Source organism: Nelusetta ayraudi, unplaced genomic scaffold, assembly GCF_046127955.1.
Source record: "Nelusetta ayraudi isolate G7.1 ecotype Tasmania unplaced genomic scaffold, CSIRO-AGI_Nayr_v1 ptg000096l, whole genome shotgun sequence".
NCBI classification, from domain to species: Eukaryota; Metazoa; Chordata; class Actinopteri; order Tetraodontiformes; family Monacanthidae; genus Nelusetta; species Nelusetta ayraudi.
In genome coordinates, this window is record NW_027466146.1 from 73,031 (window position 1) to 197,500 (window position 124,470).

Here is a 124,470-nt window from a genome sequence, read left to right on the forward strand (position 1 = left end):
CCCTTAATTCCTCCCTGGATGTCAGCTTTGTATGCATCTGAACAGGCCCAGGTTGGACACTATAAATAAATAATAATAAGAGACTACATTGTCATTATTAGGCTAAAAAGTGTCATTTTACACTATTTTTGATTGGTGATGCGCCGTGGGATTTTTTTTCAAAAAGGTAGAAAAACACTGTACCAATTGCTACATGTAAACACAATAACGTTTTAATGACTGATCGTCTGGTTCAAGTTATATCGTGCTAACGAGTTGCTATGTGTGAACTGTGTCTACGGTTCACACGGAGCAGCAAAAAGATGGCTGGATGTGTAAACTAGGGCAGATCCACTCAGACGAAGCTGTGGTGTGGTGTGGATCTCAACAGCGTGAAGAAGCCTCCTTGGGGCAGGAAGAGAAAGAGGACAAGCTGTGCGGCGCTCCGACGTGGTCAGTTTGATCAAAGCTGGGAAGTGTTTCATTAACAAAAAGCAGAGCAAAGAAAGGCACCAAAGGCTTCTCTCCGCTCCCGACAGGCTCCAGACACAGTTTAGTCAAACACCCCAGAGCACCGCAGCTCATTTTGGGAAATTAGCACGGGGCATTGCCTCTCCCACCAGCAGGGGGTATTCAGGCTGTCGCCGACAGGTTCCGGCGGTGATGAAAAGCTGTGAATCCAGTCTTACTCTCTGCCGCGCCATGGCACTCTGAACCCTTGTTTAACCTGTTGCCGCTGCTGCTAAGGCAGTTCAATTTCCCCGCGGGGCACGCTAACGCTTTTATGACTCTGATTAACCGGTTCAAGTCATAAAAACTTCAAGTCATAATAAAAAAGTCATGTTTATATATATGGTTTTAATACTGATGCACTCCACTGGGCTCCATTAGAGAATTTTACTCACCGCTGCAGACGCGTAACACTGGCAATTCAGCTCATTATGGAAAAGGCTCAAATAAGGACAAGTGGTGATAGCAGATGGATGGCTGGATGGACGGATGGACGGATGGATGGATGAAATACTTCACTGAATGCAAAGAAAAAAAAATCCTACAAGCCATTTTTCAAAAGTCACGATTTCTAAATTTCCTTCTCATCTTTAGTGTGAACAAACAGAAGAAACGACAACACTTGCACAGACCAGGCATAGCTTGACAATAGCTTGACAACTGGTCCTGTTGGGCCAGGTGGACACGTGAACCAAATCCCGTAGACACGTGAAACATTCTCCTCTTTTGGAGTGGGAGCTCCAAGCATCATATTGTGCCGACGTGTTTGCTCTCATTTGTTTCCAGGGCGGAAATCCATCGATCGGAAGCCGTGGCTGGCACAAACAGCGGCGGGGCAGACATCCATTAGGAAGGCAACGGTTCACTTTAATACACTCAATAGACGACGTTGCATTCGGGGGCCCGGACAGTCGCGATCAATCGCTCTCAATTCTGAACATGTGTAAATACGTCTATCGTCCTATTGATCCGTCTGTAATAAAGACCAAATTGCTGTGTTTCTGTTTTTGCAGGTCAGACACAAGGAGAGCGCAGCAGCGACGGCGGCGCCGATGAGAAGCCTGTTATTTATGCTTCCGCGGCGGGCGACACTTTCACAACCATCATCTCCTGAAAGTAGTTCAGCTAGTTTTTAGGATTTCCACAAAACAAGCGCCTTACTCAAACTCTCGCCGCTAATAACCCCAGTGCTGAGGGAGACTGCGCTGGTCCCCCCCCCCCCCCCAAACAAAAAGCTCATTTAGTTTAATCAATTTAGCAAAATTCTCCAACAAAATGACCTTGTGAAAGCAGCAAACTCTCCTATGAATAATATTATGGGGCTCTCAGCAGACGCACTTGTCTGGCTGAGAGCGGGGAGGCATTTTTAATAAACAGGCTTGTGCAGCGCGGACGAGCCGGCGCTAGCGGAGAAAAGCGCCTCTTTTACTTTGCGGTAATTACGTCGAGTGTTTCCACAAGACTGTATCTTTGACGTAATAACACGGCAGCAGCGGCGCGGGAGTGCAGGTCAGACACGATCAAAGGGGAGGTTTCAAAACACATCAACCACATGCTGGAACAAAAAAAAAGGAGCGCTGCAGCACATCCAGCTGCATCACTGTAGTGCAGGAGGGTAGGCATGCACTAATAACATGTAGAAATGTACATATACATATATACATATATATATATACATATACATATACATGTATACATATATGTGTAGATAGATGGATGGATAGATAGAGGGAGAGTCTTTTTCTCTAATTTGACTTCCTTGCGGCCCACAGACCTCCAGCTGGACTGTGCATAAATGTTGCATCGGTGACGTTTGAGCAGATCTGTTCTTCCCACAGCGTTTGCGTCTCGCGCTCAGGTCTCTCCAACAGCTAATAGCCTCGCCGCAAGTGTGCAGGACAGGGAGAAAAAATAAAGAGAAAAAAATGACGACGACAACAACAACCGCTGTCCAATGAAATCGCCCGTGTAGCTGGCCATTGTTTCTGCCGATTGCTTCCTGTGGCTCCCAGTCTCGCCATTGATTAGTTGAAGGGTGCAGCGGATATTTTATCATTACCAATGTTATTCCCCCCCCCCGCTCCATCTTTTCCCACTGCCGCGCTCTTTTCCCAGAAACCATCCCTGAACCTCTGGAGCCAATTAATGCCCCCGACAGATGTGTAACGCCGGGAGCCGAGTTCTGCTGGAGGGTCAAGCAGCCTGAATCTAATCTCCCCCAGACAAGATTACATTTCCTCCGTCAGCGGCCTGCACATGCACACGCACACAGGCACACACACACACACACACACACACACACACACACACACACACACACACACACACACACACACACACACACACGCACGCAAACACACAGTAGGCCGCCCGAGGGAGCTTTTGTCCAATCACATGATGTCGTTTCAGCGAAAAGGAAAAAAAAAAACTCCACGGGAGTCTTGAGAAGAACCGTGGGGAGTCTTCCCAGCGACCCGTTCGTTCACGGTACTGGAACCCCGACTGGGCCAGAACCACCCCAACCCTTTTTCCCCCACCCCCCCAGAGATACTCTGCGTGTGGCACAATCTGGCCTTTGGTGAGCGTTTCTGCGCACGCTGCCGTTCTGATTGCCGTTTGCAGAGGGAGATACAAACACAGAGAAATGAAATACCTGGGGCCAAAAGTGGGGCTTTCTACACTTGAAAGTCAAAGTGAATTTACTTATGCATTAGGTGCGTCTTTGAAGAAGCCAAAACATGCATATTTGACTATTCCTTTTACTAACACCCCCCTAAAAAAGAAATATATATATATATACTGTATATATACATATATATGCAGACACACACACACACACACATATATGCATGTATTACTGATCAAATCAATTATTCATTTGCAAATGTTTATCCCACCTCAGACACAAGCATGGCACGAGCCTTGATGTTGCGTGCTGTGTGTTTCCTGCTCGCACTGAGCCGCAGTGCGCCGCCCTCAGCGGAAGTTTGCGCCGCTGTTTTGAAGTTATTCAGAAGTGTCCCTACAGCGTGAATTAAATAAACAGAGATTACACGGCCGCAGCGGTGTGTTTTCTTTTTCATCAGTGCAAGCCTTGATATTACGAACCAATGTTTTATTGTGGGAGGGAGGTGTGTGGTGTGTGTGTGGGGGGGGGGGGGGGGGACGTGTGAGACACAGCTCTTTGTTTACAGGAAGTCCAAGATGTCCCGGCGACAAACAAGACGAGGACGTTGGGCAGTGAAATTATTATTAATACTGTCATTGCTGGTTTGTTGTTGTTGTTGTAGTGCAGCACCCAGTGCAGGAGAGTTTCTGCTTATTACAACTGACAGGTAGAAAGAATTCTGAGAGGGGGCGGCTTGGCCTCATGTGACGGCGCCATAGAACCACTTGTGGATGTTGGGCATAGCATACAGTGTAGTTAGCCCTCCGTTTACAGCCTGCTGCTGAAGCTGATGCTTTGTTGGACCTTCCACGTGTCTGGAAGCAGACAAAAACAAGGCCGCCAAAGGGCGGAACCCAGCTGAGTGTTTTTGTCATTCGGGCAGCTATACTGTGCCCTTCGTGACATCACACAGGGACAATTTCCATCCCTGTGTTTTTTAGCTCAGTAAAAGATGCACTGTTTGGTGAACAGAGCCTAAGTTACTGTTTAAAAAATGAGTATCATAACATTTTTGACCTTTTAAAAAAAAAAAAAAAGCCTCGGAATTGTTTTAAAAAAAACATATTTTAGAAGAAAAAACTTCAAAGTCAATTTAGCAGCTTATAAAAACCAGTATATGATAATACGCAACTCTTAAGAACACACAGACCGACAAGATAATCCCTTTGCAGTTCATCCCATTTCAATCAATCTATAGTGAGGCACTCTGATCCCAAAATTGATTTCAAAACATTATTAGAGAGTTCTAAAAGCCTTAATCCATCTCAGCGGGTCACTGTTGAGAAAAGTCGGACTCGGAAAATGTTTCTGCTGTTTGGTTGCACCACACGGCGCTGCCACCACCGCCTCTGTGTTTTTACAAATGAGAAACTTTAACTGATTTAACACTTTCACTGGGGAATGGGAGCAGATTATTCATTTGCAGTAAGTGGATTATCAACATAGAATCGCACAACACGTCAGGCCGGCGCTCGTAATTAAACACCTCTGAGCAACTGGAAGTAACGCCTTCAAACTTTTCATTCTGGAAGCTACAATGTCATGAGCCCGAAATGAGTCCAAATGAGTCTTTATTATAAACGACGGCGCCGTGCAACACGATCTCCCGCTGAGCTGCTGACTGACAGATTAATCAAAGTGTCTGTGGCTAAAAATGACAACTGAAGCCCCAGAAGGTGTCTGCGGCTTCACCGTCCACCGTCTCACTCGTCGGTCCTGTCACTTGTCGCCAGCAATTAAAGACGATCCAATCACAGAGGAGCAGCTCAGCAGAGACAGCTCGCTGGGTAAATAAACCGTTAATACGGCCCTGCTTTTCCAAAAAAAAACAAAAAAAAAACAGCATTTTACTGTTGCTCTGAGTTGAGAAAAAAAGAAAAGCTAGCGCCTACTGCAAGCTGCCCTTTAAAATGTGCAGAAGAAGAAGACAGAGCACGAGTCGATTTTAAGGGGCTGCTGCTGCTGCTGCTGCTGCATCACAGCTGGGCGACTGTTTCACACCAAGAGCAGAAGAAGAAAGAACAACAGCGTGAGAAGCTGTTCTCAGTGGAGGAAGATGTCCTGACTGATGCACTCCCAGCCGGCTTCCAGCAGAAGGTTAAATAAAGGAGGTCGAGAGGAAATCATCGCCAGCGTCCTGCTCAACCTCTGTTGAGCCAACAAGGACGCGACGGACACGACGGGACCGCCGTCGTTCTGTGGACACGTGGCCAATGTAAGGAAGTGAGTCCTGAACAGGACTGCCAATAAGAGTTAAGGCTTCACTAACGTTAGCATCCGGCTGGTTGTTGGTTATTTTACAGATTTCGCCTGCAAGTCTGCATTTGGACTAGAAGAGGAGCTTCATATCAGATAACAGGATGGTGAAGGCCAGCAAGGAAGGAGTAGAGGAACAACACACACACACACACACACACACACACACACACACACACACACACACACACACACACACACACACACACACACACACACACACACACAGAGGGCGTGTTGTGATGTCACTTCCTACCCTAACACAGCAGCACTTGTTTGTCCTGAAGACTGATGAGATTCCAATGATAATTCCACAGGTCCTCAGGTCACCTGGCAGCAAGATAAATTCCCTTTGAACAGAAGGTTCGTCCAGTCTCCTTCCAAAGTGTTGCATTTTTCCATCTCCATTGAAGGTCATCAACTGTCTGAATGTTTTCTATGGGCTCTTTCACTGCTAGACATGCAAAATAAATCCAGCAGCTTCAGGAAACAGCACAACTCCTGACCTACTGGCTGAGTGTTTCCGGGTCACAGGTTGCAGGTTTGTGTACATCCAGGGAATAGCACCCTCTACTGTACAGGAGTGGCGAGTGCACAGTGAAGTTTTTAATCAGTCAGTTGTGAAGAGCTGAGTTGGTTTTTTTTTCACAAAACCTGTCCATAGTCTGATGCACGAAGCCGAAGAGAAGAAAAGGGGGGGAGGGGTGGGGGATCAAAGCGAGCCGCAACTGTCAATTCACATTAATTAATCTGTCAGTTATATTCTGTTGAATCCAATATGAGAAAATGTTATATGGCTGTGTCTTTAGCCGAAGCAGAAAATATTGTCACACCAGCTGTTTTTCGTTACACTTGATGCCTAAACAACTGTTGACTGCCTTCAAGTTTCAGTTCTCCGCCAGCAAAGTAATCACTTCAGTCAAATATGAAACAAGCAGACGTATTTTCCGAGGGGTTCGTCCATGTTTCGGTATCCAGTACGTCAAATGTGAGCGATGAATAATAAAACAGAAGCTCGTGAGGAGGCGCTGGGCTGAGCTCGTTGTCAGGCAGGCGGGCAGGTGGGACAGAGATCATCCTCCTCCGCTCTTCTCCTCCTCTAGAATAAAGACCTATTCTATAGGAGAAGAGCGAGCAATAGTCTCCCACCTTGATTGAATATTAACACAGTTTAGAGCTGGACGGAGAAAAAAAAAAAAAATCAACCCAATGTGCTATTCGGCACATCCTGTCCAGTCATTGCTCATCCACTATTCATTAATATTTAAATGGCAGCCAGGGGGCGTCAGAGGCCATATCGCCTGGGCACCGGTGGAGGCACTTAGCAGACAGAGTAACACAGTCGGCCATAACAAGGCCGCTCCGGCCGGCGCCGCAGTTCATTTTCCCCCCTTAAATGTTTCATTCCACGATTCATCTCTGACACATAAATTGTGTTTGAGACGGATCTTCCGAGGGGGCCGGAGCCGAGTCCCTCCTCTGCAATGTTAAATGACCTCTGAAACAATTTGATTATGAAGCCCCGCTGACAGACAGATTTATCACGCCAGCGGATGCCACGTAATGGATACCAGCGCCGCCGCACTGACAGGATGATGGGGGAGGAGGAGGGGAAAGAGGTGGAGGAGGAAGAGGGGGAAGGAGGAGGAGGGCGGGATGAGTTAGCGCAAGGCGGCGACGGCGGCGGCGGATGGACTCGCAGAGTCGGCTTAAGTAATCCATTTACATGTGTGTCAAATGATAAATAAAATGACAAATGACTCTTATTTCCCCGGTCGCTGAGTTACGGCCGCGCTGCCTCGGCGCCGCGTTAGCTCCACTCAGCGCCGATGGATCCTGGAGGAGCCGTTCCGGCGCCAAACTGTAAACAGCGATTACTTTTACGACCCCGTTTGAAGCCGCCGCCGCCGCCACACCACCACCACCACCACCCGTTTCCCAATTACACTGCGAGTCGGCGGCTCTAACGAAGCCAGGTCCGTTCGGGGGGTTTTTCGCCCTAAAAAAAAAGCGGACGCCGTGACACTTTTATTAGCGCTGAGGCTTCTGCAGGAGCTCCAGCGGGGGGATAATAAGGCTGCAGACGAGCCTCGACTCAACCGTACGGACAAACAAGCCGTTCCAAAAATACCTCTGAGACTTTATATTTACTGCATCTTTTCTGTCTGACTGTCGGCTCTCGGTTGGATGCCGCATAACAATACACACACAAAATCTCTCTCACACACACACACACACACACACACGAATGGAAATGCAGCAGAGAGAGACTTTGTCTTTGGGTTTTTTGTTTTTTTTGGAGCACCTGTGAGAGTCTCGGAGGAGATCATGCTAAGTGTTCCTGCTGATGGAGACCCCGGCCGCAACATTATTCTTTTTGCCTGCGGATTTCAATTATGGTTTCGCTTTCACGGAGCAGCGGCGGGCGGGGGTCAGGACCGGGCCGAGCAGGGAGGCCGTGTAAACGGCGGCTTATCTGCCAGAGAGCAGCGGCGGCGGCGGCGGTGGCAGCGGCGGCGGCGGCAGAGGAACGGAGAAATGATTTAAGCAGCCCAGACAGACACGTTCACGTTTTCCTTTTTCCCTCCGCCGCGCTGCTTGTCAAGCTGACGGCTATTAGCCGAGCCCAGATGGAGCCACTGAGGGATCCGCCGGCATACAAATGTGCCATGATTCCGCAGCGGCGGCGGCAGCGACTCCCGCCGACGTCCTAATGAGCCGGGAGCAAAGGGCACCGTCGACAATCAAGCGCTCGGGATACTTAAAGAAAAAGACTCGTCCGCTTATTCCAACCTGGAGCTCCGCAGGGAGCAAGTAATCGACGGGACATTTCAAATCTCCCTCAAAGGAATTTGCGTTATGAATCAGAAAACGGCGTCAAAGACGAGAGAGGAAATCTTTTTATGTAGGTTTGTAGGTGCACAGATTCAAGACTCAAGCGCCAAGTCACCGAGAAACACGGGGCCCAGAGTCTGTCATGTGACCCAGATCAAAACCCAAAGGGCCGAAAAGAAGACTTTTGGCAAGCGTCTGTGCCACACAAAGACAAATCGCCAAGCGGCAAGAGCGGTTTGAATCCCCATAAATCAACTCCTGGCGCTTTGATGCGTCGCAGTTCTTCATCAGCCTGGCATTCACGCGTCGATCTCCTCAGCTTCGTGCAATCAGGCCGCCTTCTCTCCGGCCCAGGCTGCTTTTAGTTAGCACACGTTTTAATGTCAATGAAATATTGAAACTTTCTAGTCGGAAAAATCTTCCTTACACGCATTTCTGTGGTTCCCTTAATAAATCATCACCATTAATCCTCCACCGAGGCAGACTGCATTTTAAGTCACGGCAGTAATGAGCAAGTGTGAAAAACGTTGCCGTCATCACGGCGCTCAGTAGTAAACACACACTCTCGCGCACACACACACACGCACACACGCACACACACACGCAGAACTAATTGGTTTTATTTCTTCAGACAACTCTCATATCAATTTATTTTATGTGTGTGTGTGTGCGCGCGTGTGTGTGTGTGTGTGTGCGTGTGTGTACTTTGACCGCGTATTTCAACACTTTATTTATTCCTTGAAACCGCTCGTCGCTGTTCTGGCGCACCATCAGTCAAACATAAAACAGCTTCTTCTTCATGAATACGTATCTGGGCAGAAATTAATGGCCGCTGTGATGCAAGAGATTTGCCTCTTTTGCACAGGATTTCTTCGCACATCCCTCACGTCGGCTGACGGCACCGCCAGCGCCTGGATGGATTTGATTTAATAACTTTGCCTAAGAAGTCCGACTTGTAGTCGGTGTATTGGGCCGTCGTCATTATACGATTTTGTGCGAGTGGTGTGTGATGATTCTGCAGAGGACAATAACAACCAGGAAAAAATGGAGACACTATTAACACAACAAATTGTGTTAAAATCATTTGTGTTTCTTGGTTCTCTTTTTTTGTGTAGCCATCGCTAAATTCAGGCCTTTCTTCGGAATTTTTTTTTTTTTAAAAAAGCTCAGTCGTACAGCAGTGATTCTGCTGGATGTTGGCCATGATTCAATCTTTACTTCATATCTCATATATTACTCATATCACTCTCTTCTCAAGGCATTTTCAAACTTTTTCAGTGGCACCATCAAAGGTTTTTGTAACAAAGGAAACGCATGAGAAGTTCCTTAACACATTGTGTGTCACACATCCATCTGTGAAGGAGCCCACGTACAGCATTGTTGGAAAACACTGGTTTGCCGGCCATTTTGCCCATCTACTTAACCAAAAAATGCAAAAAATACAGAACTACAAAAAAATACAGTCGCTTTAACCTGTTTTTTTTGTTTGTTTTTTTTTCAAATGACAGATTTGATTTCAGCGAAAGAGTCGCTCTCATAAATGGTCCTGCGTCATCACTGCCTTCCAAACCAGTGGCCTGCAATGAGTTGAGTCAAGTCCACTTGGAACCCCAGCAGTCAGGCGTGTACTAAAACAGCACCCAGTACCCAAAACACCCAAGGTACTCAAAATATCCAAAATACCCAAACCAGTACCTTGTACCAGGTACCAAGAGAGTACCTGGTTCCAGCTACCAAAACAGTACCTGGTACCAGCACCTCATAGAGAAGCTTGAAAACCGAACAGAACTGAGTGGAAGCTCGTGGAAAAGCTTCAGCGCTGTCACCACGTTACTGGGCGCGTTACCAAGTTAAGTCTCCTAAGTCGCCTCCCAAGAGTGCTTTGTTTCGATGTGAGTCTGAAGTGTCATCCAGCATTATCTTATCTATAAGCCACCTGCGCTGAACCCCAGTCAGCATCAAAGTGAGCCCGGAGAGGTTGAGATCTGTAAAGGGCCTCGTAAAATCTATCCCTGATGGCGCCCTACAGTCTCAAGTTCTGCACTCGGCCGATCAAAACGCTCCTTGAAGACGCTGCATCTGCACTCGGAATTAGAGGAAAATCAGCAGAAGGGAGCTCTGAAAGTAAAATTGCCCATGATGTGTCTCTTGTTGTTGCTTCCTTGGTCGTGTTCCCTCCGTGTTTTCCTCTTAAGACGCAGCACAGAGACTGCTGACGGGCCCACATTTGCCTCCTCATTGAAGCCGCCCGATCAATAGATTGCGATTCATGGGGACGGCGGTGGCAACAAGCGGCGGCGGTGCGAAACCGCTTCACACTCGTCACCCTGGCGAAATTGCACGTCTATACGGAAAACCTCAGCCGGTTAAGTTGTGAGGACAACGTGCGGGAGATTGATTGAGGAGGCAGAATCGGAGCCTTCAGCACTATTGCAGGTCACGCAACCACAATCCAGACAACTGGGAATCGATACGGCTGAGATGGCGGCCGGAAGACTCGGCCGCTATAGAGGTAGAGGGGGAAGGAAAGGAGAGAGAAAAACAAAGAAGCGATGTCCTCGCTGCAGACACAATACGCCTTGTGATCGCAAAATCCAATCAGAGGGTTTTTGAAAGAGTTTGGAGAAAAATTCCAGAGTGTCCACTGTCGCTCAAACAGAGGGAGCGGATTCCACCGCCGACCACTTCCTCCGCTTTTAATGTCTTGTTGTACGGTGGTGCCGCTCCCAAAAATCAAAAATCACATCCAGGAATTGGTTTGTAAACTACTTGAAGTCACTTTGGAAATAATGAATGCACAGTTTTTGGATGTGCAGTTGCTATGAACAGTGATGCAAACACGACAGATAGAAATTTTGTCAGAGAAATTCACGTGGTTTGGCTCGCATCCATCTGGGAAAGAACAGTTTTCTCGTTATAGCGGGGATCAAACTCTTTTTTTTTCATAAATCCAGTAGAGAAAATACTCTGACGTGGCTCTTTTTTTGTTTGTTGTGGAAAGTCCAGTAAAAAAAGAATAATAATTGCAGCATTCACGCTGCGGTCAACACTATTCACTGCACCGTTGGCCCAGTCATATGTTGACTTCTGGCAGGACGGATGGATGGCTGGACGCATGGATGGCTGGATGGATGGATGGATGGATGGATGGATGGATGGATGGATGGATCGGCAAGATTTCCGGCCACCATGCAAAGATAATGTTGCACATTGTGTTGTTTGGACCGTCAGCCTTCACCGTAATCAAGTGTCGCATCGCTTCCAAAAACATAATTTACATGCCGGCGTCCTGGAACAAAAGCAGTCACACTCGGAGGCAACCGCTCCTCTCTTGCCTTGTTTTCCTGAAGTATTGTGCGACCGCCATCACAGTCAAAACAACACGCCACACCCCAAAGTGATGCAAATTAGTGCAAAGCAGCGTCGAGTTTCCTAGGCAACAGAACCGAGTTTTAGACGGAGGCCGACTCCTCACACTCCGTCCCGCCCGCCCGCAAACTGACGACGAGTGTCTTTATCTAATAATGAAGAGCCACTTTCATTACCGGACACCTCACTTTGTGTTAACAGCCTGATTTATGTGGCCAATAAGCGAGGAGGCTGATGGGCCTCCCAACACCGACAAAGCGGCTGTATAAAAAAAAAAAAAGGAAGAATCCAAAAAAGTGCCAACCCATCAGTCAGTTTGAAAAACAGTCAACTCACTTGCAAATTACAAGGTGTATACGTACATTTGAGTTTTATTTCCATTTCTCGTTTCTGTTTTACACCTGGCAATAAAACTTGATTCTGATTCTGAATTATAGACTGTCATGATAACCAAACGGGGACATCTGTGTGTGTGTGTGTGTGTGTGTGTGTGTGTGTGTGTGTGTGTGTGTGTGTGTGTGCTAGGCGCAAAGCCATATTGAGCACAAAATAAATGAGTGAAGAAACTCGTTAGCGATGAACTCCGGCACGACGCCGGGAGCTCGCGCCGCTTCTTGTGTGTGTGAAAGCTCGCAAGTTTGTGACGAAACTGATTGCAGCGGGGTTGCAAGCAGGGGCAGAGACGGACTCAACATCGCCTTTAATTTGTTACTGCAGGCTGGAATAGAAAAATAATAATTAAAAAATATATAGATGGGCCAGTGGGGTTTTTTGGGGACACTGAGGCTGATGCTGGTTGCAGGTGGGAGGTGGGAATAAATCGAGGCCAGAAACATCAACGTGTGGTGTTGGGAAACTCTGGCAGTAAGACGCTGCAGGACGTCGGCGCTTCTGCTCATCTTGGACTTGTGTGAGATTCAGAAATGCAGATACAGTCATTTATATCTCGTGGTAACTATATTTGTGTAGTCATGCATGTCAGGTAATTTGTAAAGAATATATTTACAGTGTTAAAGTAGCTATTTACAGTGCTTCATTTGCAGAATAATTATTTAAACATTACATTTTAGAGTTAGAGGCTTTTCTGCTTTTTTTTAAATTGGTCTAAATCCCGTGAACTTGCTGTGATTGGCCGGTTTTGGTGATGTGACGGACGGTGTGTTGTGGCTGTGGTGAGTTTGCTCTGCCGTGCACGTAAGGACTAAAGCACTGTTCTGTTCCTGCCGTCTCATTTTGTAAAGACCCTCACGTTGCTCTTGTGTCACCGTGTTGAAAAGCAGCAGCAACTGCTGCTGAAGCGAGACGCTTGTCGCTGTCGCTCGGCAAACAGCAGGTCAAAACCTCAAGGACGCCGTCTTGACAGGTAGTGGGGATGATTTGAGGCTCTTTCGCGTTGTCAGACCCGACCACTTCATGTAGTGGAAGTGCACACACACACACACACACACACACACACACACACACACACACGCACATCGCCTCCCGCTTTCATCTCATTTCCAGGACGAATTTGTCTCAGGAGTTTTATGCTGTTCTCTTCTCACTTTGCAAACAACCATCTCAACGACCTCCCAACGACCTCCGAGAGGATGAATCGGGTTACAGTGGTACACTTCCTTTATGGCCCACAGCTGTTTCCTGCAGACTGCGGCCTGTTCAAACAGCCTTGAAAAAGTTTGGATCTTGGATTTTGTAAGAAATTTAAAAAAAAAAGAATAATATATAAAAAAAAAGAAAATTACAGGCACAAACATTTCCAGTTTGGGAATTTTAGTCTCTCTACTTCTTTATCAGCTTGCAAGTCACCAGGCGTCAACAATGATGCAGGTTGTTAAAACATTGCACCTCTTTCCACGACCACGCTGGGATGGTTATGCTGGTGTTGTTTCAGCGTGAAAAAAACAAGAAATAGAGCCATCGTGGAAAAGGATCCTCCTGACAGCAGCGTGGGTTTTTTCTTTTTTCAAGAAAAATAAAAAGCAGCGTGAAAATGATCAGCGGAGACACAGACTGACATCATTACAGCGTTCCACTGCTTTCACACCGTCTGTATCTGCATAACATGTCACACAACAACAAAAAAACAACACTTTTCTTCTTCTTCTTCTTCTTCTTCTTCTTCTTCTTCTTCTTCTTCTTCTTCTTCTCCTTAACCAGCATTTTGAAGCAGGCTAAAGGCAAATGCTAACCTCGTCAGTGGTGACTGATCATCATGAAATACTCCCTGCAGCAGGATGACGAAGAGCTGCCGGGAACAGCTGGCAGCAGAAACTGTGTGTGTGTGTGTGTGTGTGTGTGTGTGTGTGTGTGTGTGTGTGTGTGTGTGTGTGTGTGTGTGTGTGTGTGGTAATTGCCCAGAGCACAATCATCCCCAATGCCAATTCTTTGTGTTTGGTATCTTTTTTTTTTGCCAACCTTGCAGTCAGACTTCAAGGGAAAAATCTGTCACATCCATCTCGCCAAGCTCCCATCTAGCTCGTATTCAGGTTTAGCTGCAGGTGGCAGGCGGCAGGTTAGCTGGTTCGTGGTTCACTGGTTCGTGAGCTGGAGAGGAGGATGAGGAGGAAACACTGGCAGCGACAGTGATGGTTTTCACAGGAAAAAGTCTTTTCTTCTACTTTCCCTCGGACGGGTTTCAGCAGTTCCGTGGCTGACGAATATGTGAAAACAAAACAGAAAAAAAAAAGAAAAGCAGCGATGAAAACCTCCTGAGAACCTCCTGACAGCTTTAGTTAGCTAAGTTCACCTAAACCAGCTAATTCCATTCACGAGCTTGCATCCACAAGCTCGTGAAAAGATCGACTTTTTTCCCCGGGAAGCTCATCAGCGTGAGAATCCTTTTTCCTCAACTCAAGAAAACAGATTTGCAAAAGTCAACAGGCCCGCCCGCCCGCCCGCCCGCCCGCCTGCCTGCCTGCCTGCCCGCCCGCCCGCCTGCCCGCCTGCCTGCCTGCCTTGCTGCCTGCCTGCCTGCCTGCCTGCCTGCCTGCCGCTCTCCTCTCCTCCGAGGTTGTCGCCCCTCCGAGACTTCAGTCGCTCTCAGTTCCTACAAAGCCTCCAGACAAGCTTTTTTTGCTCTCCCCTTTTCTTTTTCTGTCTTTTCTCACCCAGGAACTCGGAGTTGCCCCCCTCCGCCCATCTTTCCGCGGCAGTAAATGAATTCCCCCGCTGACGGCGGAGAGGATGTGATGTGAGAGGCAGCGTTTTCAGGGGCCACTTTAATCTCCCAGATCCATCCGGGAGGTTCGCGCCCCGCCACGCTAGTCTCTGTTCAAACACCCAACTTCCTCGCCGAGGCGACGAGGATTACGGCGCAGCCATCCGCTCCGTCTTTGTCTCCTCGCTCCATCGGCAACAGCCCCCACCCCCTCCACCCCTCCGGAACGTCTCCCCTGCTCTCTTTATATCTCACTCCATCTCGCCGCTTCATCCCCACCATCTCTACGCGGCAGACGCAGGCCGACTTGAAGCGAACGAGGTGGCGAAGTAATAAGCGACGCACACGCACTCTTTCCTAATCTGATGGTGAACAATGCAGCGTACAAACACACACACACACACACACACACACACACATACACAGGCCCATCACTTACAATCACAGCGAGCATGTGTGGAACAATAAACAAGTGGAGATCTGATTACGGGGCCGCGTCGCACGAGTCACTGTTTTGATGTCACTTTGAAAAATGAAATGAGGGCGAGCCGTGACAAACGAGGGAACAGGAGTGCGGCACTCAAATAAAAGCCCATGAGCTGTGAAATTATGTTTTCAGACAAGTGCGCCGTCTAAATGAGACAGATGAGGAAACCGTTCACGAGGGGGACGCGGCGATTTGCGGCGGAATTTTGCGGCGGAATTTTGCGTGTCCTCGCATCGGCGAGCGGGATTTTTTTCGGGAACGTTCGGCGAGGACCTGAGACGCGACGTAAACATCTTGAAATACACTGGAATATTTTTGCAACTTTAAGTTTGCAACCTCTTGTTGCGGGATTCTAGCAGCACGGCCTCCATCAGGCGTTTATCCTGAAAAACCTCGGCAGAACTACAGAAACCAGCATAGTTAGCCCTCTGTTTGCAGCCTCCTGCTAAAACTGGTGCTTTGTTGACCATCCATGCACCTGCATGCTTGGACAGGAGCCAACACCTGGCTGTAGGTGTTGTCGCTAACCTCGGAAACAGGTAGGAGTGATGCACAAGGTCCCTTTGTGACATCACAAAGCCTCGAGTTGCGCACGCTTTCTGAAAAGTGGAGCAGAGGATGAACTTTTCTCCTTTCTGAGGATTTTTACTGGCAGGAGCAATAAAAGTGCCTCTGCCACGAGCTTTAAAATATGAACGTAGATGCTCACAATGAGCCGGCAAACTGAACTGATGCGGCGATACAATCGTCCATATCAAGTTCTAAACTGTTTTGTTTTTGAAAGAGTGTTTGAGCAAATGCCTTCTCGTAAAGCTTGAGATCCACGACACTGGAAGAAGTCCTGCCGGTTTCTGAGTCACAGCTCAACTTTCAGATGTGACATTTTGTGACATTTTCTCGCACCTTGTTATTTTCCTCCCCTGAATCAATACAACGTTTGTCGCTGTGGGCGAAAGATACGGAGCGTTTTAATATTTTTCTTTGCTAAAACGGGGGGCGAGGCGAAGCGGCTCCTTTAATGACACCGAGCGGCGGTAAACAGTCAGACGGCTCAGAGACAGCGACTTATGCAAATGAGCTAATAATGAAAGGTAGGATTTAATAAAACACAGAGCAAACTGCTGCCAAACTCTGCTGAGGGTGAATTACAGATGAGTTCGCACAGAGCCGATTAACGGACGACCTTTGAGGTCAAATACAGGAAGGAGGAAGTAGGAACACCAAAAGGTCAATTGACTTTTGAAACTAGTTCAAAAGAGTCGGGAAGAGGCAAATTAAATCAGATTGTATTTGCAAAAAATGAACAGAGCAACATGTTAAGATTGTATTTTTGTCGGCAGAGGACAAATGATGGAGACATGAAGCGTGGAAGTCCAACTGCTGCTCTCTCCATTTTACTCAAAGTGTTCATTACAAATAAGATTTTTTTTTTCCCCCACAGTTCCAAATTTTACCTGTAACTCGGAATCTCTGGTTATTTAACTGCTCGTGAATCCTCAAAACAGCTTCCAGGCTGTGAGCATCCTGCAGCTTCTCCTTCACCTCTGATCAGACGCCGGAGAAAAATGACTCAAAGGACATCGAGTACGGCGCCGCCTGCAATCAGGAAGTCACCCTGCGGCGAGCCACCTGTTGACTGCAGCCTCTCCACAGACCTGCAGCCGCTGCGTTTGATTTTCTCCCCCCTTTAAGCACCAGTAGAGAGCAAAACAACTTGGCAGAAATCAGTCGGTAAAACAGGAGGTGAAGCAAAGAGCCGGACCTCCGTCGCTCCAGAGGGCCTGGTGGAGTTATATGGAGCACGGCGATCCGGCAGAGCGCCACCTTGGGGAGTGCACGGAGCATTACAGAGCCAAGAGAGACGATGATGAGGTTAAAAAGATACGCCGGATGGTCAAGGAGACGACTTGACCCCCCCAACCAGAAGGTCAAGGACAAGGGACCGCAAGCAGTCAAGTGTCAGACACCTGTTGGCAGGTGAAGGAGGCGGCTGCTGCTGCTGCTGCTGCTGCTGCTGCTGCTGTCCTTGTCACATGCAGTAGCATTTCCCTGGTGCACCGTCTGCTCGTTGCAGCATGTGACTCACTAAGGACTGTTGAGTTCACAGGTCTGAAGACGTGCTTCCCCCAAAAGAATTTGCAAACGCACCCATGCAACCATCTCAAGCTGGCAGGAGATGAGAGTAGAAGTAAGACAAGTAACACAGTCACTGTGCAATGAAATCTGTTCAACCCGACTCACAATCCTGATCCTGGTGTCTGCATTAGGCAGCCCATAGAGCATGCAGAGTAGTATCACTTCCCTTCACACTTCTGAAACTCCCATGATTCATCACAACGCATCAGCCAATCAGAACGAGGCGAGACAAACCACGTCATGTGACGTGACGTCCCGTTTAGAATACGGTCTTTTCTGGGGATTTTCTGGCCTTTAAAGCATTTTTAGAGAAATTCAAAGTCCATAACTTCAATATATACAATATAAATATTAATAATGACCAATGTTTTAGGTTGGAGCCGATAAACAGGTTTACTTTTGTATTGCAGTCTATGGGAAAAAGTGCTTCTTGGGCCACGTGCAATTTTTTTTTGTTGTTGACTGCAATACTTCAAGTGGCCACTGGAGAAAGAAAAATTGGCACGCTGCCACATTGGAAGTTTGGTTTCCAGGTCTTATAATAATTCCATGAAGCTGCAAGAGACTTGACTTTTTTTTCCAGTGACTCAAATGCAACTAGTGAAACATTCCTTTGACGATTCTCAGGTGGCGGTCCCCGACTGCAGTGACGCTGATGTCTGGGCTCTGCTGGACTGACTGACTGATAAGACTGGGACGTGGTCGGAGGACCGTCCAGAGGTCTGACACGCTCCCTTCATCTCGCCATTAGAGACGCACAAAGAATTCCCCAGTGGCCCATCCCACCATGATTATTGAGGAGGAAGAGAGAAGGGAGCGATGAGGACGAGGATGATGGAGAGCAGCAGAACGCAGCTGATTAAACTGAGCATATAGATGCAAATTTCCAGCGGATAAAGAGATAAATGAGGCCTGGAGAGCCCCATTAGAGGGGATCTGGCTGTGAAATAGCGCACTAAAGTGTCTTATTATCCCAATACATGTGAAGTATTGAACATCTTCATACTTTATACATTAATTCAGCGCTAAATCCCCCCTCCGACCATCTCCACGTGAGGTGATTTATGAAATGTGAGATCGGCAGCGAGAACAGAATCCAACCTGGTGTCGCAGTGACTGAACACTCAGGTGTTGTTGGTACCAGCGTTTTGGCCACATATAAATAAATAAATGAATAAATAATATAAAGTTATAATTGTTGTTTTGCACTGTTAGCAGTGATCTGATGTTTTTATTTTACTTTTTGTTCCCACCATCTGGCAGAGATTGTTTGGGTTGTTGGTCAATTAATGAATTTCATTCAAAAAAAAAAAAGAAAAACTCGCTTCGTAACAAAAACAAGGTCTCCCTCTCTGTGCCGACTTCCAGCAGGAGTTGTGAGTGCAAATAATGTTGAGCCAATATCAGGAGGATGGTGGTGTGATTTCTGCTGGTGTGCCCGTGCGTGCGTGCGTGCCTTCCTATGGAATGCACCTTGAGCACAACTCCTCTTCCTCCATTAATGACCAACTTGACACCACCGCGGTGGCACCTGGTCACGCTCATCAGCATCAGCATTGCGAAGCCCGTTTGTCGTGAAGCAGCGGCCAAAAAGGAAAAACAATAATGTTTCCAGGCTCTACATTGTGTTTGCTGATGGCGCTGCCTGCCTGCCTGCCTGCCTGGATGCCTGACTTGCTGGCTGCTGATGGATATTACTTTGCACGCCGCTCCCCGGGCCACTGTGTGCAGCAGCGGCGCTGGCGCCTTTAGAAATGAGCAATTGTGCGACGCTCCCCTTTAAACTAGTTCAGCACGCCGTCGTTCATCATGTGCAGCGTCGCCAGCGGGGGGGGGGGTTTGCCGTCCACTCGTCCCCATGTCTGCTGCCACTCAGGTCGGGGGTTGGGGGGGGGGGGGGGGGGGGGGGTTCGGCAGCTGTTCCCTCGCTCCACGCCGGGCCGTGGGAAAAAGAGAAAGACGAGGAAAAAAGGAAAAAGAGCAGCCATCACATCTGAAAATGGCTGAAGCTTGGCAGCAGCAGCAGAAGAAGTTATTTTGAAAAGAAAGAAAAAGAGAAAGAAAAGTGCTGCCACGCTGCAGCTTTTCTGTGTCAACACCAGAATATTTGCTGGCAGTATTTCTCAGGAGGGCCGAGGCGGCGCGGCGGCGATGGATCATCCGGCCGAGAACTTCTCTGAGAACATCCTGCTGCTTCGGGAACACAGCGTTATTTCACGGTGACAGTTTTTCTTTTTCTTTTCTTTTTCCTTTTCCACACAAATCATCCCCAAGTCTATCCAAAGAACTTTGGCTTAGCGAACTGACGTTTTGCCGGTTGTTTTGGGGTTTTTTTTAAGAGAGCGAGGAGGAGGAGGAGGTTTATCCTCATTAAATTCTGTTTTCACCGTCTCACTCAGTTTGCTGGTGCACCAATTTCAGGCTGTGCTTACTGTGCAGCTCCACACCTGTCAAACCCTCAGCCACACGAGCGTGTGTGCGTGCGTGCATGTCTCTGTGTGTGTGTGTGTGTGTGTGTGTGTGTGTGTGTGTGTGTGTGTGTATGTGTGTGTGCAGTTTGCAAACAAAGTGTGAGCAGTCAATTTAATGCAGACCTAACCGCTATTAGGAGGCATTACCCACAGAGCAAAGAGGCAAAATCCGGCATCAGCATTCCTTAAGCACGTCTTAGTTTTGACTTACACAAAACATTCTTATGGCGACTATTTGCTCGCTGATTGTCTCCGTTAATGGACCAAAAAACTTCAAGTGTCTCCGCGGCGCAGCTGTTGCAGCCAGCAGCTCGCGAGCTCGGATGTTGACTCGTGCAGCCATCGGTTTGCCTGTGAAGACGCGGCACTTTTTCACGGAAGTCTCATTAAGAAAAAAAAAAAAAAAAAAAAAACACACCAGACCCTCGACAGCACTTCGGCATCAGCGTATAAGTTTAAAGGAGAGATGAAATGTTGACACATATCTGAGGAATTCATTTGACACATCCAGGAGAAAAAGACCCCAGAGGAAAATGTTTCGAGAATTGTCTGGATGAACTTCTGGGCCAATCAAATTCCTCACTGTGTGCCTCATCAAATCCAAGTCGGGCCCTTGGTGCTCCATTTTGATGAAGGCTGCTTGAAAACACTTCAATAGGCCATAGAGGCAAAATAATAACAATCATCCAAGCTTCCTTCCTACTGGTAGCCGTGTTGTGGTGCTGCCAAAGCAAGTTTGGAGCAGAGAAAACTTTTAGTATCGTATTTTTAACGAGGAATCTTTGTGCAGTTCATACAAGTCAGCAGCTGCTTCCTTTTGGGGTCACAGATGAACCCTGGCACTCTGACAAACGATTCACTGAATTGTGGAAACGAGCTGAAAGAACTCTGATAAAACCCACAATGTTGACTGACCTGTTTGATGAACAACTTTGAGGATTATTTACAGCGTGTGTTGGGGTCAAGTCGCCGAAACTTTTAGCCTTCAAAATGCTAATTTTCTTTTAGCTGTTGGTGCAAATATGTGTATCAGTCGAATTCCTGATTAATTCACCATCAGACAGTTGATCCAAGTCAAAGCCAAACAGCTGTGTTAGCGCGCTAGTTTGCTAGCATCATCAGCCATTGGAATATTTGTCTTCCATCAAGATAAAGTTTCTTTTTGGAGGTAAATGGTAGAAAGTTCCCCGTCAGTGTAGCTCAGCCCCCTCTCACTTTTAAAGCAGGAGCTTTAAGATTTTTGTCATTTATTTATGACTCACGCGCCGCCTTTCTGACGTGCGTGAGCTCCGCAGCACCTGAGTCACCGGCTCCTCCAGCCGTCATTCCCTTCCTCGCCTTTTTATATCATCAATGTAACTCTTCATTTCACAAGCCTGGCGTCTGGAAAGCAGCAAGGTCGTCCTCTCCAGCTATTAAGGTCGGCAATATAAAATTCCCATTGAAAAACATTTGTTGATTGCTTGCTATTCGAGACCACTCCATCTCCAGCGAAGCCCGGCGCGCTTTTATTTATTTTTTAGCTTTCCGCGCCGCCGTCTGCAGAGTCAAGCCGCTCGCCGCCCCTTCACCTTCGCCTGCCACTGCTTGAGCGGGAAGGAGGAGGTTTTCAAAGGGACTTAAGTGGTCTGCCGCATCTTTTTTTTCCTACAAACAGAAAGCGTCTCCTTTAATCTGATGTGCGTTAAAACTGAGTTTGCGAGATGAACCACAGAAAATGGCTCGTGAAAGAGAGAGATATTTAACACGGCCGGAATAAAAGTGTCCTGACATTTTCACTTTGTGTCAGCTGCAGCCAGAAAAGCCATTCGGTCATAGTTTTCTTTCAGTTTGGGGGCAGAAGCTTGCACAGTTTTCCTTCAGTCACAGAGCAGCAGGACAACGGAGCTGCAAACAGATGTAGGCCTGAGAAAACCCCACAATACTGTCCTATCATTATCAGCAAGTCTTCTCTCTTTCATTCACAGATTAACCATTCTTTTTTATAAGTCATCCAAAAGCAGTGCAAAGTTGTTGATTTGTTTTTGTTTTTTTAATTATTATTTACACTTTGCCAGTGTGTAGTGTTGTAATTGCACAGTTTGGCCACTATGCCTCTCGGCACTCTTCTCCCTAGGAGATCAACTTTAGCTTCCATGCTATTTTCAGAGTATAACTTTGTTCAAATTGATTTTTATTTTTTTCAAATCAGTAAAAAAAAAAAAAAAAAAGTCACTACATCAGTAGTGTGAATTAATTAGTTTATCCTGGCAAAGAGGAAGAGATGACATCAGGCTGAGTTTCAGAGTTTGAGCTCCACTTTCTAAGTTACTTTAAGCTGTAAACAACATTAATTATTGCAGGGAAAAGAAGCTCAATATACATGAGTTAATAATACTGAAAACCCCTTCGGCTCCTGGCAATCTCTTAAGTGGACGCGCTGGACCAAATCCTGTTTTAGGAGTGAGAGGGGTGGAATTCTTTTTTTTTTTTTGAAGTTGGAACATCCATTTGCACTGCTGACGCTACAGCCACAGAATCATCAAGACCACTCACTAAATAAAGCACGTCTTCAGGCGCAGCAGGCTGATATATTTTATTTACTCTGTCAGTAACAACATTTACTAACCGTTGATGAAGCGCTCGCCGCAGTTTTCCACTTATCTTCCTCACGAAGGGCCTCCAGCCCTCACCCCCCCACTCTCGGTAAATTTAACCAAATGCATTGCGGAGGAACAGAATAAACTTTTCTAATGCATTTTCATTTGGAGCTGCTGATTGCATTCCACTCTCCCGCAACTTTGAAATTGGATTAAATCAAGACGGAGATTCAATTACTCACAAAGGCCACCATCTGACAGCTGTTCCGTCAGAAAAACACTCGCACACTCTACATCTCCTTATGTCACACATGGCTGGGCCTCTTAAAACAACAACAACAGATGGAAACACAAAGCGAGGCAGGACCGGTCCGTTGGTTGTGTGAGCGTGAGCGAGGAAAAGGAAGGGAAAAAAAGTCCTGTGGCCAAAAAAAACAAATCTTTTCCAACAGGCACCGCACTTCCCTGCCGGGACAGCGAGTGCCTGGCTGCTAAATGGTCCAAGATGAGGTCAAATCAATCCAAAGCACATCATTAAATGAGGCCTTAACTAGAGCCGAAGACAAACGAGCTAAATAAGAGCCGTTTTATTGAAAGTTGTTCGAGTTAACCTCTTGGGGGAAATGGATCGCTGAGATCAGAAGTCTGATGTGCCACCGATCCACCTTGACAAGCTCTGGTCTGCGTCATTTGCAGTCAGCCAGAATCTGACTGGTCAAATCAGTCAATTAGGTCAATCAGTGCACTTTGGGGAGAAAGAGGCGGGGCCTAACCAGGTTACTAACTGGCATTGTGGATTTGCCAGTTTGCACAGTTTGATGTGAACTGGATTGAACATTTTTCTCCGCTGCTGATTGGCTGTGGCAACATTAGAGCCTGGGAACTGGGTGGGTAACAAAGTCAGTATGGTCAATGAGTTAGCTGATAATTGCTTACTTTTTTATTTTTGACCCATCATTGCCTTTAATTATTTGGTATTAATAATTGTTGTTTTGTTCTTGTCTTTGCAGTGTATTTATTTTATCTAGAAATGTGAAGGCAGGGAACTATAGAGCAGAAACGTACAAACACGCAAAGAACAACTTTGTCATCACGTCATTAAAAAAACAAGCTTTTTAAAATATTGACATTATGCATTTTGTTAGATGGTGTTCAAAATGTTGGCTGAAATTTCAACTGACAGCACATCAACAGTGTGACTGACTAAACCCGATTCATCAGTCAGCTCTAAGCTTCTGAGTTAAACCACTTCAAATGTTCAGCACTTTCTTCTTGACATGTACATTTTGTTTGCGTTTATGGGCCAGGATGACTCCTTTCAACCTGAATCTTAAGTCTTCTTACAGATGAATCAGTCAGAGCATGTCGCGTCAAATATTGCCTGCAGTAAAATGAGCATCTCTTTTTTTGAATGGAATCTTCCCCCTCGCCTTATTTCTCTTAGGTTATCAAAAGACTTATAAAAGAGCACTTACCTTAATTCACATGATGTTTTGCCATCTTCACTCTCACTGTGTACAGAACAGAAGAGAGTAATCCATTATGAGTCCCACGTGGGGGGGTGGGGATTGCAGGATCCACCAAGGTCTGCTCCGGCCCTGCTCCTTCTTTTCACGTCTTCACAGTTGCAAAGTGGCAAGCAGGGGAAAAAGCAACAACAAAAAAAACAAGTTGTTCAAAGTTGTTCACACAATGGCCGTCACCTGCTGACGCTTGTGTTTTGAATAGCAATTATGTGTCACATCAAAGACGCCATTACAACGCATTCAAGGTCTTTCCAGTGTCTATTCTCTCATGGCAGGCCTGCATTCCCACTCTCCAGGCAGCGCTGCGCTGCCTTAAGAGGCTGCGTGGAAGATCATTTCAGCGTTGGATGTTGTGATTCCTGCACCTTCTAGCGTGACCAAATGTCCTGTTTTTTGTTTGGTTTTGCTTGGTTTTTAATTAAGGGATTAAAATAATGGGAAAAAAAACAACAATGTCAACAATGAAACTTTTCAATACAGGGCCAATTGTCCTGATTTTCAAGAGTCAAACTATGGCTGCTAGATTCCAATATATAACGATTGCTGTTGGGTCAGCAGCTCTAAAGTCAGAGAGGAAAAACAGCAACACAACACCACAACAAAACAACAGAAATCCTGACATTGTTGTGTTAATAACAGATGTCTGATGTAATTAAAGTTTTTTTTGTTTGTTTGTTTGCTCTTGGATGATTTTTTATTTATTTTTTTAACATGGAGGAGAGCCAATAGCTGTTTTGGTCCTTAATGGAGCAGTGTTTGAATTAAATGTTTGTGCTTCTCCTCACTCGACCAACTAAGTAAAAGCGTGGATATTTTGATGTGTTCTAAATAAACTCAAACTAAACCTATCAAACTGCTTTAGTAACGCCCCAGCAGTCACAGTTAATTGAAGCTAGAAAACAAACAGATCATCTTAACTCCCCGTCACTTGACATCAGGTGGTATCAATTAAACGACAACAACAGTGAAACACACACGAAATTCATCGAAATTCCAGGGTAACCAGAAATAAAGTAAGGCTTTACCAGCTGGACTTTCCCTCTGCGGTGTCAGGGACCTCTTTCTTGGCAGATGTTTTCTCAACACTGGGTGTCGCACTTGTATATTGTCCCTCTTTGACAAGGTCAAATATGCTAATGTGTAATTTTTCACGTCAAGCGCGATGATATTATATTTATTTTCGAACTGTATATGAGAACACATTAGCTTAGATGGAGTTTAACTCCGAGAATTAAAGTGGCTGTTAAGTGATATGGACAGCCATGGAGCCAATCGGAGAAACACTCCTGAACTTTATCACACATCATCCACAAAGAGACAGAGAAAAAAAAAAAACATCTCAGTTGCTCGTGACAACTTGCTGATGTCTCCCCTGTTTCTCCATCGTGTTCTCAGGAACAACGAACTAAACAAATCATTAATTTCCCCGGCTGTAATCATCCCCGACACCCTGAAATAGACTCTGCACTTTACAGCTGCTGTTTTTCACAGCCCTTCTCATTTTTTTCTTTTTTTTATCATGTCGAGTGTTTTGTAGAATGTTTTTTCATGCGCTCCTTTTCGAAACGTGGTCAGAACTGTCTTGTTTTTGTACCGCCCTGCAGGACAGAGGATGAAGCAGTTCTATTTTATTTTCTCATCACTCCACCGGACCTCCTGAGTGACAGAGGAAGCGGAGAATCCCCCACGAGTGGCGTCGCTGAGCGATGGATGGCACGTCTCCTTAATTCAGATTTCTCAGTCTGCTGCAGTGGAGAGACAAAAAAGTAAAAGAAGAAGAAGAAGCAAAGGAACACAGAAGAGGAGATTAATGCTGTCACACGGCCTCCACCTTGTGCGACAGAACAAGCAGCACTTCCTGAAGTCCATATGTCACAAGTCCCGTCCATTGACTGAGCCGCCTGCCGCAGCTGTTTTATTCATAAATCAACCACCGGTTTGTCTTCGCTCTTACGTTTCCGTCCCGACAAATTCTTGCAGCAAATTCGAGGGAAGCGGAAATAAATATTTCACACAGCTTCGCCGCGTGAAGGACACGTTTAATATAGAATAAATGCGGCTGAATAAACCCACAAGAGTGGCCGCGGGGCCTGGAGAGAGCCCTGGCTTGGCCCTGGTGCTTCTTCCCTCGTTCAAGGCCGAGTCACATTGGCAAAAACAGCAACACCGGGCCTGACTTTTTTCTTTTCTTTGTTTTTCTTTGGGTTTTTTTTAAATATTTTTTTTAAATGAGCCAAAAATGTTTTGGGCTGAATTAGATAAATTTCACAAATGCGCGACAAACGGAGAACGTTAAACACAAAAGCGAGCCTCAAAATTACAGTTTTAAATGGTCTCCCGGCGAGTTAAAGCTCATCACAGGCAAAGTGTTGGAGCGAGTGAACGCTGCAGTGATGTAGACAAAGCGCGGCTGGCGCGTGGGAAGAAAAACATGAATAATTGATGTTCTTGAATGAATAAATTAGTCATTTGTGCTCTTGAATTACCAACCCCGTGCTTTTAGAGATTATGTTGTTTGCATAAGAATTAGCAGGACATCGTGCTGTTGTTGCCTTTTCACAACATGTTTAAAGTGAGTCAGCTGTAAGAATTTTGTTTTGGGTTTTGTTTTGTTTTTGTTTTTTTTGGGGGGGGGGGGGGTTCAAGGGTGAAAGTCAAAGTGTGTACATATGCCAAGGGAGCAAAATAAAAAGCGACAGACTAATTTGAAAGGAACCAATTAATGGCCCGACGGGCTCTTTACATTAATTCTGTGTTGCCACGTTGCATTAAAGACGGATGTCACCTCGGAGAGACATTTTTTAATCAGAGAGCTTAATTATTTCACTTGTCCTCCCACAACAACCTTCAACTGCATGTCGCTTATTACCAGCAGCTCTGGCTCAAACAAAACAAACAAAACTACCTTAAACTACCTGAAGTTGTTTTTTTCCCATTTTTTCTTGCGAACCAAAGTGTTAGCGGGTCGGCTATCATACGGACACACTGTGTCAGAGAAGAGGTCAAGAGGTCAACTCCCTTAACGAACTCTCCCTCCTCCCTCTCCGCCTGTGTGCTCTGCATATTTCGTCCTTTCATCCTCAGATCTGCAGGTGCTTGAACTCGTTTTTTACGGACGTGCAGCAGTTCAAATGTTCCCCCCCGGAGACCAAACACCTCCGAGAATCAAAGGCGGAGGAAGCCCGGAGGGGGAGGAGGAAGAGGAGGAAGGGGGAGATTGGGGGGGGATCAGGAGAAGAAGATATCTTATCGCGCAGCAGGCGACCGGATTACTGTCACATTCGGAAGACAACCTCTGTTCCACCTTTGCCATTTAAAAAAGATACAAAACAGATCCAAGCGCACAGATTTCAGTTTTGATCCCCGAAAGCAAAAGCTGCTTTTTCAGCACATCCGTCACTTAATATTAATTCACTCAAAATCCCTGCTTTTCCTTTTCATTACCATCTCAGCTCTTGTTTTTCAGAGTTGCAAGATTTTCCCTTCCTGCTGCCGTCTTGTGTTTTCTTTGCGACCTTGCAAAGCAGCAGGATCGCTGAGACTTCAGGTCTAAAATTCCGCCTCATCCATCTTGAGGAGCCCTGTTCTGAAAAGCGCTTTTGGACTCTCTGTGGGCCCAATCAGCCTCCTTTAGGTTGTGACGGGTGCTGCAAGCTGCCCTGAAAAACCACAGAAGAAGAAAGAGGAGGATCAGGTGGAGAAGCCGGAGGAGGGGGAGGAGATGGAGGAGATGGAGGAGGAGAAGAAGGAAGAGGCTTCAAGCTTGTAAAGTGAGATTAGTGCAGCTGCTGCAGCGGAGACAGTTTTATGAGATTTATAGACAACATTATGAAGATAAAGAAAATGTTTTCCTGAAGGAAATATTGCTAATGAACCAAAGGCATTTTAACTCTGCAAAGAGTTTGTGCCACGACTCTGGGGCAGCAGATGGCGAGAAGTTCTTGCCTAGTGGATCTTACTAGGGGCACAACGTTGCTGCAGCCACGGTTTGAAAAACTGTATCTGAAGAACTGAAATCAGTCGTCGTCCCGCAAAACAGTCGAGAATAAAGCGACATCTGTGTGAAAACAATAGTTTATTTTGAGGTTGTGTTGTGGTTCATATCAACAGGTGGCCATATTTTTGTTTAATGTTTTTTACCTCCACTCTGGGTGGGTTTCTGAGGCAGTGAAAAGCTCCAGGTTTACTCACAATTGAGTGAGTGTGTTTAATGTGAAATCCTGTTCGTCTTTGTTGTTTTTGCAGTCTACATTGAAAGTACCTTTGAGTCCAATTGGGACCAGAACTGCGTACGACTGCGTTGCATCGTGACATTTTTACCAGAAGCCTTGCGTGTTTCATCCCCCCTCCCCCCCCCATCTCTCTCTCCCTCTGCGGACATGTGATCTACGGGAACTGACGCGGACCGGGAGCCGGGCTGCTGAAAATAGACCCAGCAAGGAATCCCGAACAGAGGCGAGCGCAGCGGAGCTGCACCTCTGGGACGCTGCGCAGTGGCTGTGCGTGCTGACGGAGCGCTGCGCTGTGAAAAGCTCAGGGTGAAAATGTTTCCGCATGACTCAACCAGCAGCAGAGGAACCTGATTGGCCGGCATGCAATGAGGGAAATGGCCCCAAAATTGGACGGTCCAATCACCCTCCAAGTATCTTTTATTATTCATTTAAACATTTTCCATCGGAAAGAAGAAATCTGATAGATTCCAGTCTGACACTCCAGCTGTGTGTAGAACTTGACAGAATCACACATCGTAATAACGCCTTCAATAATCAGGCAGGCGACGGGGAACCAATAATAACAGGCGGCTCGCACGTATGTATGGAAGCATCTGCAGACTGAAGCTAATTATCAGCATGTTCATGAAATGAGGTGGAAGTGTGACGGAGGCGTCGGGCGCTTTGCAACCACATGCATCGCAAGGGACTTCAGAAATATCATAAAAGATAATATAGCGGAGCTGCTGCCGAAGGTGGTGGAGTGATGCAGGCGAGTGTGTGTGTGGGCAGGTGCGTGACAGCGCGTGAAGGCGTGAGTGTGTGCGACGAGTGAGGCCCTGCTTCTGGCTCTCGCCGCCGCCAGCCGACTCCGACTGCCAAACCAATTTAGTGGCGCCGCCAGCGTACCTCGGAAATTTGAAGTTGCCGTGGAAACCGAAGTTGTGGTGGCATTTTTTTTTTTTCTCTTTTCTCTGTTTAATGAAAGTGAAGTAAGTGATGCATTATACGTATGCTAATGAAGAAATAAGAGCGTGGGCGGACGACGCGGATGTTGGCATACCAAGCAGATGCAGATGAGCCGAGCTGCCTGTTTCCCGGGCAGACCTTTGATGATGAATGCCGGGCGCGGCTCCCGCTGATGGAAACGTCTGCTTCCTGCTCAGCGGACCAGCAACGGCTCAGTCAATGGAATATTAAAATGACTCTATCCGAGAAGAAGAGACAGCAAATGGAGGGAAACGGCGGCGCGATAAGCGCGGCGTCGTTCCAGAGGGATCGTCTCACCTGGACCGAGGCTCCTCGGCGCCCCGGTGGAGGCGTCACTGATTTTGCTCATTAGTCTCAGCGGCCGCCCGCGTCTCCAGCGTCCCGAGTGAATCCCAATTTCACATCTTCTTTATACTTCCCCCCCAGTGGAGAAGTTTGAACGCTTAACGGTCCAATTTTGTGGGCATTTCAGGTCGCGACCTTTTGTTCTGGCCGCCGCCGTCAACGTTTTTTTGTCTCTGAAAGCAGCAATGCTTGGGCCTCTGTTAAGAGCATGGGTGGGCAAACTTTTTGACTTTTTGGTTTTAGAAGCCACGATGGGTTCTAAACATTTGACAGAGGGGCCAAAGCAGCAGCAGATGGACGGGCCGCATATGGCCCCAGGGCCATAGTTTGCCTGGTTTCGAGCCTCCTGCTGAAACTGAAGATTCTTCGGACCTCCCACTTGTCAGAACCAACCAGCACCGTCACAGTCTGCAGCTAAAGCCCCCGACCACCTGACTGTGGGCGGAGTTTACTGAAGTTCCGCCATGACTTTGGTGTGTTGGAGGGAGAACACGTCGGACTCGTCTTTTAATTTAATTTTCTGGTTGTGTTCTCCAGTGGAGCAGCCTCGCATAATTAATAATCCATGAGGGCTAAACAGGAGCTCCAGAGTGCAACGCTTGGGAGGAGACAAAAACAAGGCAGACACATCAGCAGTGGTGGATCATGTATCAGCAGAGTGGGTTTTTTTGGGCGGGGCAATGAAGGTGAGGCTGCACCACCAAACACTACTACTGCCTCTCAACTCCTGGAAACACACAACAGACACTATGACACTGTCATGGTTTCACCGATTCCTTTTTCTCATGAAAAATCACTTTGAGAACCAGCGGAGACCATAAATCAGCTCAGCATTCAAAAGTGCAAAACTTCACTGCCAACAACATCAAAGTTATTGAACCAACGATTGAACTCAAACTCACCATCGTCAACATCGACCCCCGGTTCCAGGTCGGGCCGCGTTGTTCCAGGACGTTTAAGAACAGAATGATGGTGTTAGGCCAGAGGAGAGCAGCGAGATAGTAGCTTTAGCTGGTGGACAGAGGGCGGGAGTTACGATGTCACATGACACAGAGCAAATGTCATCACAACACCTGACGAAAAAATTGGACAAAATGCCAGACTGACCTCAGAACAGTTTCATATGTTAGTAGCGTGGTGTTGCCATGTGGAGGCGCTGCTGTGCACAACACCAGGGTGAGGGCGACTGTGTTTTCCCACCGGGTCATTTTCAAGGCTGGGCCTAAAGTTAGGCTGAGGAAATTCTAGGCAACCGAGCCGCACCCCCCCGCCGCCGCCTAGTGGGTGTCAGGGAGGTGCTCGTTCCCCTTGTGATGTCACAGGGGGTTGATTTACAGAAATCCGTCCAACAGTAGAGCTAAAGAAGACGGACTCCCTATCAAACCGTCAGACCCACCCACACACACCCACACACACCCACACCCACGCACACACACACACACACACACACACACACTCAGAAACACTGCCCCCCCTCCCCCCTTTGTTCCGTCTTAACGCACGGCTCCGTTTTCCTCTCTTTCACGGCTCCACTTTGTTGTTATGGTTTATTCCCATATGGCTCCTCCTAATGAGCGTCGCTCGGCATGAAGAGGAGCGCAGCGACGCCGCGCGCTCCGGCGCCATCGACTCAGCCTGCCGATCGGCTCAGAAAAAAAAAAAAAAAATTTGAAGTAACGCTGAAGAGCGGCGCGGTGAATTATTTAGCGCGAGGGGTCGCGGCGAAAAGATCCGACTGCTCGCTCGTTAAGCGAGATTAACAGATGTGGAAAATCACCCGGCTGTCAATCTCCAGGCCGAGGAGCCGCAAATAACTCTGGGTTTCACATCACCGACGGGAACTATTCTTTACGATGACCCCCTTTCCCCTCGCTCTCCCTCCACTGTGTGGCTGAAAAGGAAAAAAAAACGGATGGTATGCATTTGTTAACCGCTCCGGCTGAGGGACCATTGTGCTGCGTTTTTTTTCCCCCTCCGCAGTCTTATCGCAGCCATTCAAATTCCGCCGCGACAGCAACTTATGAATCAGTTTTACTTACAGTGGCAGCGAGGGGAGAGGGGGAAGAAACACACACACATTTGTGCAATTTCTATTCAGAGCTGCACAATAATGAGAAAAGTGAGGCGTTTTTCTGCCGGGAGCTGACCGCTGCCACGTATCCGTCTCCTCAAAGCCTCCGCAGCTCCGGCGGCAGCTTTCTCACCGTGCAGGGCCTCGATTAACGACCCCCTTCTCCCGCAGAGGAGCGCTCAGACCTCACGGACAGCGACCTTTGACCCGGCCGCGTGTCCACAAACACCCCGGCTGAGGAGCTCGGCCGTCCGCAGGCAGGAAGCCCTGAACTCAGGCAGCCGGGAGAGGATGTCGTCCTGCTAAATGATGGAAGCTGGGTGTGGGGGTGGTGGTGGTGATGGTGGAGGAGGGGTGGAGAGGTGCGGGGGTGGAGGAGTGGATGGAAGCCAGCCAACCTTGATCGCGCAGCCTCAGCCTCAGACAACACAGTGAATCACTGCCAGCCATTTGCTCCGCCGCTGCGTTGCTTTCATGCTGCTACTTTATTAGCGTCGCTTTTTTTTTTTTTATGCCTCGTGCAGCTCGCCTCCACCCACGGAGCCTTCGGTCCTGCGCGTGCAAGCGGGTGAGTGTGTTCCGCAGTGACACTCGGCTGAACGGCGGTGGATGGTGACACATACTTCCATGTACAGAAGTGTGTGATTTTATTTTACCTTGCAGACCTTGTTTTTAATCCGCTCCGTTGTTCCATCTCTTCTTTTTTTTTTTTTTTTATTGTTTTACTCCGGCTGTGTTTTCGTCCTACGCTGTTCCCCAGCTGCTTCACGTCTCCATTTAAGAGTGCCATGCATTTTCCTGCTTATTTCTCAGTTTATATCTAATTATGTTATATTGAACACAACAGGAGTCCTGGCATGTTTAGCAAGTCAACGTAGTCAGCTCGCACCGGTGTTAAATCGAAACAACATTTTATTGTTTTACAAGCCCCAAATCCCTCACCTGTCCCCCAAAAAAATGCAGATTAAAATATCTTTATGCAATTCTCATTTCACCACTAGGTGTCGTGCCCACCTGCACTTCCTCTGCAGCTTTCAGGATACTTTATTGTTAGCGTCTGTTCGCCCTCATTAAGCAGCGGGTGGCTCGTGCTCAGACTGTGTGTTGACACACTGGCCAGAAAACAAGAAGAGGGAGATAAACACACCCACAGGGGGCGCTGTGACCCTGCTGGCGAGTCCAGGTCATGAGGCCACGAGTTCCGTACTGGGCAACACTCGTTTTTCCTCAAGTCTAATACACTGAATACTGCATAGAGCTCCTTTAAGCATGTACTTCAAATAACCAATGACGTGTTGAATAGAGTAACCCAGTATAGGTACATTTGAGTGAATGTACTGAGCCGTACTAACTCTTCAGCGCTGCGCATTGAAGTACAGCTTTTTTTTCCCCTCCAAAAGCTTGAAAAACTTTTGAAAATGATTATTAGAAAACTTTTGGAAACAATTAGTCAAGGTGTCACGGTAATTAACGGCAGGAACTTGTTGGCAACGGAATATATGGAACAGGAAGGAAATTAATTATCAAATCATTGTCACGTCCAGCTAATAGCTGCGAAAAACACTTTGGAAACTAGTGACACGCAGCCACAGCTGAACAGTTGCAACTAACTACCCAAAATTGGGTAGTTTAATTACAACCATTCAGCCGTGGCTGGGTTCCACCAGCGCTCCTTTCACTGGGTTCCCAGTTTGCGGTTACATCCATCACAAAGCCGTGTCGCTCCCGACTGGGGGAGAGACTCCAGCTCTGCTTCCAGACTCTTAAATCAAAACCGCAATTAATCAAGCAGCGTGATCTCGTTGACACCGAGTGTCACCGAGACGCCGCTCGTGCCTCAAACTCCGATGGGAGGCGAGTTAAAAAAGAAAGAAAAAAAGCAGTCTTTTCAGACTGTTAACACAGCCGGAAAAAATTGGCTGGAAATTACAACTAATGAGCAATTACCCCACCAATGAACTTCCATTAATGTCTGTTTTCCTCAATGCTCCCCAGCAGAAGCCCTAATTTCTACTTGTTTAATCAATCCGGATAAATGTGACACTTATTTTTAGGCGGCTAATCTGTCATTGTGTTCGACACGAGAGCGTTCCTTTTTTTCTCACTCCTGCATCCTGATGCCGCTCTGGGAAAATAACTCCCAATCGGAGCCCGTGCCTGCAAGAGCGGGAACACAGAGCAGGCAAGCAAACATATTTCTCCCCTAATCAAAACATGGCAGGCGCTATTGGTTCAGTTTATTGGTACATTCATAAATACTTTATTTGCGTGCAGCTGCTGCCGCTGTGAACTTTGCAGCCGCCGCCGAGACAGAAAGGAGGATACTGCACTCTGCCTGAACCTGCAGCCTGGTTCTGGTTTCATCTCCCCGACCAAAGTGGCTGCACATGAAAGAGCCTTCAGCGTGGGACCAGTGTGTGAGTGTGTTCGCGTTAAGAAGCAGAGACCCCAAAAACAATCAATTATTCACTCTCGTCACAGCGCAAAACATGTCACAGGCGGGGATTAGTGTGTGGGCATCGCAGCCAACCCCCCTTTTCCCTCCTTCTATGGAATTTGCTGCAGTTCAAAAAGAAGGATTTGCTGCTGCTGCTGCTGCTGCTGCTGCTTTGTTCGAAGGACTGAAGGCGCCGCTGTGACGTCACGAGCATGTTGCGCCACGTGCTCGACCATCCCCCCACCCCCGCCGAGCGGGCCGTGTCTTGTGCAAGCTCAGCAGGGAGCTCCATCCACACATCCATATCGATTCCCTGCTGAGAGGTCTCCTCGCGCGCACGCTCGCAATTCACATCCGGTCCGTGTGCGTGCACACCCTGTGTCTCACACACGCACGCAGGCACACAGTCAGTCTGTGTTTAGATGAAAGGATGAACAGATGTGCCATTAAAAAAAACTAAAAATTAATTTTAAAAAATCTGAGCACTCCAACCTCCTGCAGCTCACTGCCTGCAATAGAATCCAGTTTTGTTCTGTTCTGTCCCTCATAAAAAATAAGAAAAAACCTTTCAGTCATCAGCTCTCTTCACTTTTCATTTTGATGGTTGAGCGTTGCCTCACATCTGCCGTAAAAAAAAAAAAAAAAAAAGACTCTGGAGTGTCAAGGCCCGGAGAAGTAGAGCAGATGTGATGAGGAGGAGAACAGCGGGGCGACTCAGAGAACCAGAGAGTGAAGCTGTCTGGCACACGAGGCCACCAGCAAGACCAGTGGGACACGTGCCTCTCTCCAAGCGTGAGATTCTGTCTGTGCAGACGTTCCAATCCTGGCCGTGCCAGAGAAAATTGCACAGGCCAATTGTGCCCCCTACTGGGACCGCGCAGGAAATGAAATTCTAGTCGCTCGTCAGCTTCTATAAAGTAGAGTAAAACCCAGAAGAAGGTAATTCATGATTCTGCTGACACTGATTCAAGCACAAAATCAGATGTTTTTGCCAATTTTGTTTATGAAAATGACTACAAGAGCCCTTAAAAGTACCAACATTACCTTAATTGACACAGTGATATCACATAATCACATGACTTAATTGACAGGACATTTAGAGAAGTTGTTTTTTTTCTCATCACATCTCCAATTCTGACAGTTTTGACAAGATGGACCTTCAACTCTGGATGGACTGCAGGGTTTGGTTTTGGTTTTGGTTTTTTTTCGTGTCGTGAACCACTCTGACCAGGAAGAGGACGCAGCCTGGAAAACGGCAGCGAGTCTCAGGTGACGGCACTCTGACGACACTCATCTCACCTTTCATGGGCTCGTTTACACACCCATATTTCTGCCTGTTTTTGAAACTGCTGCCTTAACCTGAGAGAGGAATGGCTGAAGTACATCCTGGCCCTTGAAGAGTCGAGTGTCTCAGGAAATAAGATTTTTCTCATTTTGTTGGAGGCTGAAAACAGAGATTGTTGATATATTGCAAAGTCAACAATCGCCTTAAACAAGACTTTGAACTGTCCTGTGCTGTGCAGCAAGTCTGGAGTGAGAAGCTTGAACGATCAAGGAAAGAGAAAAAAAACGGGCTGCACTTCACCTCATGCTCATGAGCAAACAGCAGGAAAATCTGTGCAAAAGTGTTTCCCTTTAGTGGGGCTTCTAAGACACATTTTGTTCATTTTCAGTTGACATTGAAGCACATGTTTTGTAAATATTCCATGATATATTTTTTTTCCCCTCCAATGAGAAACCCCTTTGCAAATTTCATAACCCATTGTGGCCCACGAGTCTAAACGTTTTGCCCACCTCCCTCTAGACCGACTTCCTCCGGCCGCTGCAGCCCAAACACAGAGCTCCGCTGCGGGGACACGCCTGCCACGACCTGCTGCGGGAGCAGCGGGAGGCCTGCTCCACCTGGTAGGAGATGGAGTTGTAGAAGACGGGGTTGCAGCGGCCGCCGCCGCCGGCATCATCATCATCAGCACCAGGCGCAGGGGGGCCGTCACTGCCATCCAACCAACGGCAGCAACCACGGCAGAGCAGAGCGGCGAGCTTGCCGGCGAGCCAGCACTCAGGCTCCGCCCCCTCCGAGGGGGAGGGGAGGAGGTTGACGCGGCTGCTCCCGGCCTGCAGCGGAAGGCTGAGGCTGCTGCCGTGTCCTCCGCCCTCCTCTTCTCTACACCCTCCGCCTCCAACCTCCACCTCAAGCTGCTGCTGCTCCCCCCGCGGGGCCTTCGCCTGCTGCTCCTCAGCGCTGACGGACAGAAACCTGAGGATCACCAGGTTGAGAAAGGCGCCGACCACCGTCAGCCCCACCAGGATGTACATGAAGCACAGAGCCACGTAGGGCTGCCGCCTCTGGAGGGCGTCCTGCTTCTGCAGGGCCACAAAGTCCCCGAATCCGATGGTGGTGAGGGTGACGAAGCAGTAGTAGCAGGCGTGGAAGAAGCTCCAGCCCTCAAAGTGCGAGAATATGCCGGCGCCGACGCACAGCGTGCACGCGCACGACAGCAGGCCGGCCAGCACCATGTTCCCCAGGGACACCTCGGCCTGCCGCAGGCCCAGGCCCCGCTTGGCCCGGCGCAGGAGGAAGCGGACCAGCGCGTTGATCCTCTCGCCCAGAGTCTGGAACATGACCAGGGTCAGCGGGATCCCCAGGGCGGCGTAGAACATGCAGAAGGTCTTTCCAGCATCGGTGCGCGGCGAGGCGTGGCCATAACCTGGAGAGTTACAGGATCAGGGAGAGAGGCAGGGGTGAGACGGAATCTTTATTCATCCTGAAGGGGGGGGAGGGGTGTCTGCTGGCAGGATGATTCAAATTATATACAAAATAAAAGTTGCTGGAAGTGAAATATGAAATATTAAAACTATAAAGAAGTAAGACCAAAGTCTTGACCAAGAAAAGTGTATGTGTGCGACAGCGTATACAGACATGGGGGGGGGCGCTGATAAAAAGCTAAAGATGTAAAAGTTTCATCTGACAGAAGATAAGAAATGACTAAAAGTAAGCTCTACTGCAGCAGGAAAGGAAGACACCGCAGGTCACACAAACACAAGTAGGTTGTCGTTTCCTTCACTTTTTTTGCAACGAACAAAACAATTAAAGTTTCAATACGATTTCATTAAAGATGTGATTCGACAGGTGAAGAATATCAATCTGATGGTCCCATATGACGCAACAATCTCCTACTGGCCCGTCTTTCACTTCCTCTGCTGCCAGTGTCCAAGTAAAACTGGAATGTCAGAAGGATAAATGACCTCTCGGTGCAGCGCTCCCGTCCACTGAAATACGAGGATTGTGGTGGACGACAAAAATATATCAGGGTTCAGCTTGAACAGCTCAAATACACAACCACAGTAGGAAGCTTATGGCACACCTGAGCTGAATTCCCTCATCCCTTCACCTGTGACTTCCTGTGCAAGTGGAGACATATCGCCCTCTAGTGACCAACGCCCCAACATTTATCCCTAGCAGAAAAACGGATCTTACAATCAAACTAGGACTGAAGACGAGATTAATTGGCCCCCAGAGTGACAGTGCTGCTGCTAATCACCTGATTGACAAATCTGACCTGATTGACAGGGTGGAGACCCAAGAAACACATCTCCAGGGTACTTGGACAATTGAGCTTCATTGGATGAGCTACAATCAAGCCATATTGGAGAACGGCCACCATATACGTACTGGAGAACTGCACACTCTGAACCTGCTGTTTGATGCATCGGGCCACTGCTGGTTTTCAAATGAAAGTTTAAAAGGACCATATATCAGTTTGTCAGTCAAGTCTGATGCTCAACCAAACGATGACGCTGTTGGAAAAGGAACCTGAAAAGGCGACAAAAGGACAATAAAATTCACTCCTAAAGGTTTTCACTTTAATGTGATGGCAAGAGTGCAACTGGTTAACTGATGCCTGTAAGGAATGATAGGAAATTGCCATTACATTTAAATGAAAACCTAAGTGCTCTCCCACTCTCCCACTGCCTGTGCTCCATCCCTTCCTCTCACCTATTTTGCCCACTGCTGTCACCTCGTGATACTGAACGCCAAGTCTAAACAATAAAAACATTAACATGGCAACACTAAACAAAGCCGCCCCTACACTCCACGCCTCTCAGGTGAGACAGTATGTGACCTACCGATGGTGCTGATGACGGTGATGGCGAAGTAGAAGGAGCCGGTGAACTTCCACTGGCGGCCGGCCCGGTGCGGCGCCGACTGCAGGGCCACTCTCTCCACCTCCCGGTAGTCCTCCTCGGTGAAGCCGAACCTCTCCTTCAGCTCGTGCGCCCGCTCCTCCAGCGCGCCCTTCCTGGCGCGCGCGCTCTCCGACTCCAGCGCGTCGAAGACGGCGGCCCCGGCCAGCAGGTAGCACAGCACGGAGAGGATGAGGCCGAGGGTCCGCAGGTTCTGCGTCCTCATCCTCGGCGGCCGCTGACTGGGCTCATTGGCTCAGAGGCGCGCGGTGCGCGCGGAGCATCCTTCCCATCCGTCAGTCACCCTGACGTGTTGAGGTCAGTTCAGCCAGTTAGGATTACATCTCACCACAGGTGTGCGTTCAAACTGACACCCCTTCTCATCCCCAACCCCTCACGTGAAACATACCACGCACGCTATCTTGGTATCCGGCTCAAACTTCACTGACCTGCTTTTACTCAGTCAGTCAGTCAGCGACTGTGACGGCCGCCAGGTAAAGTGTGAACCACGTGGCTGTGGGTGGAGTTTAACGAAGTCAACGTCACACCGGTGAGTTTGCTGTGTTGGAGGAAGAAAAGCATTGAAGCCTAAACGGTCCAATGACAAATTCACTTTCACACCTCTCCTTTTTTTTTATAACCCGGATCTGCAGTCGAGCAGCCTCTCATAGCTGATTTTGGAAAAAATAATAAAATAAAAAAATCTTCTGAAAAGTTGCAGATTTAGCCCTCTGTTTACAGCCTTCTGCTAAAACTCGGTATTATCCCTGTTAAACTGATGTTTGGCTGGACTTTCCAAGTGAAAGGAGACAGAAATAAAGGGTTGGCTGAAGGCGTAGTCTCTTCTGCCATTTGTGACATCACAAAGGGCTGTTTGGTGTGTGTTTTAACACATTGTGAAAGGCGGAAAAGAAAAATGAGTATAGGATATGTTTTTCTAATTTCTTGTGAGTTCAGTGACAGTCCAGAAATTGCAATTATTGTTATGACTGCATTTTGCATACTGTGAGTAGCAATTAAAAGTTTTGTTTTGTTTTGCAGTTATTGTCACATGAGCAATATCATGTCCAATTTTTTCACTGCACAAATATTTTCCTCATTTGTGCCGTCATGTGCCTTTTTTTAAATTGAATAAGGAGTAAATATTTTCTAACAATTAGGACGGCAAAAAAAAAAAAAAGAAGTCGAGCCATCAACACACTTAATAGTGAGTTCATTTCACAGGTGGGTTTGGCCGGCATTGCTTTTCCACTGTGATCACTGTCTTCTCTCTCAGTTGTTAATCACTGACCCAGTGTCAGAGCACACACACACACACACACACACACACACTCAGAAGGAGTGCAGAAACAGCTGGCCTTCGCAGACTCAACTCTCCTGATTATTTTGCCCCGTCAAGCGTTCATGTGCGGTGCCACAGAGCGCTGAGGTATTGCTCTGCGCGCTGGAGCGTTGCAGCGGCGCCACTGACCTTTATCAAGCACTGAGTGTTCCAGCAAGGCCATTAACTGGAGCCACACATGTGCGTGGATGTTTGGTGAAAACACAATTGGTTTTCAGTCTCCAATTTCGAAAAAAAAAAAACAATCCCCCGTTTTCAGTAACGGTGCGCCAAAAGCAAAAGCTTCCACGTCCGTGCAGCGCAGATGCAGGCCGCTGTCAGCTGACTGGAAACTGCCGGCGTTGCTTCCACCTGGAGGGAAACAATGAGCAGAAGCCGGAAGAAAAGCTAAATGGAAACAATGGCGACGAGAAACGGTGACTGGGCTTTTAGAGGCGCCTTCTGGTTGAATCTGGGCAAAACTGACGATCTGCATAGAAGAGGCTACGCTTCTTTAAACCTTCGTATGACAATAACAGTGCATACGTATGCAGACGAGGCAGTGACGTTACAACATTTGCACTGTGGTGCAAACTGACTGCTTTCGTGGCTTTGTGTCGTCTGATGGGTGCGATCGCAGGCCGTCCCTGTGTGGTTCCACATCCAGCGTGAAGTTCCTCTCTCTCTCTCTCTCTCTCTCTCTCTCTCTCTCTCAAGAGACCATTCCAATTTGCAGCGCCTATTCATGCACTACACCAGGCCATAAAGCGCCCGGGACCTGCCATTAAAATCCGTATTTATTGCCTCCATTCCATATAGGACATATGGCTATCGCCGGGCTGTGTCTTTATCTTTGGCAGACAGCGCAGGTCTTTATCCCGCCTTGCTAAGCACAAATGAATCTATCGGCGAGCAGATGTTAACAGTCTATCTCATGCAGACGCAGGGCTTTTTTTTCCCTTTCTCTTCCTCCCTCTCTCTTTCTCTCCCACTTGCCGGGAGGGTAATTATGTCCCCCTGAAAGAAGTCCCGTGGAGATAATGGTCTCGCCAGAGTCCACTCAGCGACTCACCACGTCAGGCTCACCTCAATATTGTTCAAGAATCATTTGCTTAAGTGAAATTGACATTGCGTCGGAGGGAGACAAGGCGCTGGGGAAAGTTGCTGAGAGACGCAGCAACACGGCGGCGGAAAGATCTTCTTCTCTGTGCGGTGTTTTTTGAAAAACAAGTCTCCGTAAGACACCATAAAAGCCCCAAAATCATTATCGCCGGAGCTCATCTCATATCTCGTCGCCTCTCCGGGGTGGTGGTGCAGGCGTCGCTTTGTCGTCCACAGGAAGACATTAAGGCCAGGATACACACTGACTGGAGTCCAGAGACTTATCTGCCCGAGTGCCACCTGCGGTTGATGTACAGCAAACAAAGATGTTATCTCCTCGTAGATAACGGAGTCCTCCAGGCCTGAGCGCGATTTACGAACTCGCGGCTCACGATCTGTCAGCAGGTGGCGCTTTGTTGCTGATGGGACATTTTTCTCAAATCTGCTGGATTCATTTTCTCCCTTCTCCTGGGTTAGGAGGCAGATGAGTAAATGTTTGAAAGAAATCTTGGCAGGTGATTGAGGCAAACCTTCTGTCGAACACGTTCAAAGCAGACCCACAGAGTTTTATTGAACCTGCTGAACTCCTGCTAAGGCCGGGGAGTAAATAAAGATTTTCACAAGACGGATGCTACACAATGACTGACACAAAAACCCAAAACGTTTGAATATGACTTGGAAGCCTCTCACCACAGCTGAATCATGAGCCTTCGGTGGAGAAGATGGAGACTTTAATTTAATTTGCTAGTTTTCACAAGACGGCTAAAACAGCACCAGATTTGTATTTATGGTGGAACAGTTGGAGGCACTTTTCCGAATGCTAGCGCTTCATGTCAGCACAGCAGCAACTCACTAAGCCCAAGTGACGAGCGATACTTTCCCCAATGCTGCCTTCTTCAAACCTACTTATCAAAATTAAGTGTGTCAAAAGAGGAAGCCAGGGTTGGACTTTACCCCGAGTACAAACACTCCCACAAAGGCAAAATTGCAGGTGGGCTTGACTTTCATTTTCTGTGTTGCTTTCAAATGATGCCAGACGTTTGGGGCAATAATGGGACAGAAAGGATCTAAAGGTACGTTGGACTGAAATTGTTTGTTTTTTAATGGAGACATATGGCTCTGTAGGTCCCTGAGCATGCATGAATGCAGGAAACATACCGTCAGGAAACATACCATCAGTGGGTGCATGTGTGTCACGGGCGAAGATCTACAGTACATGCTTTGTTTTCACTGTCAGTGGTCCAGGTTCTCTGAACTCTCAGTTTCACAATTCTGAATTGAATGGAGTTTTGGGCGATTTTGGGATGTCACAAATTCATAAAATCCAGGTTCTGGTGTAGAATGGAAGACAGGCTGAAGCAGACAGCGAAGTGATGCAGTTAAGTTCAAAAAAATAAATCTTAATATATAAAATAAATGGTATTACTAAGAATTTTGTTATGGCAAGTATAATAATATCTCGGTTATTAAAATATCATGTGGAACAGCGGCCCCTTTCAGGAAATCATGAGTACATTTTGACGATCACGCCACAGAGGATTTTATTTTGACTGCGTGGTGACGTATATGAACAACTGGCGCTGAAGAGAATATCACCTGGATTCTGGCGGTCTTTGGTCGGTCACTCACTCACTCACTCACTCCGGCGCACAAAATGCCACTGAGAGTTCCTCCTATTAAAACTAAAATAAACTTTTAACGTTTAGCCACGTCTCCCTTCGTGTTCGCTAACGCATCACGTGACCCGCGGATTGACTCAAGACTCAAAGGAAAAGCGAAAGTGAAAGCGCGCTAGTGGCGCCTTCAAATCGGCGACAGCAGAGGTCAGAACCTGGATTGTTGTGGCTGGGTCATGGCCCTGTTCATCTACCATCGCCTCTGCCGCCTCTGGGACTGCGTGTGGCGGGGCTTCTTCTTCGTCCACCGCGTCTTTTCCCCCCGCTTCCGCTCACTCGTCGATTATGTACGCCTCGAGGTAGGCGGCGGGTCTCGAGACGCGCCATCAACGGAAACCGCCGGAGGCCTTCAGGGTGTCGACACCGAGCGGGAATGGAGTCCGGAGCAGGGCTCCGAGAAGAAGCCACCGCCTGGAGGCCACTCCGCCCGGGTGACCGACGAGGAGGGGGAGGCGGAAGCGGTGGACGACGACCGGCTGAAGACCACGGATGAGTTTTACTGCAGCTACGATTCGACATGGGAGACCGAGGAGGGGGCCCACGACGAGAGAGCCAGTCGACCTTTGACCTCCTTCAGATCCGTGAGTGAACCTGTCTCACACACCAGGCCTGTAGCACAGCAGGTCGTCTTGGCTCAGGGTGTGTGTGTGTGTGTGTGTGTGTGTGTGTGTGTGTGTGTGTGTGTGTGTGTGTGTGTGTGTGGCGGTATGGTCTGAATCAGAATGAAAGTACTAGGGGGAGACAGTCTGCATTTCAAAAGAATAGAAAAAGTCGATCAGAGTAGAATGCAGTGCCATTTATAGTCATTATAAAGTGCAGCAGAGAGTTTATCATTTCACAGTGCAAACAGCTAGTTAAAAAAAAAGAGTCCAAGGTATAAGTTAAGGTCCTGGACTCTAACTCTATAAACATAAAGGTTAGAAGAAGAAAAAAACGGTTAAACATTAAGAATGATTGTCCCTGCTTCAATGCATCAGTAGCGCCTCCCAGAGGACAACAGCCCAAACAGCTGGGAACCGGGATGCGAGCCACCCTCCATGATGTGCTGAGCTCTGCTGAGGCACCGGCTGGTGAGGGTGTCCGTCAGTGTCAGGGAGGCGGGAGGGCCACGGTCCAACTGGAAACACAGCACATCAGCAGGCTGAGGCTCGATGGATGAGTAGTGGAGGAGCAGCCAGCAGCAGCCACTTCCTGCCTGCCTGGGTTCTTCTTCCTGTCATGCACAGTAGGAGAGCTGAGACGTTGTCTGTCCAGCAGAGGGCAGGAGAGATGTAGACCCCCACAACCTGAGTCTGTGTGTTCCCGGGGGTCAGTTTGGGATGGAGGGGGATTTATGATCCCATCCCTGTGTTTACTGTCAGGAGGCCACGTTTTGAGCACCATTTTTTTCATGAACTTTCTTGATTTTTTTGCTTTGTTGGATTGTTTTTAAAATGTTCCTTATTTATATGTACATAAATGCATTTACAGTATATGTGACACTTCACCCGTACTGATTACATTTCTTCACCGCATTTTATTTTTCAACATTTACTTTTCGACACTCTGACATGGTCGCATGGTTTGTTGTCCATCAGAATAAGTTCAAGCGTTTTGAGAGCGCCGCCAGAGACATGCAGAACTACAGGCGAGGCTACCCGGTGAGTTGCACCAGCACACAGATCTAGAAGATATTCCTCAGTGCAGTGTAGCCACATGCTCACGTTGTTGATTTACACTGCAGAAAAAGCTGCAGTGGTGGAAAAGGCCGGGGTCTGTGAGTATTACTGACGGTGTGTCTGCTTAGCAACACTGCAGCTTCTTTTGCCACTCAACATCTCAGTGCAATTTTCAATCTTTTGTGCAGAATGAGATGCCCAATTTGAACTTCTACCTGCGGAAGGCACAGTCCCAGCCTGACGGTAGGTTGAGGCACATTTGCTTTTTCAGTCAAGCTGTGTGTGTGTGTGTGTGTGTGTGTGTGTGTTTTGCAGTGGTTTCAAGTTCACTTTGTTTCATTTCAGGAGCGCTTATCACCGACTTCCACGAGCAGTGGTTTGGAAACTATGACGATTTGGAGCACGTTCACACCTACATCCAGTGGTGAGTTACTCTGTTGGAACGTTTCTATGGCAGCCTGGAATAGGTTTTGTTGGTTTTATTGAAATGCGTCTCCTCTCCAAGGCTGTTCCCCCTGCAGGAACCCGGGGTGAACAGCGAGGCTGCTCCCCTGACAAAAGAGGAAATCGAGGTAAAAACACAAACAAACAAAAAAACAGTGTCCGGTACCAAAAGCTGCTGCACACTCTCACATGCTGACAGAAGCCCTGCCTTTTTCCTCCAGTGTTTTCTCGCAAGCCCCACTGCAAAGGGTTATCTTTTCAAGTCCTACGTGCTCATGTTGGACTTCTACGGAATCAAGTTGTCCGATGAGAAAACGGGGGAAGTCAAGAGATCCTCAAACTGGGAAGAGAGGTTTAGCAACCTCAACACGTGAGTGGTGGATTTTTTCATTTACAGAGAAAAACCCAACAAAGGCAATGAATAAACTTGCAACAATCTGAGGAATTCTTGTTTTCCTGTCGACAGCCGCACTCACAACAACCTGCGCATCACCCGCATCCTCAAGTGCCTTGGCACGCTGGGCTTCCCGCAGTACCAAGCACCACTGGTCCACTTCTTCCTGACGGAGACCCTCGTCCACGGCAGACTCCCCAACGTCAAGGATAGTGTGCTCAGCTACTTTGTGTTTGCCGTGCTCGACAAACACAGTCGCAGGGACCTCATCAAGTTTGCCTTTTTAAGGTACGACCGCAACGAGGAGTTCGTCTGGTGCCCGAAGAAACTTCAGCGGCAGTGGGCCAGAGAAGCTGCGGAGAGAAAGTCCACGTGAGACTGACTGTGGGACACTGGGTGAATGCAGCTGCTTTTGATTCTTCGATCAGGGCCGCACATACTCACACTGCTTCTGGGTTATTGAGGCATTCAATAAATCTTGTTAAAGTAAGTTGTTGAAGTGTTCAGGGGGATCTTTGCAAAAACCACTGAGGCGATCCCATTTAAATACTGTTTATGATTTTATTTTTGCAATTCTTTCATTTTCACTTGATGTTTTTTGCAGGATTTTCACCAACTGCAGGTTTTCTATGTCCAAAGAGTCACGTTTGAAACAACTGAGGGTCTTTTTTTTTTTTTTTTTAGAAGTTTTGCAACTCCTTTTAAAAAGTTTTGCACATGGATCTTTTCAACAATTACAGAAACTGAATGTATAAAAGGTGACAAGAATACCATTCTGTGTCTTTTTTCTTTGCACAAATCAGGAAAATTTCACACCTGGTCTGTTTCATTATAACTTCCTTAGTGCACCGATTTCAGTGCTTTGCTTGACATCCACATTTTAATAATACAAGGTCTCCTTTCAAAAGAAATTGCATGAAAAAGGAACACAACGGATCCGGGGGATAAAGGGTTGAATAAATGGACTGGTTTAAACAGTTAAGGAAATTTACGTTTAAGTTAACTAACGGTCTCAATTGAGAGATTACAGCAGCAGATAGCCAGAGATGATGTCAGAACGCCTCGTCAAACTTAATGTGTTCAGCAGCTTTCAGTATAATGAGATGTGTATTCAGCGGCTCGGACACCAGCAAATATCATCAAACCGATTTAATAGAATGAGCTGAAGCAAAAGCAGGACACGCCATCGACAGCCGTGGATAAGATGCACACACCTTTAATGTCACATCTGTCGGACATGAACACAAGGCTCAACTGTTGCCGTAACTCAGATATCGTTTTAGATATATGGCTTTTAATTTCTCTACTTAGAAAAGTATGATTAAAAACATCAGTATATACACAAATACATTCATATTTACATACTGAAAGTGTGTCTTGACATGGTTTTTCTTTTTCTTTCAAAAAACAAGACAAAAAAAAAAACTGGGTTTGAGAGAGAATGGTACATGTAGTTAGTCAGTAGCATGAATCAAACAACTTGGATGGCCTTCAGTTTTTTTGTTGTTATACAAACGTAATAAAGAAACATCTTGCTGGAAAACAATACGACAATACATGATATTTTTTTGTAAGAAAAACAACTGTGAAAACTTAGTGAAATACTGTCCGTACACACGTATAGTCCAGGTGTCAACCGCATCTTTGGGTCCATCGAGCAGAGACTAGGCTGAACTCTTCTCCCTGGCAGCAGTTTTAGCGCCCTCTTTGGGCGCTGTGCTGTGTTTGCTCTCCTTTTTCTCCTCTCTCTTCTCCCGGGTTTTGCTCTCGTCTCGTCGGTCTCTGTCTCTGTCCCGATCTCTGTCTCTCTCCTTCTCCTTCTCCCTGTCCTTCTCCCTCTCGCGGTCTCTGTCCCGTTCCTTGTCCTTGTCCTTATCCTTGTCCCGGTCGCGGCCTCGGTCCTTTCCACGGTCTCGGTCTCGATCCCTGTCCCTCTCCCTGTCCCTGCTTCGGGATCTGTCCCGTCTTTTCTCACGCTCTCGCTCGCGTTCTCGCTCGCGGTCACGATCCCGGTTTCTTCCTCGCTCGCGGTCGTGGTCTTTCCTCTCGGACTCCCTGGCTCGGTCCCGCTCTCTATCCCTTTCCCGCTCCCTCCTCCGATCCGAGTCTTGCTCCCGGTGTCGCTCTGCCTCCGCCTCCCTGTGCCTCTCACCCTCCATCCCCCTACTGCGCTCTCGTTCGCGACTCCGGTCTTGCTCGCGACTCCTTTCCCGCTCGCGACTCCTTTCCCGCTCGCGACTCCGTTCCGACTCGCGACTCCGTTCCGGCTCGCGACTCCGTTCCCGCTCGCGACTCCGTTCCGGCTCGCGACTTCGCTCCGGTTCACGACTCCGCTCCGGTTCGCGACTCCGCTCCTGATCTCGATCCCTCTCTCGGCCTCGGTCCCACTCTCGCTCCCTGCTCCACCTCTTAGCCTGGCCTCTGTCCCAGGACATCCTGCCGCCGAGGACGGCGTCCCGGTCTCTTTCGCGCGGCCGGTCCTCGGAGAGCTCCCGCAGCCTCTCCTCCGTGCTCTGCGGCGGACCGGTCAGGGGCTCCCTGTGAGGTCCTTCAAAGCGGCTGAAGCGTTCCCCGCCGTGGGGCTCCACATCCTCTCGGCTGGCGCTGCTCCTCCGCCTCATCTCGGGGGAGAGGCGGCGCCAGGGGTCGTCCCTGTGCAGGTCCGGGCTGTGGGCTCTGGCGCGGCCCAGGGAACCGAGAGGAGCCTCCGACGGCGTGGGCAGTAGCGGGCCGCTGTGGCGACCGGGCCTCGCCTCGTCAGTGAGTCTGTCGAAGCGGTAGCGCTCCACCCCTCCAAAGGAAGGCAGGGGTCTGGCGTCGTGAGGTGGGGGGCCTCGGTGCTCGTCGAAAGACCCCCGCTGTGTCGGTGAGAGCGGCCTCGGGGCGCCGTACTGGTTCAGTGGATTAAACGGCTGCCCTCCCATCTCACTGCCCGGGGGACCTCTCCTGTCCTCGTACAGATTGGGTGGAGGTCCTCGGTAGGCCGGACCAGGGGGGGGACCCTGGCCGTCCTTGAACATGTGCAGCGGGTTGTTCGGGTTGCGGTCGACATTCAGCGGGAAAGAGTTGGCGGCTTCCTTGCCGTACTGCTCGACGGGGCCGCGAGGCTGCTCCGCCATGGGAGGCTGCGGGACGCGGTCGCCATACTGAGACGGCGGAGGACCCCTGGGCCCTGGGAAGTGGGACGGAGGAGGAAGCCTGTTGTCAAAGTGGGCAGGAGGCGGCCCCGAGATGGGTGGCGGGGGGCCTCTGTTGCCGGCGAAATTGAAGGGGGGCGGCGGAGGGCCGGCAAACCTTGGCAGAGGGAGGCGGTTCTGTCCGTCGAAGGCCGGGGGCGGAGGGAGGCCGGGGGGCGGGCCTTGCTGCACGCCGTGCTGGGGGGGCAGGGAAGGGTTGAACATTTGAGGGGGGGCGGGGCCTCGTTGTCCCATCTGGGGGAACGGTGGAGGCAGTCCTCTGGGGGGCATGATGCCCTGGTGAGGGGGTCCAGGCAGAGGCTGCTGCAGCGGCGGCTGCTGCGGCTGCAGTGGCGGCTGACTGCGGGGCCACTGGTTCTGGAAGGGCGGGAACCCGGACGGGGGCGGGCCGTACTGCTGGCTGCCGTCGCCCTGCATCGGGGGAGGAGCGCGGACGGGTGGAGGGACGTGCATGGATGGGGGCGGGCCCTGCATGGGGGGAGGCAGGCCCTGCATGGGTGGGGGGTGGCCCTGCATGATGGGCGGCATGGACATGGGCGGCGGCCTCATCATCATGTCCGGGCCCTGCACGGGGTGGGGCTGGTGGTAGCCGGAGGGCGGGACCATGTCGGCGGGGGGCCTGTACTTGCTCTCGAAGGCCGACGCCGGCGGGTGGTGATGCAGGTGGTGCTGTGGTGCGTCCACCATCGGCGTGCTCTGCGTGAGCACCGGGATGGAGGACGCAGCCAGGGGCCTCTCGGCCGGCTCGTCGTAGTAGCCGCCCGCAGCGTCCTGGCCGCTCTCCTCCTCCTCCTGCTCCGAGTCCACACCGGCCTTCAGGATGCTGGCCGCGTTGGGCCAGATGCTGTACTTGTCCAGCTCGCTTTCAGCCTTGGCTGGCGGGGGCTCCTCGCTCTTCACCTCGCGGCTGCTCAGGAAGTTGACCTCCACATCGGGTTCCACCTCCTCCCCCAGCAGCGGGATCGACACCGCTGTACCGTCGGACTCCATGAAAGGCAGGTCCTCACTCGTCGCCTCCTCCTTCACCTCCACTTGGGGAGGTGCCGCTTCGGGCTCCCTGGAGGTGTCTGACGGTTCGCTGGCGAGGAACGGAAGAGGCTGCAGATCCATTGGCTCTGAGGGCGGAGTGGAATCGGGCATGGCGGCGGACGCCTCCTCGCTCTCCTCCGCCAGACTTCCACTGGACGCCGTCTGCCGGGGATCCCTGCTCTGTCTGGGGTCTCTCCTCTGGTTGATCAGGGGCGCGACCGTCGAGGACTTGACCAGCTCCTCCACCTTCTTGCCGAGCTGCAGCAGCTGAGAATTAGCCAAAAGGGACTTGGTGGGCGGAGTTAAGAGCGCGTCTGGAATCGTTGCCGCGGACACCTGCTGCTGCTGCTGCTGCTGCTGCTTCTGCTCTTGCTTCTGGTACGTCTGATTTCCGATCTGCTTGAGGTTCTCCAAGATCTTCTGTGCCTCAGTCAGGGGCTCGGCTGCAGGCTTCTCCTGATTGGCCATCAGCGGTTTCACGTCGTCAAAGAGAGTGTCGTCCTCTGGGTCGTACGCCACGTCGTCGCCTTCGTTCTCAAGCAACTCAGAATCCATCGCTGCAATGTCAGACTTGCTCACAGGCTCAACAGGCTTCTTTGGCGCATTGAAACTCATACCGGGATCATACTCCTCTGGATCGTACGGTCGGTCATCTTCGTCCTCCTCCACCTGCTCTTCTTTGGAACTCTGTCTGAACTTTTGCACGATGGGGTCCAGCATGGTGACGGGCGGGATGGAGAGCTCTCCACTTTGGTCCAGCGGGGAGTTGGAGGCGTCCGAGTCGTGCCGCTTGTTCCCAAAAAGGGTTTTGAGAATGGTCTGAAGGGGTGTGGCAGTGGCAGCTGCAGCGGAGGCGGCGCCAGAGACGGAGTCCCCGCCGGCGGCAGCGGCGGGCACGGCTGGCGTTTTGACGGCGGACAGCAGGGAAAGGACCGAGGAGGCCGTGGAGGAGGTGCTGGCGGTCTCTGAAGAGCTGGCGGGGGGAGAACCCGGGGGGGTCGTGCTGAAGGGAAGGTCAAGGCTCGACCGGGCGCTTTTCTCTGTCCGGAGTGGCGGGAACGAGGGCTTCGGAAGGGACGTATCGTCGGCGTCTTTCGCCTGAGTTTTGGAACGTTTTTCCTCGACTTCCAACGGAGCGCCAGCTCGCTTTCTGTCCTTCTGGCAGATCAGGAGACCCAGGAGAAGGTTGGGACGAGCTGGTTCAAGGCCTGGAAGTTGGAGGGGAACAATAACAAGAACACATGAAGGACTTATGAAGGATAAAAATGTTCATTTGACTGCTGCAATGCCAAACACATTTAAAAACAAAACTATTCAACTCCACTACTATGCCTTCAAGTACGGTAGCCTTTGAAAATGCGATATGATTTATTATCTACTTCACAAGTAATAGCTACAAAATCATATGTAACACAGTGAATTAATTAATTATGAAGACTGTACAGTAAATAATTTTATTTAAAAATCTGACTGATCCAACAATAATTGATAGTGAATTATTAGGTTTATAGTAGATGTTTTATGATGGACAGGTTTTGCACCTGATGCAGCTTTTTAAAAGCTTTTTGTTGCAAATGAGCTGAAACAAAGGACATGTTTACTCAGATATGCAAGCCTTATCTGTGTGTGTGTGTGTGTGTGTGTGTGCGTGTGTGTGCGTGTTAAACAACAGGCTGAAATTGCCAATTAAGATCCTTTATTAGAAATGTGTTACACAGAGACACATACACACAATAGAACACAGTGACTGTCAGATGCCTGCAGGGGGAGACTCAACAAGACATTTGACTGCCCCCCAGAGGACAGACTCGGGAAAGAAACAAGTTCTCCACTGCTGAGGACAATAGCTACATACTCACTACAAATAGCACGTTATTAAAACCTTTGTAAAGCATTAAAACCACAGTATTCCCATTGAAAGCTTACCTGGCCCGTCAAACGGTAAGAGTTTGGAGGGTAACGGATCCTTGGAGCTGAGGGGGATGAGATAGAGGTCTTTGATGCGACGGTTGTTGTTGGCCACCACGCCGAATCGCTGCCTGCTGCTGAAGTAGGAGAAGAGCGAGACGTACGCCACCTCCTCCTCCTCCGTGGCTGGCTGGAAGCGGATGAGACACAGCTCCTGCACACAGGGGCAGAGCTTCACGTTAAGGACGGGAGGCCTTTTTCAAACTCAATGGACTTCTTCTTTTTTTTTTATGCCTCTGACCACCGACCTTCGACAGCGAGGTTTTCAGTTTCCCAACGTAGTCCCACACCGTGTTGGGGGTTATTCGTCCTCCTATGTGAATGGTGTCTGGCAAGTCCTGCAAACATTTACCATGTTGAAATTTGACTTTTCCCCCTTTAATGGATTTAAACCTTCTATTTAAAGGTTTTGCGCCATGCTAAACTAACTCACCTCCTTCAGATGCTCAAAAGACCCGGACACGAGATAAGCCTTGGTCACAAACTTAGCCACCGACTGCATGTTAATGAGTCCTTTCCAGATTTTCTCTTGACCGTGGAGGAAGATGGCGGTCTCGTCCTCAGAGGGAGGCTCCAGCGCGCTGCAAAAAACATAAAAACAAAACTTATTTTTCAGTGAATGGACACAAATGCAAAATATTCAACACAATCAAGAAAATCATTTTTAAAAAGTAGACTCTCAGGGGGGAAAAAAACAGAATGATTGCGCACCTTGTTTTGGCTGGTTTGGGCACGGACGGCGGTGGCGGTGGCGGTGGCGCCGGCGGCATTGGGAGCGGCAACTTGGGTGCGAGGTCCGTCAGCGGGGTGCTGACAGGAGCTGCAAGGGCCTCTGCTGAGTTGCTGCTGCTGTTGGTGGTCTTTTCAGGTGCGCTGTAGGTCACCGTCACGCTGGAGGAGGTGTGGCGGGCCATGCGCGGGTCTCTCCGGGTGATGCTGACGGAGGAGACGGCAGGGGCGGCGGCAGCCGGGGCTGCAGGCGGGGCCAGTGGTGCAGCCAACACGGCGGCGTCCTGATAGAGCTGCGACTCTGGGGCAGCGGCGGCAGCGTCCGCGTTGGACGGGTAGGGCTGAGCGACAGGGACGTCCACAGATCTGGACACGTGCGCCTCTTGAACAGCCGGCTTGTTCTCAGGCTTCTTGGCCACTTTAGCTTTCTTCGCTGCAGGCTCCTCTTCTGTCATTTGCCCTGGGGTGGGAGGGGGCAGGGGTGACATTCATAAGAGCTAATCAGAATCAGAATACTGTATTCATCTGTAGGGGAAATGACTTGTTGTTGCAATTCCACCTCAAGGTGTACAAGTAGAAATAGAGCGCAAAGGCAGGCAATAAAAAATAGCACTAAGAGCTATCAATTAGAAAAAAAAATCTCCAAGTAAATCAGATAATGAGATTAGCAACATACACACATGCATATCTTACACTTACCTGTGCATATTTTACACTTGAGGTCAAACAGGTGAGTCTTGTGCTCGGCCGTCGTGTCTTTGAGCATGGTGCTGAAGATGTCCGGCATGCTGCTGCTGCTGCTGCTTCCCTCGGCGGCGGCGGGGTTCTGAGCTGAGGCTGGTGCAGGCGCCTCATCTTGGTCCTGCAAGTGCAAACAGCAGGTCTGAGGTCAATTGATGGGGTGAATTCCACTCAAGTGTGGACGCTTTGAAGCACAGCGGTGGACTCTGTGCAAGGAGATTAGACGTTCGGTAGGGTGAAAGACATTGAACTGAAGAGGGGACGATTTAGCGAGATCAGCAATTTGAGAAGGAGGAAAAAGGCAAAGTGTGAAAGTGCAGAGAAAGCAGCGTGCCACCACTTACTGCGGCCAGAGCGGAGGCCGAGCGAGAGGACGACGAGGTGGCAGGAATACATACATCTGCGTCAGACGGCGGCGGAGCGTCGTCCACGTCCATGGCGTGGGGCCCCGTGGAGTCGTGTCTACTGCCGTGTCTGGAGTGGCCCCTGTGAGGCTGATCCTGTGGGGACACAACGGCAAGACAGCGTCAGACACCTCGCCAGGCAGGCAGGCAGGCAGGCAGGCAGGTCGGTCTGAGGCGGCGCTCACCTCAGAGGCGTGAGGCTTCCTCCACTCGGAAATCTCTTTGGAGAGCAGCTCCTCGGCACTCAGTCTCACCAGTCTGAAGGGGCTGACATCCCCACCCACCACCCTGTAGAACAAGCCCTGGGACACACACACACACACACACACACACACACACACACACACACACACACACACACACACACAGTTTAGCATCTTTGCATAAGAACCAACAGGGAAAACTAACAGAGGCCAGTGCTTCTTCTCCTTCGCCTCAACATGCACTTTGACATTTTGAAACTCACTTTGTTTTTCGGGTCTTTCAGGTTGAACATCAGCGACCTGTACTTGTTCTTGTACTTGCTGTCGGTGCTCATGCACAGGTTGAACATCTCCTTCTCAATGGCAAACGCCAGCCTCGCCACCTCGCTCTCCGTCATGTTCAGATCGTCACTGTCACTCACCCTGCAGGAAAGCGACGGACAACAACAAAAACAATCAACGCTTTTTACATCAAAGAGCCAAAGCTTTTTTTTAAAGGGTCCCCTTATTTATAGGCACACATTTTTGGGTCTTTTTGGAGATTGCTGTGGAAAAACAGAACTACAATCCGCAAAACTTTTTGGATCTTCACAAAGAGTCTAAATATATTAAATAAATATATAAAACTGAAGCCTCGTTGAACCTTCCAGGTGTTTGGAAGGAAACAAAAACAATATGGCATCAGAGGGCAGTACCAAGACCTGGCTGAAGGTGTCGGTGTACCCTTTGTGACATCATAAAGGTTTGATTTACAGAGTTGTCCATTTTAGCATAGTAAAATACAGACTTTTTCTCATTTCTGGATGATCACTGAAGTCATAGACAGAGTATTGTTATAAAACACCAGAAAGTACAAATTTGCATTGTGTGGCTCCTTTAAAAAGGGAATTCTGAGGGTGAGATCCTCACCTCTTATACAGGATGTCCGTCAGTGATCGCCGGATGTTCTGCCTCATCTGGTGGTTGGGTGGCGGCGGCATGGGGGACGAGGGCGGCGCTGAAGAAGCTGAGTGGCGAGATCTCGATGAAGAGTGGCTGGAGCGAGAAGAGGAAGAGGAGGAACCCGGGGACGAGGAGACTCTGGAGGACTTGCTCTCTGATGGCCTGTCGCTTGGTTGCGGCTGCTTCTTGGGAATGGTAAAGTTGGACTTGGTGACTCTCAGCGCTCCCGTGACGTGGATGGGACCCGGAGGGTAGGAGGATGAGGGCTTCGCAGGCGACGGACTGGCTTTCGTGGATTTTGCAGAGCTTTTACTTGGAGGCGTTGCAGTTTTCTTGGACGACTTTGACTTTGAACTGAGGGAAGAGGCCTTCTTGTCCTTGGGGGAAACCTTTGCTGCTTTGGTGGCAGAGGCCTTCTTGCTGCCTTTGACCGGAGTCGCAGATGCTGAGGAGGGCTTCTCGACAGGCTTCTGGGTCTCGGCTTCCTTCTCCTTCTGCTCCTTCTCGCTCTGCTTCTCCTCTTTAGGTGGGGCTGGAAACCGACAAGAACACATCAAATATTTAAAAAAATATATATATACATCATATAAATAAAATAGAAATGTCAATATGAAATGTCAATTAAAACAATTAGTTTTCATTTAAGCATATAAAAACCACAGTAATGGTACTTGACAGAGATGTGGTCTTAATTACATGACAATAGAAGTGGCAACTATCAGATTTAGAGCTAAACATGGAAAGATGTGATCAAACAACCCCCCTCCTCCTCCCTGGTGATACAAAATAAAGGAACGTAATCAGGTGAGCGCACACATGCTCCATTAAACACTCTGAAACAATTATGTGGTCAAGGGAAACTGGGCACCTTCATGTTGAGTTCATGGATTGATTAGATTGCACCTTATTTGGTGCCATTTCAGGAAAACAAATGCATAGAAAAGTATAAAGTGTGAAAATGCTCATTCTTATGCACAGCCCTTATTCAAAACAGCCTGGATGAGAAGTCATAGCAGTCAAAAAAGTCATGAAGTCACAAGTTTGCATTAATTACCGACAAAAACTGACTCTGACCAGATGTAATATCTGGATTACCTGCATCATCGTTAAATGAGGGCTGAAGCTTAAAACACTGAAAGCAACCTACATGGCATTCATGGACACATGGAGCAGAGCAACAAGAAAATAACTTTTTCATTCTAAAGGCCTACATGGTCACTGATTCATGTGCTTGTCTGTACATCCTATCAACATGCAGCACTGCAACCTCATGCACAGTGTATTATGGTGTTATATAATTAAAATCTGAAAGAACTGACCGACCTTCAAACTCTTTGGATTAAGTATATTGACCTATTTACCAGTTTGTACCAGGAACTACACTGCACATCCCCACATCAGCAAGTTGTTTTTTTTCCTTTTTTCCCCACCCAATCACCATCACCTGCAGATATTGACTCATAGTGTCCAAGTCACATGGTGAAGCTGTTGCTGATGCACTTGACCTGCTTTACACCCAGAGAATACACCTCCACAGGATTATTTTTACATCATAACATGTCATTATGACCAAAAGCACCTCAAGTCAACCACCTCAGCCATATTTAGGCCATCAGGAACACAAATGGAGTCCCTTTCCTTTCATAACACATCACGTACACTGTTGAGTGTCACTGCTGAGCACCTCAAGAAGACACCACTTGCTTTTAGCATTGCTCTACAACCATTAAAGTGTCTTCATGGACAATATGGGAAGGTCCACACTGAGATTGCGCTCCTGTCATGTTTCCCCTCATGTCATCGATGTGTGTTACAGGCGCTTGTGTGGGTCTCCCATCGTCTGCACCAGGTCTTCAGCGTCCTCTGCTGCTGTGGTTCAGAGGTCCAGCGCAGCATCTCTGGGGGTGGGTGGGAGGAGGAAGGAGTCTGGTCTGGCTCTTCTACTCAGTAGTTCCAACATCTGTGGTCCTCCCGTTGCCATGCTGCAGGTGTCTGCTGGGGCTCGTCATACGTGCGCACGCCAACGACTTTGTCAGCAAATCCAAAGGCAAGCCAACAGCGCTCACGTAATCAATCAAGCCATAAATCCTATAAATCTGTTATATGCCTTTTATTTTGAAGCCAGGTTCCCACTCAGTGAGGCATCATATTCAATATGAATAAAGGAAAAATTATTAAAAAAAAAAAAAAAAAAAGTTGTCAACCAGTTGCCAACAAATTCTTAAAAAGGGATTTCTTAAGAATATAAATATGCAAATTACAAACAAGAGGCCCAGAGGTTAGCTCACTATGAGCTACGATAGCTCCTCAGTATCATAAAGGGGGGATGGGTGGGACCATTTTGAGGCACCTACCTGCTGGAACGAGAGGAAAGAATGTGGGCACGTAACCAGGAAGTAGACATGAGCAGGGACATGGGGTAATATGCAAGAGTGCAAGTTATAGTATCAGAAAGATGAGTTTCCCGCTTCCTGCTCCACGTCTCTGCTGTTTCTCTCCTGTAGACTGAGGGGGGGGAAAAAAGGGGAACTCCAAAGATTTAGTATTGCACTAAAAAAAATAATCAGGCCATTTTAAAGCAGTGTCTGATTGGCTACAAAAATAAAACTAGCAAAAAATGTATCCTTTGTAGTGTGAGCAGACAAGGCCTCCTGTTCCTGATAGCACCACACAGCTTCTCCAGCAGGAGAACTTGCAGAAGTGTCGACAGGGATCATTTCCCCTGTAGTCGTAAGAGTGGAAGTGCAATCTTTGGAGTGCCCCTTTCAAAATAAATATCCAGAGTTAATAAATACTCACCATAATCTGCGACGGACACTTACCTTTCCCAAAGCTGCCAACAAGTCATTTAGTGACACAACATCTTACAACAAAACTCAGAACACTTCAAAACAGCAAAACTTTTGTTTTTCGGCCCAGTTCATCCCACATCGACTGTGCGGAGAATCTCTAAAGTGCGCTACCATGACAGAAAACCCAGTTATGATGGAGAAACATTGATGTGGTTTCATCGACAGCCTGAGACCTTTGAAGAGATACATACACTTTTTGTTTAACACTGTTGGTGACATGGGCGGAGTCTTTTCTGGTGTTACTGCAATGTAATTATGGTCGCTGAACCAGGATGCCGTGCTCGGATGGGGCGGGTGCTCCACGGCGTGCTTGTCTTCGTCATCCTCGTCCACGTCAGGGCCGGCCTCTTCCTCCCCGCTGTCAGACTCCTCGGTGCTCTTCTGCATCTTCTTGCCACCAGCGCCGCTCTTCTGGTGGGACAGGGACAGACAAGAGTTTGAGGAACGCTCGCTTGTGAAGATGCTGCTGTAGCTCATGACACATCCTGCACCCTCCGCCATCTAAAAGGGTCCCGTGTTATGCAGAATTCACTTTCAGGTCCGCCCTCTATAATCCACCCTACACTTAGGTTGCCTGCTAAACCTTTTCACAAAGCACGTGCTGAAACACAGTGCTGAGAATGCAGAGTGATGCCACAAAAAGTGTCCCGATACTTCACTGCCACCAGCCAGGCCTTGGCTCCGCCCTCTCAGACAGCCTCGTGTTTGTCCACTTCCAAGTATGTGAAAGGTAAAACAAGGCATCGGAGTCAGCGGGAGGCTAAAAGCCAGAGTTTTAGTGGGAGGCTGTAGTCAGACAGTGATGGTGATCTAAAAAGAACTGCTCAACTCTAGATCTCAAAACAGGACTGAAACGGCACCTGTGAGAGAAATTACACTTTTCTGGATGCCGCATCATCCATTTTCTCATCTCTGTTGCATTCCAGCTAAAACATTGTTCACATCACCTGAGAAAATAAAATGTCATGAGATGACTCATTCTCATTCCTTAAATAAAGCTTATGCTTCAGTGATATGCTCCATTCTGCAGAAGCTGCGTCTAAGGAATCCCAGACACTACAAAAAAAATTGCACCCAGAAGTAAACGCACAAAAATGGATCCATTGGCTGGCAGGTCAGGGCTTTTTTAAGTAGTTAATGGGCTAAATAACAACTTCTGCTGAAAGAATACTGCAGGAATTTGGTTTTCATTGACAAATTAGTTAATTATTAGGCAGTAAATGACATAGAGGAAGAGGAGCAAACAGAACATGTATAATAGTTTAGGAAAATACTCCTTGCTAATGTATACTGATATCTTCTTGGCTACATCAACACGTTTCTCCATCTATGCTGTATTGACAGAAAAATGCAGCGTATCCACTTAAAAATAATTAAAATTCACAAACTAAAATAATTACATCAAGAATTCAGAGAGATGAAATTCCGTCATTTACAAGGAAAACAGTCATTACCACAAGCCTCTAAACTTTGAATTACAACTTTTTCTTGTTTGACTCGGGAAGAAATATTTCTCAGCCTGATCAGACTAGCTTTTTTAAGAGCACTCATTTTATATGTCTCAAACCTTGAAGTGTTGCTTTTCAGGCACATTTTGCGCTTTTGTTCATTTTACAACACAGACGTGAAGGTGATTTTCATTGTCGACACACTTTCAAAAAAAAGAAGAAAAAAAAAGGCACGACGGCAGCCAGCAAACCGAGAAGCTGCTTCAATCTCAACTTCTTCGGCCATCTCAGCCACCAGCTGCGAGAGGTACGATGGGGGTCTCGGTGATATTGCACAGGCAACCATTGTTCTTCTCCATCTCGCCTTCGATGGCCACCAACTCTAGCCAAGCCGCCTCCCTCCTCATTGTTTCAGAAATTCATCAACCATCATCTTTACATGAAACACAGTGGTTGACAGACGCTAACCACTGAAGCGGCAGCCTGGTAAATGATCAGCGTGCAGAATGAACCCAGGTGCCGGTCAAGAAACTGAGTCTGGCAAGATATGCAACCAGCAGCGGCAGCCAGACGCAGCTGTTGTTTCCATCAGACAAGTTTGTTTTTCATTGGATCAATGAAGACATTTGTGTTTTGTCCTGATTATTATTTGAAATAGGCCAACACATTAACAGGCTGCATCCAGTGTGCACCACATAACTATCAATGTGAATAAATGGCAATATTGATGTTGGGAGGAAAGACACATACAAATATATTTATGCGTATGCGTGTGTTTTCTATGATGGTATTATGACTCAAACTCATTGAACGATGCTACCAGTTGGGCAAACACTCAGCAACAATACACTTGTGGCAAAAATCAATGACATTTGATCAAAGGTCTCATATGAGCCCACAGACAAGAATTGGCTTTCAACCTTTGTCACCTTGGATTTTAATCATAAGCACCGTGAAACCTGCAAAACAACACAACTCCTCTGATTAGGCCACTCACACGATCAGGCTACGGTTTGGTAAGTGATCCGAGTTACCTTTGCTGTGGACTTGGCTTTCTCACACTTGGCCTTTTCCTTGTCCTTCTGTTTGGGCTCTTTGTCGTCTGTGATGGACTTCATGGCTGCAGCGGCGTGCCTCAGGATGCAGTCGTTGCCGCAGTAAACTGAGTCGGGCTGAGCGTTGTTCTCACAGCCGGGGCCGATGCACTTCGGGAGGGACGCCTCCTCTTCGCCCTTCAGCCCCACCTTCTCCTCGCCCGTCGGCGTGGTTTTCACCTCCACATTCGATGCCACTTTCTGCTCTGCGACTGAAACTGGTTTTTGTTCGACTGCCGCCTTCTTCCCCAGAACCGCCATCGCTGCTGGTGATTTCTGATCCTTAAGTATAGCTGGATGCTGCAGCGCCTGTTTGTAGTCAATACACCAGAAAAACAATGAATCGCCATTTTTAGACCATAAAGTTTAGTTTCCAAAGTTGAGACAATGGAAATAGATGATCATTAACACATGCCACACAATACTTTTTGGATTTTTGAATAAAGGTATAGTGGATGATGATCCTGCCAAAATACATATTCAAAGAAACAGACCTGCATTCATTAAAATAATCAGCCTACATTTTTTTGGGACAAAATTGCTATCGTTCGCTACTGAGATCAACCCATCACTTAACATACAGAACTTAAAGACTAAGTACCACCTTACCAGTTTGAATTGGTTTACATAACATTTACAACACTTAGGATTTTGATCATTAGGATTACACCGTAACATACTGTGCAACACCTCACTTTCATCAGTTGTTGCTGTAAACACGGCACAATCTCAGAGTGGGATCAGCCCAAACCTACCGGCTGAAAGATCTTTATCTTCTTTTTCCCAGTTGGATTCGTTGCTTTCTCGATGCGGCCTTTGATGCCCTGGTCCTCACTTCCAGCTGACGGTGGAGGTGCTGCCACAGAGCTGGCTGCCTGACTATGATCGACGACGGTGGCTTTCCCAGCAGAGGCGGCGGGATTAGAAAATGCAGAAGCGGTGTCGACTTTAAGCTTTGCAACCTCAGTGCTGGCGGTGAGGCTGGATGAAGCAGGTCTGACCAGCTGGTTCTTCTTCACAGTACAGTTGGGGCAGATGTAGTCTTCGCCGTTCCTCTCCATCAAGCGACCGCGGGCTTCGGTAATGCCCACACATTCACCGTGGAACCACTCCTCACAGCGGTCGCAGCAAATCATGAACCTAAAGAACAAACTACCTTTACAACCTGACGCTATAAACCCCACATTTTAGATAATTTGCAACATTTTTGTGGCACAGCATGACAAAGCAGAGCCGGGCATTTTGAATTCAAGTCACTAAAATGTACCAAATCAGTTGAATGCCAGTTTATCAATGCAACATTAAATCACATCATGCATTTGCAAAGAAATAATTAAAAGTGAAGGAAAACAAAGTACCTTTTATTATGTTTCTGTCGGCATATGCAGTATAATGCATTGGGATCGTAACCTCCATCATCAGACTCGACAGACGAGGATGATGAAGATGAGGTGGAGTCACTCTCATCGTCGTCGTCGTCTTCTTCATAGTCCTCATCCTCTTGTGCCCGTCTCTGGCGTGTCGTTGCAGCAGCAGTCTGGACAATTTTAGGTTCCACCTTGGCAGGGGTGCTGTTTTTGTTGGCAGGAGCTTTAACTGGAGCTGCACTCTTATTGGCCGCTCGTTTTTTATTCACATACGTTCGTATTGGTCCACGTTTCACCATCTTCACTGCAGCCTGGTCCGTGCTGTCCTCGTCACTTTCTTCGTCTGTCCCCTTCTCTGATTCTACATCACTGTCTTTATCGTCACACAGATTCTTCTGCTCACCAGACTCAGTCTTGGCAGAGACCAGCTCTGGCTGGGAACTTCGAGTGCACCGTTCACCCCCCGGACTCTTTTCAGCATTCTTCGCCTGCGAGTTGGCTGCGCCGCCAGCGTCTTTGCAGTCCTCCTCGTTGTCAGAGCTCCCCTCGTCTTTCACCGTCACTCTGCTGCTTCCTCTGGTCTGTCTGCCCCCTTGAGCTTTGCGTTGGTTCTGCATCCTTGTGCTGCTTCTCGTTCTTCTCTCTGGGGACTCGGCCTTGTCCTCCCCTGCCTTTACATCAGGGTGACCGTCACAGCTGGTCTCGGAGGCGGTCTCGGCATCAGTGGGGGTTTGAGAAGGAGGATCTCCACTCTCCAGACTGGCTGGGGCACTCTTCCTCAATGGCCGTTTGGTGGTCAAGAGGAACTCCTCTAGTTTGTCCGTGCGCTTGGACTGCCGGCCGCTGCGACGCACAGGGCAGCGGCTCTCAGGACTGTCAGTTGCAGCTTCTACTGGCATCTCTCTTTTTGCAACAGTGGACTGTCTAAAACCCCAGGTCTTTCTGAGTTCAACGTTAGCCTTGGAGGACTTATCTGGCTCTTCTAGTGTTCCAGTGTCTGCATTCTCAGTGTTGGTGTGCAATAATCCCGCCTGCTCACTGTCCCCTTTTAAAATGAAAAGAGATGATGGCAATCACTACAGTGCTTCAACTAGCAGTTATGCAAATGTTAAATGAGAATCGTGTCTACTTCAATTTAATTCAACACTGTCAATTGGCACATAAGGTTGTCATACCACTGAATTACACTTTATGTATTAGTTACCCATGAGCAGTGCCTTGCAGACACAAGGGTGAAATCTTAACTACTGGATGGATTTTGTGCTTCTTCTTTTTTTAAATAGTGATTTCATGACCCAACACCATGATTTGTAACAGAGCACTGACCCCCACACCTTCTATAATTATGGAAAAGAGGCTCATCCAAGATACCTTGAGAGCTGCTATCCATACAGTCCTGGCTCTGCTCTGGCTCAGGAGCGAGAGAGAGCTCAGGGTTCTTCTCCATAGATGATGGAGTCAATCACTACTTAGAACTGAATGTCTACAGAAAAACACAAGAAAGCAGCTATGAGTCACTCTTAAAAAACACATAATGTGTCACTGAGGACTGCCTGTTTTTTGTTTGTTTGTTTTACTTGTTATGTGCATTGTTGGGACTGTGTTATTCTATCTTGAAAATGATAAATATGTTTAGAGTGCAGATCTAAAATAGCTCCATGACAGTCGGGTGTGAATGAAGACAGATGCAGTGCTGTCTGACAGAAAAGACATCTTCACAAAGGCAATCAGTGTCACAACTGATGTGAATGAGGTCCTTGTCAGTCAGTGATCTGCTGAGAGCTTGAATGTACAATATGCTAATCATGACAAACGGTTATAACCACTGCAGTGTCTAAGTACTGTCATATGATGTCATATGATCAGAGGTTAGAAAGTATTGCTAAAGTTTGTCTACTTCATATCTGACAGCAGTTACCATACGCATGTGTAAGATTTCCACGGGCAAAAAGCTGTTTCTCCATAAAAAAAAACAACATCTGAATCGATATAGTACAGGTGTTATTATATAGATTATACATCAAAACATTTTGTTAGTCTCATAGTTATCGCCTGAGAAAATAATTTTCTCAACAAAACCATTTCACTATCTTAGTCTATTACATCAAAACTATACTTTCACAGTATCGATGGCTAAAAATGTAATTTAAGGTTTGTTCAATGCAGAATAAAACAAACAAAGCAATGTTGCTTTCTTTCCTAAACATTTTATATATTTAAAGAAATTATCCAGGGGCAGATTAGTCCCTTTTCTAAGAGTTAATTTGAACAACTCTGTCTGTACCTGCAGTTTAGGAGTAAAGGTTGACGGAGTGCCTCTTTAAACAAAACAAGGGCTTCTCATCAGAAACCATTGGTCTTGGGCCAAGGACAAAGGCATCTGTCGGAGAGGAAAATGCAAATTATGGTGAAAGAGCAATCACAGTACACAACAAATGAACTTATTTTCGAACCTAGAATATTTACAAAAAAGTATATATATATTTTTAAAGAATAAAATGAGTTTGTAATTTTATTTCTGTGCACCAAATGTGAATTTATGCCATGATTGTTTTATAATAACTGAAATGGTCTGTTTAAAATAGACGTGTCGAATACGCCAAGTAACAAGTCATGTGATCAACGTGCAACGGCAACATTGCATCGACAATGAACAAAGTCCAATATGTTTACGTGAATATTACACAAAACTGCAACCATATCTACATTTTAATTATTCTCCATCATGGGCTTTACCGGGGCAATGGAGACTGCGTAGTCAAAACCGGAGTTAATATGTTGCTCTGGAATCGAGGATTCCACCAATGGTGTGTCTGCGGTCACGGTACCGTGCCACGTGAATGAAGGGGGCCATTTTTTACAAGAAACTGGGAGAGGCCCGGCCATGAGTTATATAAAGTATCGATGCGTAGATAAGAACTCGGATTCTTTATGGTGATAAAAACAAACATGGGCGCGTTCAGCTTTAGCGGCATGCGTCAACAATGGCGCCATTGATGTTTCACGCAAACGGGCGGTTCAGTCTCCCCAGCGAGACGCTTCATACGACATCGTATTTCGTAACGATAATAAATCTCTTGCGCGTAGGTCATGGCCGTGAAATATAATCCGATTATCGTCCACAAAGCAACGTGTGTGCGTTTCGTTTCAAGCGGAAGATGAAAGTTGTGAGAAATCATACAAAACACGGCAGCGAGCGACAAGCTAGTAGCAACAGCCACACGACCTCATCGCTGTCAATTTACTACGCGAGACAACGTTGTGCCGACTGCAAACACGGACCATTTTGTGTCAGTCGCAAACATGCTAGACGTTCATTTCCTTGGCTGGAAGCACTCTTTACCTTCCCTCTTTCCTTCGACCAAATTAAGTTTCGGGTCTCCTCCCCAAACAGAGGCGTATCACGGAAAATGTCCGTGTGTAGTGGCGCTATTAGCACCAGTGGTGCTACTAGCAGGCTCAGCTAACTCCACTTTCAACCAACAACACGTTTAACAATTGCCTTAAGCCCATAGAAATGTAAAAGTTGACACGACAAATTCCTGCAGAAACACTAGCAAAAAAGGGCGTCGAAAAATCCCAACTAAGGAACCGAGTAACGAGTTTTGACGATAGCTCATTGCAACATCGTGGTTTTTTGATTCACGCTTTCATGCTACAGCTAGCGAAGCTTAGCAATTTCTACTCACACAAAGCCTAAAAATCTACCGAACAATGCAATCCACAGGATGGTAAATCCCTAGAAGATGAGTCTGAAATATTGCTGAAATTGAATATTGGTTTTGCGCTACCCACCTACATGCTAGAAATAGCAAATATATGTCCTCGCTCTCGGTCAATCCTCCATTTTCCATTCCCGTTGAAGCTAAGTGACTGCGGCAGATGGCTGACTTGTCGACGGAATACTAATTTTTCTTTACAGCGCCCCCAGTGGTCAGGAGGTAAACGGAGCCCGCCAAAAAGGCTGACTTGTTTAGAACGTTGAAAGACAAAGTTAATATACAGCTATTAAACCGCCCATTTGCTCATGTTCTAAAATCTAGATAGCAGTGCCGAATGTGTACCTTTATGCTTTCTTTTTAACGGCAAACAGCTTTTTTTTTTTTAAACCACTTGTATTTGTCATTTTTCTTTGCAATATACAGCAGGCAACATCTGAATAACAAATAAATTAACATAAAATACAAAGTTATTTACAGACATGTGTGTCAAGAGCCTCTAACCTAGAGCTTAAGTGATCAATGTGGGTTACATTTTTGCAGCCTTAAACTGTTTCATAGTTGTTCTTTCACACTGGTTTGACACTCAGAAATATTTATATCTTACCGCTTTCTATGGAATGCAAAGATAGGTTGAATGCATCTCTAAACTGCTGCGTTGGTGTTTATGACGTGTCCACTGTCATGCTTGCTTTCACATTTAGAATGCTGTGAACACCAATTAGAACATGGCAGTATGTTAGCCTTAGAAAGCAGACCAAAATAAAGATGAGGCCAGACTGCCTCCTCAGAGTAATTTACATCCAAAAGTAAAAGGGAATAAAACATCTACTGTATATATATTTACAATTTCAAGTTTGATAAGCTGTGTTAGGAAGATGAGATGGTGTCGGCGTTCTTCTCCGTGTCACAGTCTTTGTCTGAAGGTGCAGAAGCTGTTGTGTCTCTCAGCGGGTTGGAACCGCTGCCGGCCTGTGCGATGCCTTTGCTGGGGAGGTCTGCCGTCGCCTCGGCTTCAGGCTCTTGCTGTGGAGCCGTGGCTGCAAGTGAGGAAAGGTGAACAAAAATTACAACTCTAAAAATAAGACGTGAGAGGAGACAGGATGAAGGTCCTGCCATTTACAGAAAAAAAAAAAGATATTTGTACAACATAAGCACTTACAGTTCGTACAAACAAAAAACTAAAATTTCTTTGAGGAGCGCAGATAGCAGTGGATATGATTTGTCTATGGGGCGATCACTGTGGATTCGTCGATTAACTGTGAATAATTGTCTGATTGTTTGTTGACCTTCAATGAGGACTACACAATAATCTGAAGATGATATATTTGCATGACTGTATTAAAACGTTGTGCTTTGCAGTTAAAAGAAAAAGATCAAAGACATTCAGCGCTCATTTAAACATGCAAGAACTTCTAACACAGTAAGAGCAAAGATAAAAGACATTCAGCTGAAAGATGATCGATGCTCAACTAAAACAATTCAAATGAATAAAATATGCACAACATTCTCTACTTTTTCTTTTAAAAGTGTGTTATGCTGCTCCAAATTTCTTTAATTTTTTTTTCTTTAAATTTCTTTACCACCAAATTGGCTTTAACAGTATGAAACACCCTAAATTTTAAAAAATTACCATGTTTAATCATTTAAAACAGATCAGTGCAGTGAACGACATTTTTCAAATTTCAGATTGGCCTTTCCTGTGACGCTTTTCTCAAAATCTTGTTTTAAAAATGTTTTAATCATAATCAATGCTTTGAACTTCTCAGGACATCATTGCTAACGATGAGCACCAAAATTTATCTTCATGGTCACAGTCAAGCACAACAATCATGGATCCTGTCTGTTCATCCAGCAATCCCCACAAGTGTCTGCTGTCAGCAGTGCTGCTTGCAGGATGTCACTGCAGACTGTTTGGATAATTCGAGTTTGTGGTGTACAATGTGTCCAGCGCCCGTTTTCTTCATGTCTTTTGTCTGATTGGCTTTCTTTGCGACAGAACAGCAAATAGCAATAACAGCAATAGTGTGCAAATAATACAACATGCTGTAGAGAGAGAGGGGCAGCCGTTACCTGACTGTGTGCACGACTTCATGTGCTCTGGCCAGTGCGCCTGCTGACACGGGTAGTCGCAGTAGCTGGTGTTCCAGCAGCAGTAGAAGATGGCCTCCTTCCTGCAGTTGGCACACCACTGCTTCTTCTTGGTCTCGTCCACGGCCTGCTGCTTCTCCACCTCCACCTGCTTCTTCACCTCCGACACCAGCCTCTCCCTCTCCTGTTCCAGACTCTGCCTCATCTCTGCCATGGTGAGCTCTGCGGGTGCGGTCGACAACACAGCCGTCAAACCACAAAAGGCCCCTGACCGCAAACGGGGCCACTCATGCATGACGGCAGCTCGATGGAATCTCGTTCTCACCGAGGTTGTGCTTCATTTCTGACAGCTCCTGCTGATGAAGCCACTGAAGTTTTTCTATTTCAATCCTCAGCCGCCTGATCTAGAATGGGAACGGAAAAAATTAAGATGTTTGCAGGGCGCATTAAGGCAAACTGGGCCACATGACATTCTTACATCTTACACGGGCTAAGAGCAAACTATTACCTCTGCTATTGTGTTCCCCGAAGTGCTCTTCGAGAGATCGTTATAGATTTCTGTCATTGTACCTTTGATTGCGTCCACAATCTAAAAAAAAAAGAAAGACAATAGAACATCAGTACATTAAAAAAAAAAACACACACAAAAGATGACAAAAGACTAGAACAATCATAATGTGGCAATTATATTCCAGTAAATGATGCAAATGCAAATCCAATGCAACAGTGCAACATTTTCTAACCTTGTTTGTGTACTTAGCAATGTCTGCAGCCACATCGGCTGAGGCAGTGGGAATGTAAAGGTCTGAATCTGCTGGTGAAGATGTCGCGGCCGCACCGACGCCCGAAGCTGCCACAATGGCAACAGAAGCTGGACTGGTGGACACGAGGGTCACGGCCGACGTGGACGTGCCAAGTGGGGCGTCTTTGTGTTGTACTGCGAGAGCACCAAAGAAACAGACATCAGTCAAAGCGCCACTGTCGTCAAGTTTCTAATGGAATTGCACAGAAAGTATTTTCCTCATTCCAGCTTGTAGGTCTTGTTGTGTATTGTACCTTTGGCGGCCTGTCTGGTCTGATAGCGTGTACTCTGTGAGGCCTGCTGTGCTGACGTGGGAGAGGCCGCCGTGGAGCCGCTTCCTGCTGGCTGTGTCTGACCCTGCCTGGGTGACGACGCTCCTGCCTGCGCTGTTGCCGCAGGCTGCTGGTTCTGCTGCTGCTGCTGCCGCTGCACCTTCTGCATGTGCCACTTCTGAGAGGAGGTCTGAAACTTGGCGGTGGGGTTCCACACCACGGCCGTCTGCACCACCGGCACCGTCTCTCTGGGAAGCAGGGGGCGCTGTTTCTTAAGCGCCGGGGTGGCTGATGCTACCGTGGAGGTGGAGGTGGAGGTGGAGGCGGAGGAGGAGGTGGAGCTGGAGGAGGAAGATGGGGGTGTGGCGCTGGCGCTGGACATAGCTGTCAGGCTGATGGTTGCCGGAGAGGGAGTGGTGAAGGAGACCATGGTGACGGGAACGGCCGTGGAGGACTGAGTGGAGGCACTGGAGGGCGTCGAAGGAGCTGTGCTGCTCTGTGACGGGAGCGTCGACGGAGTCGAGACTTTACCTGCAACGGGATGCATCCATGTACCAGACAGGTATGCTATACATTCTCCAGATGTGGTTTCATTCACAATACCAGTTGAAAGTTTGGACCCATCTTCTCATGCAATTCTTTTTTTTTAACTTTACAACCTTCTACACTGCAGATAGATACCGAAGACACAAGATATACTGTAGTCAATGGACAATCCTTCGTACATTTAGTTTGCAGTGAGATGGAAACTTAGCTGCTGTGTCTGCATTTATCTTGCAGGTTCATTTCTTAAGACACAAGCAGTGTAAATAAAAAAAACATCTCACTTTCAGCTTTACCAGCAGACGACTCTTTCACAGTGGTGTGGTCCCTCCGGCCCCTCTTCTTGTCCCTGCCACCTTGTTCCTCCCCGAGATCAATGACCAGCTCTCTCTCAGAGTCAGAGTCCTCCACTGACACAGGCAGCTTTTTATCTTCTTTGACCTGCGACTTCTCTCTGGGAGCCGGTGACGATGGAGAAGCTTTGGTCGCCTCCGAGCTCTCTTTTTCTTGATCTTTTTTTGCTTCTTTAGTTGGGGAATCTGATGGAGCTGCAGCAGCAGCATCATCCGCTGCCGACTCGGGTCCCACAGGCTCCTCAGCTTCCCCATCCTGGCTGGGGGAAGGTTGATCTTTGACCTTTGCTTTAGTTAACTCCTTTTGGACTTCGTCAGTAGGAGCTGCATCGCTGCTGTCCTTGATCTTCTGCTCTTCCTCACTGCCGTACTCACTGTCGCTGGAATCAGACTTGTCAGAGTCTTCTGAGTCACTGTGCTCCTCCCCTTTATAGGCATCAACTGAGATCTCATCGATACCTGCGAAACAAACGGCAGGATGGGTTACAGGTCAAAGAGACAAGCACCAGAGAACTGTCACCTAAACTGTCCATGATAACGCAGCAAATTTAAATTCACACTTTTAAATGTGTTGCATTTATTGTGACCATAACGTCCAACATCTAACTATCCAAATTCTTGACTTTATTATTATTTTTTTTCTACTAACCTAACTGCGCTTTGCAATTCTCAATCGTTTTGTCCAAATTGAGCTGGAAGCGACTTTTGATCTGTCGTTTTGGAGAGGTGAGGACCGGCGGGGCTCCTTGCTTCTGCTGAACTGACTCACTGAGCTCCTTCAGGTCCATCTCTGCTTTGCTCCGATCTGTAAGAACGCCATGACATGTGACTCAGACAAAAGGTCGACAGCATCATCTGTGAGTGAGAAAAGCAACCGTGGGTCCTGTTTGTGTGTGGAGCGGCACGATTACCCAGATTGAGGTTCAGGATGCTGCCTGTCGGTGGAGGCCTCTCCTGCTTAAGACTGCCAGCAGATTGAGAATGGAAAGGTTTTGGGCTGTCCAGGGTGCTGCCAGCAGGTCCGGGCCGAGGATGGGCGGGTGATGCTTTTCAAAGACAGGTGGCCATTAGAAGTCTCTAGTGTACTAGCTACAGTTAGAGAAGCCGGTTAAATACCTGTCGAGTCCATTGAGTCTTCGCCAGTGCTGTAAAGGTTGTTGGGAGCTTTGGTCTGGGCCTTTTCCCCCGTCTCCTGCTCTCCGTCGGAGCCGGTGTGGGCAGAGGAGTTGGTGCTCATGGGCGAGCGAGGCATCTCGCCGAGCGGGAGCCGCCGGCTCGCCGAGCTCCCTCTCATCCCTGTCAGCATGGTCCGAGCCAGCGGGATCTTGGGTGAGGCCGTCATGTCAAAGCTGAGCTTGATCTTCTCCTGCTTGTCGGGTCGGACGGTGGCCGACGCCGGGTTGGAAGGGTCCAGCAGCATCTGGTAGTTGTTGTCAGGTGTGTACGGCGTCCTGAAGGGGGCGTAGTTGAAGACGCCAAACTTCTTCCTCATGTTCTCCACATAGACTTCCATCTCCTGCATGGCGCTGTTGAAGATGCTTTTGGTCTTCTTGACAGAGAATGGAATCTCTTTAGACATGAGGTAGCAATTGTTCAGAGGAACCCATGCCCTGAAGGATGTTTAGAAAAAAAGAATTACAGAAACATTCCTCGTGGCCCAAGTTAGGCTCAAAGGGGAGGGAGATACCTGTCATGTTGACCAAAAAAGCGTGCGTCGACTTGGCCGTCTTTGTCCCGCAGAGCTTTAGCAGGCCAGAATGGAAATCCCTTCAGTTTGGCCCAAACTAGAGGGTGTGGGTTGCTCTGCGCACAGACAGTGAAGCACTTTGCATAAGCGATGGATTGTGAAGCCCATCTGCGTTCAAATTCCGTCAAATTATTCAAACCCGTCTCGTCAGAGAAGAGATTTTCTCCACAGGCTTACACAAGGCTCACAAAACCAGTTGTCTCTCTTCTGGCAAGCGGACAGGTAGCACTCAGGACAAACTTCAATCTCATTCATCTGCAAATCAAAAAGATTACAAAAATGACTCGACGTTTAAAAGCTTCACTCAAGAGTTAAACATTTTCAGAGTAAAAGCACGTACTCAATTGACCGTACCCACCTCGTGCTCACAGATTTTTACTATCACCTTAGCGGTCGCCGTGAGCTTGTGATTACCTGAAAGAAATACTGCTATGTGAATGAAATACACACCAGACAGTTGTGGCATCATTAAACAGTCATTATTCTTCTCGCAGAGGCAGATTTATTGTAATAACAGCAGTATGTAATTGTGTGTTATGCAAACATCTGTTATACATTTGTACACACACATTCTGCAGTCTGCCAATAAAAAAAATATATATATATACATATATATCATAACTCTAACTAACAATAAGTTCATAATTCTAGCATAAAAAATGAATTCCCCTGCTGCCTGATTCTGCCTGCTTGATGGTACATACCTCCATTATATATGATGCAGTTGTGCAAAATCCATTTTGCATCTGCCAAGAAGGCCTCTGTGCAGCCATACATTTTCTTTTTAATATTCTGTGGTGCAGAAAAGAAGGGGCGTGACCACACCATATTTCAAATGCCAAGGAAAAACGAGACGCCCCAGAAAGTACCTTCTCCCAGAAAGTACCTTCTCGAGAGTGCAAAGATCCATCGGGTGAAAAATGTACTCTGCGTAATCAGGATGCTGCTCCAGAGAGACAGGCTTCTGGAAGGGTTCGGTCTACAGAGGACAGAGAGAGAGAGTGAGGGCAGATGAAAGTCTCCACGACATTCACACTCCTCCTCACCCTCTGCCACACGTGAACATGCGACCACCGTGCTACCAAAAAGCCGCTTCAAACCAAAGGGGAGGAAGAACCAGTGGAGGAAGAAATCATGACGGGGACTTGTTAGTGGTGTGATTGATTACCCAATTAAAAGTCTTTCTCTGCGTGGAAGCTGCATGGGGGGAGCGAGATGACAAGCGGGGATGGTCCTGAAAGAGAGCGAGAGGGGCAGCTGTATCCTCACCACCAGCTAGCACGTTTGCCTTCACCGTTTAATCCAGCCGTGAACGGCCGCTTACAGCACAATGCCTAAAACTGTTAGTTCCGTGATTAGAAATCATTTGCACATGCACGCCACACAAAATACCATGCAGGACTGAGATGTGGGATACGTGTGAGCGCTTCTCAACTGTGGCAAACTCGATGATCAGAGAAGACTTTTTTGTTGCATTAGCGGTCCAAAAAAATAAGATTAGGCAGGAAAGAATACATGCTAAGACTCGGGTGAGGTTAGAATGGAAATAAAACGGGGGAAACACGCCATCCTTGGAAACATGATATGATCAGCCCGGTGGCTGCAAATTCCCAAGGTGACACGCAGAGCAGAGTACTTACACCTGGCTGTTTCATCTTTTGAAGGGCAAACTTTAGCAGATAAGACAGCTGGTCTATAGTTAGCATCATCATGGCTTTGCTCTGAGTCTCTATACACTCTGCAACTGTTATTTTCTGAAAGACATCAAGAAGGAAACAGTTCAGCACCATGAATGCAGCGTTCCGCCCGCGCATGCCACTCTAAAACCAAAAGTTTGTCCACAGAAGGCACTGCCGCGCACACTCCCAGGTGAGTACCTCACACTCAGGACAGAACCAGTCACCCTCTGGCTCAGCTGGTAGTTTGAGGCACTTGGCGTGGTACACCCTGGGGCAGAGCTCACAGCAGAGCACCTGGCCCTCGCGGTGGCACAGCCAGCAGTAGAAGTCGTTCCTGCCGTCCTGCGGTACAACATCAACAGGGTCTGTGGTGAGTGCTGGCTGCTTCACATAGTAAAAGGGACCGTGTCTTAGTTCTGACTGGAACGCAGGCAAAGAAACACAAAGGTTGCGGGGAGGTCAAAATCAGGGCCAGAGATCAGAGAAGCAGAGCAGACAAGCAAGAGAACTGCAGTACAAGGCAGGTGCAATGTTTTCAATCAAAAACTGAGAATAAATATTAGGCAAGAGCCAAAACGTGCCAAGTGCTACGTCCTATCTATCATTTGCCTAATGCACATCTGTGAGAGAAAAACATGTATACAAAAATCTTTTTTTTAAAAAACTTACAGAAAACAGCAGCTAAATGAATTATTCTATAGTCTAGAAACTTCTGAGAAGTTAAATGAACTCAGACAAAAAAAAACACACTTGTCATATTGTCAACACTTTGTAGCAACACTACATGTAGATTAAGAGAAGACCTATTTAGAAAAATATGATGGTTCACATTCAGAACAACTTTTATATAACTAAAACATTTTTCCCATTTATAGAAGTGAAATGCCAAAAACTAGCAAACAACTGTTCTTCCAGATTTGATCTTCAACTGAACTGTAAGTGGTCCGTTACCACCGTACATTATTAAAGAAGTTGTAATGGAGCATTTGTCAGCAGGTGTTGACCCTTGCGGCAGGCAGCAGGATTGATCCTGGTTATCTTATTTGTTGCCGTGTTGGCTCGTTACCTGGTCCTTGCTGCTGCCGAGTGCACCCGGCTTCTTCTTCTTTTTAATTTGGCAGGGGGACGTTTCAGCCGACGAGTGGCCATTTGACGAGTGCGACGGACTCGGCATTTTTCTTTTCTGAGCTCCGCCCCGCTCGCTCGGCCCCGAGTCTGAAAGTGCAGGAAAAGGCCAGAGATTACGCAGACGCACTTCCAGAGGGGAAAGATTAATGGCAGAAGTTACAGAGCACATTTATAAATGTAAATGTCATATTCATAACAGTCAGTGTGTTCTTGCCTCTGGACCGTGTGGAGATCTCCATTTCCTCTGTTTGAGTCTGAGCTTTCGCTCCGTCCTCTGCCACACTATGAAAAATTAAAGAGCATCGACAAACATGACATGACAAACGCAACAAATAATTTTGCGTTGCTAAAGAAAAGTAAAGAGGGAGTGTCGAAAAAAACAATAAAAATGTAGAGGTTGATTTAGTGGTTGTATGCATCAATTTGATTTGGAAGTCAGCTGTTAAAAAAGACAGCTTAACAAAAATGTAGCGCATCCAACAAAATTTCCAGAAGAAAAAAATCATTGTGGGTCTTTTAAATTTGGAAAATAATGTCTGGCCTAGGAGACACAGTAGTGCAGTGGTCTGCACTCTCCCCTCACAGCAAGAGGGTCACAGCCTTCTCACACAGAAAGGGCCTGGGGCCTTTCTGGGTGGGTTTTGCATGTTCTCCCTGTGTCTGCGTGGGTTCCCTCCGGGTTCTCCAGCTTCCTCCCACAGTCCAAAGACATGCATGTGAGGTGAATTGTTTGTCTGTCTTAGTCTTTTCTGTGTGGCTCTGCAAAGAACTGCTAGTATAAAACCAACCGTCTGTCTGTGAGGTAGTAAAGCACTTCATGTCTAGACTCAACAGGAAGTGCTGTTTTCCTGACTTGAAGACTCGATAATCCAGCAGCATCCATCAAAACGGTTGAGTCAACCAATGCTCAGTACCGGCAGAACCGTGAAGCTGTGGTGGCTCTCTGTACTCTGTCAAACGTTTGCTTCAACACAGCGAGCACGTCATTATCAATTGTACCAGAACCAGACCAGAAGCCCCAGAGTTACAAATTGGGGAACTGATAAAAAGGTAATTTCAGATGAAATATGGTCACAATTTTACACTGTGAAACCAGAATATTACATAGAATTACGCTTGAAAGCTGCTTCTTAAAAATGGAATGATGCTGACCTTTGACCTTTGTTAACAATTAGTCAAAAGTAAAAAGCAAAGTCTTTTTTTTGGTTGCAGTTAAGTAACCCCCTCACCACCCACTCTCCCTCCAGCATTTCCGTACTGGGCACCAGTGACAGGAAACCCCAGCACATCCTTCCAGTATCACTCATTAAATAGAAGTACCAGAGATCTGATCCGGCTGTTTACGTAAGCAGTTCTAAAATAGTTCCATCATCTACAGGCCCATCCAAGAACCGTCTCTGATGCACTGCTCCACATGGTCCACGCAACCGCTGTGTCTGTGTCACTGAGGGTCAACGTCACGACAATCAACTGGTAACATTAAAAGACCAAGGCCGCTTCCGCCTCTCTTGGCACAAAATACTACATAATTCTGGTTGTGTCTGAGGTGATCACACTGAAATTGGGGTACAACAAATACAAACACACACAGTATTGAAAAAGATTTTACAAATACAATAAAATAACTATATATATATAAAAATAATAATATATAAGAATAATTCTCTGGCAACTGCAGATATTGCAGCCTCAGTGTCCCTCATTGTGTTTCTTGTCCCATTGAGCATTGTGTGATATTGCAAGACATCTAATACAGTGTATAAATATCACAACAATGTGTCATTATAAATATTGTAACATTTATACAGATTAAGCCGAGGCCAGTGGGTGTGCTCAGGTCCACCGGGAATGTTCTGCCAAATGCTGATAAGGAGGAAGTTGCGTGAAACAATTTCCAATAATCCTCCTCTAGGAAGTGCTGCATACAACAAACACAATGCACAGGACCTTCAGAATCAAAACCCTCCAAGTCCAAGAGGTCACATTTTGGTAAAGCACACTGAAGCAATAACTGAAGCAATAACTCCTGGCCTAACAGGACACAGAGGGAAGAATATAACAGTTTGGGAGGGAATATTTCTGTGAAACACGAGCCACATTTCGCAAATATAAACCAACGATTTTCCACTTGGTTTCCTCTCCTGTTCATCACAGCTGCTGCCAATTTTCTCTGACGAGCCGACGCAGCAGATGCGAATAGCCTCCACGCTCCCAATGGCTTCAATCTTTGCCACTTTTCATTTCACCTGCTCTTTGGAAAAGCGCTGCTTGGACGAGACGAAAAACAAAAATAGTGCTTTCATTCTCAAAATGTCCCCGTTCACAGACACCAGGTCCTCCTCAACCTTTTGAAGATGCCGTGACGGAGAGGAAGAGCACAGGAAGCAGTCAGGTGGCCTTCTCATCCAACCTGCATGGACACGCTGCAACAATCATACCCAGCAACGATGGAGCTCAGCTCAGTAAAAACTCAGCAAACAGCACTGGGACAGACAGGCGCCAGAGGACGGAGAAAAGCAAACGCGATGCTGCACATCCTGACAAAGCAACATATGAATATGAGCAATGATCTCACACACGCACACACAACACAGCCCCACTGCAAGCCGCCGAAACCCCCCCTCTTGCACACCCACCACTGACACAACATCCATGCTGCGCCGGAGCAAAACGACAGCGTACCTTTGCCTCTTTTTTTCAAAAAAAGAAAAATCCTGTCCTCACACACAGATTCTTCAGCTCATTCTCTTTCATCTATTTAAATGAGTGCGGCCGCTGAGGGTTGAGGGGACGAGACGGGGTCCAGGTTTCCCAGAAGGCCTTCTCCTCTCCCTGCCGCTCTTCTCCTGCAAAAATTGTCAATCTTTAACCTCGGCTGCGGCGCTGTCGATTGGCTCCGCCGCCACACGGAGGAGCCTGATTGGCCACCGGGCTCGGTGTGCCATACGGGCTTCTCTTCTCCCCTCTCTCCTCCACACTCGCAGTGCTGCAATGCAGAGAGACGACTGCCTCTTCCTGGCTGCTGCTGCCGGTGAACCGAGCCCCCCTTGGCTCGCTGCTCTCAGACCAGACGTCCGCTGCCTCCTCCGCCGCCTTTTGTCGGATGTGCGAGCCGAGGCGCTCTGCACTCAACACACATCAGATTCCCTCCCTCCCCAAGGCTCTGGGCACTGCACGGCGTCCATTTTGCACAAACCCGCTCGTCTCGCTCTCTCTCGCCGTGTCTCTCTCTCTCTCTCTCTTTTCCCTTGTGCGCATTCAGCGCACACACACACACACACACACACACACACACACACACACACACACACACACACACACACACACACACACACACACACACACACACACACACACACACACACACAGCAGGACACAGATCTCCTGTAAAAGGAACCACATGCCTCTGCTCGTGTGTTTTAATGTCGTCGTCGGTGTGCAGCAGAGGCCACGGCACACGGACACAAAGACAGGAGTGAAAAATGTCGCAGGCCTCTCGGCCGGTCGGCTCAGGACAGTCTGCCTCCTCCTCTACCTGCTGAGCTCTGCAGCTGCACGCACCTCCACATACATCCTACTCATTCATTCTTAATCACAAGCCGTGAAATGTCAACACTGTCTCAATACACTGGCCAAATGTGTTGGCTATGCATTCGTCATGATTATCCACTTTGATTAAAACAAATAACAAAAAAAGGATTTACTAAATGTGGCCACGATCTGCTGACTGTGTTGTGTAGATGGGTTTTGTTTTTTGTTTTTTTGCAATGGCCCTAATAGGTTTGAATCTTGAAGAATGCTTATGACAAAGGCAGGTGGGTGCACATCAAGCCAATGTCATTTGAGGCAGGACTTTAAAAACCTTATTAAAGCAGTAATTTAGAGTTACACTAAGAATTCCATTCTAGGCCATTTTCTGAGCTTTTATGTTGCTTAGCTTTTTTTCTACCGCCAACCCTCAGACTATCATTTGGCAAAAAAAATAGCAATCTTATCCCAAACAGTGTGCTTTTTGCAAACACATTCTTTTGGCAAAAAATGGCTTTGCTGGTCCTTCCACGTTTGAAAGGAGATTAAAAGAAGGTGGCTCCACTGGGCCTCAGCTGCTGCCTGAGAGTGGGAGAAACATCAATTTCCTTTGTGACATCACAAAGGGACAATGTATTTGACAATGTAAAGGGAATGTATTTTAGAAAACAGCCTAGGATGGACTTCTCCATTTCCTGGAAGTTGATTGAAATGTGTTGCAGTGATAAAACTCCATAAAATGGAAAATCTAAGGTTTTCCTTTTCGTGCTCTTCAAAACAAGGCTCTAAAATTCTCTACTGGCACCAGCCAAGAATTTTACAGTTTGTACGCGCCTATTAAGACAACCCTGAAGCATCCTTTAGAAAAGACGTTGATGTCAGACACAACCTCCAGATGTATCTACATAATGAAGACCAGTCTGCAGCTTCTCTACTGCACATTTTCAAAAAGGCTTCTGAGCCAAAAATGCTGCACGTGTTGTTTTTAATGGAGATCTTAGCGTGGCAACACCAATGCTCACACCACAGAGGAATGAGAGGATTAGACGCATTACCGAGCACCATTCACAAAAAAAAAACTGCAATAGGGTTGGGGGGGGGGGGGGGGGGGCGGGATTTGCTGTTTTAGTCAATGCAGTCTGATCCTGCACCCTGGTCAAGCAACATAATGTGCAGCCAGGCCACAGTCGCCTGCTCAGAGCTGCTGGAGCAGACGATCATCCATTTATAGCAACACATCTTGCATGACAACGTTGAATTTACTGACTGACATCCACACCATCCTTCTCTACGTTTAGCCATTTGAAGGAAAAAATATATATATTAAAAAAAAAAAACTCACTCATGCACTCAGAAACCCGGCATCACAAACAGAATTCAGCCTGACCTTGTTGCTTGTCCAGCCTCTGTTGGTGAGATGAGCATTTTCTATGCAGAGGAAGTCCTTCCCTTCTCCCTTCTGCTCACTCTCACTCTGTGTGCTTGGGAGTAGAGGGACAGAAAAGGGGGAAGCTCTCTAAAATGGCTGACGCTCGGCAGCGGGGAATAACGCCGGCAGACAGTGCTCACGGTTCAGGCTCCGGCGGTGTCTCCCACCTTGTGATGAATACACCGCCAGCCGCTGCCGTCTGTGCAACGGTTGCTCGTTTAAAGCCGTGGCAAACGCCTTGCTCGTCGTGCTTTTCTTTTTAAACAGAGAGCACGGAGATGAGGTGAGGTGCACTTATGGAAGAAAAAAAAACATAAGAGATTCAGCAGCTGGAAGGCACACTTTGCTTTTCTGTTTGTCATTTAGTCTGGTGATCAATACAACAATAATACCAACAACAACAACAGCAGCAGCAGCAGCAGCAGCAGCAGCAGCCTGTCACCCGCCTCCGTTCTTCGGACTGAGGCCTGAATCACACTTGTTGTGATGTCCCCAGTATCGCCAAGGAATTCCTCCTGGGGACTCACCTTACCTCTGCTTCCTGTCTGTCCTGCCTGGACCTCTCAAAGAGACTAACATCCGGGCCGAGTCCAACGTGAAAAACCCGCAATCCTTGACCCGGCTCGACATAAGGGGAAAAAACAGGTTTTCTCAGTCAGCAGACTATGAATATACCATGACATGACTCTTGGCCTGTGGCCCCCTGCTGTATGAATCCAGACAACCACCCAGTTAGCACAGGCAATGCTCCACACTCACAGTCTGTCAGATTGAAAAAACCCTGTATTATTACCCTGACCCTGATCACACACATGTGGCTGACGCCTTCCTAACAGAGCAGTACATGTGAAAGAATTGAAAATAGGGCTTACCTCTGAGGATGCATGGCTAAAAATATAAAAGTCAGTGTGATATGTCAATGCTTATTAGAAACATGGAGGACGGCCCTGTCAGCCTTCACCCTGCTCACGGCACACTCTCAGCTCGGCGAGCTGGCTGACTCCCATGTAAGCAGCTCCCAGAGTGGCCCGGCATGTCGGAGAGATGTAAGACTGCTGCTGATTGGCTGGGGCACTTCCTGGTTGCTTGTCTTTTGTTGAGCGCAGGCAGGCTGAGGCGCAGTGCTCAGAGTGAGCAGCTCCGGGCCTACAGATTATATTAACATGGCTGTTCAGCCCTTGGAGCTTTACATAAGACTAGAAGTGGCTGCTGTTGTTGCTCAGGGCTTATGGTGTGGCGCCCTAAAGGTGGAAAACCACTGTGAAGACCGTGACTCTTTTCTCAGTGAGAGATCTTAACTAATTAGTTCTTAATTTGATTGTCTTTCTGTCGCAGCAAAAACAATAAAACTAATAATAGTTTACGATTAACAACACTAAACAGGCCATGATTTCCATTTCTTGGCCAGTTTAGGTTTGGAAGACACTGTTTGGAATGGACTAAAGATTTTACTGAGGCTCTTGTACACACAAGACACTGGTTCTGACAACAGACACAAACACTTCAGCAGTGGCTCAGGCCGTTCTCTTCTACCACTGGCCGCGGCCGTCAGCGCTCCTGAATGCACAAACGTTTAAGGACGGATTCCAGAGTGCAGGCTTTTGATAACACAATATTCTTGCAGAAGACTGCCCAAGAATGTGCTAGCTGGCTCACTTCCCCCGTGCACGTTACGTCTTCAGTCAAGCAGTCTTGTGCAAGACAGAGGACAGGCGAGACACCAATAGCACAATTGCGCTTATGAGTCTGATGAATTCATAAAGGCTCCTCCTTCTTCGGTGTTACAGCGATACTGTGATCACAGAGGTCATTTGGTTACATGTGGTTTTTGTTTTAGCACATGCCTTCGAGCAACTTTGTTTGTACTCACTGCTGCACAATAGTAAGCGCAGCAGTGTGTGCAGTGTTTGTTTTATGATTGACTTTGGTCTGGATAGTCTGGCAAACATGATAAAACTTTGGTTTTATTGGTAGTCCCTGTTAACACTTGTCTTTTAACTGGTGAAATGACTATACTGGCAAAATATGGAACTTTCCACTCTGTGTAAGTGTATCTCTGGAGGTGCACAGCCCATACTTGCTGAAAAGTTTGGAGTACACATACACACACACACACACACACACACACACACACACACACACACACACACCTGTAATGGCTGCGATGTCCTCCCTAACAACAACTGTGACCATCAAAGTTAGGTCCTGCAGAAGTGTCTCTCACCTTCTTCCTCGGAACCTGGAGTGTCAACAGAGACGAATGTGGTGTCATAGGTACTTTTTTTTGTTTAAACAATGGCTGACAATGTTATAAATAGATTGTACCGAAGCATCTATTGTGAGAACTCACCTTGTGCTTTTGGTGGAAGACTTCTACTAAGATGAAATGTTAGTAGTAGGGATAACAGATGTTTTTAGACAATTAGGACGTCCCGGCTTGTACAACACTGCAACCTGCTTGTGACAAAGAATCAAATATAAATATATTTGAGTGCTGCTTTCTGGAAACAGTAAAATGTGTAAAGTCAATAACTTGATATATTAAAGAATTGTATTACGAAATGACTTTGTTATAATAATTATTATACTATTACATTTGTCCTTTCTATCAACATCAATGCAAATAAACACGACAGCAACCACTTTTAGATATACCACTTTAAATGTTGTGCCACAATTCACGAAGTAATATAAATTAACCTCACAATGGGTAGTGAGGCCAGTATGACATTAAAGTCTGTTCTGTTCTACCCTGATATAAACGCCACTAAACCAGTCTAAACTGGTTTCCAAAGTGGGCCCAGTGAAGACGTTAACTTTGCCAAGCCAACTGAAGACAAGGACTAAGTGTAAATGGCAGAAGGCAGCCTTCAAGCTAATGTTGGCTTTTGTGTTAGAATGGCGAGCTAGCATACCGAGTAGTTAGCTTCCACTTGAACTGAATGACTTTGCATCAAATAAGGTTTATTTTTTATTTTATTTTTTTGGAGTACGGCCTTTAGCTAAACACATTAAACATTCTTGCTTTACACCCAATCAAAAATATATGACATTAAATCGTTAATTGTATATTTAGCTACTATCAGTTCTCACTGATCCTTGACAGAAAATATTGACGCACGAAGGTTCGTTTGTAGCGCGTCACTGGTAATAACCAATCAAGTCCGCAAGATGGCGCGCAAGATAAATGTTTAGTACCAAGGCAAGTCCTTAACAAACAAACCTGTCGTCCAATTTACCACACATATTGCAGTTTTCCTATATAAACGTTCTAACTAACCCTCAGTCCTTCAGTCACGTTCTATATTTTATTTGTGCAAATGATACGGAATTCTCCATGGTGTCCTTTCATGTCTCTCCACTGTCATGTTTCTGAATGTTACACAAAAGAATTTAGGAAAAAGTAATATTAGGAAAGGTTTGCTGGATTGGTGACTTGTAATTGTTTATCAATGAAAATGTTTTTGTGGTCATTTAAGACATTTAGTAAAAGAAAGATAATTTTCTATAATTCTGCAAATGTTAAAGATTGACCAATAAAATGACGAAGAAAATGTTATCACTATGTAGACAAATAACGATTTCAATATGTTTGTAGAACTCAAAAAATAAATGCAGTTGTTTGGAAATAGAAGATCACTGAAAATGAGTGCGTGCCGAGGCGTTCTGCCCAATTGCATTTGCATTGTTCTGAATTTGGGGATGGGGGTGGAGAAAAGAAAGGCATGCTGTTTGCCATTTGCAGGTAAACCCATCTGAATACATTAATGACTGTGGGCTATCTCCTGTCCTTTCAAACTGTTATCTCCTGTCCTTTCAAAGTGGAGAGGCTGCATATAGCGAGGGGGATGGGATAAAGTGTCTCACACTCACTGAGGGGGGAGGTCAGTTTGCCATGTTTTGTGGGGGAGGGGGCACAAACAGAGGGCCTCTCTTAGGTCTCCATGGAATGTAATCGAGGCTGTGTCACTCACACACACACAAACCAAGTTCCTTTTTTAAACTTTGGCCAAATCCATCATGACGCAAACCATTTTGAAGGTGTCAAAAAATAGCTGCTAGAATTGCCCGAAAAATGCAGCATTTACCAGCTGTGTGACACAACGGCACCACAAATCTGCTGAGTCTCAGTAAACTTGTGGATTTTGTAGCATAACAAAAATGTTGTGACAGTGATAGCGAGTGCAACAGCCACCTCAGCACTTTGGTTTTAACACACACCTTTCAAAGATTTGATGGAAAATGCACAGTGAACATTAGTCATTCAACGAAGACGACCACCTATCAGTCTGTAGTACACCTCTCTTCCCTCTCCTTAACGCTTTCCTGCACTAAAGTGCAGAGACTAAAATTCAAAACCAGTCTATCCGGGCTCACCATGGAGACAGTTTTCCTCTATCCTCATTGGACCACAGAGCCTCTTTACTCACTCTAGAATACAACACTTATCAGGTAATCTGTAATTGTTGTACAATTAAGCTATAGTGGTTTTAAGCAGAGGGTTGCCTAAAAACCACTTCAAATATATCATTTGTTAGTATGTCTTCTATTACACATGTACTCCGTCAGTTTATTTCCCTATGAAACAGTGCTAATATTATATGTGCTTTCCCTCAAGACAATGTTATATGTTATTTGTTTTTTAATAATCACACGCTTGTTCATTTATCTTGAAAGTCCTAATTTTCTATGCACGCATATAATATTGTTCTAATAACCGTAATCTATGATAATTTTTAATTCAACTCCGAAGCGCTCCTTTTCTGCCAGCCTATAAATACATTTCTTAATCTCTCCCCTAATAATATCCGTGACTGCTGGTCGTATCGCCTACGGGTATCTGGCGTACGTGTAGTTCACTCGCGCGGACCACTCGCACGTTTCGAAGCGCCAGGGGGAGCACGCTCGACTACAATACCCACAGTGCACCGCGCGCGGCTGGGCAAGCTGGCTCCCTCCGCTCTGGGAGTGTTTCGCATTTAAACAAACACGGTCGTGCCGAAGATGGCGGAGAGTTTGTAGGGACGCGAAAAAGAAACTGCTCCGCTCAATGAAACCGTCGATGCCGGTGAGTGTTTCCGACCCAGTTCGACCGCTTGACTGTTGCTAAGTTCCTAACCGGCCGCTGCGTGCGCGTATTTGAACACGCAAATTTGTCACGGAGGCAGTTCGGCGGACGCTCCGCCGCCGAGCAGGCTGCGGTTTCAAGCTACCGCGGTACAATGAACCACCTTAGCGGCTGCCTATTTGTTATGGGACGCTCGATATGATATTATTGGTCGCCAGAAACGGCAAACGGGACAACGGCGGCGGCGGTGGCCGCCGTGCACTGCTAGTTATTGTGCCGGCCGAACAGGTCGAACAGTGTTTGCCGCTGTTCCCATTATCCGCTAGCAGCAAAGTTTACGAGATAGAGGCTTTTCTGGGTCGCTTGGATGCAAATAGCCTAGCTGATCACAATTAACGCTGGTCCTGGGCGAATTTTGCGTGACAGTAGAGCTCATCTTTCTCTGTGTCCCTGCACTATTCGTAGTAATGAATCGAGTGTTTTTTTCCCCCCTCTCCCCTTCTTTCTAGAATTTGTCTCTGAACAGTGTGGCTCTCACAGTTTCGGTAGAAAAACGGGGCTGCATGAAGCGTCCCAGCTCTCCTCAGTTACACAACAGTTGTTGTCCTTAGGTGGCATACAATGGAAAAAACAAACTTGGGATCTGTTTTGTGGTGCTTGTTTAAGGCTCTTGTTGTAAGTTCAAACGCATGCATAAACAGTGTAGTAAAGTTAGTTGTTGTTTTTTGTTTGAAATCGAAGGTCGTACTTTTATTTTGACACAGGAAATGCGAAACCTTCTGAGAAAAGGCACCTCCTGAATGTAGGTTGAGATGTGACCGACTGTTTTGCATTTCTTCCTTTGGTTGTTGGATGAATCTAGCTGGAGGTCCATCTTGTCCCCATGCCCTCCCGTGCTGTTGTACCCAAACAGCATTTATTAATTAATTATTCATTAATTAATTACTTTTTTTTGTATTATTGTAATGACTTCAGTGATTCCATTTTAATGTTGTTATTTGTGATGCTGGAAGCCTCAAAAGACCCACAACACTGGGATAAACATTGAGCTGCTGCTGCTGCGGCTGCTGTTCCATATTGAGCTGTATGAGGGGTGATGGATGTGTTTCTGTGCAGGAGGGGAGGACGATGACTTCAGGGTTCAGCCAAAGTCCAGGTTCACTCTCTTCCTCGCTCGCCCCCCTACTCTCTCTCTCTCGCTCTCTCTCCCTCTCCCTCTCTCTCGGTTTTCCACAAGGTGCTGGGAACGTTCTCTCGGTTCCTGCAAAGGTGTTAGAAGGACATTCCTGGAGCGTGTGCTCATTTGTAGGCAGACAATGGAGAGGTACGTTAGTCATACCACCGCACTGAGCTCGAAGGTGCACTGTTGGGGTTTCAGTGCGAGGTGTCATCCCTGACAACACCGGCAGATGTTTACAGCCGACTGTTTATGGCCAATGCGACAGTTTCAGGAGGGAGGAAAAAAATCGGACTCGCCACTTTGGTCGTATTCCTGCATGGACCGTGTCCCGGTTCTTTCTCCCTATGATATCATGTCCACTCATGGATGAAGTGCAAATCTGAACAATGTGACCATTTAAATATTGTGGTTGGCAGTGATGAATAAATAAATAAATGGGACCGGAGCTGACTGCGGGCTTCTGCCATCAGATGAGCGAGCTAACTGGCCTTTATTTGGGGTCTGATGGAATGCCATTACTCAAGGCCACATATGCAGAGTTTTTTTTCCCCTTCTTCTTCGCTTTCTTTTTCGATCGAACGAGCAGTGTGTCAGTGTGGGAACCTGGCCAATGAGCTCCGTTTGCTCATATTCTTGGCAAACGGAGCCCCCTGTTCCCTATTCTCTGTCCCTTTATCCGCCACTTTCTTTCTCCCTTGCACAGGCTGTCAGGCTGCGTTAACAATGAATCAATCTTTTTTTTTTCGGAGGGAGGGTGATTGTTTGACTGCAGATGGGGCGAAGAAGTGACTGGGATCCATGGCTTTCACTCTTTGTCTATCGACCCCCATGCTCTCAATAATTCATTAACTTATCAGTTTTTCTCGTGGGATCAGCAGAGGGCTCGGCTCGGTGCAGCCACCAATTCCGCTCCAACATCAGATCACCTGATTGATAATTGAGTGAGCTGTCGTGCATAGGGTGCTGGCAATGTTTAATTAAATATAGAATTAAAAAAAAAAAAAATTAAATCAGTATTTTCTTGGACTCGTTTTGAAAAGATTATAGAACACAAGAGTTTATCGGAGATGTTTAATAAAAGCCAATATAATGATATTAAGGTTTTTTATATTTGCGGAGATTCTTGTATGACTAGTTAGCTTAACACTCTTTACATCTCCAAGAAGCAGATTTAGCCTTCTGTTTATAGCCCGCTGCTAAATCTCTGCCTTTTAGCTTCCTGCTTAAAATCGATGACTTGTTGGAAGTCCCGTTTTCATCCTTTGGGCATGGAAAGACCAAGGTGGTGTCAGTGAGCGTAGCCATTGCCCGGCTTCTTGACTCAGGGGGGTATTGTGCCCTTTGTGGCATCACAAGGAGGTGATTCCAAAAAGTGTGTGGCAAAACACCCAGCAAGTCAAAGATGGACTTTTTGGGGGTTCGCCAACACAACAAGAGACACACGATGAGTAAATATTAGCAAGGTTGAGACTTGCGTTAAATTGGGAGCTTTTTTCAATGTGGGATTTCTGTTGTTTTGTGTTGTGTTGTGTATCTACTGGCTCCTCTGACAGCTTCCTCCTATCTTGTCTTTGTTGAGCTGCATTTTTGCATCAGCAATGTCTGAATAGATGGAATTCTTCTTGCTCTCTCTCTGGAGAGAGAGAGAGAGAGAGAGAGAGAGAGAGAGAGAGAGAGAGAGAGAGAGAGAGAGAGAGAGAGAGAGAGAGAGAGAGAGAGAGAGAGAGAGAGAGAGAGAGAGAGAGAGAGAGAGAGAGAGAGAGAGAGAGAGAGAGAGAGAGAGAGAGAGAGAGAGAGAGAGAGAGAGAGAGACTGTTTTGACTTTACGTTCGATGCCCGTGTGTCTGACTGGTTCGCCGCCGCTTGTTGCTCCTCCGGCAACTCGGCCGTAGTTTGGACCTGCATGCGACTTGTCATTGGACGGCAGCCTCATCACAATTAATGTTTAAAAATACACAAGTTTCCAGTGTTGAGTTGGAGTAATATGAAAACATCCTGCTCCGTCCCCGCGGCGGCTCGTGCACAGATCGTCACAGAAATGTATTGGCTGTTTGCTAACACGCACATACCAAACACTGGCGTGGTGGTGGCACTCACACTCAACAGGTTGGTTTAGTTCACTTTTTTTTTTCCTGCTTACCTGCTAAATATAGAGAACTCTGCCCGACAAGACGGTCTTGTTTCCACTGCTAAAATATTTAAAGCAACTTCGCCCGAGTGAGTGAGTGAGTGAGTGAGCGAGCGAGTGAGAATGTGATGCGACGAAGCTGCTGAAACCAGATTTCTTTAATTCGCCGTTTGAGATTCAGTCAGGCGGGCCCGCTCGCAAACTCTGCAACTGGAGGCACGTCCCCATTCATCTGCTGTGGCTGCGAGGCCTTGCCCGAGCGTCGAGGCTCGCTCTGCCATATGTGCGCCGCCGCCACGGCGCTCACGTCTCCGCGGCTAACAAGCAGCCTGAAGCAATCATTGCACCCAAATCCAGTTTATTACCAGTGAGGATTTGGAGCAGTTCTCCCTCGGCAGAGCCCGTTGATTGGACAAAGGCAGCGGTTTATTGGGGAAGGGGGGGGGGTGCCAAGAGTTTAGACCCCCTCCCCTCCCCGCCCTCCCCCTTGCCCTTCCTCTTTAACTTCAACTCGCCATTTAACTTTCGCTCCCCCAGCACAAGAATGCTCGTAAAAGGAGCGGGTTCACCTGAACAAGCCAGTGGGAGGGTTGAGCTCCCCGGACTCAGTTTTGTTACCATTGTAAAATGTTAGCAGGACCTTGTTTGTGTTTTGTTTAGGGCCCCTGCTTTTATAGAAAAAAAAATAATGCTGAGGGGGAGGGGAAGGTTTGGTTGGGGGGGGGGGCGCTGAGACGGCAATGGTGGTGAAAAAAAAAAAGTTTGGTTCGTGTGATAACTGCTACCAGATGCTCTTGTTCTGTTATTCAGCGTAAAGAGACAGAGGAAGAAGAGGTGGTGAAAAAGAAGGAGAAGTGACAGACTGTAATTTGTGCCTGAACTCCTCAACTGCCTGCGTGGACGCGTTCCACGTCGCCTGGCTTTGATCGTCGCTGCTGACAATTTTTCTTGCCTTTTTTTTTCCCCCTCAAAGCTCACCTTTTCTCTGGCCCTCGGCTCCACGTCCCGTATAATTCAGACGTGCCCCGGTGATCGCTGGCGCCTGTTTCCTTTGTTTACTCGCGGCCTCCAGTTTCTCCCCGCGCGAGCGTCTCCGAGCTCTGACGTCGGACTCGCAGTCGTCCCACTGGGTTTCTGAGTCCGACTGGGTGTGTCAGGAAAAGGCGGCCGGAGCTGTTAAGTCGTGTGCGCGTGTGCCTGTGTGTGACCGACGTGCAATTAGGAACTGCAAAGGCCTCCAGTGTCTCCACTTTTTATAGTTCACCTGAACTTTATAAAGGGGGGAAATTAGCGCGCAAGTCGTAGCAACAAGTGAGCAGACGTTTGCTCACTTGAAGCTGTGTGTGTGTGTGTGTGTGTGTGTGTGTGTGTGTGTGTGTGTGTGTGTGTGTGTGTGTGTGTGTGTGTGTGTGTGTGTGTGTGTGTGTGTGTGTGTGTGTGTGTGTGTGTGTGTGTGTGTGTTTTTTTCCTCATTTTTTTTACTTGACTAAAGTTGAAAAAAAAAAAAGAAAAATGCTGTAAATGACAGACTTCCATGGTGGCACTTAAGGCTCCAGAAATACGAGTTAAATACAGCGTGCTGACAATACTTCATAATTGGACGTATTTTTTGCTTTTCTTAATTGGTGAGATGCTCCTCTGGTCGCCCCTCCCTCCCTGTCTCTCTGTCTCTCTGTCTCTCTCTCTCTCTCTCACTCTCACTCTCTCTCTCTCTCTCTCTCCCGCCCTCGCTTGTCGTCACTCAGCGCGAAGACGGTTTTTTTCCCTCGACCGATAATCGAACTGATGATCTCCTCGGTTTTGTTTTCATGCCCGGAACATCTGAGGCGACCGACACATAATTGTTGTTTACAAGCGTCTTGCACAAAACTGGGGAATGAGTTTGCTTCAGTGTTGAGTAAAAAACAAAGCAAAACAAAGCAAAACACAACACAACACTGCTTTTGCACCAAATTCAATGGACCCAGTGAAGACTGGAGGGAAGAGCGGCGCTGAAGGTTCCTCCGTTCCTCTGTTGCACCGTCCTGGCTTGAAATCTTTGGCATTTGACAGTTTAACTGGAGGGAAAACCACTCTGCTCTGGTTTCATCGTGAGTAATTATTTAGACCCAATCAGGTTTGTGCTTTGAAAGTAGGGAATTTCTTCTGGGTAGAGTTTTGGTCCATGTGAGCAGGCAGATGGACTTCCCTCACACAGCCACTGCTCCTCGTCCACCGTCCCTGCAGTGACAAGCAGCAGTGTGACGGGCAAACCAGGCCTGAGGTTTTAATGCTGATGCTACTAAAAAATAAAAGCACAGTTTTTTTTTAGTGCTGCAACATTGTAGTCTCCCAGTTTGGGATCAATAAAGTCTGTCTGTCTGTTTATGACAAACAAAATTCAACTAAACGTTCGCGGCTCGCGATCCCTTTGCGTTCACGGTTGAGTTTTGCAGCCTCCCTCAGCTCGGCCAACCTTTGACTTGTGAGGCTGCGTGCGCCCTCCGTGCACGTGGAAGAGCAGCTTTGGCAGGTGTGTGTGTGTGTGTGTGTGTGTGTGTGTGTGTGTGTGTGTGTGTGTGTGTGTGTGTGTGTGTGTGTGTGTGTGTGTGCGCGCGCTGGCTCTCCGCTGCCCTCCATCTCCCTCTCTCTCTCTCTCGCTCTCGCACAGCCAGGGACTTGATTAGCGGTGCAGGCTTAATCACTCACCAGATGGTAACAGAGTGCAGTGTCACCAAGACAAAAACACACCCGCCCGCCGGTGGATTAAGGCCTGACACGTGTGTGCGGCTCCCCATGTCCAGTCGGACGATGGCGTTGACTTGGCCGTGCGACTCGGCCCCAGCCCCCCGCACCCTCTCCCCCTCCGTACACAAACCCCTGTTCGTCGTTGAACCCCTGGTCCTCGTGACCCCTGTGTCCCGCCTGTCCTCATAAGTCACCCAAACACAATTTTAATAGTGTTATCCTAAAAAGTGAGCGACATGTGGCGCGCAGGCACACCAAAAGCAAAGTGGAGAAAGCCGACGAGTGGAAGACTGGTCCGCGTCGTCGCCTGCAAGTAGGTGTGTTCCACCTTTTATTTTTTTCCTCATTATTTCTTCCAGTTTGGTCGCATTGGAGCAGCTTCACCTCTGGCTCGCTGTCAGAACCGCTGCCTCATTTTGCTCATTCTGTTGAAAGGACAATCCGATTGTTTCATGCTCTCCGTGGATTCTTCCTGATATTTTTCTCCAAACAAGCGTAAGAATTTGAAACAGCCGACTCCTTCCTCTGTCTCCCCTCCCGTACCTCATCGCTTGGAATCCCTTTTTTACCTCGACTCTGTCAACACGTGAAACTGGCTGCTTGAAAGAGAGAAAAGGGGAGTCGTACGGGGGGGGAGGGGGGGTTGTGAAACTGGCGTCAGACCATCTTTTGAGTGGAATTCTTTGCAGGGGTCAGAGTTCAGGCGCGTCAGCGTGGCTCCGCCATTGGCTGAGGAAAGGTGAAATGAAAACCACAGTAAACTTTTGACCCCGGTGCAGGAGCTGCGCAGGAACGCCCAGCCCCGGCTCCGGCGCTGGCCGGCGTGGTGGAACAGAGCCTGCTCTCTTCCTGTGTTTACTCCACCAATCCAACAGGGACAGAGGGGAGGGGGAGGGGCAGGGGAGGAGGGAGGAGGGAGCGCATAGTGGGAGGAGTGAAAGACACAAGAGCAGGAGGGAGGGAGGGAATTAGCCGAAGCTGCTGCTGCTGCTGCGGTCTGAAAATGAATGTATTTTTTCCTGCTGTTTTTCATTTCTCCCCCAATTCTGCAATACAAACGTTTCCTCTGGAAGTTTGGAACCAGGGGCCGTCCGTCTCATGGTATTTTAAAGAAGAAGGGAACAAAATTAAAGCCGATACTTGGAATGAGCGGCCGTATGGTCCTCTGACTGCGTTGTGGTTTACATTTCAGCAGCAGCAGCAGCGGCAGCAGCAGCGGCTGTGTGTTGTTATCGCAGTGGGCAGCGAGCTCGCCGCTCTGCTCCTGCAGATAAAACGCTGCTCAGCCATTGATTAATGAACTAATTTCCATAATATTAGCCCTGTGTGATCACAGCCACTAGTATTGTATTGAGGTCGCGGCGGCCCCTCCACACACACACACACCGGACCCTCGCCACCGCTCTGTTAAAACACAAACACACAATCCAGTAGAAAAATACAGAGGCGAAGCGTCTTTGAGGTGAGCAGCCAGCAGGGTGAATCTGTGAGCGGACTGAGCGCCTCCTTCCCTGTTTTCCCTGTCTCTCCTCTTTGTCTGTATTAATGATGGATAGTTGCTGGGGTTGCATGTGTGTGACACACACACACACACACACACTGACGCCGTGGAATCTGCCATCTCTTTGTTTCCACCTTCATTTATTTTCTCCCGTTTTTTTTCCTACACGTTGCAGTTTGTGTGAGAAAATTGGGAGATGCGCATCCGACACACACACACACACACACACACACACACAGGCTCTGAGCTGTGTGTTGTGTTCGTTGGCAGCCGTGGGGGGATGTTTTTTTCCTCGCGCTAGAGACGATCCTTCCTTTAGCTGCAGTTTCTTCACCGCATGTATCTACTGACGATCAACTCTTCCAAGTCGGTGGGGAGGGGGGAAAGAATCGTAGCACTTGGACTTAAAGCTGCTGTGTGTTTTTATGCCCCAACGTGAACTTTTCTACTATTGGCAAAATGTCTTCTGCGTTTTATGTGCGCAGTGCGTTTTACTGCCGCTAATGGCTTGCAGATGGGCCTCGGCAGTTATTAACTTATATTTCACCCCCACTATATTCCTGCTAGCTCCTCGGAAAAGCGTTTCAATGAAGGAGCTCTCGCCCCAACTTTCTCTCTGCGCACGTTTCCTGCTCCAGTCCTCCACATTATTCAACCTTGGAGCTGCAGTTCCTTCAAAGGGGAACTGGCCAGAGAGTCTGGCGTGTTTTCTCTGGAGGGTGTGTCCGCTGCCTTCCGAGGCCCCGCCTCCTCTTGCGCTCCACCATGCTTTGGAAAGGTGCGCTTGATTTGCCGCCTCCGCCGCCGCTGCTGCTGCTGCTCCTTGTGCAGCTTCAGCCTGAACACTAATCCGGCTGTTCCGAAAGCCCCGTCCGTCCCAGTCAATCTGTGTGGCAGAAGCCAAATGAATTTGGGTTTTATTTCCATCAGGGTGCTGGTACACAGCGGCAGGAACATCTTGCTCCACATTTTCAGACAAACAAAAAGGACGTAACCTCTCGCTCGCTCGCTCGCTCTCTCTCTCTCTTTTTTTTCCAAGCTGCTCCTCTTAAGCCCGGCTGGAATTTCACAGCTGCCTCGCTCCCTAAATGCAGGCTTTTTCTCTCTCTCCCCCCCTCAGCCCCCCTCCTCTCTCTCTCTCTCTCTCTCTCTCTCGCCCTCTTGTTTTTTCTTTTCTACAATTTACAGCTTTGCTTTATCGAAAGCCGCGCTTGTACACACACATGCTCGACACATGTCCTCCCCGTCCTCATCCCGCCCGGCCGGATCTCTCTGTGTGGCAGCGCTCCTTCTCCCTCTCGCCACCACAAGTCCTGCAGCCCCGGCTCAATCGCTTGATTGAAGTCGTGTGTAACTGCGGCAGAAAAACCAGCGGCTCGTCGGCAAGTTTCTCCCCAACCGGACGAAGGGGATCAAGCGAAGGCCGCGAAGAAAAAAAAAAGAAAACTTTCCTGCCCATCGGCGTGAAGACGGGGAATTCCCTCCCTGCCGCTCAGAATGTCAAGATGACAGATGATCATTAGTGCAGTAGTGGAACTGGGCATTCGAAGTTCAGCTCGCCGCCACATCGTAACGTTATATATATAAAAAAAAAAAAGCCTCTTGGTTCCATCGTGACGCACTCGTGTGTCACATGCTGCCTGTTTGTGCCTCCCAAACATTGGCATCCCAACTCGGAGTGAAACACGGAGCGAGGTTGTATTTTCTCTGGAGAGGTTCAGTCCTGGATGGTGTTCAGTCTTTTGATGATTTCAGATTGTTTTTACTTTTATTTTTTACGAGGCTTTATATTGCTATTTTAATGGTTGCATAACCTTTCAAGCAGTTAATGCAGTCAAGGAAATAATTGTCGCCTGGTGTGTGCCTCGGATCTGTCAATCAAACTCGCTTGTGGGTTTCTGTTTGAGACGCCCGGGCGAGGACTCGTGTCTATTTATATCTTACGGCTCAATCAGGGAGGCCCTGACTCCATTTTATGCAGCAACGAAATAATCGCACATGAGGAGTGTTTGGGGCCGCCGACCAATGGCGAGGATGCACCTCCTGAACACGGCAATGGGGGAAATCAGGCTCAGCTTATACATTCCAGCCATGGATGTATTGTAAGAACTGGATATCGGACTGGCAATATGGCGCGGCGCTGATTTATTTTTATTCTTTCCCCCAGTGGCTACTCGAGGTACTGCAGCAACATAGTCTCATGGGCCCGAAAAGCATTTCTCTCATGGGGGCCTGGTTCCAGCCTTAGTAGGACGCTAAATGCTAGCATCTTTGCACAAGGACGTAGAAAGACTGAATTAAATATGTTGCTTTGGGACAACTGAGCGTGTTTCGCTGCACCGCTGGAGTCTAGAAGATGGAAGATGATGGCAAGATGGAAAATAAAGATCTGAAAATCGATGAGACCTCTTAAATTTTGGAGCATGTAGCCAAACAGTTGGAATTTCAGGAGGCTCTCTGAAGCCAGTTGAATGGCGGCTGCGAGCTCGGCAGGTGGGGGTGAAGTTCTTTGAAGGGAAAGCAGGAAGTCATTCCATCCCTTTGTTTCCTTCTTGCTCTTGATGTCCCAAACTCAAGGAGACACCTTTTGTTGCTTTATGACCTTCTGTGTGACTGTGTGTGAGAGAGTGCAGGGCAATGATGCTTGAGTCCTTCTGGTCGCTCGTCTGTCTGTGGTGGTTTTTAAAGGAAAGTTTCCACTGTGTTTTCTATGTAGTGTGTGTACTTTCAACCCTGATGCTCAACCTTTAGTTCTCGAAATGCCTCCTGATCTCACAGTTGCAGTGAAGCGACGTCCAGCGTCTTGGTCTTCACCTGCTTTTGAGCCAAACTTTGCTTGCCCTCGTCTCAGGGAGCTCAGACTGGAGGTTTTATTTCAAGCAGAAGAGGAATGCTCCCCTCTTGCTGACTGACTGACTGACTGACTGACTGACTGACTGACTGACTGACTGACTGACTGACTGACTGGCTGGCTGACTGGCTGACTGGCTGGCTGGCTGCCATTCTAGCCTCCTGCCCCACGTTTGCACTATAACATGCTCAATATATCTTCTAAACCCAAATGGCTAAAAACTGGCAGGAGCGCTGCTGACTGGTTTCCCAGTTTCACCACCAGAAATTTAAAGACGAAACAACTTGGCTACATTAACAAATGTTTAATACAAACGGGCACAAAAATATTTTAAAATAAAAAACAAACTGCACGTAACCTCAAAATAACAAAAACAAAATAACCTTGAGTGCAATATAATAAACGACCAGCAGTGGTGCACGTACACTACCAGTCAAAGGTTTGGACACACCCAATGAATGTAATGTCTTTCTTTTCTTTTTTATGACTACTGACATTGCAGTTTCTCACTGAAGGCATCAAAACTACGTATGAACACACTTGGAATTATGTGGGAAACAATCAAATTTTAAAATAACTCAAACACATTTTATATTTAAATTCTTTAAAATAGCCACCTTTCATAAAAAAAAAAGAATTGCATGAGAAGGTGTGTCCAAGTTTTTCACTGGGAGCGTAACATAATAACTCACAATTCTTTCTTGAACAACAACAACAAAAAAAACACACACATGCCTTCCAACTTTTGGACCCTGTTTTTCCTCAGGTGAGCTTCAGCGGGACTGTTAGTCTCTGCTGTCTCCCCTGGACTCCCACTGGTCTCTGCTAGCCTGCAGTGTCTTTCAGCCCCAGTCCACTCAGAATTATTAAACGTTGTTTGGACGGTTGACAGAAAAGCAACCGCTTCTCTCTCTCTCTGTCTCTGTCGCTCTGCTAAATTATTCAGCTGCAGCGTTAGCTCAGTAGCAGCCCAGCGTTTAGGATTTATGTGATCAGTGGTCTGTGGTAAATGAACACACACACCTACACACACACGCAGGCAGGCAGGCAGACAGGCAGGCAAACTGTGGGCGCGGCGGTGTGTTGAATTGGCTGGAACTGAACTGAAGGCGTCGCCATGTGGATTGAGACATTTCTGACACATTTTTTGGCCCCTCCGAGTGTCTTCAGATCATTTTAATTATTATAATCTCCCAATTACTGAAGGGCAGAACACCAAAAGATAGGTTGATGATGGTCAGTGAGACCAGGACATTTTTTTCAAATGGCGCCCTCTATGACTGGAGATGGAAATGCGCTTTAAAAAGAACTAAACACTAACTGGAGGATGTTGTTTTCCTTTGTTTGTTTTTAAAAATCGAGGAAGACAAAAAAATACCCTGACAACTGTGAACCAGCGTCTGTGGCCTGCTTACGACTGATTCATTCTCGGGCTTTGATAAAAGCGTGTCCAGTTTCTCTGGTGATGAGGAAACAAACAGAGGAAGAAAAAAAAACAGGCCAGAGGGCCGTGTTTACGCTGGTGAGGACGAGCGGCGCTGCGGCTATGAGGAAGATGAGAGATCCAACTGAGGGTGAGGAGAATGTGCCGTCCTGTTTTAAAGGCCCCACATTATGGACATTTTACCGTCTTCATCCCCAGTGTCTGGTGGGAACGGCCGGGCGTAACCCATCATACAAAACACCTTGTGGATCTCCAGAAAACATCTTATTTAGCCCTTTGTTTACAGCCTCCTCCTGAAACTGATGTCTCTGTTTGGCCTCAGTGGGTGGAGCCAGCGTCTGGCTGGGGGGGGTGTCACTTTCCTGGTGGCAGGTGTCAGTGCCCTTATTGACATCACAGAGGGGTGACTTAAGAAACAAGCCTGGTGAAGGGGGCAGATGATGGAAGTAAAGGATGGATAAGGTGGGGACACGGCTGCAGTCACAGACTGCTTAAAGGACATTTCCAGAATATTGAAGTGGAGAACATAACTCTAAACATCCATAAGAACTTGAAGTTTGTGCCTTGCTATTTTCGTAAGAGGCGTAGTGTGAGCTGTGAGTGTGGCAGGATGTGAGAAAAGAACAGAGCTTCAGTTGGGTGATAATCAGATGGTTGGAGTGTTTGACCCTGACGACAGGCGGGTCAAACGCTCCGCACCGCCTCCGTCCTCCACGCGGTGGAACGAGAAGCCTTCGTCACGGGCGGCCGACGCGACCCGCATGCAGACGAGGTGGAAGAGCGACGGCATTTCCAGGAAAAGGAAGTGATGATGCAGTGGAACAGCGGCCGATGGTGGGACGCAAACAGGATGCTATCTGCTGCGGCTTCCTGTTCTCTTCTCTTCTCCTCTGTTCGAGAGAGAGAGAGAGAGAGAGCGAGATTTCTGAGAAAGCAAAATGAAAGTCGCACCCGGGCGACATGCAGAGGAAGTGGCAGTAAGGAGGTGGTGGTGACTCATTCGCCGCATCTCCTGACCTTTTCTGTCACCTCTTGTCTGCATTGGAAGAAGCCAATGAGACGCTGAAGCAGTGGACAAAGCTGCTGCTGCTGCTGCTGCTCACGTGTGCAGGTGTTGAACGTCACGCTGCGACTCTGCAGCAGCGATTGTGGCCGCCTCGTCTCGTCTCAAGTTGTTTCTCACACTTCCCGCAAAGTTTCTCCTCTCGAGCTTCCCGCTGCCACTTTCACTTTGTCGCATGGGGCTGATTCATTGTCGACGGTGTCGAACTGCACAGTTTTTTTTTTTGCGACTTGCCGTGTGTTTTCTGCTTTGGCTGTCGGGAATTTATCGGTTATTTCCGAACACAAGTGTGAATCGGTGGGAAAGAAAGAACAGCCACTTAATTGCAAACTGAAATTTTAGTCAGCAATGTCGAAGGTCAGGAGATGCCAGTTGGTTTTTAGTCCAAGTATTCAGCAGAAGTCACTTCAACACTGTTTTATTTATTTTTCTTTGCAGCAGTGGTCTGTGTCTGTGTCCTGTCAGTAAACAACACAAAGGACTAAAGTCCTTCCTTGGCTCTTAGGCTTGCGTGGAAAAAAAACTGTTTATGAAACTTTGTGATGTCACAAAGTGCGCCGATGCTTCTCGTAAGATTAGCGACCACTGCGCAGTCAGGTGATGAACTTGTTTTCGCTTCCCTTCAAACATGCGGGGGAGACGGAGGAAAACGTCAGTTTCAGCAGGAAGCCATTGTCCAGCAGTTTGGCAGGAGGCTGTTAACAGAGGGTTAAGTATGCTGTTTTCTGAAGACCTACAGAAGTTTTATGGATTTTGAACTGTACGAAGGTGCTTCATCGGATTCTTGGGATCGAAAACAAAGGTCTGAAATCAGTTTCATTTGGGAAAGTTTTAACTAAGGAAAAAACTTTAACTACCTGAAATTTTAATTTCCTTTAATAAAACAAACAAACAAACAAACAAGCTTGTGTTTATTTGGCTTTGCGGCTTTTGCGGCTCTGCTGTTTGTCTGCTTCAGGATGTGAGTCCGACGGTAGGTTGATGTCATTGCTCTCCGCCGCCATAGAGGTGAGCCTGGGGACAGCAATCAGGCAGGAAGGAAGGAAGGAAGGAAGGAGAGCAGAGGAGGGAGGGAGGGAGGGAGGGAGGCAGGGCAGCTGGGTGTCACAGCGAGAGCAGGACGGGCCCGGCCAGAGCCAGGCGGACGACAAACAGGCCTTGCAGATTTTTTATTTTTTGTGGTGCACAGTGTGTGTAGAGTGTCGGTGCTTCTCTGCTAGTGGCAGTTTCAGCGGCGGTTGACCAGGCTGCAAGTCCCGGCCTGCCGCCGCTGCAGTTGCATAATGACTCCCATCCAGCGTACACTTTTCCACTCTGGAATGAGATCACATCAGCTTTGGCAGGTGTGTGTGTGTGTGTGTGTGTGTGTGTGTGTGTGTGTGTGTGTGTGTGTGTGTGTGTGTGTGTGTGTGTGTGTGTGTGTGTGTGTGTGTGTGTGTGTGTGTGTGTGTGTGTGTGTTGGCGGGGGACATAGGAAAGAGCGTTGACCTCAGAGGCCGGGTACAAGGAGGTTTCCTCCAGCGTGAACTCTTGGAAGGGTCAGTCGGAGGGCAATGTCAGAGCAGGAAAACAAGGTCACGGTCCTTCCAACCTAATAGCACAACCACATCCAGCCAGTGAGGCAGCGAGGGGACGGCTGGTCTGAAGGTGGCAGTAAGAGGAAGCGGTGGCGGCGAGAGCGGATGCAGCCTGGCGGGGAGAAGGAATGCGGAAGAAAGGGGGGGATGAAAATTCTCACACAAGGCCCTGAAAATGCATGGGCGCTCCACAAGCCCGTGCACGGTCTGTTTCCCGCTGGTGCAGCGAGAGACAAAAGGAGGCAGGAGGCCTGAGAGCCTCGTCAGGTCTCTCTCTGCCGCTTCCCTCCCAGGACGAGGAGCTGCGACGAGTCCCAACACGCACGACGAAGCGTTTTGTATACGCGCCACGTTTGCGCGCGTTTCTGCGTGTGTGTGTGTGTGTGGCAGCCAGCTAGCAGAGCGCGCTATCATTCCAGGGGCGGGCTGCCGCCTGAACGCGGGATGACCCATCTCCCCGGAGGCTGCGAGTCACTACATCATCATCATCATCCTCCGCCGCTCGCAGGAGAACCGATGAGATTTTCACTCCTGTCGAGCGGCCAGGCAGGAAACAAGGCGGCTTCACTAACTGGATTGTGGACGGTTATAAATCTCCAGGAATGCGCAATTCACCGTTGCATTGGCGAGCCGCCACTGCAGTTACAATCTGGGCCCCCACCTCGGGGTGAGGGAGGGGGCAGCATTGTTTTCAATGGTTTTTTTTTGCGAGATGCTTTTTCTTATTTGAGTGTAAATTTCTTGAAGTGAATTAAAACGGCGAAACCAATCGGCACGCTAAAGCGAATTAAAAGCCCCCAAACCTCCTTCCCTTTTTTTTTTCTTTACGTCACAGCCTCTGCTCACCCGTTCCTGCGTGATTTGTGTGCCCTCAGGTGCTGATATGCGCTGAAGATGAGTGGCGTAGGAGACAACTCGTTGGAGCCGCTGTGCTCCGACCGCAAACGCAAACTGTCCACCTGCGACACGCCAGGCTTGGGGTGAGTACCTACTGCCGGCGCACAGCCGACCACCGTGAGCTGCTTTTTTTTTTTTTTTGGTAAAAAAAGAAGAAACTTGTATCTGTGGAGAACATTATTACCGGGGGCCAGGGCACCTGTGCGTCACATCACAATCACTCCAAACATCGAATCCTGGTTTGTTGGAGCAGCTGCACGAGACGTCGACAGAAATGAGAAAACACAAAACGCAGGAAACTGGCGGAAAGAAAGGGGCTTCTGTGCTTGGGGTTATGCCAGGCCTGGGCAAACTATGGCCCGAGGGCCATATGCGGCCCGTTAATCTTTTTAATCTGGCCCGCCAAACTTGAAAAACTTGACAAACTTTGGTTTTGTTCCTTTTCAATTGACATTAAACCACGTTTTCTACATAACACATGATGTATATTTTTTCCTCCTATGAGGTGAATCACCAAAAACACTCCATCTGCTGCTGCTCCAGCTCCTCCACTCAAAAAGTTTCTCTGGATTATTCACTGCGTTGCAAGTTCCATCAACGTCCTGTGGAAGAAAAAAAAAAAAGTGAATTTGGGAAAAAAATGAAAACAGATTTTCACGATGTAATAAAACAAAAAAAATCAAGAACATCCAAAGCGTGTGCAACCCCCCAGGTCTACGTTCCACTTATGGACGAGGACACGAAGGAAGCGCGGTCGTCATGGCGACGTGTCTAATCCCTCTGGCGCCCTCGGCAGGTGTGACAAGCGTCGGAGGGAGCAGGAGAGCAAATACATCGAGGAGCTGGCAGAGCTCATCTCGGCCAACCTCTCCAACATCGACAGCTTCAACGTCAAGCCAGACAAATGTGCCATCCTGAAGGAGACCGTCAGGCAGATCCGGCAGATCAAGGAGCAAGGTACCACCGAGAGAGCCGCCTGGCTTGGAAACAGAAGCGCGCGCACACACACACACACACACACACACGTAAAAACAACACACACAGCTTTCCACCTTTTATTCTCATTATCGTTACTATTCCAGTTGAGTTTTTTCCTGTTTTAGGAACAAAATAAAACTCAATGATTTACCTAATTGACAGTTTTTGTGTGAAACTGTCAAAAACGGAGAAATAACTGGACGAGAATCTATTCAGAACGTCATGAATTTCCACAACCCATCATCATCATCACTATTATTATTATTATTATTATTATTATTATTATTATTATTGGGGTTTTTTTGTTAGACGTAAGCTGTGAATAATTTTAGACTACCAGTCAAAAGTTTGGACACACCTTCTCATGATTTTTTTTACACACTGCAGATATATACTGAAGATATCAAATACTGTATATGAGCGAGATATATGTAAATATTCATCCTACGAAAAACATGTTGAATAACTCTAAATATGCTTTTTATGAAAGGTGGCTATTAAAAAGTTATTTTACACTTTTGTTGTTTCCTACATAATTCCATGTGTGTTCATACATAGTTTTGATGCCTTCAGTGAATTCATAGGGTGTGTCCAAACTTTTGACCGGTAGTTTAGGCAGCACTGATGGAGCCGTGTTGCTGCTTCCAGCCCAGACTGATTTGCTCTGATGGGCCTTTTTTGGTTGGGCTTCAACGTCAGAACAAAACACACTATCGCTTGACGGTTCCTCTCCCAAGGTGGGAGGAATCTGTTAGTGTCAAGTCCGGCTTCAGACCCCAGACCCGCCAATCGCCGCGGTAACACGCACACAAACACTGACTGGGGGTTGTGGAGGGTAAAGGGCGGCGATGCCAGTCGAGGTATTTTCCTCCCCGTTTTCAGATCGGCCACGAAAAATCAGGTATGTGAAGTTATGTGGAACAGTACGTCAGCGATGGTGCAATCACACTGGAATCCACCCAGAGGGGTCACAGCTGGTTACCGCCGGCCCTGCGTTTTGTGCAGCCTGGTTGCCATGGGTACGGGACGGCGGCGATGCAGGACGTCTGTGTGGATTTTCCACACGCGGTGTCGCCTTTCGCCGTTTTGACACCGTCTTTGCGTCGAGTTGCTTTGTGCGACGCACTGCGAGCGAGCCGCTGCTGTTGTTTGCGGCCTCACTCGCTCGTCCGCCCGCCCGCTTACTCGCTCGCTCTCTTGCGACGGCAGTCAAGTTATAAATGGAATTAATCCAGTGGTGTATTATTGCTGGCTGGCTTGCTACTACTGATAACCCCTCCATGTACAGTGGCATCCATCAGAGCCTCAGACACATGCTGATTTTTAAAATAGAAAGGCATGCCGAGCACGCTCACGTGGCTCAGGCTGCCACCTGCTGACAGGAAAATGGAAGTGCATCACAAGTGATTCCTCCGGATAAACAGGCGTCATGGAATAGTTAAACAAACAAAAAAAAGCCCAGAAAGGTGTTTACATTTGTTTTTTTTGTTGCCCATCCACGCAAATATTCTGACTTAGTGTTGTATTTAGTCTCGTGATGAGGCCAGTCACACAGGTGACTTGCTACCAAGAGCAGAAGGAACACATAAATAACACACAGAAACATTTTGTCCCCGTCAGTGCTGTGATGTGCTCCGTCTGTCCGCAGGGAAGAGTGCTTGCAGCGATGACGACGTCCAGAAGGCGGACGTGTCCTCTACTGGTCAAGGGGTCATTGACAAAGACCATCTGGGGCCGCTGCTGCTGCAGGTCAGCCTGGGGACAATGACTGAAGGGTGGGGGAGGGGTCCTAATGCATGCATGCACGCCTGTTTGCATGTGTTGCTGTCATTGCTTGCTGGCAGAATATAGTGATTTTTTTTGGGTGTGCTTCCTGCTCAGGCCCTGGACGGCTTCTTGTTTGTGGTCAACCGAGAGGGCAGCATCGTGTTCGTGTCGGACAACGTGACGCAGTACCTGCAGTACAAGCAGGAGGAGCTGATCAACACCAGCGTCTACAACATCATCCACAATGAGGACCGCGAGGAGTTCCACAAGAATCTCCCCAAGTCCAGCGGTGAGACTCGGACTCGAGCTGCCCAGTCTGATGTCTCCACGTCCAATTGCTCCTCAACCCGCCTTCATCCGACCGCCCTGTTTTTGGTCTCCACAGCAGCAAATGGGGCGCCTTGGGGCGGAGAGGCTCCCCGCCAGAAGAGCCACACCTTCAACTGCCGGATGCTGGTGAACACCGGCCACGAGGAGAGAGCCGTGGGCCAGCGCTACGAGGCCATGCAGTGCTTCGCCCTCACGCAGCCTCGCGCCATGATGGAGGAGGGAGAAGGTCAGACCACAAAATAAAAAACAAACTTTCTGTTTCTTTGTATTTGTAAGCAAAGGTACGAAATCCGGTTATGTTGCGCTGGTTTGCTGAGGCAGAGTGTGTGATGACGCCCGCGGTTTTGTTTCCGCCATGCAGTTTATGAAACAACGACTGAAACTAGTGTTGTAGTCAAGACCGCACCAACCGAGACCAAGACAGTATCAAGACTAGAGAGTATTGTCAGTCATTGTAGTGTTGGCTGAGTCTTGACTGGTCTGGATCAAAAATCCAGAGTCCGTCCAGTCCGAGGCAAGGCCGAGTGAAAATGCCTCAGAGTCCGAGACAAGACCGAGACCCTTAAAGTGGTCTGGAGACCGAGACCAATCTGGAGTACTGCAACACTAACTCAAACCCTGTCCCGGTTCTCAGACTTGCAGTCGTGCATGATCTGCGTGGCACGACGCATCATCGCAGTGGAGAGGACGGAGAGGTTCAGCACCCGCCACGAGCTGTCCGGTAAGTCTCCTCCCTCCTCCTCCTCCTCCTCCTTGTCCTACTTTATAATACCTGCTGCTGTGGCCTCACTCTCGCCCCGCCCGGTTGACTCTCTGTTGCAGGTAAGCTGATTGAAATCGAGCAGCAGGCGTCTCTCCACACCACCATGCGTCCGGGCTGGGAGGACCTGGTGAGACGCTGCATGCAGATGTTCATCCATCGTAGCGAAGGACAGCCGTGGTCCTGCAAGCGCCACTATCAGGACGGTACGAAGTGTCTCTGCTTCTTTCCTCCTCCTCGCCCTATTTCTTTTACTGTATTTTTTACCCCTTTTTTTTTTTTTTTTTTTATCTGCTCCAGCTTTTCACAACGGCCACGCAGAGACGCCGCTCTACCGCTTCTCGCTGTCAGACGGCACCCCAGTCACAGCCCAGACCAGAAGCGACCTCTGCAGGAACCCCAACACCAACGAGCCGCACTCGTTCCTCTCCACACACTTGCTGCAGAGGTACAAACGCTTTCACTTGTTAAAAAAAATACCAAAGAGCGGAGTTTAGATCACACCAAATCAAATGCTGCAGCAGAAAACAGTTTTTCCTGTTGGGCGCAACGTCCGCGTCACACCACAGCTGCCAGTCATGTGTCTCGTACTGGCGGTCTGACAACACAAGCAAGCCACACAGCTCGCTGTTGCCGAGTGAGTCCCGTGATTGTAATCACACACAACCTGGCCTCCCTCGGACGCGGCGCTTGGTTTGGTGTGACTCCTCCAGGAGAAGCGCAGAGGCGGGCAACACATGCTTAATTATTGCAACGTGTTCTTGTTCTTGTCGCTCGTAGGGAGCAGAACGGTTATCGGGGAAACCAGGCGGGCGGCATGAGGCCTCAGAACATGGGCGTGAACAATCCCAGCCAGCAGATGAACATGGGTCTGGGAGGGGGCATGGCAATGAACCGGGGCTACGGCATGGCCGAGCAGGCCAACATGGCTCAGCGAGGAGTCCCCCCATACAGCGCCGGCAACCGCATCAATCAGATGAATCCCATGAACCAGATGAACCAGATGAACTCCATGCACCAGATGAATCAAATGAATCCCATGAATCAGATGAACCCCATGCACCAGATGAACAGCATGCACCAGATGAACAGCATGGGCCAGATGAATCAGATGAACCAAATGAACCAGATGAATCAGATGAATGCCATGCACCCGCACAGTTCGCCCATGAACTCCATGAACCACATGAGTCAGATGGGCCACCACGGCATGCAGCACCAGCAGCAGCACCAGCAGCAGCAGCACCAGCACCAGCACCAGCACCAGCAGCACCAGCAGATGGGCCCCTTCCACGGGGGTGGAGGTGGTCCTGGAGGTGGGGGCTACGGCATGGGGATGACCAGCCCCCCTCAGGCCAGTCCGGGCATCAACGCCACAGGACACAATGTCATTGGTTCCCCCAGAGTCCGAGGAAGTCCCAAGATAGGAGCCAGCCCCTTCTCTCCAGGAGGTATGGGGCTTTTTTTTGTTTTTTTTCCCTTAATTGCATCATTCATCCTACAGCAGAGGTAATAAAAGATGAGTAGGAGTCGACTGAGCTGTAATAAGAGTCACCTCGAAGTCGTCCAGGCTGCTGATGATTTAATATCCAGCAGCTGCGAGCAGGATATTGACTTCACGGTCTTGCATGACTGTGGTCAAGTCAGCTGACCTCGGCATTTCTCCAGTCTAGTTAGTCACGGCAAGATTAGGAACGCACAAGAATTCTTACCAGAATGCCAAATAACAAACTGCTTACGTTACTACAATGTTTTTAATAAAGTCAAGTCGTGCCAGAGGGGAAACAGCCTCAAAATACGTCACCTGAAGCCAATGAACTGTTGCGAAGCGTCACTTTCACGTGTTTCTCACGTTGTTCAGCCTTCCACGTCAACAACCACATGACCTGCGACCACACGGCACCGCTGAGAGTGTCCACTAGGGGGTAGTAAAGTCAGCTCATCGTTTCAGTCCTTACTGGTCCAGTGTATAATAGTGAGCTTGATTTATGATTTTTATATTGGTAAAAACTTGGATGTACTGCCCATAAATACATTAATATTTATACATCAAAATATACATGTAGCAAGGGTTTTGCTTCTAGTTAGTTGACATCTTGCACTGCCTTATTTTAAGGAAGCCTGGTGTGGACAATCCAGCTGCCTTACAGAACGTAATTAGAGTGAACGCTCACGTCTTGAAACCAGCTAATGAAGAAGAAGGTGGCCGATGTGTCCAGGTTTTGGTGGGCAGGCCACTGTAGCTCACTGGCAAGCTCAGGAGGGGAGGAGAGGATGAAAGTTGCTCTAAATCTAAAATGTAGCCACTTAATGTCACAGTTTCTTCTCAAAATCTCCAAATATTAAACACTTAACCTTTAACGATGAATCTATTTAACTTTTCCTGCAGGTCTACACTCTCCCATGAGCGCCGGTCACCCTGGTAACTCTGGAGGAGGAGGAGGAGGAGGCGGAGGAGGAGGCACCACGTTCTCCAGCAGCTCCCTCAACGCCCTGCAAGCCATAAGCGAGGGGGTGGGCAACCCCATGCCCTCGCCCCTCACCTCCCCACTGCCGCACAAGCCCGACAGCTCGCCCAGCGTCAACTCCACCAACCAGGTGGCAGGCGTGTCCTGTAAACCGCCGCCGTACGCCGACTCCAAGAGCCCCGGCGGCTCGCTGGGGGCTGCAGGGGAGCAGCAGCAGCAGCAGCAGCACCTGCAAACGCCCTCCAGCGACGGGCCGCCCGACAAGCCAGACAGCCAGACCAGCAGAGAGCCAGGTGCAGGCGGGGGCGAGGCCAGCCGACGGGTCCCCGACACCAAGTGCCACAAGAAGCTGCTGCAGCTGCTCACCTCGCCCACCGATGAGCTGGTGCCGCCCAATCACACGTCCAGCTCCGGACCGGGCTCCACGCCCGAGGCCAAGGACGGGATGCCCGGCGTCACCAGCCCCTCCTCTTCGAGCGGGGTGTCCTCCTCCACGGGCGGCGGCCACGGCCCCGGCTCCTCGGCCGGCGGGGCGGGACACCTGTCCAGTCAGTCGCTGCAGGAGAAGCACAAGATCCTGCACAAGCTCCTGCAGAACGGCAACACCCCTGACGACGTGGCCCGCATCACGGCCGAGGCCACTGGCAAGAGCAGCCTGGAGGCAGGGCCGCCTGAGTCGGGGCCCGTGGCCACCGGGGGCGCCAGAGCGTCCGAGACCAAGCAGGAGCAGCACAGCCCCAAAAAAGAGAAGCCCCACGCTCTCCTCCATTACCTGCTCAACAAGGACGACTCTAAGGAAGTCAGCGACGCCAAGTCGAAGCTGGAGGAGCCTGAGGGGAGAGGGGTTCAGGGCGCAGGGGTCACCAGCTCCGACCCCCACTGCATGGACAGTAAGGTCAAGCTGGAACCGCCGGATGAGGTGAGGCTTTTCGCTCTGGGTCGTGACGTATGCGAGTGGTTTCAAAAAGTCCTGTTGCATAATCGTTTTTTTCTGTCCTCTGCGCTCCAGACGGAGACGCTGGAGACCATCCTGGGCGTCCCAAAGAGAAACTCCAGCTTCTACCCCGAACCCGACTCCAGAGCCGGGAAGGAAGTGGCTCACAAACCAGGAAACATGCCTGACAGTTTACACGGTAACTTATTCTGTTATTATGATCAAAGATGCCGCCGTCTCTGTTTTGAGTTCTCGTGTAGAGTTGAAGACTGAATTAATAAACAAATGAACTCGGAATAAGGCGTTGTGTCACTCTGGGTGTCACAAACAGAGCGTAAAATGGCAGTAGCTGGATTCTTTTCCGTTATTATCTGTCATTGTGTTGACTGAGTCTGGACTGGTCTGGATCAACCAAGTAAAAATACCTCAGAGTCCAGGACGAGACTGAGACCTTGAAAAGTGGTCTTGAGACCAAGACTAAATATTTATGTGGAGCTCTGATGTTGTGTGTGTGTATGTGTGTGTCAGAGGGCGACAGAGGTCCAATGCCTCCTGTCCAACGGGGTCCCTATCAAAGAGCCTTGTCCATGGACGCAAAGCCCATGGGAGGCGGAGAAGGAGGAGGCCTGGCAGTCAGGAGGAACGTCCCCTGTCCCACGCTGATCAAACAGGAGAACATGGAAACTCCGATCCGGAGCGGCCCCGTTCCCAACGGATTTCCAGGAGGAATGGCCGTGTGTCCGCCACGAGGCAACCCAACAAGTAACGTCAACAACATGGTTTCTGTTCACCTGTGTTTCTGTTGTGTCTCTCCACTCACGGCTCTCCTCCCTCCCGTCCACCAGGAGTCATGGGCAGAGGAATGGCCATGGCCCAACGTCCTCCCATGTCGGGGCCGGGCGACTGGGGCATGCCGAGGTCCGCCTGCAGCCCCGTGCCCCGACCGGGACACCCTGGAATGGGGCGCGCTGGTCCCATGTCTGGGCCGATGGTGAACCGGTCCAATAGTGCTCCAGGGAACCCCAGGTCAATGCTGCAGCAGCAGCTCATGGATATGGGTAGGTCTCCGCTGTGGATTACTGTACGGAATGTGGTTGAGTTACAGGACAGGTTTGATCACAAATTGCCCGTCGTTCACTTGGACAGGTTCCAGTGAAGCCAGCATAGGAATGAATCAGTTTGGTGGGCACGGACGCCCTCCGCAGTCCCCCTCCTGGCCAGATTCTGCCCTGGGAATCGATGGACCTCAGAGGAACCCGAGGTATGTGTGTAGTCTCATCCCTGGAGACATTCCCCTGATACAACTGATAATTAAGATGACCTCAAGGATTGAAGAATTTTTTTTTTTTTTTTTAATTGTATCTTTATTGGAATTTGGACGGTCAATTTTTCCATCCTAAATATCTCTGGAATGGTTCCAAACCAGTCATCTAGAGAAGGTGGGCTCTGGGCGAGCCATCTCCTGGTGATGGTCTTTTTACTTGCCAGAAGCAATTGCATTCACTTTATCTTTTGCCTAGATTTCAAAAAAGTAACATGGCCTCGAAAGGATTTTTTTTTTTTTTTTTTTTTTTAATGTCTTAACGTCTCCTTGTCATTGGTGGTGGCAGGGACCAGTTTGGGAACCCTCTGGAGGAATTACTGGGTCCCCTGGCCAGCACGGAGGGCCCGAGCGATGAACGGGCTCTTCTCGATCAGCTCGACTCGCTGCTCAACACGGCCGACGTCATCGCCCTGCAGGAGATCGACCGAGCCCTGGGCATCCCTGAGATAGTTGGCCAGGTGAGCGGATGCCCCAGTCAGTGCTCTGCGTTGCGTACGCTCGCTTCGTAAACGGTAAACACTGATGTGTTACCAGTTTTTATTTTAAATCGTAGACTAAATATAGTTGTCGGAGGTCCAATTTAATACCCTTTTTCAGTTTTTGGTTTGCTGGACTCTTGCGGTGCATTCTTGTACAAATAATTGGCAAAAGAAATCCTTTAGGCCTCCAGAAAGTGACATATTTAGCCCTCTGTTTACAGCCTCCTGCAAAAACACAAGCTAACTTCAATGCTTTGTTGGACCTTGCACATGTTTTGAAGGAGGGATAAACAGGGAGGCTTGTTGAACACTTAGGAGAGATATCAATATGTTTTCAGTGCCCTTTGTGACATCACAAATGGTTGGCCAAAGATGAAAAAGTATATTTACTTATACTTTTTACTCATTACCGGTACTATATTACCACCGTATTGTGGAAATTGCCTGTGGCCACGCTAATGTGTGTTCTCTCTGTACCTCAGACTCAGGGACCTGAAGGCCACCGTCAGGGTCAGGAACCAGGCCAGGGACAGTGTCCACCAGCAGAGCCGTTCCCCGGCCCGGACACCCCGCTAGGCGTGGACCAAAAGCCTGTGTACAGCCAGGGCTACCCGGGGCCGCCGGGCCCGCCCGGGCCACCGGGCCCATCGGGCCCCCCGTCTGTGGCCATGCAGCCGGGCTACGGTGGCAACGCCATGCAGGGCCAGCCCCCTGCCGGCTTCAACCCCATGATGAACCAGATGGGCCAGGCCGGCTGCTTCCCCGGCATGAACAACATGAACAACCCACGCGTCAACATGATGCGACCTCGCATGATGAACGCCACCAAGCCTCTCCGGCTGCAGCTGCAGGAGCGACTGCAGGGACAGCAGGTCAGTGCGCACACACACACACACACACACACACACACACACACACACACACACACACACACACACACACACACACACATACACACATACACACACACACACACACAACACTAGCTGCATTTCCATTACAGTTTCTGCAAAATAAAAGCGATTTTTCTAAAATTCAGACAAAGTACAATTGTGAAAATCTCACTCCTTTTGCGATATACAGTATTTCTATATGGATACGTCTGAAAAACCACCTCATGAGAGCATCAAAACATTTTGGGGATATTAGAGAGGTTTGTCGAAGTTTAGGTGTTTCCATGACTAGTTGTTTATTGCGATATTTAGGTTTTGTGCAATTCTAGGGATCATGAAAACGCAGCTACTGATGCCTTTAATGTGTCTGTTAGGAAATAGTTTTATAAATATTGAAACAAAGCAGTGGAGGCAAGCGGCATCTCTGGTGATGTTCCTGACTGAGTCAACAAAGGGCTGCAAAACCATGTTGAACTTTTTTTACTTGTGTCATCTCACAGTTTATGAATCGGACCAGACAAGGCATGAAGATGGAGCACAACCCCAGAGCCAACCCCGCCATGCACCCTGGCATGCAACCATCAGGCATGGGTGGTCAGGTGTGTCATCAGCACTTGCTCCCATTTAAAGTCAGAAGTCTCTTGCTGATTGTCAGCAGTCATGTTGTCATAAGTAGAGTCAAAGTGACTTCTAAACGGTGGTTCATTTTATTCTATTTTGTTATGTGTGCTCCACAGCCTGGCTTCCTCAACGCCCAGATGATGGCGCAGCGCAGCAGGGAGATGATAACCATTTCCCAGATGCGCAAGCAGCGGATGATGATGTTGATGCAGCAGCAGCAGCAGCAGCAGCAGCAGCAGCAGCAGCAACAGCAGCAACAGCAACAGCAACAACAGCAGGGCCAGCAGGGGGCAGCAGCAGGCTTCAGTCCTCCTCCAAATGTCACTGCGCCGGGTGGGATGGACGGTCCAATGGGAGGCCCCGCCATGAACCCAGCTGGACAGCAGGGCTTCAACTATGGAGGCAATTATGGTGAGCATGAGGTCTCAGATCCGTCTCTCGTCTGTCTGGCTCTTTGGAAGCCCTGGGAAGAAAATAAACACTTTTTAGCCTTTTAGCTTTATTTTAGTTGCGCTAAAAGCAGAATGTAACTACTTAAAAAAAAAAAAAAAAAGAAGTAATATATATATATATTATGTATGAAGAAAGTAAATGAATATTTCCTTGAAAATATTAATGTTGCCCTTCTTTCATTGTCTAAATGAAACGACTGTCTTTGCACCTGCAGCTATGAACCAGCAGGGGGACCCGTCGTTCATGGCTCAAGGTAGCAGCACCCCAGGGGGCATGATACAGGGACGGATGGGAGGTCCCCCCCAGAACAACATGATGCCGGGCATGCAGGGCAACCCGCAGGCTGCGCCCATGTACCCCTCTGCAGACATGAAAGGCTGGCCACAAGGGGGCATGCAACGAAACAGGTACGTGACAAGACAACGTTTCTCCTCCTCAGTCAAAAGTTTGGACACATACTTCTGATTTCATTTTTATGACTGTTTATATTGTCACTTAAGGCATCAAAACTATGAATGAACACATATGGAATATGTATTAAACATAAAAGTGTGAAATAACTAGAATAACTACATCTAGAATAGCCACCCTTCATATAAAATATATATTATATAACATATTTAGGTATTTTTTTTTCTTTTGCCACATTAATCCATGTATGTACAGTGTCGAAAGTAGTAACGGTAAAGAAGAAGCAGGTGTGTCCAAACTTTTGACTGGTAGTATAATTAGAAAAATAATCGTACTAATAGTAGTAATAATACTAGTAAAAGTTTTAAATCATTTGTCTGTTTTTTGTCTTCTTTTTCAGTTCATACCCGCAGCAACAGTTCCCTCAGCAGGCCAACCAGAGTCAGTTTGGACCCATGATGATGAACAACTCCATGGGCGGACCAGGCCCGGTGGGCGGGGCCAATGCGGCAGGCCCGATGGGCCAGATGCCGGGCCCCAGGCACGGCCAGATGCAGGGCCAGATGGGCATGAACCCCATGGGGATGGGAAGGATGCCAATGGGACCCGATCAGGTGGGTCCCGCTGCCGTTGTGGCCGTCACGACTAATTCTGCTGCCGTCACACTTCCTGACTCCTCTCCCCACTTCTGACACTCCTCTCATGTCTCGTCCCCCCCTGCAGAAGTTCTGCTGAAGACTCGCTGCCCACAGCAGCAAATCTGGAGCCGCCTCTTTCAGCTGTGGGCCATCGAGCTCTGAACACACACACACACACACAGACACACAAAAGGCACGCAGCACTCCGTCCCCGGAGCGACGTCCAAGACTCGGCCGCCAGCGCATACAGGAAGTGACTTGCAATCTCAGGGCTTCTTCTCCAACTGAAGCTTGAAACACACGCACAACGCCAAGTGTGTGTTGCCGCGTTGTTGTGTGTCTGCGTGTGTGTACATGTGCGTGCGCGACAGCATCAATGGCCAGGCTGCAGAACACTGGCTAACGGTACAAAGGCAGGCTGCAGCTTCGACGCAGCGTAAAGATGGATGCAATATTTCTTCATCATCACAGCCTTACTAGAGATTCAATGCCTTCACAGCGATGGGTTCTCTGTCTCCTCTCTTCTTCTCTTCTTCTTCTTGTTTGTTTGTTTGTTTGTTTGTTTGTTTGTTTGCGCCTCATCCTTCAAGTGGTTGGAAGCTATAAGCACACAGTTTACGAGGTTATGCAGACCGGAGCAATAAGTCTTTGCCTCTGTGCTTTGTTCTTTGTTATTTTCTGACTGTATCTGAGCATTGCAAGCCGGGTTTCTGAGCAAACAAATGGTACTGCAGTATTATGACGACGGCCCAAAACGTCCTCCGCTGACGGACATGAATTGTAAAGTATTTGACGAGAAAAATATATATATATACGAGACATGCTTTTTTTTTTTTCCTTTTTCCTTTTTTTTTTTTTTTTTTTTTAAAGAAAAATCCCTTTTTATTGCACAGAGTATGAAACCTGGTCGTATTTTTGTGTCCCATAGGTCAATACCGATTCGGTTCATTCGCATTTGTTTTTTCCTCTTCCCATTTTTAATGCCTTTTTAAATCGGTCTCGTGTGTTTGGATCCCACCCGGCCCTGCTGTTTTCTGTATGCTGTATTTTATTTTGTTTTTTGTCTCTTTTTTCTCCCCGTATCTCTCTGAAATGTCCTGTTTTAGCGAGGGCACTTTGACTGCGAGCAGGAGCCGACGGGTGAGACGACCGACTCTCACACACACGCAGAGGTTTTAGCAGGAAGGTGGCAGTATGATTGTGTCAGGGGAAGCAGTTACATGAAATATTTGAATATTTGTTCTTGTCCTCGCTTCTCCCTCCCTCCTTCCCTCCTCCCTCCATCCAACCAACCGACCAACCAACCAGCTCCGTCTCTCATCTCCAGTGTATTTTTATCCCCATTTTTATCCTCCTGGACTGTTCAACTCGCTGAATCTACCTTCTCAACATGCGCAATCCAAAGATATTTTTCCACATCTCTGTATAATTTCTGGTGTACATTTTTTATATTATTATGATGATGATGATGATGATGATGAATAATATGTGTTATATTAGTCTGATAAGAAATGGGTTCAAATTATGAATCTGTAAAGACATACGACGGTTATGTACTGTAAGCGTGACAGGCTGGAAGTGCAGCAGCAGAGGGGCGACGACTGGAAACTGAACATAGGAAAGAAAATAATCATAATTTGCTGTGAGAGAAAGAGAGAAAATACCAGTGGATTAAAGTGTCTCTCCTATTTTTTCAGGAAATGACTTTGTTGTCCAGATTTTGTTACTTCAGGAAAAGGGAACTTTTAGTGGGGCTTCAAACGGAGGCAAGAGATCATAGGAATTTTTTCTTCTTCTTCTGTTCAGAGGGAAGATAGGCTGACATTTTGCAGGATGTATATTACAGATTTGTTTCTGTTGATGTTGATATTGATGTAAATATAAATTTCTATTTAAACATTCTTGCCTGTTCTGTCTCTGTTTCTTTGTTGCACAATGACAAGAAGTGCATTTTTGCTTTCATCGCGAGTTTCGCTGACAAAATCCAACTAAACTGATAAAAAGACAATGAGACTCGGTTTCGCTGGAGGTGAAAAGCAGCAGAGTTTGGCTTTTAAATAATGACCCCCCCTAGCGTGACACTGTCATGTGGAAAACTTGTGTATAGCAAACGTTTTATCTCTATTCTATTTTTGTCACAATGGTCTCGTTTAAAGTTGGCCTGATTTAAAGGCCTGTATTCAGAATTCCCTGAACAAAGCATCCCTGATAATATTCTGTCTCCATCCTGCCAGCAAACTCCTTACAATGGGAAAAAAATATCAATATTTTACTTTCTGGGATGAGAAATACATCTGACTTTGACCTCCCTCCTCTGCCATTAATTACCCCATGTAATGTCTTGACTGCCTTCCACAGTGTCATCAGGCAAACTGCTCAAGTAACAAAAGAGACTATCAAGGTATATAAGTAAATTATGTAAAGCTACATTAATATAAGATATTTTGAATAATAATATTAAGAATGGGGACACTTGGAAGTTATTTGTTATAAATGAATAAATACAGAGACGATTGTTGGAGGTGCTCTAACAGAAGGTGGCGCTGTTGTCCCCCAATGTCTCCAACGCCCTGACGCTGCAAAAAGCTTGTCCCTCCACCGCAGTGACCACCGTGCATCAGACCAAAAGGGGGCGCTACTTGAATTGTTGATGATAAATAAAGAAGTGGTTAAGCTGTGGTAAATATAGTATAGAGTACATGATATATGATCCCAGCAATGTTTTCACAACTCAATGGCTTAATTTATTTCGTTTTATATAAAACACAGATATTTTAGTTTACAGTTCCTAATCTTTTCGGAACTTGTTTAAAATGCTTTTGGGAAACACACTGAATAATCCCACAGAGAAAAATGTATCCCACATATTATAAATATATAAATTTCATTTCATTATTCAACAGTTCCTTCACATGCTGCAGTTGCACATGTTGCACATTGTGTCCATATATCTGTATTTTTTTTTAAATATCTATCTATCTATCTATCTATCTATCTATCTATCTATCTATCTCTCTCTCTCTCTCTCTCTCTCTCTCTCTCTCTCTCTCTCTCTCTCTCTCTATCTATCTATCTATCTATCTCTCTATCTATCTATCTATCTATCTACGTGTGTAATAAACAAACAGCTGAAGTCTGTCTTCAAAATAAGCACGGCTTATGTGCAGCAGCAGATTTAGACCATACGGCTGTTACTGTGGGAATCTCTCTCCCCCTCTCGCTACATCTCGGCCTGTGTCTCTCCCCCTCTCCCTCTCCCTTCTCTCTCTCTCTCTCTCTCTCTCTCTCTCTCGCTCTCTCTCTCTCTCCCCCTCTCCCTTCTCTCTCTCTCTCTCCCTCTCCCTTCTCTCTCTCTCTCTCTCTCTCCCTCTCCCTCTCCCTTCTCTCTCTCTCTCTCTCTCTCTCTCTCTCTCTCTCGCTCTCTCGCTCTCTCTCTCTCTCCCTGGCGTGGTTCCCGGCCCATCTGCGGCCTGGCCCCGTGGTGGATTACTGTTTGTTAATGTTTCAATCAGCTGTGTGTTGAGGAATGTGGAGCTATTTAACCTGAACTTCCCCAGGTGTGCCGAGGCGCCGCTCAGTCTGGGCCCCGCCGCCCTCCCCTGCCCTTGGCACAAAGCTATCACACAAACACAATCACACACACACACACACACACACACACACACACACACACACACACACACACACACACACACTCACTGGCCACGCCGGGGCTGCAGCTGTGCGCATCGCACCGCAGGGAAATGGGAAAAACATTGCACCAGGGAGACAGAATAAATCTTGCAACGAATCCCGTCGTCCAAAGCTGCTTTTTAACCCCTGCGGCGCCGGCAGAGGCCTCCCAGCTGCTTGTTTACTGGAGGACGTTATTCACGTTGCTATCTTTAATAAATTCAATTAAATAATAATAATAATAATAATAATAATAATAATAATAATAATAATAATAATAACAATAAAAAACACTAGTTTTTATTTACTCTGCCAGTGAAAGTGCCTCTATTTAAATTGTACGCGGGGCACTGGCGTGTATGTGTATAATCTAATTTATTTTTATTTTATTTTTTTTAACCCCGAGTGATGATATCGATGGTGTTTATTGAGCGTCCATCCCTCAATTTTCAAGACTTTGCCACCAGCACCAGGACAATCTCAAGTGAGACTTCCTCTTGTAAGGCGATACGCTAATGACCCGTGGAGAGGGCAAATTAGCGATTTTTAACTGGCTCCGACCCACAGTGTTGACCACCAGCTTTGGTTTTATGTTACCCGATGGACTTAACAGCCTCCTCTGGGTGTTGCACTTTATAGTGACAACCGCTTTACACCCCCGGCAACGTGGGGAATGTGATCCTGCGAGATGTGCGTTTCATTAAAAGCGATTCCGTGAGCGCAGTAACGACTCAAAGCAACACACACACAAACACACACACACACACACACACACACACACACACACACACACACACACACACACACACACACACACTGTAAGGTAATGTAACGAGTCAGGAGAGGCGTGGATTAAAAATAATTGTCTTGTTTTAATAAAAACACCAATAAGGTACATTGTAAGAAAACAATATCTTCACTTTAAACGTGGCATTGTAATATACAATACAGTTTTGGTCACTCAGGAATCTGAGAAAAATATGCTCGTTTTTGATTACAAAATGATGCTTTTTTCTTTTTTTCTTCTACACGATTTACACACAACGTACAAAGACCGGAACAGTATGATCAGCTTTCTTTCAAAATTAAAAAAAAAAAAAAAGGAATACAAAGAAAACTCTAAAAAAGGCAACAACAAGCGACGCTCGTTGCGCTCTTCTCGTCTTGGTCCCCTCGGCTAAACCCGGCCAGGATCTGGACGCCGCCGGACTTGTTCTTCTCCCGGGCCCCTCTGATGAATCGAGAGTCCCGGGTGACGACAGATCCCCGCCGGCTGAGCATCGGTCTCCACCCGGCGGATGGATCTACTTGGGTTTTTTTTTTTCTACCATGTGGGAGTTGAAAACGTCCCTTACTCAGTTCAAGGTTTTTTATCTTTATCGACGTGTGTCACCACACATCAAGTAGCCTTGTTCGGTTTTCAGGTCGCAGTCTCTCGGTTCGAGTGTGTGTCTGCGGGGTGGAAGGTGCTCGTCCCAGGGGCCCTTAGCGGCACATGATTCTGTCATCCGAACATCCATTCTGCGAGGGAGGGAGAAAAAGAGACGGAACATGAGTACATCTGTGTCGACCAGCTCGCTTTTACGCACAAGGTTGTTTTGTTTTGTTTTTGACATTTTGCGCACGCTTCACAGCGCACTTTAAAGCAGCCGGGCGTGCACAAACTGGGACTATGAAGGAAGATATTTACCTCTACAGCGATGCTGGCGAGCTCCGCATTCAGCGTGGTGAGCGGCGTGCGCGACGCGCTGGCGGCTGACAACTGGCGGCTCTTCTCTGGCTCGTCCAGCTCGACCTGCAGGTCCCAGATGTAGTCGATGACGTGCTGCAGGATCTCCACCTTCGTCGCCTTCTTGTTGGTGGGCAGCGTGGGCACCAGCTCCTTCAGCTTGCTGTAGCAGCTGTTCATGTCCTGCAGGAACAGGGTCATCTGCTCGTCCAGCTTGCACTTGGTGATGGCCAGGCTCTGCTCGGACAGGCAGCGCACCATGTCCTCGCCGCCGACCTTGCTCTTCAGGGCGCAGGTAGATCCGACAACCTTCATGGTGATTGAGAGGAGAGTAGTTTCCAAAAAAAAGGGGGGGAGAGTCGAGGGAAAAATATGAAAACAGAGATCAGATCAGAGGTTCCTCTCTCGAGCTCGACTCAATGTTGACAGTTCGCAACATCCACATGGGGCGAACCTCTCCCGGCTATATAGCGAGGCTGGAGCCGGCGTGGGCGGGGCCCGGCGCTCCGTTTGAAGGCCCGGAGCCAATCGCGGGGGCGCTCCGGCGCGGAGGGGCGGGCTCGCCGCGGCGCCCCCAGCCAATGGGCGCCCTCGCCTGGTTATCGGGATTTACAATCTGTTTGAGGGATGGCGTTACAAATGGAAACAAATGTGCGTCTTTTATGGGTGATATGTGGGAATCCAGCTGTCGATGGCTTGGGGACTCTGCAGGTGTAGATGGCCCCGGGCCGGGACAGCGGCGGCAGGGTGTATGTGGTGTGTGTGTGTGTGTGTGTATGTGTGTGGGGAGGGGGGGGGGGGGGGGGGGGGGGTGCGATGGCATGAATAGGATGAATGGTTTAATGATAATTAGGCTTCCACGGCGCCCTAGATTTGCCGCACACAATTATGGAGCAGCGCTGCAGATGTTGGCTGACAATGGTTACAGTAAAAGTAAAGGACAATCGGCCGTGTGTGAGCTGCTACACAACTGTGGGAAACAGCCCCCGGCTCTTTGAAAGACAAACACGAATTAGCGAGGCGACGCTCACTTTAATTGTTTTACTGAGAAACTGTCAGACACAGATTTATTTTACATTTTTTATTGTCATTTTTTTTTCTCCCTTTCCGCAACAGGCTTCGCTGACAGATCCATGTTCGTGCTGCGAAACCTCTTCCACGATCGCTTCCTCACAAACTGCACTGCGTTTCCCTCGATTTCGATTCTGTCTAGTACACACACACACACACACACACACACACACACACACACACACACACACACACACACACACAAAATTCCTCCATAAAGCCGCAGATTCCTTCACATGTGCCCCCGCGCCGCACTCTCCAGCATCGCTCCGCACCGCTCCGTCCCCGAAAATCTTCCCCCAGCAGCCCAGATTGTCCAAACAAGCCCGAGCAGACTGGCAGGCGCCAGCGCGGTGACGTCACCCATTCATCCGAGCCTTGACGCCTGTCAGCCTGGCGCCGCTCGGGCGGTCTCCATGGAGACGTCAAACAAGAGGGCTCGCACTCCCCTCCATTCACCTGCGTGGAAAAAAAAAAAGAGAGAGAGAGGGGGGGGGGGGGGTAAAGAAAAAAGGAAGAGAGAAAGAGAGAAAGAGAGAAAAAAACGCAGCCCGGGTGCACGGAGCCCTGAGAACAAACTCCAAGCTGCAGGGCTTTGTGTGTGTGTGCGTGTGTGTGTGTGTGTGTGTGTGTGTGTGTGTGTGTGTGTGTGTGTGTATGTGTGTGTGTGTGTGGACCATTTATCACCTTAAAGCAGCGGGACCAGATTACCGCCCTGCGCACCTGCAGAGCCGCTGCTGTCAGAGGAGGAGGAGGAGGAGGAGGAAGAGGAGGAGCAGTCACGATGTTGTTACCGCATTTTAAACTCTAAATAACTGTTGCATTCCTCCGCATGGCCCTCCCTGACTGCTCCATGTCCCTGAAGCAACCCTGACTTTTCCTTTTTTTTTCTCTTTTCTTCTTCTTCTTCTAATTTAAAATGTAGGAATGTATTTGAGCCTCCTCCTCCTCCTCCTCCTCCTCCTCCTGCTCGCTGATGATGGTTTACTGCAAGAACAGTGTTTTAGATGTTGACACTTAAAAATCATTGTCATTTTTTTAAAAAAAACTGTTTTTTATTTTATTTACCTAATTTATGGCATAAATATTTCAAAACAAGCAACGAGCAAGAAATAATACACGTCGGCGGCAAAAGGATGATGCCAAAAATATTGAACTAGTTGATAAGAGAGTTTATTAAAACTGCAGACAGATTTGTCACCAGTAGACACAGTTGTGTCGAAGTCAACAATAACTTTACATAGCTCACTTTAAACCTTAACTTGATATACTGTATACTATTTGTGAAAATCATTCTAATGTAAAAACAACACTAAAATTCCCTCATACTCTGTGATTAAATAGACGTGCAGAAAACTTTCCATGCATGCTTCAAGCTAAGACACATGTCTTTCATTAGCTGTCTATACTGGAAATGGCTAAAGACTGCCAGTCACTGTTCATATGGGAAGTCAGAGCCATGAACCATCCAATCAACTTGCTTTGACATTTTAAAAAAGACAATTGACAAGTACAGTATTTGACCATTTCAAAGGAATTCTAAACTTAAAGTGCAGTGTCTGACTTTGAGCTGAGTGACTTTATGTATACACTTATTCATCATAAGCACATAAATAAATAAGAAACATTTAAGTTTAAACTAGTATGTAGTGATTTTCAAAGTCACAGTTTGAGTGTTTTTGCTAAAAAACAAAACTTTTTTTTATTTTTATTTTTATTTTTTACAAAAGTAAGTGTTTGTACCTGCACTGACTCAGACTGGTCCCGTATAACTGAAGAGAGTTAACAAAAGTTAACTACCGCCGGCTCTGATTCTTCTCGCTCTTTGCAGAAGCCTGTAAAAACTTTTTTTTTCAAACTTTCCTTTTTTTTTACCTCGTTTTTTTCCCCTCCTCCCTCTCCCTCCTCCCCCCTGCCCTCTGTCCCAGGTCGCAGCTGACAGGGCAGAGGGAGGGCCGGGTGGGCAGAACAATGGGAGTGCGGTGCAGGGATTGTGGGAGAGAATCTAGGCTGGAGCCACAGTGTCTGGAGCGCCCCTCCACTCCCCTCATCCAGCTTTTGTTCAGCTGCAAAAGCTATCAGCACTTCCTACTGACACCAACAATAACTCCACACAGCTGGGCCCTTTTTAGCCTGTTTACAGCACATCAAGGCGAAGGGGAGAGGGAGAGAGAGAGAGAGAGAGAGAGAGAGAGAGAGAGAGAGAGAGGGACGAGCCGAGCAGAGAGGAGGGGAGAGAGTGTGAGTGAAACATATTAGCTCCTGATTTTAACTGACAGAGTGGCACTGGCTGCCTTCTCCTCCTGCTCTGCTGCGCCTTCCCGACACACAATCGCATATCCCCCCTCCGCATGTGAGACCCGTTACCGCCCGGTGTGTAGTTTATGTGACAGCACACTGTTTGTGGCACTGCTGTCGCCGCATCCGACATCATTCAAACAGAATCGGAGGCGACGTTTGAGTTTGTTTTTATGATCCAGCAGGATGTTTTACGCCTGTTCTGACACTAAAATAAAACATCACATCTTTTTCCTTTCTTTTTTTTGGTTACAAAGGAAGGGAACCATGTCGGTTAATACAGTTTTCCTTGCTTTCTTTTTTTAATCTCTACGACCACTACAGGAAGTCACAAGAGGGGGCGAGAAGTTGGTACAGGAATCCATTTAGAGGAAATGGGACATTCCAGTAATGCTTTTGCACTTGTGCCGCAGTTACTATCGCTGCGAGGACAATAAGCAGTGAGTGTACTACTTCCTGAAACATGAAAGTGATCCAATGGCAACAAAAGAAGAAAAAAAAAAGCAAAATAGAGCTGAAGAATTAAACGGTTTTCTTAGACTGAAAGCTGCACTGCATTGTGATTTCCCAGGTACAGTGTTGAAATACGCAGGAATTTGATTAATTAGAGACGGAAGCCACATGTGAGTTTTCAACAATTTTGAGTCACTGACGCATGCACACGCACACGCACACACACACACACACACGCGCACACACAAATGGGCCATCTCCTCGCAGCTGTGGGATTAGTTTCCAGTTCCCAGTCTGGCTCTTCCTGTTTGCTTGATAATGATCACACCTGTGTGCAGGTGTGTGCGTAGGCTCTTTCTGGGACTGGGAGGGGCATGTGTGTGTGTGTGTGTGTGTGTGTGTGTGTTTGGTGTCAGGTATGGCGTTCTTTAGCAAACCGCTGCGACGCATCTCTTCCTGTCACAGCAGGACTCATCTGTCACAGGTGCACGGTAGGAAGTCTGTGTCCAGCCAGTGAATTCAGAACAAAAAAACACTGTACGTCACAACGCATGTGAATGTGTGTGTGTGTGTGTGTGTGTGTGTGTGTGTGTGTGTGAGTGTGTGTGAGTAAGTGTGTGTTGGGCTGGCTGCACCTCCTCCAGGTCAGCCTGGCCCGGCCTGGCCCGGCCCGGCCCGGCCTGTGTAATGACTGAGGGCCGGTGGTTTGCAGTCACTTCCTGTGGGAGTCCTGCTTCACTGATGTGTCATCAGCAGCGCAGACTGACTGGAGCCGGGCCGCCTGTTTGGTCTGTTTCTGCTGAGCACACTGGGTGGGTCTGTCTGTGGGACGGCGGCAGGGGCACGTTTCAGGAACGCCGTCCTCCATTTGAGAGGAACCTCGTGGAAATCCTTGGACCCCCCCCGACCCCTCCCTCCAACCACCACCACCACCACCACCACCTCCTCCCCTGCAGGTGCCCTGTGGTCTGCGTCCTCGGCCCGGGACACCTCACACGGGGACAGCCTGCTCTTGCCTTATCTCTCTATTTCTCTACATGTGTGTCCACCCGACTCGCCGCCGCCCCACCGCCGCCGCTGCTGCTGCTGCTACCGCCACCACCCTGGTTCTCACCCCTGTGGCCATCTCCCTCTGCCTGGTTCCCACACACACTATCAAAGCCCTTTAATGGCTTCTAATTAGCTCCCCATCTGCTGGTGACAGCGCACTGGTGGCATGCTAAAGCACCCATTGAGAGTGTAGGCATTGTGCTCTGGAATACTTTCCACTCCAGTGGCAATTGCCTGGAGAGAGAGAGGGAAAGAGAGAGAGAGAGTTGGGGGGGTGGGTCGGGCCGAGGAGGAAGAGGAGGGGAAGGAGGAGGAGGAGGAGGAGGAGGAGGAGGAGGGGATGCTGGGTCGGGCTCTCGACAGTCCCGGGCCTGGGGGAGGGCAGGGGTGGAGGGAAACACAATGGGAGACAGTGTTACGGCTTGTTGCAAATCTAATAACGCCGGGGTCCCTCTTCCGTCTTTCCGTCCGCTGGTCGCCCCCACCCCCGCTTCCCCGCCCACCCGCCAACCATCACCACTGGCTGCTGCAGCAGCAGCGACGGCCCTTTTCCAAATCCCAGCCCCCCCCCTCCCTCGGAGCAACAGGCAGGCGCTGACGTCTCACGGGCCGGGGGAGCAGCGGTTGGAGCAGGCCGAAGGCCGGAGCAAAACTGGCAACCCGACGAGCTCCTCCATTGTCCGGCGGCCGCTGCTCCCCTTCTTCTCGCGCCAAACAATAGGGACGGCGGCTATGGAGACTGTAAATGTAGCCTAATGAGGCCTGTTCATTAGTGGAACCTGGCCGATGAGTGAATGCCCACCCTGTTTGTGTCACATCCCGTGAGGCCTCCCTTCTTCCAGGACCTCCAGCAGGGTGTGTGTGTGGGGGCGGGGGGCAGTTTCCAGGTCGGCTGGCTGCAGAGGGACGGCCAGCTGTTCCCAGCTGGAGCCCAGAAGACGCCGACGGGGAGGACGGGCGCTGATTGCTGCCGGCCAGCTGCCTCGTCTGAAGCCTCAGATCTGGAGGTTTGGTGCTGGAGCCGCTCGCAACCGTGACGCTCTGCTGCAAACACCACAAACCGGCATTAAAAAGCCATCTCAACGGTAGCATCCAAATGAGTCACGGCAGCGAAAACATGAGGAAGTGAACGCTCGATTTCGAGAATGGCTGCTTTGTGCTGTGGTCGCAGGTATCTGCTCAACAAGTGGCTCCCAGCTATTATTATGTCATCAGTCACTCAAACTCAAATTGGTTGAATTTTAAGTTCCAGTTTGTCTGTTTGCACCTTTTTCTCGGACTGTCTGCATTTTTGGGGCTTTAATGAATCTTTAATGAAAAAAAATGAGGTGCTGTAATTACGCCGGACCATGCCAGTGTTTTTAATACAACGATCTGTGTTTATAACCTGCCAGTGAACTGCCAAGGAATGAGGATAGTTCATCTCTTGCTCCACATCCCAGAGTGTGCGTGTAAGAGCACACACATGTGGAAATCAGCCATTTGTGATGTCACGCAGGGCACCGACACCCTTTCCAGGTTCGTGACTTCACCCACAGCCAGCTGCTGGATGAACGCTTGTTTTTGGCCTCTTCCAAACATGTGGGCCGTCCAACAAATAATAAATGTTGAAACAGGACGCTAAAAAACAGACTTTCTGCAGGAGGCTGTAAACAGAGGACTAAATATGCCAATTTAAAAAAAAAGTTTAAAAGTTTTTTCAGTACTTCAGAATGAAGGAATGTTTTTTTTTTAGAATTAAATGATTTTTTTTTAAAGTTAAGAGAAATAAAATGACGACTATGTCCATATTAATTGTTGCATCTTTAACGCAACATTCACCTCCCAAAAAACTGAACCAGCTGACTAAAGACAACAAACTGAAATCTTTGCATTTTTTTCCCTCCACATTTTATGACCCTATGTGTCGTCTTTTGAAGGCACCGAGAAAAAAGGGCCGCCAGCGTGCTTGTGTGAGACAAATGGCCGGTCACCTGACCCTCTCTCTGTTACGCACACAAGGCAGCGGCACATCGCCACAGCTGCACAGAGGCGTCCAGTCAGCACGGCCAGGGGGACATGGGAGCCAAAGCCCAGCCGCGGAGCGCGGACAGTGGCAGCTGGGGAGCTGACAAAGCCCCATTCAGAAGGCCCCGGCCCGGGGACAATGGCTGGGCCAGGCTGAGCCCTCTCCTCCACTCTTCCACCCCAAAGATTAATACTTCAGATGGGCTTCCCGGTGGCAGGCAGGGCTAAAAGGAGAGCCCTCCTGTTTGTCACTGGGCATTGTGCGAGTCGCCTGAGAACCAACCTTTTGGATGAGCTTGACAAATGAGAGCCGCCATTGACAGTGAACAGATTGGGGCTGCCACTTTTGTTTTGATTGTGGAGCGGCTATAATCAAGTTATTTGGGCCCTCGGAAGGTTTTTCTGTTTTGTTTTGCTCTTGACGTCCCACAGTCCCACCTCAACAGCCGGCGCTCGGCTGTTTGTTGTTGTTGTTGTTGTGTGTTTGTTGTCGAAGCTGCTCGCGGACAGAGAGACACACACACACTCACAAACACGCACAGGAAGCTCATTTCAGCAGGGTGTGGGAACCTGGCTCGCCGCTCGCCCACAGGAGCCGCCTCCTGCAGGTGCGACAGGTGTAGGTGTGTGTGTGTGTGTGTGTGTGTGTGTGTGTGTGTGTGTGTGTGTGTGTACTCTTGTCACTGTCAATGGTCTCCTCGGCCGCCGCAATTGTTATGTTTTTGTATGCAGACGTCCCCTGAGCACCTGACCTGAGTCACGTCAGAAGAGGCTCACCGCAGTAACCGGAGAGCCTGCTGGGTGAGGGCCGAGCGTAAACACGCCCTCCCCGCTCCTTTCTCTCTGAAATGCGGTGCGGCGAGTACAGTGCAGGTGTTTTGCCCCCAGCAAGGAAACATTTCAGGTTGAGCTGCAGCGGCAGCAGCGGCAGCAGCGGCAGCAGCGGCAGCAGCAGGAGCAGCAGGAACAGCAGCAGCAGCTCCGCCTTCTCTCCGGGAAACCTGCAGCGCCGTCACACCTGAGCGTCGCGGCCTGAGGAGACGCAGCCTTTTCACTTTGCGTAACTGAATCGGAAGCTCACCTACAGTGACTTTGCTCCCCTCAGCCGGCCCTGACCTTTGACCCCTCGGCGGTTGTTTTCTCCGCCTGTGGTGGAACTCTCCAACGGCAGACCTGGACCATCTGTCCTCCCCCGTTGCATCCATCAGCCCTTCTCACCATGAAGGAATGCGTCCTCCTTGTAGACGTTTAGCGACCCCCCCGCTCCCTGCCCCCCCTCCACTGTTCCCACTTGCATCCCTCCTGTCATGCCCAGTCGTCCCACCAGCCCGTCGGCCTCCAGCAGCCACCCCACCCACCCCACCCAACCCCACCAGGGTCGTCTGCTGCCAGTGCAGCCCTGGGCTGCCCAGGAGAGATCCTCCCCTGGTTCCCACGTTGAGCAAAAGACAAGCGGCCGTCTTTCACCCAGGGCCTACTTGCAGGAATGCGTGTGTGCACTAGTGTGTGTGTGTGTGTGTGTGTGTGTGTGTGTGTGTGTGTGTGTGTGCGTGTGTGTGTGTGTGTGTGAGAGAGAGACTTCAATGCAGCAGAAGGTGCCCTACTTTCAAACTTCATTCTTCTCTCC

The 124,470-nt window shown here is 48.1% G+C and overlaps 6 protein-coding genes and 1 long non-coding RNA gene across 26 annotated transcripts; 2 read left to right on the forward strand and 5 right to left on the reverse strand.

Moving 5' to 3' along the window:
* Nucleotides 1-35,690: 35,690 nt before the first annotated feature.
* LOC142902664 (potassium channel subfamily K member 15-like) lies at nt 35,691-38,765 on the reverse strand. Of its 2 annotated transcripts, XM_076047936.1 has the most exons (3): nt 38,622-38,765; nt 38,156-38,517; nt 35,691-36,735 (listed from the first exon to the last, which is right to left on the reverse strand). In XM_076047936.1, the coding sequence occupies exons 2-3, from the start codon at nt 38,436-38,438 to the stop codon at nt 35,828-35,830; spliced, it is 1,191 nt and encodes a 396-aa protein (XP_075904051.1). In that variant the 5' UTR covers nt 38,439-38,517; nt 38,622-38,765; the 3' UTR covers nt 35,691-35,827. The 2 variants fall into 2 exon arrangements, with proteins under 2 accessions (XP_075904051.1, XP_075904052.1); XM_076047937.1 differs by lacking the exon at nt 38,622-38,765 and having other exon boundaries at nt 38,156-38,592.
* Nucleotides 38,766-42,390: 3,625 nt separating this feature from the next.
* LOC142902661 (opioid growth factor receptor-like) lies at nt 42,391-45,574 on the forward strand. Of its 2 annotated transcripts, XM_076047934.1 has the most exons (8): nt 42,392-42,891; nt 43,888-43,950; nt 44,034-44,066; nt 44,157-44,211; nt 44,314-44,392; nt 44,474-44,540; nt 44,634-44,782; nt 44,879-45,574. In XM_076047934.1, exons 1-8 carry the CDS (start codon nt 42,487-42,489, stop codon nt 45,180-45,182), a joined length of 1,155 nt encoding a protein of 384 aa, XP_075904049.1. In that variant the 5' UTR covers nt 42,392-42,486; the 3' UTR covers nt 45,183-45,574. The 2 variants fall into 2 exon arrangements, with proteins under 2 accessions (XP_075904050.1, XP_075904049.1); XM_076047935.1 differs by lacking the exon at nt 44,034-44,066 and having other exon boundaries at nt 42,391-42,891.
* A 432-nt stretch (nt 45,575-46,006) lies between these two features.
* dido1 (death inducer-obliterator 1) lies at nt 46,007-64,717 on the reverse strand. 8 transcript variants are annotated; one of them, XM_076047922.1, is made up of 17 exons: nt 64,576-64,717; nt 63,065-63,160; nt 62,152-62,263; nt 60,772-61,825; nt 60,169-60,553; nt 59,354-59,722; nt 57,063-57,279; nt 53,987-54,551; nt 53,341-53,500; nt 53,060-53,176; nt 52,815-52,970; nt 52,429-52,591; nt 51,712-52,189; nt 51,434-51,581; nt 51,249-51,338; nt 50,959-51,154; nt 46,007-50,240 (listed from the first exon to the last, which is right to left on the reverse strand). In XM_076047922.1, exons 3-17 carry the CDS (start codon nt 62,225-62,227, stop codon nt 46,471-46,473), a joined length of 7,944 nt encoding a protein of 2,647 aa, XP_075904037.1. In that variant the 5' UTR covers nt 62,228-62,263; nt 63,065-63,160; nt 64,576-64,717; the 3' UTR covers nt 46,007-46,470. The 8 variants fall into 8 exon arrangements, with proteins under 8 accessions (XP_075904037.1, XP_075904038.1, XP_075904034.1 ...); XM_076047923.1 differs by having other exon boundaries at nt 52,869-52,970; nt 57,063-57,282; XM_076047919.1 differs by having other exon boundaries at nt 57,063-57,282.
* A 115-nt stretch (nt 64,718-64,832) lies between these two features.
* zmynd8 (zinc finger, MYND-type containing 8) lies at nt 64,833-73,197 on the reverse strand. 6 transcript variants are annotated; one of them, XM_076047930.1, is made up of 19 exons: nt 73,053-73,197; nt 72,185-72,328; nt 71,948-72,061; nt 71,476-71,541; nt 71,194-71,286; nt 71,012-71,099; nt 70,666-70,721; nt 70,485-70,562; nt 70,248-70,363; nt 69,677-70,170; nt 69,472-69,606; nt 69,210-69,365; nt 68,492-69,019; nt 67,647-68,195; nt 67,334-67,527; nt 67,099-67,179; nt 66,916-66,994; nt 66,573-66,812; nt 64,833-65,539 (listed from the first exon to the last, which is right to left on the reverse strand). In XM_076047930.1, exons 1-19 carry the CDS (start codon nt 73,158-73,160, stop codon nt 65,370-65,372), a joined length of 3,489 nt encoding a protein of 1,162 aa, XP_075904045.1. In that variant the 5' UTR covers nt 73,161-73,197; the 3' UTR covers nt 64,833-65,369. The 6 variants fall into 6 exon arrangements, with proteins under 6 accessions (XP_075904045.1, XP_075904043.1, XP_075904048.1 ...); XM_076047928.1 differs by having other exon boundaries at nt 72,185-72,406; XM_076047933.1 differs by lacking the exon at nt 71,476-71,541.
* Nucleotides 73,198-78,069: 4,872 nt separating this feature from the next.
* Nucleotides 78,070-81,781, reverse strand: LOC142902662 (uncharacterized). 5 transcript variants are annotated; one of them, XR_012929127.1, is made up of 5 exons: nt 80,666-81,781; nt 80,422-80,525; nt 80,222-80,310; nt 78,599-79,312; nt 78,070-78,364 (listed from the first exon to the last, which is right to left on the reverse strand). It is a non-coding gene; the product is annotated as an uncharacterized LOC142902662 (long non-coding RNA). The 5 variants fall into 5 exon arrangements; XR_012929128.1 differs by having other exon boundaries at nt 80,777-81,780; XR_012929126.1 differs by having other exon boundaries at nt 78,105-78,123; nt 78,239-78,364; nt 80,422-81,780.
* Nucleotides 81,782-82,984: 1,203 nt separating this feature from the next.
* LOC142902682 (nuclear receptor coactivator 3-like) lies at nt 82,985-112,464 on the forward strand. 2 transcript variants are annotated; one of them, XM_076047970.1, is made up of 22 exons: nt 82,985-83,139; nt 98,486-98,590; nt 99,304-99,464; nt 101,134-101,234; nt 101,367-101,541; nt 101,638-101,808; nt 102,217-102,303; nt 102,405-102,548; nt 102,643-102,790; nt 103,123-103,793; nt 104,732-105,729; nt 105,820-105,943; nt 106,273-106,506; nt 106,590-106,802; nt 106,891-107,005; nt 107,355-107,526; nt 108,030-108,419; nt 108,941-109,039; nt 109,178-109,472; nt 109,729-109,921; nt 110,326-110,539; nt 110,649-112,464. In XM_076047970.1, the coding sequence occupies exons 2-22, from the start codon at nt 98,505-98,507 to the stop codon at nt 110,658-110,660; spliced, it is 4,803 nt and encodes a 1,600-aa protein (XP_075904085.1). In that variant the 5' UTR covers nt 82,985-83,139; nt 98,486-98,504; the 3' UTR covers nt 110,661-112,464. The 2 variants fall into 2 exon arrangements, with proteins under 2 accessions (XP_075904085.1, XP_075904086.1); XM_076047971.1 differs by having other exon boundaries at nt 83,034-83,139; nt 98,446-98,590.
* A 2,623-nt stretch (nt 112,465-115,087) lies between these two features.
* id1 (inhibitor of DNA binding 1, HLH protein) lies at nt 115,088-116,412 on the reverse strand. The gene is made up of 2 exons (XM_076047972.1): nt 115,926-116,412; nt 115,088-115,756 (listed from the first exon to the last, which is right to left on the reverse strand). The coding sequence occupies exons 1-2, from the start codon at nt 116,277-116,279 to the stop codon at nt 115,721-115,723; spliced, it is 390 nt and encodes a 129-aa protein (XP_075904087.1). The 5' UTR covers nt 116,280-116,412; the 3' UTR covers nt 115,088-115,720.
* Between the last annotated feature and the right edge of the window lie 8,058 nt (nt 116,413-124,470).

Coding starts and splice junctions, on each gene's coding strand:
- dido1 (XM_076047919.1), bottom strand. CDS start 62,227: ATGGAGAAGAACCCTGAGCTCTCTCTCGCTCCTGAGCCAGAGCAGAGC. Junction 52,971..53,059: donor GGAAGCCTCACGCCTCTGAG/GTGAGCGCCGCC, acceptor GTGTCCCCACAG/GATCAGCCTCACAGGGGCCA. Junction 51,339..51,433: donor CTTTTGAGCATCTGAAGGAG/GTGAGTTAGTTT, acceptor AAATGTTTGCAG/GACTTGCCAGACACCATTCA.
- LOC142902664 (XM_076047936.1), bottom strand. CDS start 38,438: ATGAGGACGCAGAACCTGCGGACCCTCGGCCTCATCCTCTCCGTGCTG. Junction 36,736..38,155: donor CACCGTCATCAGCACCATCG/GTAGGTCACATA, acceptor GTAACTCTCCAG/GTTATGGCCACGCCTCGCCG.
- zmynd8 (XM_076047928.1), bottom strand. CDS start 73,160: ATGCCGAGTCCGTCGCACTCGTCAAATGGCCACTCGTCGGCTGAAACG. Junction 72,407..73,052: donor TCGGCAGCAGCAAGGACCAG/GTAACGAGCCAA, acceptor CCTGCGTTCCAG/TCAGAACTAAGACACGGTCC. Junction 72,062..72,184: donor GGTTCTGTCCTGAGTGTGAG/GTACTCACCTGG, acceptor GATGTCTTTCAG/AAAATAACAGTTGCAGAGTG.
- id1 (XM_076047972.1), bottom strand. CDS start 116,279: ATGAAGGTTGTCGGATCTACCTGCGCCCTGAAGAGCAAGGTCGGCGGC. Junction 115,757..115,925: donor TCGCCAGCATCGCTGTAGAG/GTAAATATCTTC, acceptor CCTCCCTCGCAG/AATGGATGTTCGGATGACAG.
- LOC142902682 (XM_076047970.1), top strand. CDS start 98,505: ATGAGTGGCGTAGGAGACAACTCGTTGGAGCCGCTGTGCTCCGACCGC. Junction 101,542..101,637: donor GAATCTCCCCAAGTCCAGCG/GTGAGACTCGGA, acceptor TGGTCTCCACAG/CAGCAAATGGGGCGCCTTGG. Junction 109,040..109,177: donor CATCAGGCATGGGTGGTCAG/GTGTGTCATCAG, acceptor TGTGCTCCACAG/CCTGGCTTCCTCAACGCCCA.
- LOC142902661 (XM_076047934.1), top strand. CDS start 42,487: ATGGCCCTGTTCATCTACCATCGCCTCTGCCGCCTCTGGGACTGCGTG. Junction 42,892..43,887: donor CTTTGACCTCCTTCAGATCC/GTGAGTGAACCT, acceptor GTTGTCCATCAG/AATAAGTTCAAGCGTTTTGA. Junction 44,783..44,878: donor AGGTTTAGCAACCTCAACAC/GTGAGTGGTGGA, acceptor TCCTGTCGACAG/CCGCACTCACAACAACCTGC.